The 144,179-nt window shown below is 46.6% G+C and overlaps 5 protein-coding genes and 1 long non-coding RNA gene across 9 annotated transcripts; 3 read left to right on the top strand and 3 right to left on the bottom strand.

Moving 5' to 3' along the window:
• Positions 1-50,202: 50,202 nt before the first annotated feature.
• LOC123403424 lies at positions 50,203-54,034 on the bottom strand. 2 transcript variants are annotated; one of them, XM_045097360.1, is made up of 9 exons: positions 53,993-54,034; positions 53,746-53,892; positions 52,962-53,282; positions 52,580-52,666; positions 52,378-52,464; positions 52,135-52,278; positions 51,638-51,735; positions 51,171-51,381; positions 50,203-50,778 (listed from the first exon to the last, which is right to left on the bottom strand). In XM_045097360.1, exons 1-9 carry the CDS (start codon positions 54,006-54,008, stop codon positions 50,687-50,689), a joined length of 1,203 nt encoding a protein of 400 aa, XP_044953295.1. In that variant the 5' UTR covers positions 54,009-54,034; the 3' UTR covers positions 50,203-50,686. The 2 variants fall into 2 exon arrangements, with proteins under 2 accessions (XP_044953295.1, XP_044953296.1); XM_045097361.1 differs by lacking the exon at positions 52,378-52,464.
• Positions 54,035-54,283: 249 nt separating this feature from the next.
• On the top strand, positions 54,284-56,588 carry LOC123403425 (H/ACA ribonucleoprotein complex subunit 2-like protein). The gene is made up of 4 exons (XM_045097362.1): positions 54,284-54,483; positions 54,576-54,645; positions 54,966-55,071; positions 56,207-56,588. The coding sequence occupies exons 1-4, from the start codon at positions 54,369-54,371 to the stop codon at positions 56,366-56,368; spliced, it is 453 nt and encodes a 150-aa protein (XP_044953297.1). The 5' UTR covers positions 54,284-54,368; the 3' UTR covers positions 56,369-56,588.
• Positions 56,589-94,785: 38,197 nt separating this feature from the next.
• On the top strand, positions 94,786-98,819 carry LOC123400984 (LRR receptor kinase SERL2). The gene is made up of 11 exons (XM_045094702.1): positions 94,786-95,233; positions 95,435-95,567; positions 95,700-95,771; positions 95,926-96,069; positions 96,231-96,302; positions 96,399-96,458; positions 96,572-96,669; positions 96,770-96,919; positions 97,020-97,361; positions 97,613-97,992; positions 98,094-98,819. Exons 1-11 carry the CDS (start codon positions 95,134-95,136, stop codon positions 98,412-98,414), a joined length of 1,872 nt encoding a protein of 623 aa, XP_044950637.1. The 5' UTR covers positions 94,786-95,133; the 3' UTR covers positions 98,415-98,819.
• Positions 98,820-99,691: 872 nt separating this feature from the next.
• On the bottom strand, positions 99,692-104,864 carry LOC123400988. Of its 3 annotated transcripts, none has more exons than XR_006610996.1 (4): positions 104,346-104,864; positions 104,162-104,255; positions 101,708-102,110; positions 99,692-100,904 (listed from the first exon to the last, which is right to left on the bottom strand). It is a non-coding gene; the product is annotated as an uncharacterized LOC123400988 (long non-coding RNA). The 3 variants fall into 3 exon arrangements; XR_006610998.1 differs by having other exon boundaries at positions 101,708-101,841; XR_006610997.1 differs by having other exon boundaries at positions 101,708-101,831.
• LOC123400985 (zinc finger protein HD1-like) lies at positions 102,109-105,868 on the top strand. Its single transcript, XM_045094703.1, has 2 exons — positions 102,109-104,280; positions 104,865-105,868. Exons 1-2 carry the CDS (start codon positions 103,297-103,299, stop codon positions 105,222-105,224), a joined length of 1,344 nt encoding a protein of 447 aa, XP_044950638.1. The 5' UTR covers positions 102,109-103,296; the 3' UTR covers positions 105,225-105,868.
• Positions 105,869-106,162: 294 nt separating this feature from the next.
• On the bottom strand, positions 106,163-109,204 carry LOC123400987 (ASC1-like protein 2). Its single transcript, XM_045094704.1, has 6 exons — positions 108,795-109,204; positions 108,005-108,234; positions 107,765-107,920; positions 106,784-106,969; positions 106,504-106,688; positions 106,163-106,329 (listed from the first exon to the last, which is right to left on the bottom strand). The coding sequence occupies exons 1-6, from the start codon at positions 108,918-108,920 to the stop codon at positions 106,298-106,300; spliced, it is 915 nt and encodes a 304-aa protein (XP_044950639.1). The 5' UTR covers positions 108,921-109,204; the 3' UTR covers positions 106,163-106,297.
• Positions 109,205-144,179: the final 34,975 nt, after the last annotated feature.

Raw genomic sequence — 144,179 nt, 5'->3', positions numbered from 1 at the left:
TACGCCTCCTGGACTCCGTTTTCGTGCGGAGTACTCCTTCTGGTGTGGAAAAATCAATATATATATTCGCCCGTAAGGTCTGACCCTCGTATCACGCAGATTTCCTCTGTTTTTGTTTCGAGCCTGTTTTCTGCCGTAGATCTAGGTCAAGATGTCTTCTCAGGATTCACAGGGGGAGAGCTATGTGGCTGATTACCTCGCTAACCCCAATGTCTATGGGGACTTGGATCCTTATGGCTGGACCACTAATGAGGAAGAAGATTATGATCCCAAGGGGAAGGAACAAACAAGTTATGATGAAGAGGAGGCTCCTCTACCTCAACCTGGACACACGCATGTGGAGTTCAAGAAGTCGAGCCTCCCTAACTCAAGGAAGAATCCTAAGACTTTGTTTATCCCTTCTCGTTTCTTGCAGGAGAGTAAGCAGGAATTATGCCAAAGGGCATGGAAGCTTGAAGAGGAAAATGATGATCTGAGGGAGCAAAATTTTATGCTCAGGTGGAAATTAAACAAGCTCAAGACCCTGCAGCAACTTGATACGTCCATTTTGCATCATCCTTTCATGTTGATATTTATTGCTTTTTGGGCTGTTATATTACTTGTGGTACCATATTTATGCCTTTTCTCTCTTATTTTGCAAGGTTTATTTGAAGAGGGAGAATTCAGGCAGCTGGAATTCTGGACTGGAAAAGGAGCAAATCCTAGTCCACTATTCTACACATCTCCAAATGCCCCAAAAAGTTACGTGGATCTTTTTGTGATTATATAAAAAATACTGGGCGAAAGAACTACCGGAGGGGGGCTGCCAGGGCGCCACAGGCCCTGACACCGCCACCCCCTGGTGGCGGAGTGGGGGCTTGTGGGCTCCCTGACGGCCCACTAGCCCCCCTCTTTTGCTATATGAAGCATCCTGGTCCAGAAAAAATCAGAAGGGAGCTTTTTTGTGGTTTCGCCGCCGCCACGAGGCAGAACTTGAGCAGATCCAATCTAGAGCTCCGGCAGGACGATCGTGTCGGGGAAACTTCCCTCCCGAAGGGGGAGATCGTCGCCATCGTCATCACCAACACTCCTCTCATCGGAGGAGAGGCATCTTCATCAACATCTTCATCAGCACCATCTCCTCTCCAATCCCTAGTTCATCTCTTGTAACCAATCTTCGTCTCGCAACTCCGATTGGTACTTGTAAGGTTGCTAGTAGTGTTGATTACTCTTTGTAGTTGATGCTAGTTGGATTACTTGGTGGAAGAGTTTATGTTCAGATCCTTCATGCTATTCATTACACCTCTGATCATGATTATGATTATGTTTTGTGAGTATTTACTTTTGTTCCTGAGGAAATGGGATAAGTCATGTTAATAATAGTCATGTGAATTTGATATTCATTCGGTATTTTGATATGTTGTATGTTGTTTTTCCTCTAGTGGTGTTATGTGAACGTCGACTACATAACACTTCACCATATTTGGGCCTAGAGAAAGGCATTGGGAAGTAGTAAGTAGATGATGGGTTGTTGGAGTGACAGAAGCTTAAACCCCAGTCTATGCGTTGCTTCGTGAGGGGCTGATTTGGATCCACTAGTTTAATGCTATGGTTAGACTTTGTCTTAATTCTTCTTCTGTAGTTGCAGATGCTTGCGAGAGAGGTTAATAATAAGTGGGATGCTTGTCCAAGTAAGGGCAGTACCCAAGCGCCGGTCCACCCACATATCAAACTATCAAAGTAACGAACGTGAATCATATGAACATGATGAAACTAGCATGACAGAAATTCCCGTGTGTCCCCGGGAGCGTTTTTCCTCCTATAAGACTTTGTTCAGGCTTGTCCCTTGCTATAAAAAGGATTGGGCCACTTGCTGCGCTGTTGCTACTACTTGTTACTTGTTACTCTTTGCTTGCTACGTTTCACCTCGCTACACAATCACGTGTTACCGCTACTTTCAGTGCTTGCAGTTATTACCTTGCTGAAATCCGTTCATCAGAGCCTTCTTCTCCTCGTTGGGTTCGACACTCTTACTTATCAAAAGGACTACGATTGATCCCCTATATTTGTGGGTCATCAAGACTCTTTTCTGGCGCCGTTGCCGGGGAGTGAAGCGCCTTTGGTAAGTGGAAATTGGTAAGGAAACATCTATATATTGTGCTGAAATTTATTGTCACTTGTCACTACGAAAATTGTTCCTTTGAGGAGTTTGTTCGGGGTATCTTCACCATGAACGGAAGCACGAGGAGTTGCTCCTCAACCTGAGGTACCTACTGAAAATATCTTTTATGAAATTTCTTCGGGTATGCTTGAGAAACTGCTAGCTAATCCTTTTACAGGAGATGGTTCTTCACATCCAGACCTGCATCTAATCTATGTAGATGAAGTTTGTGGTTTATTTAAGCTTGCAGGTTTGCCCGAGGATGAGGTAAAGAAGAAATTCTTTCCTTTATCTTTGAAGGATAAGGCGTTGACATGGTATAGGCTATGTGATGATACTGGATCATCGGGCTACAATCGGTTGAAATTGGAATTTCATCAAAAGTTCTATCCTATGCATTTAGTACATCGTGATCGGAACTTTATTTATAACTTTTGGCCTCGTGACAGGGAAAGCATAGCTCAAGCTTGGGGGAGTCTTAAATCAATGCTATATTCATGCCCCAATCATGAGCTCTCGAGAGAAATCATCACTCAAAACTTTTATGCTCGGCTTTCTCATGAAGATCCTACCATGCTTGATACTTCTTGTGCTGGTTCTTTTATGAAGAAGGATATTGATCACAAGTGGAGTTTATTGGAGAGAATCAAACACAACTCTGAAGATTGGGAGCTGGAGGAAGGTAAGGCGTCAGGTATGAATTTCCAGTTTGATTGCGTTAAATCTTTTGTTGAGACAAACACTTCTAGAGATTTTAGCGCTAAGTATAGACTTGACTCTGAGATAGTAGCTTCTCTATGTGAATCTTTTGCTTCTCATGTTGATCTTCCCAAAGAGAAGTGGTTTAAATATTATCCTCCTGTAGAAAGCAACATAGCCAAAACCAATCTAGTTGAGGAGAAAGTCATTGCTTTTAGTGATCCTGTTGTTCCTTGTGCTTACACTGAGAAACCACCATACCCTGCTAGGATAAAGGATTATTCTAAAGCTCCAACTATGATACGTAGGGGTTACATTAGACCACTTGCACCCCCTGAGGAGATTAGAGTTGAACCTAGTGTTGCTATTATCAAAGATCTCTTAGCCGAAGACATAGATGGGCATGTTATCAAATTGTGTGATGACTCCGCTAGAATTGCTAAACCTCACGTGAAAGACAAGCACGGACGTGTAGTTGGCCTGCCCGTTGTTTCTGTTAAGATAGGAGATCACTGTTACCATGGTTTACGTGATATGGGAGCTAGTGTTAGTGCAATACCCCGTTCTCTATATGATGAAATCAAAGATGAGATTGCGACTGCTGAGTTAGAACCCATTGATGTCACTATTACGCTAGCTAATAGAGACACTATCTGCCCTCTGGGAATTGTGAGAGACGTAGAAGTCATGTGTGGTAAGACGAAGTATCCTACTGATTTCCTTGTCCTTGGTACTGCACAAGATAGTTTCTGTCCCATCATATTCGGTAGAACCTTTCTCAACACTGTCAATGCTCACATTGATTGCATTAAGCAGACCGTCACAGTAAGTTTCGAGGGTGTGTCTCATGAATTTAATTTCTCCAAGTTTGGAAGACAACCCCATGAAAGAGAGTCGTCTCGTAGAGATGAAATCATTGCTCTTGCCTCTATTGCCGTACCTCCTACGGACCCTTTAGAGCAATATCTTCTTGAGCATGAAAATGATATGCATATGGAGGAGAGAGATGAGATAGATAAAACTGTCCTAGAACAATATCCTATTCTCAAGAATAATCTGCCTATTGAAATGCTTGGGGATCCTCCCCCACCAAAGGGTGATCCTGTGTTCGAGCTTAAACAGTTGTCGGATACTATTAAGTATGCCTATCTTGATGAGAAGGAGATATATCATGTCATTATTAGTGCCCTCCTCTCAGAGCACGAAGAGAAGAAGTTACTAAGAACTCTGAGGAAGCACTGCGCTGCTATTGGATATACTCTTGATGATCTTAAGGGTATTAGTCCTACTCTATGTCAGCACAAGACTAAAACTGATCCTGATTTCAAACCAGTTGTTGATCATCAAAGGAGATTGAATCCTAAGATGAAACAGGTTGTTAGAAAAGAAATATTAAAGCTTCTGGAAGCAGGAATCATTTATCCTGTTGCTCATAGTGATTGGGTAAGTCCAGTACATTGCGTACCTAAGAAGGGAGGTATCACCGTCGTTCCTAATGATAAGGATGAACTAATCCCACAAAGGATTATTACCGGCTATAGGATGGTGATAGACTTTCGGAAACTGAACAAGGCAACCAGGAAAGATCATTATCCTTTGTCGTTCATCGACCAAATGCTAGAAAGGCTATCAAAGCACACACACTTCTGCTTTCTAGACGGTTATTCAGGTTTCTCGCAAATACCTGTTGCACAATCTGATCAAGAGAAAACTACTTTCACCTGCCCTTTCGGTACCTTTGCCTATAGACGTATGCCTTTTGGCTTATGCAATGCACCTGCCACCTTTCCAAGATGTATGATAGCTATATTCTCTGACTTTTGTGAAAAAATTGTCGAGGTTTTCATGGATGACTTCTCCGTTTACGGGTCTTCCTTTGATGATTGCCTCAGCAACCTTGATCGAGTCTTACACAGATATGAAGAAACCAACCTCGTCTTGAATTGGGAGAAGTGCCACTTTATGGTTAATGAAGGCATTGTCTTAGGACACAAAATTTCCGAAAGAGGCATTGAAGTTGATAAGGCTAAGGTTGATGCAATTGAGAAAATGCCTTGCCCCACAGATATCAGAGGTATACGAAGTTTCCTAGGTCATGCTGGTTTCTATAGAAGGTTCATTAAAGACTTCTCTAAGATTTCTAGGCCTCTTACCAACCTCTTGCAGAAGGATGTTCCTTTTGTTTTTGATGAGGATTGTGAGGAAGCCTTTGAAATACTTAAGAAGGCTTTGATAACCGCCCCTATTGTTCAACCACCTAACTGGAACTTGCCCTTTGAAATCATGTGTGATGCTAGTGATTACGCTGTTGGTGCTGTTCTAGGACAAAGAGTTGACAAGAAGTTGAATGTCATTCACTATACTAGTAAAACTCTAGACAGTGCCCAAAGAAACTATGCCACCACGGAGAAGGAATTTTTAGCAGTCGTGTTTGCATGTGAAAAGTTTAGATCTTACATAGTTGACTCCAAAGTCACTATTCACTCTGATCATGCTGCTATTAAGTACCTCATGGAGAAGAAGGACGCTAAGCCTAGGCTGATCAGATGGGTTCTCCTGCTACAGGAATTTGATTTGCACGTCGTTGATCGAAAGGGTGCTGATAACCCTATAGCAGATAACTTGTCTAGGCTAGAGAATGTCCTTGATGACCCACTACCTATTGATGATAGCTTTCCTGATGAGCAATTAAATGTCATCCGCACTTCACATAGTGCATCGTGGTATGCTCATTATGCAAACTATATCATAGCCAAATACATACCACCCAGTTTCACCTATCAGCAAAAGAAGAAATTCTTCTTTGATTTGAGACATTACTTTTGGGATGATCCTTACCTTTATGAGGAAGGAGTAGATGGTGTTATTAGACGTTGTGTGCCTGAACATGAACAGGGACAGATCTTGCAGAAGTGTCATTCCGAAGCCTACGGAGGACACCACGCTAGAGATAGAACTGCCCATAAGGTCTTGCAATCAGGTTTTTATTGGCCCACTCTCTTCAAGGATGCCCGTAAGTTTGTCTTGTCTTGTGACGAATGCCAGAGAATAGGGAACATCAGTAAGCGTCAGGAAATGCCTATGAACTATTCACTTGTCATCGAACCATTTGATGTCTGGGGCTTTGATTATATGGGACCCTTCCCGAGTTCCAATGGGTACACTCACATCTTAGTTGTTGTGGATTACGTTACTAAGTGGGTAGAAGCTATCCCCACTAGAAATGTTGATCACCACACCTCTATTAAGATGCTTAAAGAAGTCATTTTCCCAATATTTGGAGTCCCTGGATACTTGATGACTGATGGCGGTTCACACTTCATTCATGGTGTTTTCCGCAAGATGCTCGCTAAGTATGATGTCAACCATAGAGTTGCATCTCCTTATCATCCTCAGTCTAGTGGTCAAGTGGAGTTGAGTAATAGGGAGATCAAGTTGATCCTACAAAAGACCGTCAATAGATCTCGAAAGAATTGGTGTAGCAAACTTGACGATGCACTATGGGCTTATAGGACTGCTTATAAGAATCCCATGGGCATGTCACGGTATAAAATGTTTACGGTAAGGCCTGTCATTTACCTCTTGAGCTGGAACACAAAGCTTATTGGGCAATCAAAGAGCTCAACTTTGATTTCAAACTTACCGGTTAGAAGCGGTTGTTTGATATCAGCTTGTTAGATGAATGGAGAGCCCAGGCATATGAGAATGCCATGTTGTTCAAGGAAAAGGTTAAGAGATGGCACAAAAAATGAATACAGAAATGAGAGTTCAATGTAGGTGATTATGTCCTGCTATACAATTCTTGTTTGAGATTCTTTGCAGGCAAGCTTGTCTCTAAATGGGAAGGTCCCTATGTTATCGAGGAAGTATATCGTTTCGGTGCCATCAAAATCAATAACATGGAAGGAAATTTTCCTAGAGTGGTAAATGGGCAAAGAATCAAGCATTACATCTCTGGTACTCCCATAAATGTTGAGACCAATATCATCAATGTCATAACTCCAGAGGAGTACATAAGGGATGTTTATCGGCCTGTTTCAGACCTTGAAAACGAAGATGTATCTGTTTCGGTAAGAAATTGGACTCCGATGCTTTTCCAATAGGAAATTTCCTCCGTTTTGGAATTTTTGGAAAATTAGAAAAATAAAAAGAAGTCCGGAGAGCGAACGAGGTGGCCACAAGCCCTGCCACCGCCCCCTACCCCCGTGGTGGCGGAGGGCAAGCTTGTGGGCACCTCGTGTGCCTCCCGGACTCCGTTTTCTTGCGGAGGACTCCTTCTGGCCCAGAAAAAATCAATATATAGTCGCCCCAAGGTTTTGATCTCCGTATCGCGTAGTTTTCCTCTGTTTTTGTTTTGAGCCTGTTTTGTGACAGATCTAGATCATCATGACTTCCCCAAACGCTCCTAAGGACAAGATCTTCGAGAAGGTCATCAATCCTTACCTCACGGAAGTGCTAAAACACCCTCAATCTATCAAGATGGGCGAGGGGATGTTGCACATCCGTGATGTTGAGGGGCCTAAGAAGACCGGAAGCATGGAGACGAGGCTTGAAGCAATGGAGCAACAAGTCTTCAAGTGCCAAGGGATGGTGGAGCGTGGACTCAACGCCAACCACATGATGATCACGGAGTTCACTAGCAATCACAAGATGGATGCCATTGATATTGGGAAACACCTCTCCAGGCTCTATGATAGGGTTGATCAACTTCAGGGCCAGATCTATGACCTGCAGAACCAAAACTGTGAGTATGAGTACAAATTTAAATCAATAAGGTTGGCTGTAGATTTGAGGATTCCGGCGACTCGTTCATCCTGCCATGATGGAGCACCTATGTCTTGGAAGACGGAGGATCAGACTACTCCAACAACACCACCATCACCACCAAAGGAAGACAACTAAGCATTGGTATGGGCAATCCCCTTGGCTTCTGCCAATATTGGGGGAGTTGCCCTGGTATCGTATCACCTTTATACCTTTTGCTTTTACCTTTGTTTTAGTTCTTTCCTTTTCAGTTTTTATTTCTTCTTTTAGAGGAATAAGTCTTTACTGTTTAGTTTGAGTCTTTTGCTTTTGTCTCTCCCCCGATGTATTCGAGCTTACGAGCTATATAATAAAGAGTGTCTTAGTCAAGGGCTTTGCTTTGTGCCATGATCAAAAGTATGAAAAGAACGATAGCATGAAAGATCATGAGACGATCTTATGGAAAGTGATAACTTCACTTATGACACGTATGATGATTGAAACTTGTTGAGAATAAATCAACATAGACCTCAGTCATTGTTGCAATTAATAAGAAGTAATAAGGAAAGAGAGGTTCACATATAAATATATCATCTTAGACACTTTTTACAATTGTGAGCACTCACCAAACTATTACATGCTTAGGAGTAGATGTTGGACAAGGAAGACAACATAATGAATTGTGTTTGCTTGGTTCCAAACAATGTTATATGATTAGAGATCCCTTAGCCTGTGACGATTGCTTCCACCTCATATTAGCCAAAACTCCCGCACCAAGTAGAGATACTACTTGTGCATCCTTAAACCTCCAACCAGTTTTGCCATGAGAGTGCGCCATACCTACATATGGATTGAATAAGATCCTTCAAGTAAGTTGTCATCGGTGCAAGCAATAAAAATTTCTCTCTAATATGTATGATCTATTAGTGTGTGGAAAATAAGCTTTGTACGAACCTGTGATGAGGAAGACATAAAAGCGAAAGACTGCATAATAAAGTTCTTTATCACAGGAGGCAATATAAAGTGACGTTCCTCCACACTAAGAGGACACGCATTCAAACCTCAAAAGCGCATGACAACCTCTGCTTCCCTCTGCGAAGGGCCTATCTTCTACCTTTACTTTTTGCCCTTGTAAGAGTCATGGTGATCATCACCAATTCCCTATTTTTGCGTCTTGGCTACCGTCACATGCTTGGGAAAAATCTATATTCATATATCAACTTGGAGTTGAGTACTTATGCTTTATTGTTGTTGACTTTACCCTTGAGGTAAATGGTTGGGAGGCAAAACTATAAGCCCCTATCTTCCTCTGTGTCCAGCTGAAACTTTGACACCATGAGTACCACGTGAGTTGTAACAATTGTGGAAAACAAAAGAGATGATTGAGTATGTGGGTTTTCCTTACAATCTCTTATTTGACTCTTTCTGATGTTGTGATAAATTGCAATTGCTTCAGTGACTATTGTTTATTGTTGGTTACTTCTCGGTAAGGTTTTTGCTTCATGCTTTGCTTTGTGAAGGAATTGTACTTTCCCATAAGAATATTTATGATGTATTGTTGTTCTATGTGTGATCATGATGCCCTCATGTTCGTATTATGTTTTATCGACACCTTCGTCCCTCAACATGTGGACATGTTTATGGAACTTGGTTTTCGCTTGAGGACAAGCGAGGTCTAAGCTTGGGGGAGTAGATACGTTCATTTTGCATCATGCTTTCATGTTGATATTTATTGCTTTTTGGGCTGTTATATTACTTGTGGTACCATATTTATGCCTTATCTCTCTTATTTTGCAAGGTTTATTTGAAGAGGGAGGATTCAGGCAGCTGGAATTCTGGACTGGAAAAGGAGCAAATCCTAGTCCACTATATTGCACATCTCCAAATGCCCTGAAAAGTTACGTGGATTTTTTTGGGATTATATAAAAAATACTGGGCGAAAGAACTACCGGAGGGGGGCTGCCAGGGCGCCACAAGCCCTGACATCGCCACCCCCCTGATGGCGGAGTGGGGGCTCGTGGGCTCCCTGACGGCCCACTAGCCCCCCTCTTTTGCTATATGAAGCATCCTGGTCCAGAAAAAATCAGAAGGAAGCTTTTTCGTGGTTTCGCCGCCGCCACGAGGCGGAACTTGAGCAGATCCAATCTAGAGCTCCGACGGGACGATCCTGCCGGGGAAAGTTCCCTCCTGGAGGGGGAGATCGTCGCCATCGTCATCGCCAACACTCCTCTCGTCGGAGGGGAGGCATCTTCATCAACATCTTCATCAGCACCATCTTCTCTCCAATCCCTAGTTCATCTCTTGTAACCAATCTTTGTCTCGCAACTCCGATAGGTACTTGTAAGGTTGCTAGTAGTGTTGATTACTCTTTGTAGTTGATACTAGTTGGATTACTTGGTGGAAGAGTTTATGTTCAGATACTTGATGCTATTCATTATGCCTCTGATCATGATTATGATTGTGTTTTGTGAGTAGTTACTTTTGTTCCTGAGGACATGGGATAAGTCATGTGAATTTGATATCCGTTCGGTATTTTGATATGTTGTATGTTGTTTTTCCTCTAGTGGTGTTATGTGAACGTCGGCTACATAACACTTCACCATATTTGGGCCTAGAGGAAGGCATTGGGAAGTAGTAAGTAGATGATGGGTTGCTGGAGTGACAGAAGCTTAAACCCCAGTCTATGTGTTCCTTCGTTAGGGGCTGATTTGGATCCACTAGTTTAATGCTATGGTTAGACTTTGTCTTAATTCCTCTTTTGTAGTTGCGGATGCTTGCAAGAGAGGTTAATCATAAGTGGGATGCTTGTCCAAGTAAGGGCAGTACCCAAGCGCCGGTCCACCCACATATCAAACTATCAAAGTAACGAACGCGAATCATATGAACATGATGAAACTAGCATGACAGAAATTCCCGTGTGTCCTCGGGAGCGTTTTTCCTCCTATAAGACTTTGTTCAGGCTTGTCCCTTGCCAGAAAAGGGATTGGGCCACTTTCTGCACCGTTGCTACTACTTGTTACTTGTTACTCTTTGCTTGCTACGTTTCACCTCGCTACACAATCACTTGTTACCGCTACTTTCAGTGCTTGCAGTTATTACCTTGCTGAAATCCGTTTATCACAGCCTTCTGCTCCTCGTTGGGTTCGACACTCTTACTTATCGAAAGGACTACGATTGATCCCCTATACTTGTGGGTCATCACAACTCCACCACCATCACCTCCAAAGGAATACAACTAAACATGGGTATGGGCAATCCCCTTGGCTTTTGCCAAGCTTGGGGGAGTTGCCCCGGTATTGTATTACCATCACATCTTTTGCCTTTACCTTTGTTTTAGTTTGTTCCTCTTCATTTTTCTTTTTCTCTAGTAGTTCTAGAAGTCTTAGTGTTTTAGTCTTGAGTTTTGCTTTGTGTCACCCCCGATGTATTCGAGCTTGTGAGCCATATAATAAAGAGTGTCTTAGTTGAAGGGCTTTGCCTCTTGCCATGATCAAAAGAGTGAGAAAAGAACAAAAGCATGAAAGATCATGTAATGATCTTATGGGAAGTGATGGCTTCACATATAAAAAAAATGTTGATTGAAACTTGTTGAGGGTAGATAAACGTAGACCTTGCTCATTGTCGCAATTAATATGAAGTGATAAGGAAGGAGAGGTTCACATATACATATATCATCTTTGACACCATCTATGATTGTCAACACTCACTAAACTATTGCATGCCTAGAAGTAGATGTTGGACAAGGAAGATAACATAATGAATTGTGTTTGTTTGGTTCCAAACAATGTTATATGATTAGAGATCCCATAGCATGTGACGATTGCTTCCACCTCATATTAGCCAAAACTGCTGCACCAAGTAGAGATACTACTTGTGCATCCACAAACCTTCAACCCAGTTTTGCCATGAGAGTCCACCATACCTACCTATGGATTGAATAAGATCCCTCAAGTAAGTTGTCATCGGTGCAAGCAATAAAAAATTGCTCTCTAATATGTATGATCTATTAGTGTGTGGAAAATAAGCTTTGTATGAACCTGTGATCAGGAAGACGTAAAAGCGACAGACTGCATAATAAAGTTCTTTATCACAAGAGGCAATATAAAGTGATGTTCCTCCGCACTAAGAGGACATGCATCCAAACCTCAAAAGCGCATGACAACCTCTGCTTCCCTCTACGAAGGGCCTATCTTGTACCTTCACTTTTTGCCCTTGAAAGAGTCATGGTGATCTTCACCAATTCCTTGTTTCGCCTTTGTCTTGGCTAACATCATATGCTAGGGAAAGATCTATATTCATATGCCAACTTGGAGGTAACAATTCATGAATTATTATTGTTGACATTATCCTTGAGGTAAGCAGTTGGGAGGCAAAACTATAAGCCCCTATCTTTCTCTGTGTCTAGTTGAAACTTTGATCTCATGTGTACCATGTGAGTTGTAGCAATTGTAGGGAATGAAAAGATGATTGAGTATGTAGATCTGCTTTACAAGCTCTTATTTGACTCTTCCTGATGTTGTGATAAATTGCAATTGCTTCAATGACTAGGTTGTTACTTCTCGGTAAGGTTCTTGATCCATAATTTACTTTGTGAAGAATTGTCACTTTAGCATGAGAGATTATATGTTGGTATTGTTGTTCTGATCATGATCATGATGCATGCATGTTCGTATCTTTTTTTGTCGACACCTCTCTCCCTAAACATGTGGACATATTTATTGAGCTAGGCTTTCGCTTGAGGACAAGCGAGGTCTAAGCTTGGGGGAGTTGATACGTCCATTTTGCATCATGCTTTCATGTTGATATTTATCGCTTCTTGGGCTGTTATTTCACTTCACGGTACAATACTTATGCCTTTTCTCTCTTATTTTGCAAGGTTTACTTGAAGAGGGAGAATGCCGGCAGCTGGAACTCTGGCCTGAAATTGGAGCAAGTTTGAGATACCTATTCTGCGCAACTCCAAACGCCGTAAAAATCAACGAGGATTTTTTCCGTATTTATAAAAAATATTGGGCCGAAGAAGTGCCAGAGGGGCGCCAGCAGGTGGCCACAAGCCTGCTAGGCGCGGCCAGCCCCCCTGGCCGCACCTAGGGGGCTTGTGGGCACCCAGCTGGCCCTCTCCCCCCCCCCCCCCGCTTCTGCTATATGAAGGGTTTCATCCAGAAAAAAATCAAGAGGAGGCTTTTTCGAGGATTCGCCGCGGCCACGAGTCGGAACTTAACCAGAACTAATCTAGAGCTACGGCAGGACGATCCTGCCGGGGAAACTTCCGTCCCGGAGGGGGAAATCGTCGCCATCGTCATCACCAACGCTCCTCTCATTGGAGGGGACTCATCACCATCAACATCTTCATCAGCACCATCTCATCTCCAAACCCTAGTTCATCGCTTGTAACCAATCTCCGTCTCGCGACTCCGATTGGTACTTGTAAGGTTGCTAGTAGTGTTAATTACTCTTTGTAGTTGATGCTAGTTGGATTATTTGGTGGAAGAGTTTATGTTCAGATCCTTGATGCTAGTCATTACCTCTCTGGTCATGAATATGATTATGCTTTGTGAGTAGTTACTTTTGTTCCTGAAGACATGGGATAAGTCATGCTATAAGTACTCATGTGAATTTGGTATTCGTTCGATATTTTGATGCGTTGTATGTTGTTTTTCCTCTAGTGGTGTTATGTGAACGTCGACTACATAACACTTCACCATTATTTGGTCCTAGAGGAAGGAATTGGGAAGTAGTAAGTAGATGATGGGTTGCTAGAGTGATATAAGCTTAAACCCTAGTTTATGCGTTGCTTTGTAAGGGGCTGATTTGGATCCACTAGTTTAATGATATGGTTAGACTTTGTATTAATTCTTCTTTCGTAGTTGCGGATGCTTGTGAGAGGGGTTAATCATAAGTGGGATGCTTGTCCAAGTAAGGGCAGTACCCAAGCGCCGGTCCACCCACATAGCAAACTATCAAAGTAACGAACGTGAATCATATGAACATGATGGAAACTAGCATGACAGAAATTCCTGTGTGTCCTCGGGAGCGTTTTTCCTCCTATAAGACTTTGTCCAGGCTTGTCCCTTGCTACAAAAGGGATTGGTCCACTTTGCTCCACCGTTGCTACTTTTGTTACTTGTTGCTTGCTACGAATCATCTCACCACACAATCATTTGTTACCGATAATTTCAGTGCTTGCAGATTTTTCCTTGCTGAAAACCACTTGTCAGATCCTTCTGCTCCTCGTTGGGTTTGACACTCATACTTATCGAAAGGACTACGATTGATCCCCTATACTTCTGGGTCATCAACTATCCTTGAGTCAAATCATTTCCTGTTTCAGCACACTGATTGTCTCCCTACATTCTTGGAATGGAGTGTGTCCAGGGATGGCTCATTTCTCAAAGCTGGGTTACTGTTGTAAAAACAAAATGATAAATCTGAGTTTAAGTGAAAAGTAAAAAAATAAGCCAAGGAAAAAACAGCAAAAAAATCATAAAGCATCCGTCGTGTTTGGAGAAGGACTACGGTACATCTTAGATTGCGCATAATTATATATATCACTCAGGTCGTACTCTCGTATGCCTCACATGTAATTTAAGCTAGTGCACTTCTCCTGGTCCTACATGATGCAACACGACTACTTCTCTTCAATGTAAGGGCACACAATGATACATATCATACAAGCGCACAGGCGATCTACTACACCATCTCTAGGTGGAGTCGGAAGGGACCTGGATCCGCTGGCCCAGGGTAAGTCCCAGATGAGGAGCTGGGGAGTCCACTGATGACCCACAAGTATGGGGACCAATCGTAGTCCTTTCGATAAGTAAGAGTGTCGAACCCAACGAGGAGCAGAAGGCTCTGATAAATGGTTTTCAGCAAGGTAATAACTGCAAGCACTGAAAGTAGCGGTAACAAGTGATGGTGTAGTGAGGTGAAACGTAGCAGGTGAAAAGTAACAAGTAACAAGTAATAGCAACGGTGCAGCAAAGTGGCCCAATCCCTTTTGTAGCAAGGGACAAGCCTGAACAAAGTCTTATAGGAAGTAAAGCGCTCCCGAGGACACATGGGAAATCTGTCAAGGTAATTGTCATCATGTTCACATGGTTCGCGTTCGTTACTTCGATAGTTTGATATGTGGGTGGACCGGCACTTGGGTACTGCCCTTACTTGGACAAGCATCCCACTTATGATTAACCCCTCTCGCAAGCATCCGCAACTACAAAAGAAGAATTAATACAACGTCTAACCATAGCATTAAACTAGTGGATCCAAATCATCCCCTTACGAAGCAACGCATAGACTGGGGTTTAAGCTTCTGTCACTCTAGCAACCCATCATCTACTTACTACTACCCAATGCCTTCCTCTAGGCCCAAATATGGTTAAGTGTTATGTAGTCGACGTTCACATAACACCACTAGAGGAAAAGACAACATACAGCATATCAAAATACCGAACGAATACCAAATTCACATGACTATTAATAGCAAGACTTATCCAATGTCCTCAGGAACAAAAGTAACTACTCACAAAGCATGGATATATTCATGACCAGAGAAGTAATGAATATCATAATAGATCTGAACATATAACCTTCCACCAAGTAAACCAACTAGCATCAACTACAAAGAGTAATCAACACTACTAGCAACCTTACAGGTACCAATCAGCGTCGCGAGACGGTGATTGGTTACAAGAGATAGACTAGGGTTTGGATAGGATATGGTGCTGATGAAGATGTTGATCGATATGACTCCCCTCCGACGAGAGGAGTGTTGGTGATGACGATGGCGATGATTTCCCCCTCCGGGAGGGAAGTTTCCCCGGCAGGATCGTCCTGCCGGAGCTTTAGATTGGTTCTGCTCAAGTTCCGCCTCGTGGCGGCGGCGCCTCCTCAAAAAAGCTCCGCCTTGATTTTTTCCCGGACGAAACCCTTCATATAGCAGAAGAGGGGGGCCGGTGGGCCATGCTACTGCGACAACAGAGTTTGAGAACCAAGGTATCAATCCAGTAGGAGGATCGAGTCAAGTCACAAGTACCTGCACAAACACAAAGAGCTTGCACCCAACGCTATGAAGGGGTTGTAAATCCCTTATAGATTGTTTGCAAAGTGAGAACTGAAAGCAAAAAATTAAACAAAGCAAAGTAAAAGTGAAAGTGGAGACGACAGTTGTGAATAGACCCGGGGGCCATAGAGTTCACTAGTGGCTTCGCTCATGAAAGCAAGTAGACGGTGGGTGAACGAATTACTGTCGAGCAATTGATAGAACCACGCAAAGTCATGACGTTATCTATGGCAATGATCATATCTATAGGCATCAGTCCAAAAAAAGTAGACCGTTACTTTCTGCATCTACTACTATTACTCCACACGTCGACCGCTATCCAGCATGCATCTAGTGTATTAAGTTCATAAGAACAGAGTAATGCCTTAAGCAAGATGACATGATGTAGATGGACAATCTCAAATCTATCATGAAAGCCCATCTTGTTACCCTTGATGGCAACAACACGATGCGTGCCTTGCTGCCCCTTCTGTCACTGGGAAAGGTCACCGCACGGTATGAACCCAAAACCAAGCAATTCTCCCATTGCAAGAATCATAGATCTAGTTGGCCAAACAAAACCCAAGACTCGGAGAGACTTACAAGGATATCAAATCATGCATATAAGAAATCAGCAAAGACACAAATATAATTCATAGATAATCTGATCACAAATCCACAATTCATCAGATCTCGACAAACACACCGCCAAAGAGGATTACATCGGATAGATCTCCATGAAGATCATGGAGAACTTTGTATTGAAGATCCAAGAGAGAGAAGAAGCCATCTAGCTACTAACTACGGACCCGTAGGTCTGAAGTGGACTACTCACGAGTCATTGGAGAGGCGATGATGTTGATGTAGAAGCCCTCCAACTCCAAAGTCCCCTCCGGCACGGCACCGGGAAGGGTCTCCAGATGGGATCTCGCGGAAACAGAAGCTTGCGGCGGTGGAAAAGTGTTTTTGTGGATGCCCAGATTTTTTCTGGGATTTTAGGGAATTTATAGGCCAAAAAGCTAGGGCAGGGGAGCGCCAGGGAGGCCACAAGCCTGGTTGCCGCGGGCCCCCTGGCCGCGGCAACAGGGCTTGTGGGCTCCCTACGGGCCTCCTTCCTTGGCCCTCAAGTCCCCCGATCTTCTTTTGTTCTGGAAAAATTTATTTCGGGGATTTTATTCCGTTTGGACTCCGTTCCAAATCAGATCTGAAAAGAGTCAAAAACACAGAAAAAACAAGAACTAGCACTTGGCACCGAATTAATAAGTTAGTCCCAAAAAATATATAAAAGGTATATAAAACATCCAAAGTTGACAAGATAACAGCATGAAACCATCAAAAATTATAGATACGTTGCCCACAAGCCCTATAGCCGCGGCCAGGGGGGCAGGCCGCGGCTACCAGGCTTGTGGGCCCCTCGCAGCTCCCCTCTGGCACTTCTTTCGCCCAGTATTTTTTATATATTCCCAAAAATTTCCACGTTGATTTTGAGGGCATTTGGAGTTGCGTAGAATAGAGGACTCAGACTTGCTCCTTTTCCAGTCCAGAATTCCAGCTGTCGGTATTCTCCCTCTTCAAATAAACCTTGCAAAATAAGAGAGAAAAGGCATAAGTATGGTACCACAAAGTATAATAACAGTCCATAAAGCGATAAATATCAACATGAAAGCATGATGCAAAATGGACGTATCAACTCCCCCAAGCTTAGACCTCGCTTGTCCTCAAGCGAAAACCAAGATCCATAAACATGTCCACATGTTTAGGGATGAAGGTGTCGATAAAACATAATACGGACATGAGGGCATCATGATCACACATAGAACAGAAATACATCATAAAGATTCTTATGGGAAAGTAACAATTCCTTCACAAAGCAAAGTATGAATCAAAAACCTTACCGAGAAGTAGCCAACAATAGTCCATAGTCATTGAAGCAATTGCAATTTATCATAACATCAGAAAGAGTCGAATAAGAGCTTGTAAAGCAAATCCACATACTCAATCATCTCTTTTGTTTTCCACAATTGTTACAACTCACGTGGTACACATGGTATCAAAGTTTCAGTTGGACACAAAGAAAGATAGGGGCTTATAATTTTGCATCCCAACCATTTACCTCAAGGGTAAAGTCAACAATAATAAAGCAAGAGTACTCATCTCCAAGTTGATATATGAATATAGATCTTTCCCTAGCATATGACGTTCACCAAGATGAGGACGGAATAGGGAATTGGTGTTGATCACCATGACTTTCACAAGGACAAAAGTAAAGGTACAAGATAGGCCCTTCGCAGAGGGAAGCAGAGGTTGTCATGCGCTTTTAAGGTTTGGATATACGACCTCTTAGTATAAAGGAACGTCACTTTATATTGCCCCCTGTGATAAAGAACTTTATTATGCAGTCTGTCGCTTTTATGTCTTCCTCATCACAGGTTCGTACGAAGCTTATTTTCCACACACTAATAAATCATACATACTTTAGGTAGCAACTTTTTATTGCTTGCAACGATGACAACTTACTTGAAGGATCTTACTCAATCCATAGGTAGGTATGGTGGACTCTCGTGGCAAAACTGGGTAGAAGGTTTAAGGATGCACAAGTAGTATGTCTACTTAGTACGGAAGTTTTGGCCAATATGAGGTGGAAGCAATCGTCACATGCTAAGGGATCTCTACACATATAACATTGTTTGGAATCAAGCAAACACAATTTGTTATGTTGTCTTCCTTGTCCAACATCTACTTCTAAGCATGTAATAGTTTGGTGAGTGCTCACAATTATAGAAAGTGTCTAAGATGATATATTTATATGTGAACCTCTCTTTCCTTATTACTTCTTATTAATTGCAACAATGAATGGGGTCTATGTTGGTCTATTCTAAACAAGTTTCAATCATCATACTTGTTATATGTGAAGCTATCACTTTCCATAAGATCATCTCATGATCTTTCATCTATCGTTCTTTTCATACTTTTGATCATGGCACAAAACAAAGCCCTTGACTAAGATACTCATTATTATATAGCTCGCAAGCTCGAATACATCGGGAGAGACACAAGGCAAAAGACTCAAACTAAACACTAAAGACTTATTCCACTAAGAGAAGAAATAAAAAACTGAAAAGGAAAGAACTAAAACAAAGGTAAAAGGAAAATATATAAAGGTGATACGATACCAGGGAGTTGCCCATACCAATGCTTAGTTGTCTTCCTTTGGTGGTGATGGTGGTGGAGTCTTTGCAACCTGGGTTTGGTCCTCCGTCTTCCAAGGCATAGGTGCTCCATCATGGAAGATGAGCAAGTCTCCGGGATCCTCAAATCTGCAGCCAACCTTATTGATTTAAATCTATACTCATACTCACAGTTTTGATTCTGCAGGTCATAGATCTAGGCTTGGAGATGATCAACTTTGTCATAGAGCCGAGAGAGGTGCTTCTCGATGTTGTTGACATCGATCTTGTGCTTGTTGGTGAACTCTGTGATCATCATGTGGTTGGCATTGAGTCCACGCTCCACCATCCCTTGGCACTTGAAGACTTGTTGCTCCATTGCTTCAAGCCTCATCTCTACGCTCCCGATCTTCTTAGGCCCCTCAACATCACGGATGTGCAACATCCCCTCACTCATCTAGATAGATTGAGGGTGCTGCAACACTTCCGCGAGGTAAGGATTGATAACCTTCTCAATGAACTTGTCCTTCGGAGCTTTTGGGGAAGCCATAGCAATTTAGATCTGCAGCAGAAACAGGCTCGAAACGAAAACAGAAGAAAACTGCATGATACGGAGATCAAAACCCTCAGGCGTATATATAATGATTTTTTCTGGACCAGAAGGAGTGCTCCGCAAGAAAGCGGAGTCCGAGAGGCACACGAGGTGCCCACAAGACCTGTAGCCGCGGCTAGGGGGAGGCCGCGGCTACCAAGCTTGTGGCCGCCTCGTGCGCTCTCCGGGCTGCTTTTTATTTTTCTATTTTTCCATAAATTACAAAACGGAGAAAATTTCCTACTGGAAAAGTTTTGGAGTCCAATTACTTACCGAAACACATACCTCTTCGTTTTTAGAGTCTGAAACAGGCTGATAAACATCCCTTATGTACTCCTCTAGAGTTATGATATTGATGATATTGGTCTCAACATTTATGGGAGTACCAGAGATATAATGCTTTATTATTTGCCCATTTACCACTCTAGGAAAATTACCTTCCGTGTTATTGATTTTGATGGCACCGGAACGATATACTTCCTCGACAACGTAGGGACCTTCCAATTTAGAGAGAAGCTTTCGTGTGAAGAATCTTAAGCGAGAATTGTATAGAAGGACATAATCACCTACATTGAACTCACGTTTTTGTATTCTTTTATCGTGCCATCTCTTAACCTTTTCCTTGAACAACTTTGCATTCTCATATGCGTGGGCCCTCCATTCATCTAATGAGCTGATATCAAACAACCGCTTCTCACCGCAAGTTTGAAATCGAAGTTGAGCTCTTTGATTGCCCAATAAGCTTTGTGTTCTAGCTCAAGAGGTAAATGACAGGCCTTACCGTAAACCATTTTATACAGCGACATGCCCATGGGATTCTTATAAGCAGTCCTATAAGCCCATAGTGCATCGTCAAGTTTGCTAGACCAATTCTTTCGAGATCTATTGACAGTCTCTTGTAAGATCAATTTGATCTCCCTATTACTCAACTCCACCTGACCACTAGACTGAGGATGATAAGGAGATGCAACTCTATGGTTGACATCATACTTAGCGAGCATCTTACGGAAAACACCATGAATGAAGTGTGAACCGCCATCAATCATCTGATATCTAGGGACTCCAAATCTTGGGAAAATGACTTCTTTAAGCATCTTAATAGAGGTGTGGTGATCAGCATTTCTAGTGGGGATAGCTTCTACCCACTTAGTGACGTAATCAACAGCAACTAAGATGTGAGTATACCCATTGGAACTCGGGAAGGGTCCCATATAATCAAAGCCCCAGACATCAAATGGTTCAATGACAAGTGAATAGTTCATAGGCATTGTCGGGGTAACGATTCCGACAATAGAAAGAGGGTAGGATAACGGAGCATGATCTATCAAGATGCACATGGGTGACACGGTGGTTTTAGCGAGTTCAGGCCTCTCGCAGTGGAGATAACAACCCTACGTCTCGTGCTCCAGAGAGGATTTGTTTTATCTGTCATGGACATGAGTTACATGGTATAGAGAGAGAGAGCCAGAGCTCCAGGGAAAGAATGAGCCCGAAGGAGGAGAAGAAGAAGATGTCTCTAGCTATGTGGAGGGGGTGGCTTATATAGAGTGTGCCACTTCCTCACCTCTTATGTTACAAGATGGGGCATTGATGCCATAATGTCAGCCCACTACAGATGTCTTGCCGACTGTTGGTATTTGCATGATCGAGTGAGTCATACGGCCGAGTGGTTGACTGTCATCCGAGTGGATGGAATGTACTTGTCTGAGTGGATCCGTACCGAGTGGATCAGATGTTGTCACGATCCAGTAGGAATTTCCCTTGTAGTCCTTAAACTAATAATGAGGTGCCCTTGGGTAGGACGTACTGGTCAGACCTATGACCCTACCCTAGGGCTATATCCCCGTCATTAGCCCCCGAATGGATCAAGGTCTGAGTGGTGAAGGTGTCGATGTAAATCTTGTAGCAGCAGAACGAACTTGAACGTGCTTCAGGGCCTTGCAAAATTATGCGTTGATTGAAGTCTTCATCGTTCGCCCTGATCGATTCCGCTGAGTAGTACGTCCGAGTGAACTTAAGAATTGAAGTAGATCCGACTGACCAACAGGATCTTGAGACTCTGACTGACTGCTGGTAGTCGGTTGGAATTTGTTGAATCTGTTGAACTTGGATGTTGTTGGTGGACCTGACCAAGCAGAATGTTTCTTTTTTGTTTTTCTCTTCTAGTGGGGGCACGCTAAGTGCACCCACTGGGTGTAGTCCCCAAGCCTCTGTCGGAATAGATGAGTCCGGCAGAGGGTTTAAGTCATCCAATGCTTGTCATGTTGAATGTTTGTTGTATCTGCATTATATGATTTCTAGATCAAAGTCAAGTCTCTAAGAGTTGTTTTTAACTTAGGCGATACGGGGTCGCAGCTAAGTTCCCGAGTGTGGAGCGTATCTGTACTCGGAGTAGTTTTTAACTTAGGCGATACAGAGTCGCAGCTAAGCCTCCGAGTGCGGAGCGTGTCTGTACTCGGAGTTGTTTTAACTTAGGCGATACAGAGTCGCAGCTAAGCCTCCGAGTGCGGAGCATGTCCGCACTCAGAGTTGTTCTTAACTTTAGGCGATACGGAGTCGCAACTAAGTCCTCAAGTGTGGAGCATGTCCGCACTCGGGGTTGTTTTTAACTTAGGCGATACGGAGTCGCAGCTAAGTCTCCGAGTGTGGAGCATGTCCGCACTCGGAGTTGTTTTTAACTTAGGCGATACGGAGTCGTAGCTAAGCCCCCGAGTGTGGAGCATGTCCGCACTCGGAGTTGTTTTTAACTTAGGCGATACGGAGTCGCGGCTAAGTCCCCGAGTGTGGAGCATGTCCGCACTCAGAGTTGTTTTTAACTTAGGCGATACAGGGTCGCAGCTAAGTTCTCGAGTGTGGAGCGTGTCCGTACTCGAAGTAGTTTTAACTTAGGCGACACGGAGTCGCAGCTAAGTCCCCGACTGTGGAGCATGTCCGCACTCGGGGTAGTTTTGAACTTAGGCGATACGGAGACGCAGCTAAGTCCCCGAGTGTGGAGCATGTCCACACTCGGAGTAGTTTTGAACTTAGGCGATACAGAGTCGCAACTAAGCCCCCTAGTGTGGAGCATGTCCGCACTCAGAGTTGTTTTTAACTTAGGCGATACAGAGTCGCATCTAAGTTCTCGAGTGTGGAGCGTGTCCGTACTCGAAGTAGTTTTAACTTAGGCGACACGGAGTCGCAGCTAAGCTGAGCGGTGGCGCGCGGGGCAGCCGAATGATGAAGACGTGCCACACGGAGTGGCGATGCGCATGGCATCCGAGTGAGGTAGACGATTCTGGCTGAGTGGCAACGCGCAGGGCGGCCAAGTGATGTATGTCGAGGAGGCGTCCGACCCACTGACGGCACGCGGGGCGGCCGTGTCCACTACGTCATTGCGGGGGCTTCCGAACACGTGAAAACGCATGAATGATCGTTGCGGCGATTGAGCCTAAGCAGCGACGAGGATGGCGCACGGATGTGTCGAGTAACCTGTGTATGAAAAATAGCACAAGCCAACATAAAAAATTTATCAAAGTAATATGATCTTTTCTGAAATAGTTCGTGTAAATTGCACCCATAGACACCCACTGGGTGTGCCACGTGATTGCTGGTTCGGAACCAGCAAGAGTCTAAAAGAGTGAAGGATTCGGCTGAACTCGTTTGAGTTCTGGACCCAAACGAAGCGCAAGTGAAGTGCTCCCACATAAAAATAAACAACCGATTGCAGAGGTACACTCAGTGGCGTGACCTCCGAGTGAACGTCATGTGCGACTTCCTCGACACTCGGTAATGTAGAAACGATTATTTAATAGAATGCAGTCTGTGAAAAAATGACTTAGCTGCCTGACGATGCGCGGGGTGGTCGAGCGAAGTAGACACGTCCGGCTGAGTGGCGACGTGTTGGGCGGTCAAGCGATGAAGATGCGTCTAGCTGAGTGGCGACACGCGGGGCGGCCGAGTGACGACGCGCAGAGCAACCAGGTGACGAAGGAGCCTCCAGCCGAGTGACGACACGCGAAGCTCCCGAGTGACGAAGGAGTCTCCAGCCGAGTGAGGATGGCTTGTCTTGCTGACTGGCGATGCGCGAAGCTACCGAGTGCTGACGACGGATCCGAGTGAGGGACGGCGCGCAGGGCGGCCGAGCGCTGACGACGCGTCCGACTGAGTGACAGCATGCAGGGCGGCCGAGTGATGATGATGCGTGTTCGACCGAGCGCCGAGTGATGACGATGCTTTCCACTGAGCGACGGCATGCAGGGCGACCGAGTGATGATGACGCGTCTGACTCGAATAGACAGTCTGTTCAAATAAACTGTTGTTCGGGGACGATGACGAACGAGTGACCCTGCCAGTTAGTAGCAAGTATAGCTATGAATATATATTTTGCTCGATCAAAACGTGCTAGAATAGATGCTAATTTACAAGGATTATCATGATGACATTCCATGATGATGAACTGTTATGCATGCATGCAGGCATAATTAATTGACCACACGAAATGCTCACTTGATAGGACACTTGATAACGGGCGGTTAAGCTTGCATGCATGCACAATTAATTGGGCGCACGTAATGCTCACCTTATGAGATGCTTAATGGGGTAATTACCTCAGCGAAATGGTGATGGGGCAGCAGACCTCCCTTATAACTAGGCATGATAGTGTGGCTCACCGAAGGAGTTGTCTACGTCCAACGCATTGGAGTGGTTGCCACCATGTCTAATGGCATTGAAGGAGTTATCCCACGTCCTAAAGTTGCTTGCAAGAAGCGTTAGTGGAAAAGGCCAGTCTGGCCAGACTTGCCATGTATTGAACCAAGCAAAAATTAAAACGTGCAGGTTTTTGCATGCATGCGGCCATGCAGGAGTTGCAGAAATAATATGGAGTTCGAGAGTTTATTGTGGTGGAAAAGGTCGTTCTGGTCAGAATCCATTGATGACCGAGAAGTGCCGACGAGGTGGATGAGTGATTGGTCGTAGCCCAGGCGTCGGAGAAGCAGGCCGACGCTCCCAGGTGCGAGGTCCATGCGAGCACTCATGGCCGTGTCTCATCGCCCGGGGAGCCGGAGCTGCGTGCCGGCCGAAGTAGCGCTCCGCTTCGACACCCGCGGAGCTAGGTGGAGCATCGGCAGCTGAGCCTTGCTGCCCTAGGAACTGGGTGGCTGGACCGGTCGTCGTGCTCTTCCGCTGTACTGCATGTGACAGAGCGTGGCGATGGCGGTGCCCGAGCAAGGCCGGAGATGACGAAAATGAGACGGACGACGCCGGCAGCCATACGTAACGACGACGGGACGCCGGTGGCCGCCCGTGACGACGATGAGGCGAAGGACGCTGGTGGTCGCGCATGACGACGACGAGCCGGACAATGCCAGTGGCCACGCATGACAACCATGAGGCTGACGACGATGAAAAATAACCATATGCATCATGGCTTGATAGACGCCATGCCCCACGGTGGGCGCCAAATGTCGTGGTAACGATTCCGACAATAGAAAGAGGGTAGGATAACGGAGCATGATCTATCAAGATGCACATGGGTGACATGGTGGTTTTAGCGAGTCCAGGCCTCTCGCAGTGGAGATAACAACCCTACGTCTCGTGCTCCGGAGAGGCTTCGTTTTATCTGTCATGGACATGAGTTACATGTTATAGAGAGAGAGCAAGAGCTCCAGGGAAAGAATGAGCCCGACGGAGGAGAAGAAGATGATGTCTCTAGCTATGTGGAGGGGGTGGCTTATATAGAGTGCGCCACTTCCTCACCTCTTATGTTACAAGATGGGGCATTGATGCCATAATGTCAGCCCACTACAGATGTCTTGCCGACTGTTGGTATTTGCATGACCGAGTGAGTCATACGGCCGAGTGGTTGACTGTCATCCGAGTGGATGGAATGTACTTGTCTGAGTGGATCCGTACCGAGTGGATCAGATGTTGTCACGATCCAGTAGGAATTTCCCTTGTAGTCCTTAAACTAATAATGAGGTGCCCTTGGGTAGGACGTACTGGTCAGACCTATGACCCTACCCTAGGGCTATATCCCCGTCAGGCATTTCCTGACGTTTACAGATGTTCCCTATTCTTTGGCATTCATCACAAGACAAGACAAACTTACGGGCATCCTTGAAGAGAGTGGGCCAATAGAAACCTGATTGCAACACCTTATGAGCAGTTCTATCTCCAGCATGGTGTCCTCCGTAGGCTTCGGAATGACACTTCTGTAGGATCTGTCCTTGTTCATGTTCAGGCACACAACGTCTAATAACACCATCTACTCCTTCCTTATAAAGGTGACGATCATCCCAAAAGTAGTGTCTCAAATCAAAGAAGAATTTCTTCTTTTGCTGGTAGGTGAAACTGGGTGGTATGTATTTGGCTACGATATAGTTTGCGTAATCAGCATACCATGCTGTACTATGTGAAGTATGGATGACATTCAATTGCTCATCAGGAAAGCTGCCATCAATAGGTCGTGAGTCATCAAGGACATTCTCTAGCCTGGACAAGTTATCTGCTACAGAGTTATCAGCACCCTTTCGGTCAACAACGTGCATATCAAATTCCTGTAGCAGGAGAACCCATCTGATTAGCCTAGGCTTAGCGTCCTTCTTCTCCATAAGGTACTTAATAGCAGCATGATCAGAGTGAATAATGACTTTGGAGTCAACTATATAAGATCTGAACTTTTCACATGCAAACACGACTGCTAAAAATTCCTTCTCCGTAGTGGCATAGTTTTTTCGGGCACTGTCTAGAGTTTTACTAGCGTAGTGAATGACATTCAACTTCTTGTCAACTCTTTTCCCTAGAATAGCACCAACAGCATAATCACTAGCATCGCACATGATTTCAAAGGGCAAGTTCCAATCAGGTGGTTGAACAATAGGTGCGGTTATCAAGGCCCTCTTAAGTATTTCGAAATCTTCCTCACAATCCTCATCAAAAACAAAAGGAACATCCGTCTGCAAGAGGTTGGTAAGAGGCCTAGAAATCATAGAGAAGTCTTTAATGAACCTTCTATAGAAACCAGCATGACCTAGGAAACTTCGTATACCTCTGATATCTGTGGGGCAAGGCATTTTCTCAATTGCATCAACCTTAGCCTTATCAGAGATTTTGTGTCCTAAGACGATGCCTTCATTAACCATGAAGTGGCACTTCTCCCAGTTCAAGACGAGGTTGGTATCTTTGCATCTTTATAAGACTCGATCAAGGTTACTGAGGCAATCGTCAAAGGAAGAACCATAAACGGAGAAATCATCCATGAAAACCTCAACAATCTTTTCACAAAAGTCAGGGAATATGGCCATCATACATGTTTGAAAGGTGGCAGGTGCATTGCATAAGCCAAAATGCATAAATCTATAAGCAAAGGTACCGAAGGGGCAGGTGAAAGTGGTTTTCTCTTGATCAGATTGTGCAACAGGTATTTGGGAAAAACCAGAATAACCGTCTAGAAAGCAGAAGTGTGTGTGTTTAGATAGCCTTTATAGCATTTGGTCGATAAACGGCAAAGGGTAATGGTCTTTCCTAGTTGCCTTGTTCAGTTTCCGAAAGTCGATCACCATCCTATAGCCAGTAATAATCCTCTGTGAGATTAGTTCATTCTTATCAGTAGGAACGACGGTGATACCTCCCTTCTTGGGTACGCAATGCACTGGACTTACCCAATCGCTATGAGCAACAGGATAAATGATTCGTGCTTCCAGAAGCTTTAATATTTCTTTTCTCACGACCTCTTTTATCCTAGGATTTAATCTCCGTTGATGATCAGCAACTGGCTTAGAAGCAAGATCGGTTTTAATCTTGTGCTGATATAGAGTGGGACTAATACCGTTAAGATCATCAAGAGTATATCCAATAGCAGCACGGTGCTTCCTCAAAGTTTTTAATAACTTCTTTTCTTCGTGATTCGAGAGATGAGCACTAATAATAACAGGATATATCTCCTTCTCATCAAGATAGGCATACTTAAGAGTATCTGGTAACTGTTTTAGCTCGAGCAGTTTCTCAAGCATACACGAAGGAATTTCATAAAAGATATTTTAAGTAGGTACCTTAGGTTGAGGAGCCACTCCTCGTGCTTCCGTTCGTGGTGAAGATACCCCAAACAAATTCCTCAAAGGAACAGTTTCCATAGTGACAAGTGAAATAAATTTCAGCACGGTATATAAATGTTTCCTTACCAAATTCCACTTACCAAAGGCGCTTCACTCCCCGGCAACGGCGCCAGAAAAGAGTCTTGATGACCCACAAGTATAGGGGATCAATCGTAGTCCTTTCGATAAGTAAGAGTGTCGAACCCAACGAGGAGCAAAAGGCTCTGATAAACGGTTTTCAGCAAGGTAATAACTGCAAGCACTGAAAGTAGCGGTAACAAGTGATGGTGTAGTGAGGTGAAACGTAGCAGGTGAAAAGTAACAAGTAATAGCAACGGTGCAGCAAAGTAGCCCAATCCATTTTGTAGCAAGGGACAAGTCTGAACAAAGTCTTATAGGAAGTAAAGTGCTCCCGAGGACACATGGGAAATTTGTCCAGCTAATTGTCATCATGTTCACATGGTTCGCATTCGTTACTTTGATAGTTTGATATGTGGGTGGACCGGCGCTTGGGTACTGCCCTTACTTGGAAAAGCATCCCACTTATGATTAACCCCTCTCGCAAGCATCCTCAACTACAAAATAAGAATTAAGACAACGTCTAACCATAACATTAAACTAGTGGATCCAAATCAGCCCCTTACGAAGCAACGCATAGACTGGGGTTTAAGCTTCTGTCACTCTACCAACCCATCATCTACTTACTACTCCCCAATGCCTTCCTCTAGGCCCAAATATGGTGAAGTGTTATGTAGTCGACGTTCACATAAAACCACTAGAGGAAAAGACAACATACAGCATATCAAAATACGGAACGAATACCAAATTCACATGACTATTAATAGCAAGACTTGTCCCATGTCCTCAGGAACAAAAGTAACTACTCACAAAGCATGGATGTATTCATGACCAGAGAAGTAATGAATATAATAATAGATCTGAACATATAATCTTTCACCAAGTAAACCAACTAGCATCAACTACAAAGAATAATCAACACTACTAGCAACCTTACGGGTACCAATCGGCGTCGCGAGACGGTGATTGGTTACAAGAGATAGACTAGGGTTTGGATAGGAGATGGTGCTGATGAAGATGTTGATGGAGATGACTCCCCTTCGATGAGAGGAGTGTTGGTGATGACGATGGCGACGATTTCCCCCTCCGGGAGGGAAGTTTCCCCGGCAGGATCGTCCTACCGGAGCTCTAGATTGGTTCTGCTCAAGTTCCGCCTCGTGGCGGCGGCGCCTCCTCGAAAAAGCTCCACCTTGATTTTTTCCCGGACGAAACCCTTCATATAGCAGAAGAGGGGGGCCAGTGGGCCACCAGGGTGCCCACAAGCCCTGTAGCCGCTGCCAGGGGGCAGGCCGCGGCTACCAGGCTTGTGGGACCCTGGCAGCTCCCCTCTGGCACGTCTTTCGCCCAGTATTTTTTATATATTCCCAAAAAATTCCACGTTGATTTTTAGGGCATTTGGAGTTGCGCAGAATAGAGGACTCGGACTTGCTCCTTTTCCAGTCCAGAATTCCAGCTGCCAGTATTCTCCCTCTTCAAATAAACCTTGCAAAATAAGAGAGAAAAGGCATAAGTATGGTACCACAAAGTATAATAACAGTCCATAAAGCGATAAATATCAACATGAAAGCATGATGCAAAATGGACGTATCAATGATCCCCAACCAAGTTGGATCCTAAGAAGTTAGTAACAATAGGCTTGGCAACCCAAATGGCCTTATACACTTCCAAACCACTTTGGGCACCATCATACTTGGAAAAAAAAGCCAAAAATATCCTTCCTAAGTGAATAATGATCATTCGTAATTGGAGGATTAGAGATGTTACCTGTGGGGCATGATGAAGCTATGTGCCCGTTCTTACGGTAGATATAGGAGCATGTACTCCCCTTTCTCTTCTTATTCTTTACTTTCTCAACTTGGGAAGAAATTACATGTTTCATCATGCCTAGTGGTCATTCTTCAACATGAGGTTCAGATCAAGATAGAGCTTGAGGCCTCTTCCCATGTAGCATCTCTTTGTAAGCCCTTATCTTCAATGGACAAGATCTCACATGATGCCCAACCTTTTTGCACTTAAAGCAAGAAATGTTGGACTCGTTCGTAGCTTGGTCTCGTCACCTTTTCTTGTTCTTGGACTTCTTCTTATTGGAAGTATAACTATGTCCATCATCACACTTTTCCAAGTCTTTCTTCAAACTGGTGACTTGGGCCTTGAGCTCATTAATTTCTTCTACATGGTTAGTTTCAACACTAGAAACAAGAGGACTAGTGGAAGTAGAAACTTCATGGTTAGAGAAACAAGACAATGCGAGCAATTCATCATGATTAGTAATAATATGAGAGGTGCATGAATTGCAAGGATTAGCACATGTCAATAAAGTAGTTAGAGTATGTGTGCTAATGTTCACATGAGACTCACAATATTTTACCTTGGTGATCATATTCTCATGTTCTAACTTTAGCTCATTATGAGAGATTAGAAGATCCTCATGAGTGCTTGAGAGATTTTCATGGGATTCTTACAATTTCCCATAATTGCTGGTTAGCAAATCAATTTGACCACATAACTCAAACTTCTCCTTCAAAGTTGATGCTTCACATGAGGTAGAGTTAGATGCACAAGTATCATCGACAATATGAGAAGAGCAAGTAGCAATTAGAGACTTCTCATGAGTATATTGAAGCTCCTCATGATTCTTACAGATTTTGATGAGCTCTCCCTTGACATCCTTACATTCAAGATGAAGGAGCTCAAAATCCTCTTTAAGTTTACCATGAGCAATTTCAATCTCTCCTTTTGAAGATCTTAAGTATCTACATGTTTGATGAGCCTTGTCAAGTTCATGTTCAAGTTGTTAACTTTTAGCTTGCTCATCAATAAATAAATCATTATGTTTTTCAAAGTAAGCAAGAACATCTTGAAACCTTTTATAAGCGTTATTTTATCTCTATGAATAATTTTACCAATCTCATAGAGATTTTCAGTCAAGTCATCATCATCATCATCATCATCATCATTACAAATATCATCGCTATCACTAAGAGAAGATGATACCTCATCATTACCTCTTGCCATGAGGCACATGTGAACAAAGGGGGTGATGATGATTCTTTTTTAGAATAAGATTCTTCATCAATCAAGAGTGCCTCATTTTTCTTGATTTCCTCTAAATGGTTAGTCATAGAACAACTAGAGGAAACCAAAGCATTTTGATCATGGAAACATGGGAGAGCAAGCATATCATCACAAACATTTGTCAAGGAATTCTTAGGTGATATGCATGGACTATAAACACAATAATTTATACTACTTATGGTGCTAGATATGCCCAAGTCCATAGAATATCCAACACTAGCATCGACACGATCAAGTTCATTAATAATGATCTTAACACCATCATCCCAAGATATTTCTTCACTCAGTATGTCATTACCTTGTGGTACACCACATGTTGGCGGAGTGGAAGATGTTGAAGCGTGCAAGTAATCCGAGGTGGAAGGAATGGAGGGCTCTTCATGAGAGAAAAATGTGGATATCTCCTGCAACAACTCCTTCAACATAATATTGTCTTCATCAAGATTGGACCCACCATATATATCTTCGAGTTTGGTCCAAACCTCATGAGCCCACTTGTAAGTCGAGATTGACTTAAACACTTAAGGGCTTATAGTTTGATGAATGGAAAGAGAGGCATCACAATCAAGATACATGTCATATATAGATAGAGATAGATCATCCTTTACAAAAGCAATCCCTACAAGAACAATTCGTAAAGAATTTGGACCCATGGCCCGAAGGTGACAAAGCATATGAATTATCCACAAGTGATAATTTGTGCCATCAAAACCAAAGGTGTCATTGTGCACTAATCCATTAGTCGACATTGATACTCTCTAGGCGGTGAAGCCTAATAAGGAGAGACCTTCCTCTCATACCAAATGAAACGACCATGATGTTGCCTAGAGGGGGGTGAATAGGCATTTTAAAATCTTTTACGGATTTGGCTATATCCTAATGCGGAAATAAACTAAGTGTATATGTTTCAAGCACAAATCCTAAATATAGTAGGCTCATCTAAGTGCACCAACAACTTGTTCTAATAAGATGAGCACAACAAGTGTTGGGGATCGTAGTAATTTCAAAACAATTCCTACGTCATACAATGATCTACCTATGGAGAAACCAGCAACGAGAGAGGTTGTAGAGCATCTTCATACCTTTGAAGATCGCTAAGCGGAAGCGTTACTATGAACGCGGTTGATGGAGTCATACTCGCAGCGATTCAGATCGTGGTGGATTCCGATCTATGTGCCGAACTACGGCACCTCCGCGTTCAACACACGTGCAGCCCGGTGACGTCTCCAACACCTTGAACCAGCAAGGAGGAAGGAGAGGTTGAGGGAGAGAGCTCCGGCAGCACGACGGCTTGGTGTCCGTGGAGCTACGTGGTTCTCCGGCAGAGCTTCGCTAAGCTATGCGGAGGGCAAGGATAGAGAGAGGAAGGGCTGCGCCGAGAGAGAGAGAGTTTTCGTGTTCTCCAAAGGCCAAAACCCCTCCAATATATATATGGGAGAAGGAGGAGGCACCCACCCTTAGGGTTCCCACCCAAAGGGGTGCAGCAGCCCCATCTACGCCAGGGAAGTGGCGGCCAGGGCAGGGAGAGGTGGAGGCGCACCCCTAGGTGGGCCTTGGGCCTCCTGCACTAGGGTCCCCCCCTCTCCCTCTCTTGTTGTGCCTTGGGCCTAGGTGGGAGGCGCACCTATTGGGGATCGTAGTAATTTCAAAAAAAACCATACGCCATACAAGGATCTATCTGTGGAGAAACTAGCAACGGGGGAGGTTGTAGAGCATCTACATACCTTTGAAGATCGCTAAGAGGAAGCATTACTATGAACGCGGTTGATGGAATCGTACTCGCAGCAATTCAGATCACGATGGATTTCGATCTATGTGCCGAACTACGGCACCTCTGCGTTCAACACACGTGCAGCCCGGTGACGTCTCCAACACCTTGAACCAACAAGGAGGACGGAGAGGTTGAGTAAGAGAGCTCCGGCAGCACGACTTCATGGTGGCGGTGGAGCTACGTGGTTCTGCGGCACATCTTCACTAAGCTATGCGGAGGACGAGGGTAGAGAAAGGAAGGGTTGTGCGGAGAGAGAGTTTTTCGTGTCTCAAATCAGCCCCAATACCTTGGGTATTTATACGAGGGAGGGAGAGAGGGTACGCACCCCTAGGGTTCCCTCCCTAGGAGTGGCGGCAGCCCTAGATGGCCAGGGAGGGCCGGCGGCCAAGGTGGAGAGGAGGGTGGCGCCCTAGGGGGGCCTTGGGCCCCTTCTGCGCCTAGGGTTTGCCCCCTCCACCTCTCCTTGCGCCTTGGGCTGAGAGGGGAGGGCGCACCAGCCCACTTTGGGCTGGTCCCCTTCCACCTTTTGGCCCATGAAGCCTCTTGGGGCTGGTGGCCCCTCCCGCTGGAAACCTGGAACCCTTCCGGTGGTCCCGATACGTTACTCGCAACGCCCGAAACACTTCCGGTGTCCGAAACCTCACATCCTATATATCAATCTTTACCTCCGGACCATTCCAGAGCTCCTCGTGACATCTGGGATCTCATCCGGTACTCTGAACAACCTTCGCTAACCACGCACACTATTTCCCAATAACCCTGGTGTCATTGAACCTTCAGTGTGTAGACCCTATGGGTTCGGAAGACACGCAGACATGACCGAGACATCTCTAAGACCAATAACCAACAACGGGGTTTGGATATCCATGTTGGTTCCCACATGTTCCACGATGATCTCATCGAATGAACCACGATGTCAAGGATTTAATCAATCCTGTATGCAATTCCTTTTGTCTACCGGTATGATACTTGCCCTAGATTCGATCGTCGGTATCCCTATACCTTGTTCAATCTCATTACCGGCAAGTCTCTTTACTCGTTCCATAATGCATCATCCCATGACTAACTACTTAGTCACACTGAGCTCATTATGATGATGGATTACCGAGTGGGCCCAGAGATGCCTCTCCATCACACGGAGTGACAAATCCCGGTCTCGATTCGTACAACTCAACAGACACATTCGAAGATACTCGTAGTGCACCTTTATAATCACCCAGTTATGTTGTGACGTTTGGTACACCCAAAGCACTCCTACGGTATCCGGGAGTTGCACAATCTCACGGTCTAAGGAAAAGATACTTAACATTAGAAAAGCTTTAGCAGACGAACAACATGATCTAGTGCTATGCTTAGGATTGGGTCTTGTCCATCACATCATTCCCCAATGATGTGATCCCGTTATCAATGACATCCAATGTCCATGATCAAGAAACCACAATCATCTATTGATCAACGAGCTAGCCAACTAGAGGCTCACTAGGGACACATTGTGATCTATATATTCACACATGTATTACCGTTTCCGATTAATACAATTATAGCATGAATAATAGACAATTATCATGAACTGGAAATATAACAATAACAACTTTATTATTGCCTCTAGGGCATATTTCCAACAGCACCAGCCCACTCTGGGCTGGTTCCCTTCCACCTTCTGGCCCATGCTAGCCTTTGGGGCTGGTGGCCCCTCCCGGTGGACCCCGGAACCCTTCCGGTGGTCCCGGTACGTTACCGGTGATGCCCGAAACACTTTCGGTGTCCAAAACCTCACATCCTATATATCAATCTTTACCCCCGGACCATTCCGGAGCTCCTCATGACGTCTGGGATCTCATCCGGGACTCCGAACAACCTCCGGTAACCACGTACACTATTTCCCTATAACCTTGGCGTCATCGAACCTTAAGTGTGTAGACCCTGCGGGTTCGGGAGACATGCAGACATGACCAAGACATCTCTCCGGCCAATAACCAACAGTGGGGTCTGGATATCCATGTTGGTTCCCACATGTTCCTCGATGATCTCATCGGAGGAACCACGACGTCAAGGATTCAATCAATCCCGTATGCAATTCCCTTTGTCTACCGGTATGATACTTGCCCGAGATTCGATCGTCGGTATTCCTATACCTTGTTCAATATCGTTACCGACAAGTCTTTTTACTCGTTCCATAATGCATCATCCCGTGACTAACTCCTTAGTCACAGTGAGCTCAATATGATGATGGATTATCGAGTGGGCCCAGAGATACCTCTCCATCACACGGAGTGACAAATCCCAGTCTCGATTCGTACAACCCAACAGACACTTTCGGAGATACCCGTAGTGCACCTTTATAATCACCCAGTTACGTTGTGACGTTGGTACACCCAAAGCACTCCTACGGTATCCGGGATTTGCACAATCTCACGGTCTAAGGAAATGATATTTGACATTAGAAAAGCTTTAGCAGACGAACAAAACGATCTAGTGCTATGCTTAGGATTGGGTCTTGTCCATCACATCATTCCTCAATGATGTGATCCCGTTATCAATGACATCCAATGTCCATGATCAAGAAACCATGATCATCCATTGATCAACGAGCTAGCCAACTAGAGGCTCACTATGGACACATTGTGATCTATATATTCACACATGTATTACGGTTTCTGGTTAATACAATGATAGCATGAATAATAGACAATTATCATGAACTGGAAATATAATAATAACGACTTTATTATTGCCTCTATGCATATTTACAACAGGCTCCCACTTGCACTAGAGTCAATAATCTAGTTACATTGAGATGTATCGAACACCCATAGAGGTTGGTGTTGATCATGCTTTGCCCGTGGAACAGGTTTAGTCAAGGGGTCTGCGACATTCAGGCCCGTATGTACTTTACAAATACCTATATCTCCATCCTGGATGTATCCACGAATGGAGTTGAAACGGCGCTTGATGTGCTTGGTCTTCTTGTGAAACCTGGGCTCCTTTGCAATACCAATAGCTCCAGTGTTGTCACAGAACAGAGTCATCGGGCCCGACACACTTGGAATTACTCCTAGGTCGGTGATGAACTCCTTCATCCAGACTCCTTCCTGTGTTGCTTCTGAAGCAGCTATGTACTCCTCTTCACATGTAGATGCCGCCACGACGCTTTGCCTGCAACTGCACCAGCTAACTGCCTCATTATTCAAAATGTACACATATCCGGTTTGTGACTTGGAGTCATTCGGATCTGTGTCGAAGCTAGCATCGACGTAACCCTTTACGACGAGCTCTTCGACACCTCCATAAACGAGAAACATATCTTTACTCCTTTTCAAGTACTTTAGGATATTCTTGACCGTTGTCCAGTGATCCACTCCTGGATCACTCTGGTACCTCCCTACCAAACTTATGGCAAGGTTCACATCAGGTCTGGTACACAGCATGGCATACCTGATAGAGCCTATGGTTGAAGCATAGGGGACGATACTCATCTTTTCTCTATCTTCCGTCGTGGTTGGTCGTTGAGTCACTCAACCTCACACCTTGCAATACAGGCAAGAACCCCTTCTTAGCCTTCTCCATATTGAATTTCTTCAATATCTTGTCAAGGTATGTGCTTTGTGAAAGACCTATGAGGCGTCTCGATCTATCTCTATAGATCTTGATGCCTAATATATAAGCAGCTTCTCTAAGGTCCTTCATTGAAAAACTCTTATTCAAATAGGCCTTGATGCTTTCCAATAGTTCTATATCATTTCCCATCAACAATATGTCATCCACATATAATATGAGAAATGCTACAGAGCTCCCACTCACTTTCTTGTAAATACAGGCTTCTCCAAACGTCTGTATAAACCCAAAGGCTTTGATCACCTCATCAAAGCGAATGTTCCAACTCCGAGATGCTTGCACCAGCCCATAGATGGAGCCGTGGAGCTTGCATACCTTGTTAGTATTGCTAGGATCGGCAAAACCTTCCGGCTATATCATATACAATTCTTCTTTAAGAAAGTCGTTCAGTAATGTTGTTTTGACGTCCATTTGCCAGATTTCATAATCATAAAATGCTGCAATTGCTAACAGGATTCGGACCGACTTCAGCATCGCTACGAGTGAGAAGGTCTCATCGTCGTCAATCCCTTGAACTTGTAGATAACCCTTAGCGACAAGTCGAGCCTTATAGATGGTCACATTACCATCCGCGTCAGTCTTCTTCTTGAAGATCCATTTATTTTCTATGGCTCGCCGATCATCGAGCAAGTCCATCAAAGTCCATAATTTGTTCTCATGCATGGATCCTATCTCGGATTTCATGGCCTCAAGCCATTTGTTGGAATCCGGGCTCGCCATCGCTTCTTCATAGTTCGAAGGTTCACTGTTGTCTAACAACATGATTACTATGACTGGGTTGCCGTACCACTCTGGTGCGGAACGTACCCTTGTCGACCTTCGAGGTTCAATAGCAACTTGATCCGAAGTGTCATGATCATCATCATTAACTTCATCTCTAGCCGGTGCACGCACCTCAGAAACATTTTCTTGCGCTGCGCTACTCTCCGGTTCGAGAGGAGGTACAATTACCTCATCAAGTTCTATTTTCCTCCCACTTACTTCTTTCGAGAAAAAATCTTTCTCTAGAAAGCATCCGTTCTTAGCAACAAAGATCTTGCCTTCGGATCTAAGATAGAAGGTATACCCAATAGTCTCCTTATGGTATCCTAGGAAGACACATTTTTCCGCTTTGGGTTCGAGCTTCTCTGGTTGAAGTTTCTTCACATAAGCATCGCAGCCCCAAACTTTAAGAAACGACAACTTAGGTTTCTTGCCAAACCATAATTGATACGGTGTCGTCTCAATGGATTTAGACGGTGCCCTATTTAAAGTGAATGCAGCAGTTTCCAATGCATATCCCCAAAATGATAGTGGTAAATCGGTAAGAGACATCATAGATTGCACCATATCTAATAAAGTGTGATTACGATGTTCAGACACACCGTTACGCTGCAGTGTGCCGGCCGACGTGAGTTGTGAAACAATTCCACATTTCCTTAGGTGTGTGCCAAACTCGTGAGTCAAATACTCTCCTCCATGATCAGATCATAGAAACTTTATTTTCTTGTCACGTTGATTCTCCACCTCACTCTGAAATTCCTTGAACTTTTCAAAGGTTTCAGACTTGTGCTTCATTAAGTAGACATACCCATATCTACTTAAATCATCAGTGAGGGTGAGAACATAACGATAGCCACCGCGAGCTTCAATGCTCATTGGACCGCATACATCGGTATGTATTATTTCCAACAAGTTAGTTGATCGCTCCATTGTTCTGGAGAACGGAGTCTTGGTCATGTTGCCCATGCGGCACGGTTCGCATGTGTCAAATGATTCAAAATCAAGTGACTCCAAAAGTCCATCTGTATGGAGTTTCTTCATGCGCTTTACGCCGATATGACCAACACGGCAGTGCCACAAGTATGTGGGACTATCATCATCAACCTTACATCTTTTGGTACTCGCACTATGAATATGTGTAACATCACGATCGAGATTCATCAGGAATAAACCATTAACCAGCGGGGCATGACCATAAAACATACCACTCATATAAATAGAACAACCATTATTCACAGATTTAAATGAGTATCCATCTTGCATCAAGCGAGATCCCGATACAATGTTCATGCTCAAAGCTGGTACTAAATAACAGTTATTAAGGTTTAAAACTAATCCCGGAGGTAGATGTAGAGGTAGTGTGCCGACGGCGATCACATTGACCTTGGAACCATTCCCGACGTGCATCGTCACCTCGTCGTTAGCCATCCTACGCTTGTTCCGCAGTTCCTGCTTAGAGTTGCAAATGTGAGCAACAACACCAGTATCAAATACCCACGAGCTACTACGAGCACTGGTAAGGTACACATCAATAATAAGTATATCACATATACCTTTGACGTTGTCGGCCTTCTTGTCTGCTAAGTACTTGTGGCAATTCCGCTTCCAGTGACCGGTTCCCTTGCAGTAATAGCACTCAGTCTCAGGCTTGGGTCCTTTCTTTGACTTCTTCCCGGTAACTGGCTTACCGGGCGCGGCAACTGCTTGGCCGTCTTTATAGAAGGTTTTTTGCCCTTGCCCTTCTTGAAACTGGTGGTCTTATTGAGCATGAACACTTGATGCTCTTTCTTGATTTCTACCTCTGCAGATTTCAGCATTGAATACAACTCGGGAATAGTCTTTTCCATCCCTTGCATGTTGTAATTCATCACAAAGCCTTTGTAGCTAGGTGGAAGCGACTGGAGGATTATGTCAATGACCGCATCATCCGAAAGTTCAACTCCTAGTTGAGTCAAGCGGTTGTGCAACCCAGACATTCTGAGTATGTGCTCACTCACAGAACTATTCTCCTCCATCTTACAGCTAAAGAACTTGTTGGAGAGTTCATATCTCTTGACCGGGGCATGAGCTTGAAAAGCAAGTTTCATCTCCTCGAACATCTCATATGCTGCGTGTTGCTCAAAACGCCTTTGGAGCCCCGGTTCTAAATTGTAAAGCATGCCGCACTGAACGAGAGAGTAGTCATCACTCCGCGACTGCCAGGCGTTCCTAGTGTCCTGGTCTGCCGCGGGAACGGGACGATCACCTAGCGGTGCATCAAGGACATATGCCTTCTTGGAATCCATGAGGATGAGCTTCAAGTTACGATCCCAATTCGCATAATTGCTACCATCGTCTTTCAGCTTGGTTTTCTCTAGGAACGCGTTGAAGTTGAATGAGACATTTGCGTTGGCCATTGGATCTACAATATTTCTAAAGACAATTTTAGACTAAGTTCAGAATAATTAAGTTCATCTAGTCAAATTACAAATGAACTCCCACATAGATTGACATCCCTCTAGTCATCCAAGTCTTACATGATCCACGTCGACTAGCCCGTGTCCGATCATCACGTGAGACGGACTAGTCATCAATGGTGAGCATCTCCATGTTGATCGTATCAACCATACGACTCATATTCGACCTTTCGGTCTCCCGTATTCGAGGCCATGTCTGCACATGCTAGGCTCGTCGAGTCAACCTAAGTGTTTTGCGTGTGTAAACTGGCTTACACCCGTTGTATGCAAACGTTAGAATCTATCACACCCGATCATCACGTGGTGCTTCGAGACAATGAACCTTCGCAACGGTGCACACTTAGGGGAATACTTGTCTCAAAATTTTAATGAGGGATCATCTTATCTTTGCTACCGTCGTTCTAAGCAATAAGATGAAAAACATGATAAACATCACATGCAATCATATAGTGACATGATATGGCCAGTATCATCTTGCTCCTTTGATCACCATCTTTGGGGCACCATTATCATCATTGTCACCGGCATGACACCATGATCTCCATCATCATGATCTCCATCATTGTGTATCCGTGAAGTCGTCACGCCAACTATTACTTCTACTACTATAGCTAACCGTTAGCGATAAAGTAAAGTAATCAACATAGTGTTGCATCTCATACAATAAATTAAGACAACTCCTACGGCTCCTGCCGGTTGTCTTACTCATCGGCATGCAAGTCGTGAATCATTTTACAAGAACATGATCAATCTCATACATCACATATGTAACATCACATCCATTTGGCCATATCACATCACATAGCATACCCTGCAAAAACAAGTTAGACGTCCTCTAATTGTTGTTGCAAGTTTTACGTGGTTGGTTTGGGTTTTTAGAAAGAACGCTTCTTACCTATGTGACAGCCACAACGTTGATATGACAATGCTATTTACCCTTCATAAGGACCCTTTTCATTGAATCCAATTCGACTAAAGTGGGAGAGACAGACACTCGATAGCCACCTTATGCACCAAGTGCATGTCTGTCGGTGGAACCAGTCTCATGTAAGCGTACGTGTAAGGTCGGTTCGGGCCGCTTCATCCCACAATACCGTCGAAAAAAGATAAGACTAGTAACGGCAAGCAAGTTGACAAATCAGCACCAAGAACTTTTGTGTTCTACTCATGCATAGAATCTACGCATAGAACCTTGGCTCGGATGCCACTGCTGGTTCAAAAGAATTCTTACGTCATACAAGGATCTATCTATGGAGAAACCAACAACGAGAGAGGTTGTAGAGCACCTTCATACCTTTGAAGATTGCTAAGCGGAAGCATTACTATGAACGCGATTGATGGAGTCGTACTCGCAGCGATTCAGATCGCGGTGGATTCCGATCTATGTGCCGGACTACGGCACCTCCGCGTTCAACACACGTGCAGCCCGGTGACGTCTCCAACACCTTGAACCATCAAGGAGGAAGGAGAGGTTGAGGGAGAGAGCTCCGGCAGAACGACGGCGTGGTGGCGGTGGAGCTACGTGGTTCTCCAGCAGAGCTTCGCTAAGCTATGCAGAGGACGAGGATAGAGAGAGGAAGGGTTGCGTCGAGAGAGAGAGTTTTCGTGTTCTCCAAAGGCCAAAACCCCTCCAATATATATAGGGGAGAGGGAGGAGGCGCCCACCCTTAGGGTTCCCACCCTAAGGGGTGCGGCAGCACCATCTGCGCCAGGGAGGTGGCGGCCAGGGCAGAGAGAGGTGGAGGCACACCCCTAGGTGGGCATTGGGCCTCCTGCGCTAGGGTCCCCCCCTTTCCCTCTCTTGTTGCGCCTGGGGCCTAGGTGGGAGGCGCACCAGCCCACTCTGGGCTGGTTCCCTTCCACCTTTTGGCCCATGCTAGCCTTTGGGGCTGGTGGCCCCTCCCGGTGGACCCTGGAACCCTTCCGGTGGTCCTGGTACGTTATCGGTGATGCCCGAAACACTTTCGGTGTCCAAAACCTCACATCCTATATATCAATCTTTACCCCCGGACCATTCCGGAGCTCCTCGTGACGTCCGAGATCTCATCCGGGACTCCGAACAACCTTCGGTAACCACGTACACTATTTCCCTATAACCCTGGCGTCATCTAACCTTAAGTGTGTAGACCCTACGGGTTCGGGAGACATGCAGACATGACCGAGACATCTCTCCGGCCAATAACCAACAGCGGGGTCTGGATATCCACGTTGGTTCCCACATGTTCCATGATGATCTCATCGGATGAACCACGATGTCAAGGATTCAATCAATCCCGTATGCAATTCCCTTTGTCTACCGGTATGATACTTGCCCGAGATTCGATCGTCGGTATTCCTATACCTTGTTCAATCTCGTTACCAGCAAGTCTCTTTACTCGTTCCATAATGCATCATCCCGTGACTAACTCCTTAGTCACACTAAGCTCAATATGATGATGGATTACCGAGTGGGCCCAGATACACCTCTCCGTCACACGGAGTGACAAATCCCAGTCTCGATTCGTACAACCCAACAGACACTTTCGGAGATACCTGTAGTGCACCTTTATAATCACCCAATTACGTTGTGACGTTTGGTACACCCAAAGCACTCATACGGTATCCGGGAGTTGCACAATCTCATGGTCTAAGGAAATGATACTTGACATTAGAAAAGCTTTAGCAGACGAATAAGACGATCTAGTGCTATGCTTAGGATTGTTTCTTGTCCATCACATCATTCCCCAATCATGTGATCGAGTTATCAATGACATCCAATGTCCATGATCAAGAAACCATGATCATCCATTGATCAACGAGCTAGCCAACTAGAGGCTCACTAGGGACACATTGTGATCTGTATATTCACACATGTATTACAGTTTTTGGTTAATACAATTATAGCATGAATAATAGACAATTATCATGAACTGGAGATATAATACTCCCTCCGTCACGGTTTAGAAGGCACGCTTGGAAAATATCTGGGACCAAGGTAGTCATCGATTGGTTGTGAGATGTAGCAGGTGTAAATGTTAATGCGCCTAATCAACTGAGAAAATACTAGTACTAATGTATGAGCAGCAAATTGGGAGGGCGCATGCATGAGTAGTATTGGTACTAATTAATAGGAGTAATTGCTTTCGCGCCTTAAACCTTGTCTATTTTGGAAACGCACACAAGTTTAATTGTGCCTTCTAAACCGTGATGGAGGGAGTAATAACGACTTTATTATTTCCTCTAGGGCATATTTCAAACACAAGGATACTAAACAAGCACAAGTAAGTTACACAAACTTACTTGAGCAATGTCACAAGATATGGAAGTGTATGACACAAGTTAGCAATTCACACTAAATACAAGATATATAAATAGTAGCAAGTATGAATTGCGAGATATAAAGTCTAGGTCTAAATAATTAATGTTTACAAGGAAATAGCCAACACAATATAATGAGGACAACAATATATATAGTGAATGTACACTCAAGTAACCAAAGTAAACCACAAGTAAGGAGTTAGGGTTAAGGATAACCAAAGTCACGTAGACAAGGATGTATCCCGATGTTCACTTCCTTGGAGGGAAGCTAGTCACTGTTAGAGAGGTGGATGTTACCACAAAGGCACACCAACGCCATGAAGGCTCACCATATTATCCTTGAGATATCACCACAAAGGCGATTCCCAACCACTAGTGGTAGACCTTGAGGCGGCCTCCAAACCTTCACAAACTTTTCGGGGGACAAATCACAAGTTGATTCCTCACGGGAGCACTCCTACCGCCTAGGAGTCCCCAACCTACAAGAGTAACTAGATCAAGGGGTAAATGCTCAAGACTTTCTCAAATCACAAATTGCTTTGGTCAAAAGAGATAGGGGTACTCGATGTATGCTTGGACGAAAACTCTCTCAGGAACTCTCACAAATCTCTTCGGGATTTAACACAAGAATGCTCATATCCCTCTCTTTCAAATCCCACCAAAAGCAACTAATGCTATGGAGGGATGGGAGAGGAGAGGAACAATGGAGGAGGTTAAAAATGAACCCTTGATCCATGGGATAGTTTTCCCCCAAATGGATTGGTGTTTTGAGGCTTGGGGAGGAGGAGAGGGCTCAAAACGATGGGGAAATCTCAGATCCAAAAGCTCTAAATCGTTGGGGAAGAAGGGTACCTTATATAGTGCCCCACCAAATCTGTCTGTTATGCATAGAAAAACGGAGCCGAGAACTTCTCGGCTTGCCCAGAACTTTCGGGCTCCCTATTGGGGCAGACGGTATAAACTTTCTGGTTAGCCTGGAACTTGCCCCGAAACCTGTCCAGAACTTCTGGCCCCTGGAACTTCCGGGAGGGTCCAAAGCTTCCGGCCTCCCTTTGGGCCAGGTTTTTGCAAACTTTCCGTTTAGCCCGGAACTTCCCTCGAACTTTCCTCGAACTCCCCACCCCCCCCCCACCCCCCAAATAAACAACGAGCATGCCAATAGTAAAATATGCATAACTTTTACATACGAACTCCGATTTTTACGATCTTTAGCTTGTTTTGTAGCTATTGAAAAGCTCCAGTTCCTCACATAGAGAATCACCCAATATCAAACAAAATGGATGATGCAATGAGTGCAAAGGTTTGAGTATAGAATTTAGGGAACCCTTTTTGGCTTACGGTTTTACTTTGGGATATATGATAGGAGTTGAATTGTGTACAGAAGATGTTGACTTGAGAAAGTCCATTACAAAACCCTTTGATCCCCTATTAATATTATGGTATCCCTATAACTCAAGAATCATAAAATAGCTATACTAGATAGCTTCCAAAAATCCACTCTTGGGCATATATACTTTTTGATGGTCGTTGATCCATGCAACTACAACCAAAGGAACTAATACCTTTGACTTGAACATTCCACTTGAGCTTGATGTTGACATTTATTATTGGCTCAAGATGGAAGCATAACCTTGATCACACCATTTGGTGAAGACTTCAGATAGCTCCCCCATACACCATGTGGAGATTATTTCATTGCATTCTATCTTCACATGTACATCATGTGATCATCCACAAGCTTTAAGCATGTAATCCTTTAGGATGCTTATCTTGATCTTGCCCTTATCAACCATGATCATCATGTATTGATGTCATCCTCTCATGGACACTTGGAATCTTTATCTTAATGCAAGCCCATGAGGATCACCTAATCAACATAGATATAGAAAACACATAGTTTGGGTTAGTACACAAAGTGCAATTGACAATTACTTACCGTACCACAAGATCCCATGTGGTACATCATTTGCACTTGTGTGATGGTCATCTTTGAGTTAAATCTTTGATCTTCATCTTGGTCAATATTTATCTTGATCCATGATTATACTTAATGTCTTGGAGGCCCTTTTGATTTATTCACTATGCTTTGTTGCTTCAAGACATGGTTACCAATATCTCAATTCACCATGACCATATCAAGTTTCTCCATGAATCTCATATTGGCTATAACTTGCGTGTGTTCATGATACAACATAGCCTCTTCAGAGGCACAATGAATTCTTCACTTTAATTACTTGCTTGAAGACATAATAATCCATGACTCAATATATGAGCTCATCATGATCCTATATTCAAGACATATGTAGAATTCTTCTCTTTAATTATTATATCAAGATCTTGATCCATCATGATTTAAACCATAAGTCAAAGCATGAGAATGTCTAAGATCCTCAATGAACTCCACATGGATCACATCTTGTTCATCACATGGAATTCATCTTGATCGTATCATATTTGATTCAATCATTGAGATCATCCTTGATGCATGCACAACAATATGTATATGGCATTCATTTAAAATTCATTCGAGCTCCTTCTTGCATCTTCATGGAACAAACATCCTTCAATTCATCCAATATTCTTCATGCATTGAAAATAGAACATTCCTTCAAATGTATAACTCAATGCAAACATTAGTCCATTAGGATTGTCATCAATTATCAAAACCACACATGGGGGCTACATGCACTTTCAATGGCTCATAAAAATATATGGCAACCCGCAAACCACCCCTTTCGGCTCTATATGTAGGTGGGAGGGTCCATTTTAGGGTTTCTTCTCGGCCAAATCAGTCCCCTCCACAATAGTCTACTCCCCTTCAGCACCTTCCTTTCTTAGCTCCGACAGCCGATTTCGGGCGGATTTTTCCCTCTCAAGCACAAACCATGTCGGGAGAAGTTCACGGACATGGGGCGACGTCGAGGCCGACAACTCCAGCTGGCCTGCCGTCGAGCCATGACGCCAGGCACAGGCGCGCAACCACGGTGGTCTCTCTCGCAGCAAGGACAACCACGCATGGGAGCGCTTCAATAAGCTACATGACCAGCTCTAGCCGACCACGAAGAAGCTCCGCTAGGTGGAGACCGCCAACATGCCGCGAAGGAGGCATGGCAACCGGTGAAGAGGGCTCCGTCGAACGCCTCGAGACGACGAAGGCGGACTACGAGCTCGCCTACACCCTCGACCGCTCAGTGTGCGAGTGCTTCCTCCACGTGAAGCCGTGAGCCGCCGGCAGCCCTCCGTCGAGCTAGGTTTTTATGTTTGTCTGTGCACGCGCGATGAACTCTAGCGTGTCCCGGACTATCTATGTAGCGGAACCTGTTTAAGTTTAAGTTTGATTTTTTATCATTTATGCCACTAATTGTATTTCACTACTCAGTTTTGCCACTAGGAATTTTAAGTGCTCTAAAATGCCAGCTTTTCGTTAGGTGCATGCTAAAAAATGCAACTAAATACCATTATTTTGAGCTCAAATCTTCTTTGCCATTTTATAATGACCAAAATATCTATGGACCAACATGTGAACTCTCCCTATATCTCACTACTATAAACTATGGGTCCCAGTTGATCCCAACATTGTTTTTATTTTCTTCTAAAATTATTCGCTTGATTACTCCTCACAAGTGGGGTCCACACTTATCATTGTGAGATAGAGAGATCTGACATGTGGGTATAAGGGTATTTTCATCATATAACATCGTCAACGAGTTTGACGTCATAATAACAATGTCTAATGGCATTTTTTTCACAAACATCTAATGAACGATGGCATTTTTGAGATATCAAATAGCATTTTTGAGCAAGCATCTCACAAAACCATGACATTTTTCACAGTTGAACTTCTAATAGCAAAACTGAGATAAATGATAAAAACCCAAGTTTTTAACTATGCCGGAGATGAACTGCCAACAAAATCATTTTAGAGCCAACCATAAAAAGTTGATCCCAACATCGTTTTTTATTTTCTTCTAAAATTATTCACTTGATTACTCCTCACAAGTGGGGTCCACACTTATCATTGTGAGATAGAGAGAGCTGGGTATAAGAGCAACTCTAGCAGACCCCGCATCCCGCCCCCGCCCGCAAAATAACCGCCAAATTGCGGGTCGGGGCCGGAAAATCCGCACGATCATACCCCGCATCCCGCCCCGACCCGCAAAAATTTTTGCGGGGCGCGGCAAATCTTCTCCCCCAACCTCTATCTTCACGGGCTGGGAGGCCGACCCGAGCTGGACCCCTATCCGGCGCGAGATTTGGCGGGAGGGACATTTCCGCGCGCCCTTTCCCGCTCCCCGCACCCTCCGCCACCATTGCCCCCCCCCCTCCGCAAGCTTCGGTTCCTCCTCCCCGGCTGTTCCTCACCGCCATGGAGGACCCCATGTTGTCCCCCGTCACCGTCGAGGTCACGCATGCTCCTTCCCCTCGGGCGGATCTCGTCGCCGGCCATGTTGCCCCCGCCGCCGTCGCCCAAGCACACGTCGTGCCTTCCCGCAAGCGGCAGGGCAACGTGGTCATGCAGGGCGGGAATCCGGCTGCCCCCGCCGCGACGGCCTGTGCTCCGGGCGCCAACGCCGCAGTGAGATCCCGGCCGGCGGCGGAGCAGGACGGCAAGGCCGCGGGCGTAAAGCGGAAGAAGGTTCCTGCTTCAAGGAAGCCACCTTATTCAACCCCTGACTTCATCCCCCCGCAAGGAGGTGCTCCAGCGATGCCGTTCAACGATGTCGCTCCCCCCGCGAGCGAGGTGTTACGACGAAATGGTCGGAAGGTATGCCTCTTCGGTCTTGGCGATTCCCTTTCATTTTTCACCATTAGTCTCGATAGCTCGTGACTTGTTATCGTTCGCTATAGTGGTGGTTCGAACAATGCAACAACCGATTTCGTGAACATGTTGGACACAAACGCGGTTGACATTGATCAAGCCTATTTCGAACCATTCGACTACAATGAAACGGACGGCGGCGTGGATGATCATGGTTGTGCGGACGAATTGGAGGAGATCGAAGCGGAAGCGTTTCAGCAATCGCAAGCAAAGAGTGGGAAAAGCCAAAGATCGAAGAACTACACGATCTTGGAAGATCAAGCTTTGATCCAAGCATGGAGTGCGGTGTCTCTTGATGCATGCACGGGTGTTTCTCAAACCGCCAAGAGATATTGGAAAAGGATCGAAGATCAATACTTCCGCATTATGAAAAAGTATCCCAATAGGACTCCACGCACATTTCGGTCGCTTCAAGGGCGTTGGAAGAATATCAAGCCTATGGCAGCCGTTGGGCAGCTTGCTTGGAGCAAGTACGCAATGCACCTCCAAGTGGCACCGTGGAGTCTGACTATGTGAGTTTGTTTTTCCTTTGTTCAAGTTGTGCATCATCATAATGTATCATGGGAAATGATTGCATCACTTTGTTCACATTTTGTAGAACAAGATTGCTCAACATAGATACAAGGACATGGAACCTTCGGAAGGCAAATTCTTCAAATTAGAGCATTTTTGGGAGTTGCTCCAAAAGTGCGAGAAGTGGAAGTTGATCGATAAAGAATCCCCACCAAAGAGAGGCTCACTTATAAACATGGATGAAGATGAGGATGATGATGGCCCAAGAAATTTGCACAAGCCCGATGGCGACAAGAAGACTAAAGAGAAGATGAAGAGAGAGCAAGAAGTAGCGAGCTTGAGGGAGAAGATTGATGTCATGGTGCAATCAAACGAGTTGATGTTGTTGAAGTCGTTGGAGATCAAGAAAGAGTTGACCGAGAAGAAGGCAAAAGAGAAGCAAGAAAAATGGCAAATGCTCAAGGAAGAGGGGCTCCGCAAAGCTGCCATTGAGGAGAGAAAAGCACGCGCCTCTGAAAACAAATCGATGTCATTGTTGCTTGTCGAGGAGAACAAGGTCATGTCAATGAACCGCAATGACATGGACGACCTCACCAAAACATGGCATGATATGGCAAGGAGAGAGATCTTGAAGAGGCGAATGGTCGCCTCGGCCGGTCCGTGTTCCAGTTCCGGTGATGTTTTCTCTACTCCATATGATGCCAATGTGGATGATTTCGGTGCGGGAGTTGGAACAAGTGACGGAAGTGGATTCGGTGGCGCCGATGAACTTCAATATGGACTCCATGGCACGGAGTGAAGATCGACCCCCAAGATGATGCCGGACATGGGCGCAAGCCTTTGCATGCCCTCTTTTGCGAAATGAACTTTGCTTTTATTTGCGCGCAAACTGTTTATGTCGTTTGAATTTGAACTTGTTTGCCAAACCCTATGTCAAATGCAAGATTTGCAGTTTTTCTATTTGCGTGTCATCGCGGTGGAGCCCGAGCAGAACCCGCAGAAATCGACCCGTAAAAAAGCATATTCCGCAAATATACTTTTTTACGGATTCGTTTGGGTCTGCATCCGTGCCAGCCCGCGCCGGCCCATAAAAGGGGTTTTGCGCGAACTGCAAACGCATTTTACGGACCAGCAGGATGCGGGTCTGCTAGAGTTGCTCTAATGCCCTGTTTGGTTGCGCAGAATTCGTCGCGGAATTGAATTGGCAATGGAATACCAAATCAACAATTTTAATGGAATTCCAGTTTTGTTGTTTGGATGCGCATGGTATTCGTCCGTAGAATTAAGGCTGGAATGGAATTCCAAATCCTGTTTGGATGTACATAATATGGAATTGAATTTTTACCATTTCAATAGTGTGTAAACAACATTTTAATAAGGTTTGTATTTATGTGGTTGGATTAGCTTCATTAGTAATCTAGAGCAGATCCTAGGATTAAAAATATTATATCACAGTTTTTACTTATAGGTCCTCCAAGTCCAGGAATTTTAATTACCAACAGGTCCAAATTTTTAAAAAAGACCCTGAAAAGAATTTTACAAAAGCAATTGGGTCCTGGGATTGCCCCATCGTCCATGGCTGCGGGGAGCAGCCCGTCGTCCATGGCTGCGGGGAGCTAGGCGACGCTGGGCTCGACTACGGACCAATGGAGGCGGAGCTTGGTGGCTGGCCGTGCTCGTCGCTGGCCGTGGAGGCGGAGCTTGGTGGCTGGCCGTGCTTGTCGCTGGCCGTGGAGGCGATGCCTGCTGCAGTGCCGGCGACAGGAGGCGGTGAAGGCCGGCCTCGAGGAGGAGGAGGCGGCGGTGGCCGACGTCGAGGAGGTGGCGATGCTCGTCGATGAGCCGAAGCTTGGTGGCGAGGCCGGCCAGCTTCGGTGCCGGCGCGTCAAGGCGGTGCAGATTGGGGCGTGGTCGGCCTGTAGCTGAGCCGGCGAGAGGAGGCGCTGGAGGATTCCACGCATTTCCGAGGCCAGGACCTCCGAATTTGCGAGAGGGTGTGAGAGGCACGCACGGGGGTTGCTCGGAATTCGTTCGCATTTCCAGATCCAAATTCCAAGCGCATCAAATTCCAAGCGCATCCAAACGTCCGAATTGAGCCCCGAATTCCAGATTCCCTGATTCTAGGCCCAATTCTGTGCAACCAAACAGGGCATAAGGGTATTTTCGTCATATAACATCATCAACAAGTTTGACCTCATAATAACAATGTCTAATGGCATTTTTTTCACAAACATCTAATGAACGATGGCATTTTTGAGATATCAAATAGCATTTTTGAGCAAGCATCTCACAAAACCATGACATTTTTCACAGTTGAACTTCTAATAGCAAAACTGAGTAGTGAGATAAATGATAAAAACCCAAGTTTTTAACTATGCCGGAGATGAACTGCCAGCAAAATCATTTTAGAGCCAACCATAAAACGATTTTGTAGGTAGGGAAATTAGCACATCGGCTAGAGTTGCTTCTAAAGCACAAGAGATCTGCTAGAGTTGCTCCTAAAGCACAAGAGACACGGCACGGGCGCCGACTGCCGAGGTATCATGATCCCCAGGAACCTAAGCGTCTGTCTCACCGACCACCTTCACTTCCTCGGCGCCTCTACAAGGCGGCAAAGAACCGCACATGAATTGGTACACAAAAATTTGACAGGAAATGCTGCAAATGTTCACGCCATTGTACACGACTGGCACCATTCCCAGTCAAGAAGCATAGTACATTTGTCCAACAATGCAACATTTCCTGTCAAAAAAGGAATACAGTGCAACCAAGCAAAGCCTTTCGGCGCCAGCTGCTGGCCGCTCTCGAGTAATGTCGAACGAACGCTGCGTTTCTGTGGAGGAACCCCTTCAGAATCCGTAAGGCTTGAATTTCCTTTGCGCCCGCAGCTGCTGTATCCTCTTCTTGTCCTGCTCGAACTTGCTCTGCAGCATCGCCAGCTCTGCACAACAAATACAGGTTAGTAGCTCCCCAACTTGTAGCAGATTCCATGTTGGAAAATATGATGGAAGGATATCAACTTGATATATAGCAAAAAGGAGCATCTGTTTGCGAGGGCTGGAATAACCAAAACAGCCTCTTGACTACACAAAATAACCTCTGGTGTATGTGAGATTTGAATACAAGATCAAGGGATAATGACTTGAGAATTGTAGTCTCTCAGAAACAGAACATACTACACCAAACAGAAAATCACAAGAATGGCATGGCAAACTACAGCGCTGAACATAGTCTAGATTGAAATGCATCATACATACTGAGCATTAGAAGTAGTTAAAGTTAAACTGCACCAATGGTTAAATAGGGAATCCATAAAAATACTTTTTGACATACCACTCATTTGAGCTTCTCGTTTCTGATGTCTGTAGAAGTTCCGACCAACTTCCTTGGGTTTCTTCTGAGCCATTTTCTCTTGCATTGCAGCCAGAGATACAGAGCCAACCGCTGTTCCAGTTTCAGCATCTGTAGTCTTCTTCCTACCTTTATGATGCATCACCACTGTCCACCCATCTTCTGCAGCTGCTGCCTCTCTTTCCTTCTTCTCCTGAATTAATCAAATAGGCGCCACATGACAAACCAACAATGATGCAGTTGCTATGCCAAAACCAAACTTAAAGAAAATTCTTCCCCTAATAAATGACAGAAAGGAGAGGACTTCGTATGGTGGCAGCACATAAATAACCGGTCTTAACTTGCACAATAATTTAAGATATTCAATGAATATTCGCGGAACAAGCTAGCTATAAATTAGGACAGTTCACTTTAGATTCTTCAATGTTTAATGAATGGAAAGTACGCACCTGCTCTTGTTGTTCCTCATGTGCAGTTATAAACACATCTATATTTTGCTGCAAGACTTTCAAGCCTGGCCGCTTCTGTCTGTACTCCAAGATCCATTCTGAAAAGAAACCAGTCACACCACATATCAGTATTTGACATTTTCGACCTTGGTGGATCAGTTTGCAGGTTCTAATATAAAAAGGAAAGATATAACAAACACTGTGCAGCTCATTTGAGCAGAATATCAACTAATAAGGACTCTTACGGCCTGCACTGCATGTGATTAACATTTAGGCTGATTGTAATAAGCTAGACTTATAGATCTATCCGTTTAATGATGAAATCAGCTGCTACGAATCTTTTATTTAAAGAAGTCTAAGTAATGATATTCCTTGGGGGTGTATTTGGATAGAGTACATTCTGCATTTTCCTTTGTGGACACTAGACAGTGTATCTTCATATGTACTAGTGAAAATATATATTTTCGGCAATAAAAAATCAGAAGTGCAGACATTACTTTGCATTCCTCTGGAACAGTCTTCATCAACTGATGCAATCTCATCAACATTTGCGGTGTCAACTTCATGCATCTCCAAATTGTCCTCTCTAACTGATACCTGCGTATCTATCTTGTTGACTTCCCCAGATTGCTTTACTTTCTCTGCATCCAATGAAATGAATCCATGTCAGGAAACACAACTATTTATGCAATAGATAGCTCATAACTGAGAAAAACTTTGTTTAGGATACAGCAGCCTACTTGTCTTATTTTTCTTTCGTTTCTTTGCCTTTTCTGGTTCCCCAATATCCATAACTTCACTCTCTGCCGCAACTTGGTGGACATCAGCTGCATAAAATATATGCACATCTACTATTAGTGAAACAAAAATATTTATGCAACAGATAGCTCATAGATGGTAACTGAGAAAAACTTTGTTTAGGATACAAGTACAATAGCCTACTTGTCTTATTTTTCTTTCGTTTCTTTGCCTTTTCTGGTTTCCCAATATCCCTAACTTCACTCCCTGCCGCAAGTTGGTTGACGTCAGCTGCATAAAATATATGCACATATACTATTAGTGAAAAGAAAAATTCAGGAATTACTATTGAACAATAAAAAATGGAAAAGGCATAGGGTATGACATACTCCCTCCATCCCAACATAAGTGTCTCTGATATAGTACCTTTGTACTAAATCAGCGACACTTATATTGGAACGGCGGGAGTAGTTGCTTGCATAGATGAAAAGCTATTTGTCAAGAACAAATGTGAAAAGATCAACGTCACTCATCATGATTGAAAGGTAGTTCAGCAGTGAAAGTGGAAACTAGGAAACAATCTTACTGTTTAGAGTTTCTTTATCTAGGTTTTCATGAAGGATAGCATCTGCATCATTGGGCTCAACAGAGCTCTTCCCTTCCTTCGCCTTCTTTTTCTTCTTCTTCAGCTTCATTGTTCCAGCATCATTACTATCCAACGGACTTTGTACCTCGATAGGACTTTTGCTTTCCTTTAACTGCTTTTTGTTCTTCTTCTTCAGCTTAGGCGTTGCCTCATCCTCATTGAGAGTCACCAAATTATCCGCCTTGGAACGACTGCTTATTACTTTGGCATGCTTAGTTTTCTTCTTTTGCTTCATCAATACAGTTTTCTTGCTTCCTTTGTCTAAGAACAAGAGACAAGAGATAAACCGTTATTATACTAGTAGAAGAAATATAACCCCATTTCAGCTTTGACAATACTTGACAACCATATATAACACCTACTCCCTCCGTCCCATAATGTAAGACGTTTTCCAACACTACACAAGTGTAAAAAAACGTCTTATATTATGGGACAGAGGGAGTAGTAAACAACTCAAAGAGCTGGAACCAAAAAAATTGACAAGCATTCAGAAAATGAGATGGATCTCATGCTACTTCTTTCATGCACATGAGACACTGACGAGTACCACTGTTTTCAGAACACCGATTCTGTACTACCACTGAATCATTGCCTCTACCCTTTGGTGTGGTGATAAATCGACATTTTTAAGCATGCACAAAATCCACTCTAGGCTGAGCCTAACCACCACTGATCCTCCAAAACAAAATGGCAGGGGATAACACGAAACAGTCACTGGCAATACCTTCCACGATAGCATGTCCGGCAGCGCCCTCGCTCTCAACCGCAGCATCTAAAACTCTGTCCTTCTTCTTCTTCAGCAGCTTCCTCTTCACTCCAAGCCCAAGCGCCAGCTTCTTATCGACCTTGGCTTCCCGCGAAGCCTTCTTGTCTACAAAGCAGCGAATTCTTTTTATACTTTCGCCTCCCAAATTCGAGCTAATTCAATCGAGAAGCAACAGGGTGCGTGCAGGAAGGGGAAATCTCCGCACCTTTGGACTTGCCCATGCTGAGAACAAATCAGCAATAAGGCTTCCACGAGACAGACGCGAAGAGGGGGCGGCGGAGGCGGAGAAGTCCTCGTCGGCGGCTGCTGCTGGGTGTCGGCGTCGGGGAGCTGCGAGGCGCGCGGTAGGGTTTGGGCGTCTCTATGGGTTTCTTTCTACCGGGCTTAACTGCCCACGAGCATGAGCATTTGTGCAGGTGGGCCTAGTTTTACCCGGGCCCACAGTGCAGGCCCAAAGCCCCTTTTAATAGCGAGCGGCTTCGCGTGCCGATTCCTAAAACCCTAGCTCCACCACCACCCTCCTAAACCCGCGAGCTCACCAAGGAGGCGGCGGCGGCGGCGACAGCAGCAGCAGAGAAACTATGGGGAGCGACACGGAGACGGAGAAGAAGAAGACCCCGGTGGCGCTGGCGCCCATCGCCAAGCCGCTCGCCGGCAAGAAGCTCTCCAAGAAAACCCTCAAGCTCGTTCGCCGAGGTTCGTGGGATTTTCCCCGCTCCCTCTTTTGCCCAAATCAGGTTTTCCTTGGTTCAGTCGTGATTGTGGTTTGTTGCCTCCGTGTTTTGCAGCCTCGGAGGCCAAGTGCCTGAAGCGCGGGGTCAAGGAGGTGGTCAAGAGCATCCGCCGTGGGAGCAAAGGGTTAGTACAGTATTTCTAGTTCCTCCTGTGTGCTGTGTACAGTACCTCGTTTGACTTGCTTATGAGTTGTTGTCTAGTAGAGTGAACAACATTGGTCACGCGAAACGTGCGTTATGACCGAATACATACTGAAAGATGTAGTGTGCTATTCTTGTTGATGATGAAACTGACTGTTTGCCACTGTATGAGGTTAATGACTAGGGGTGTGCTTATTTAGGTTGTGATTTGGATCGATACTGTTGCTGCGTTTTTTTATGAATCAATCGTTCAGTGGCTTACTTGCATGATGTCATTGACATATGTGGCTCTGTTTGATGCAGGTTGTGTGTAATTGCTGGAAACATCTCTCCTATCGATGTGATTACACATCTTCCCATACTTTGTGAGGAAGCCAATGTCCCATACATATATGTGACATCAAAAGAGGTTTGCTGCATTTCCTCTACATTATTTATGTTTATTTTGTTGCAATTATATATGTGAAATCAGATTCTCACCATCAATTAGTTTTTTGTTTGAACATCGAAAGAAAGCACCCTTCTGTCTTTCTGATAGCAGTAATGCCCACTCTATTTAGTTGAAGCCTGTTTGTTTTCTCGACTTTGGTACCTTGAACAATGGTTTTCCTCTCTGGCCATATCACATCTAAGGAGCACAGCATAGTTGTCTTGTCATTTGCTTTTGAAGTGTTCTATTTAATTAGCTGTGCTGGAGCTAATGAGAAAAGAAACATCTCTTGAGCCTTGACATTTTGTTTGTCCACTTTACTTTACTTGAATTAGAATCAGATGGTCTTTATGTTCTAAAGATTGTGTTTGTACCTTATTTTCCGTTGAGTCAAAATAGACCTAATGGGGTTGCTTTACCAGTTTATCAGTCTGAAGTAGACAGTCTGTATTGGGTTGAAAAAAATGTTTGATAATTTTGGTCACCCATTTGCCCTTGCATGCTTTTATCATTTGAGATAGGTTGCATATTTTATTTTTGAACTATGTTTTTATAACTGTATTGCTGTACCCAGCCCGTGTCACAGGCCAACATATCATTTACAGGCCTGAAACTTGCATATTGCCTTTACATATATACCCTATCTCATTAATCTTCCCTATGGCCTACTCTAAGTTTGGCAGACCAAGATGGTTGCTGGCAGGTCTTGACAGCATAGGGTTCTAAATTCGGTTTGTATGTTGGTCCATTTATGTTACCCATTTGCCACAAGAACTTCTCGCCCCATTTTGTTTTTTTCCTTGAAATGAAACTGTAAGTTTCTTGCATGTCCCTACTCATTTGGTCCTATGGTTTCCTTGAGAAGTCTGTCTCGTGCCTGTACATAGCCCATGTTACATGCAAGCTTGAAACAGTTCCAAGCCTGATGTTAAGAAACTTGACACATTTGGCTTTTCAAACATGTCCGTTGTCAAAGTAAAATGCATAGTATCAGGTACCAGTTATTTGCCTTCTTATCACCACAAAAGTAGAAGGAATAACAACAAGTATGGTAGTGCAGTAGAGAAAATGACCTTGAGATTAAGCTAATGTAATGTGGTTACCTCCTGTACAGGAGCTTGCAACCGCGGGTACTACCAAGAGGCCCACCTGCTGCGTGTTGGTGATGACCAAGCCAGCCAAGGGGGAGATCACTGAAGAGGTGAAGGAGAAACTGGAATCGGAATACAAGCAGGTTGTAACTGAAGTCGCTGAGGTTACATCTTCTATGTTCTGAGAACATTTCCATGGCCAGCCTGGAGGAACCATGAACATCTTTCTGTCTGTATTATGTAGCATGATTTTGTCACCCTATCGTTGCTAGTGATCGACGTGTTTATCAGGGAGTTTTAAGCATCGTGAGTCTGGTACTGTGCTGTTCGGTTGGTGATTAGATAAAAAAAGATAGTGCATTATTAACTAATATCGGTGAGCAAATCTTTACCGTTGATGCTGCATAGATGTGATTACCTGAGCACTCGAGCCATGTTCACTTCTGTTGCGTAAGTAATCGTGAAAATATTGAAGTTGAGACTGTATTGGTCCTGGCTAAATCCACATCATGAGCCTTGTTTCTGCTTGCTTGATGGACTTCGTTGCCTTGGGCCACCCAGAGCTTGCGATACCTTAGTGTTTTGAATCTAGGAATGGGGAAAATGTAGAGTGAAGTGTCATTGAGGCCTGTAGGATTCGAAAACACAGAAATTTTAGAGGACGGATGAGAGACTAGAAATGAAATGGATGCCTGTTTCACATGTCATTTAGTTCCCAATCTGCGTGCCTATCTGAGATTCAAAAGGCACCCATTTCTGCTTGTAAACCTATGTTTGGATGAAACATCAAACAGTACAAACAGACAGTCGCCACTCGGTTACAGCAAAATAGAGATAGCTCGGGAAAGTGCCCTGTGCACCCGAGCTCAAATGAGCTTGGGTGAACAGTGATATTCAAAAAATATTTTAAAAGATTCAAAAAATCAGAATTTTCTTTTACGGCAAATATTGACATATGTTTTAAGAGCTTGTACAATTCCAGTACGAAATCATATTTGTAAAGTCGTGGCAAAAAAAGAAGTTAGTTCTCCAAAATGCTTTTGACAGTGCTCCCTGCGATTCTAAATATAAGACCTAGGGATTTCACTATGAACTACATATAGATGTATATATGGATAATTTTAAAGTATATATATTCACTCATTTTATTACGTATATGATCATTAATAAAATCGTTAAAAGGTCTTATATTTAAGAACGGAGGGAATAACATTTTAGAGTTTGGTTTATTATTATTTTTTGCCATGACTTCTACAATTGTGATTTCATGATTAAACTTTGCAAGCTCTTAAAACATTTGTTAAAGTTTGTCATAAAAATCAGATTTTTTTGAATATTTTTTTTAATTGAATTTACTGTTCATCCAAGCTGCTCGGCTGAAAAACATCACGTCCAAAAGCTCACTATTACTATCGCACATGTGCCCACTGCCCTACCTAGATTCAGAGCTGTTTGCATCTAAATGGAAATAGGTTTGTGTTTGGGTTCAAAGCTAGTCAAACGAGTCGTGCTAGCTGCTCCGGCCCGTTAGCATGCAGGCGCTGCATGGCGCAGGCTAAACGGGCCGTGCCCGAACGTGGCACGCTAAAAGATATGACTGGGATGTGGAGACTGGGCATGCACGCTCATGACGCCACGGTCCTGAAAACAGCTCAATATGTCAAAATAGCCCAAAAAAGTCTACAGGCCGAGAAACACGTGGGTCTACCGTCCCTGGTGGACCAACGTGTCAGCCCGATTAGCAGCTGGACCGAGATGAAAGGATCTCTCGCTGAATGTCTACAGTAATCTAGACAGCCCATTATAGCCTAGTTAAAAGTAGAAAAAAGGGAGCTAGAAGCCTTCCATGTTTTTTTTTCTCGCGAGAGGCCCGGGTCGGCCTTTGCGAGAGGCATGGCATGCCTCTCGGAAACGGCAAAAAAACGTGTTTTTTATTATTTTGTGAGAGCCACGTTTTTTTCTTCCGCGAGAGGCACGTCAATGTCTTTCGGAAAAGGGAAAAAACGTGTTTTTTCGCGAGAGGCACGGTTTTGCTTCCGAAAGAGGCACGATTTTGCCTTCATGAGATGTACGGCCGTGCCTATCAGAAAGGGGGAAAATTACGAAAAAACGTGTTTTCTGTTGTTGTTTTTTTCCTATCGCAACACGCAGGTTTTTAGCTATCGCAACAGGCAGGTTTTTGGCCCGGGTTTTTTGGTGAAAAAAAGTTTGTTAAAACCTATCAACATGGAATCTAGTTTTGAAGATCTCGACGCGATAAATCTAACGGTGAAAATTGTTTGAGACTTGAATGCACAATTTAGAAGATACAATGTTTTATTATGGGTCTATAAAAAGGAAAACTTCTAGGTTGCACTCATGCACTGCGTCATTTATCACAACCTTAAATGTGTGAGTGATCTAAGATACGGCCTAATTAGGCCCTACTTGAAATGGGTGTAAACTTTTACATCTGTATTTATCTTACAGGTGTAAGTTACCGATCATCCCTTGTTCCCCTGTCGGAAATAAAAAACAATAGGACCAGGTCCGTATCCCAAACAGATGAGAAACAGAGCAGAAACGCTGATCCAAACGTGGTCTTAAAGGAAATGAGGCAGGTTTGTACACGTTTTCGTTTTTTTTTTCTTTTTCTATCAGTTTTTCTTTGTTTCTTTCTCTGCTTGTACTGGTTTTTTTGTTTTCCTTGTTTGTTTCACCGTCTATTTTGGGTTTTTTCTTTTGTTTTGTACGTTTTTCCTCACTTTTCATTAGTTTTTTTCTCTTCTTCCTCACGTATTCATTTTTTTCTTTGTTTAGTTTGCTCCCTTTCTTGTTTTTCATCAATTTTCTTTTGATTTCTCTCTTGGTTTCACTTGTTTTCCAATACACTTTTTTGGTATATATCTAATAAATATTTAATATTTTTAAAATACAAGATAAATATTTATTGAGTACATGGTCAACATTTTCTTTACACACGTTTTAACATTTTCAAATGCTCGATTAACATTTTTTAAACAACAAATTATCATTTTTACATGATTAGCTTATTTTATACATTTAACCCAAAAAATATTGGAATGACATTTTTTACTACATGTTTAACATTTTCTAATACATGCTCAACATTTTTTCTATATACATTTAACATTTTTTAAAGACAAGTGTAACATTATTTGAATACAGGTTCAACACTTTTTCTATACATATTTAAAATTTTTAAAGACAAGTTTAACATTTTTAATACTATACACATTTAATATTTATTAAATATAAGTTTAACATTTTCTAATACAGGGTTAACATTTTTTACATACGCACTTAACATTTTTTTAATACAAGTTTAACATTTTTTGAACACTTGTTCAACATTTGCTTGGATTAGCATTTCTTAAATACGTTGTCAACATTTTTCCTATAAACATTTCATGTTGTATAATTTTTTGTATACATGATACACGTTTTCTCCATGCACATTTAACAATTTTTAAATGGTTTGTTAACAATTTTTGAAATTTCATTATGCAGAGTTATTTGTAATATGTAGTATTTTCATAAATAAATAAAGTAAAAGGAAAAAACATAAAAATAAAATAAAAAATGATAATATGGGTGCGGTTTGTGGTTAGTGGTGCGATATGTTGTCCCAGTATGGAGCTCCCCTTGAGCGAGATATTAGTTCCCCCTCATTCGTGTCTGGGCTCGAGTGTGCAGCACTCGGGTTGACCTGGCACAACCCGTTTACGAACCGTGCCCTTCATGATTATGGGTTGGGCCGGTCCTTGTCGTGTCGACCTATTTGGCCAGCTGCATTGGATTTGGCACTTTGGCCTAGTTGAGGTGCATGAAACACGAAACACACGTGTTTTGGAAATAGCTATGGCATGGACACATGAAAATAGCTTTCAGGGTATCATATTTGTAAGTTTTCGACAAACGAAGGACGGAATTTGGATAAAGGTTCTCGGATTCTAGTGAATTTTATCATGTACATACATACATCCCACATTATGACATTCCCAGATTGGTGCTACAGTAACCCTGTAGTCAAGCGACAGTAACCCCACGCTAATGAAGCCACGTCATCATAAAATTATATCGTCGATCTCGTGTTAGTCGAAAACCAAGTCGAGTTCGAAATTTAAAAATAAAGTCGAACGAGAAACGTTTTATGATGTTAAGTAAAAATGTCGGGAGAGTTATTGAAATTCCCTAATAAGTTATAAAAATGAATAGAATTTTTTTAATGGTATTAAAAGTCCTATATAGTTAGAACAGAGAGAGATATATATAAAATAATAATAATAACAGGATGTCAGAAAGTAAAAGTAAGAAAAACAAATGATAATGAAAAAAAAACTAAGCCCCAGGCCAACTAGGCCAAAGTGGCCCAGCCGGCCACTCCCACCCAACCCTAGCGATCCGGCTGATCGCTCCCTCCCCACTCCCCCTCCTGCCGCCGCCAAGGGATCGCCCCAACCCCCCCCCCCCCCCCCCCCACGTCGCCAGGTACATCCCCACCAACCCCTCGAGGGCCCCTCCCCACCTATCCCCAGCGCTCGCCTTCGTCCTACCTCTCCACCCTCCCGATCCCTTCTCCCCCCACGAGGCCGATCCCAGCTACCCCCCCCCCCTCCACGTGAGGAAACCCCACGACCCCCTACCCTCTCCCTCGGCTCCAGTCCCTGCCCAGATCTCTCCCCACCTCGCCTCCCACCCCGGCTCCCCTCCCGTCGGCCCCCTGTCCTCCCGCCGGCGGCCCCCTGCCGCTCTCTCCCTGCTTGCCCGAGCCCCAACCCCAGGTCGGCCTCCCTCTCCCTCCCATCTCGCCGGCGACCCACCTCACCCCCAGGAGCCCCGCCGACCGAGCCCTCCCGGTTCCCCATCGGCCTCCTTCTCCGGGAATTCCATCTCGCCAGCCGGAGCCCTCTCGGCTCCATCCCGGGGGCCCTCCTCACCGGGGCACCTCGTCGGCATGTCCTCACCGGCAACACCGTCACCGCATCGTCCTCCTCCTCACGAGAACTCCGGCTTCACCGGGCCCTCTCGTCAACGTCGGTGAGCCCCTCCTCGGGCTCCTCCCACCATCTCCTTCCTCGCGCCGTCCCGGTTCCGTTCCGGCAAACGGCGTTCCGATCCGACGCCGTTAGGTTCGTGTAGGTGATCGTGGAGATGGGTCCCTCTCTCTGTGATGTTGAAAGTCTGTGTTAACACACAGGTTGGAGTGGTGAGATTTGAGAAAGAAATAATAAAAATAAATGTTGCATTGCGTATGTATGTGTGTATAAACGTCATACATATTTTGTATGTATGAGTTGCACGATGTATGTATTTGCGTATATAGGTATATGGAGAATACGTTAATTGTTTGGTTATGTATCTGTGAGTAGCAATGTGTATTTGGGCTAAAGCCACTTACCGGTGGGGCCTAAAGCCTATGACACGGAGGCCCCACAACCTCTTTTAAAGAAAAGTGAAAATTTAAATATAAATATAAAAATAATGTTTTTATTAAATAAATAAATAGCTATATTATTTAATTAATTAATTGGGGTAATTAGAATAATTAGAGTATGAAACGTGGGTCCCCCACTAAATTAATCTGATTAATTAATATTTAATCTTAATTAAAACTTGTGCCTATGACGTTTGGGACCCACTGGTCAGTTGACCAGTCAACTGCTGATGTCAGCATGACATCATGTTGACGTCATAATAACATTTTATTAAATTATTTAAATCTGTTTTTAATTCCTAATTATTGAATAAAACTTTAAAAATTAATATAAAATAATCCGTAAGTGAGATCAAAATATTTTCAACATGAAAGTTGATCAGCAGAACGAGACGAACCCGGATACACGGTCCATTCATTTGTCACGCGTCCCTAGCATAGCAAACATGGAACATTTCCATCGTTTCCAGTCTGTCCCATAGTAGCCCGAGACTCGGAAAATATCGTGAGATATTCTTCCGACACGGCTATGACGGATGTTGCTATTATTTGTTGTTTCTTCCCCCTCTTCTTACCGGTAGACCCCGAGACTGACGCTGCTGTCGGGTACATCTACGACCCTGCCGATCAGTCCTTTGCCGCAGAGTAGTAAGGCAAGCAAACCCCCCTTGATCATTCCTATATCGCCTATGTCTTTCTTCCTACTGCTTGCATTAGTATTTTGCTACTTTTGTAGTTAGCTCCTATATCTGATGCATAGCCTATTTTTGATGAACTGCTACTTTCAGTCTTGTACCTTTAATATGCTTAGTATAGGTGGAGGAGTCATCCCCTCTGACCCCGTAGTTCAGTTGCCCCGCTTGTTTTCAAGTCTCGATCCCTGATCAACGAGCCAGACCCGACACAACACATACACCCCCTTAGTTGTACGACGCTACAGGGATACTATCGGGTACCGAGGGTGACACCTCGCTAAGTACTCCTGATGATATCTCTGTAGTATAGCTAGTCGATCGTGGTTATCGAGGGTGATTCCTCTTTCACCATTCCCGACGATGCCTCTGTCGTGCAACCCCTCAAGTGTGGGACCCCCGAGGATGATTCCTCTAAGCCCACCTTGATGGATACATCGTTCGGAATCCAACGAGGGTGATACCTTGGATTCCCCCCGATGTTACAACCACACAGTTACTCGACCATGTTACTGGGATCATTCGTGATTAGTTGTAAGACGGGTGGATTCCCGCTAGATTGTGTTGATGGCCTAATTAAAATGTTAATGGATTTGGGTATTTGATCTGGGTTAGTCGGAGACCTTTTCGCACTAACTGGCTACGCGGGAAGAATTATGGGTACTCGGCATCACGGTATCAGCCGAAGCTTTTCAGATGTCAGCAATGTAGCGGCGCGCGCCCGAGTGGACCCGAGATGCATCGCGCTTATGATTAAGGGATGCTAGGACTGACGTCGACCGCCCACGCCACGTGCAGGAGCGCGAAGGGGAACTGGGCCCATGAACCCTTTGTGATTAGGAGTTAGACCGGCGGGCTGGCCTCTCTGATTAGTTTCAGGTGGGGCTGCGACGTGTCGATATTCCGAGGCCGGGCAGGACCCAGAAAAGTATGTCCGGCCAGAGTGTTATCGAGCGTGACGGGACATGTGGTGCACCCCTGCAGGGATGAAAATTAACTATTTGAATAGCCGTGTCCATGGTTACAGGACGACTTGGAGTTGTGCCCTGATATTATACAACTACAATTGTTACTTAACTGGATTTAGTTTGCCTCGGGGTTGCTTCTTTGCAGGGAGTTGAGGGAGGATCTTTGGGCGTGACCTCACTTTAATATTGCTGCAACAATATGACTATTTATTTGTGTTATCTTGCTCTATTCTCGTCTATTGCTGCAAGACCCTGAAGATGCTAGTCTTCGATAGGACTAGGCCTTCTCTCTCTATTCTTGCATTGCTGGAGTGAGTCCACATATATACCCCTTCTTTGGTACCGATGCATACTTAGAATAGTTCTGATGTAAGACTTGCGAGTACTTTGGACGAGTACTCACCGTTTCTTTGCTCCCCCTTTGTTCCCTTGATCCGTTGCTGCGACCAGATGATGGAGTCCAGGAGTGGAGTTGCCTTCCGATGTCTGCCATCCCGATAGTGTCTTCTTCGTGGAGGTCGCTGATGATCAGGAGTAGTTTAGGAGGTTCCCAGGCAGGAGGCCTCGCCTCGTTCGATCGTTGTATCTTTTGTGCTAGCCTTCTCTAAGGCACCCATGTTTTATGTCTGTACTCAGATATTTGTTGCTTCTGCTGACTCGTGTGTTTATCGAGCTTCTGTACTCTAGCCCTCGAGGCCCCTGGCTTGTAATAAGAAGCTTGTATTATTTTATTTATGTCTAGAGTTGTGTTGTGATATCTTCCCGTGAGTCCTTGAGTTTGATCGTACGTATTTGCGTGTATGATTAGCGTAGGATTAAACTGAGGGCGTCACAAGTTGGTATGAGAGCCGACTGCGTGTAGGTAGCCCCCTTTCCAACTCCTTGGCCGAAGTTGAGTCTAGTGTTTGAAAAACTTTACTAACACTGATGTTGTGGCTTACGGGCCCACATCTAAATTGGGTGGTATTAGTATCTTTTACTCCTTTCCTCTACTCTGGGCTATACTCTCTCTTCTCTTTCGGGTTAAATTTTTTACTAACTCTAACATTAGGTTCTCGTAAGTGTTTCCTCCCGGAGAGCCCCGTATTCCAGACGGTGGCTTTATCCCTTAGAAGAACTGCAGTTACTCTTCGATGTTCTCTTGAGTTGTTGTGCTCATTGCTTCTGCAATTTTCCCTTCCTTCGTCGACCACTACAGATGACTACATACCAATGTCGTTCATACTTTCTTCTCCAAATTACTCTTGTTTTACGAGATGCAACAAATTATCTTATCGGGGATTCGTCCATCATCAGTTGTCATGGGTTTCGAAAGTTCTTCGAACTGCTATTCGATCTTCTGGAATCCTCCGTAGCCTAATGTTCATGACCTTTCTCACCTGCTTGCATTATGGTTAAACCCATATGTCTAGCAGCATTTATTAAAATCCTTTGTGATTTTCATGTGATCTTATTGATTCTACCTTTGTGGGAATGCACACAATCATCTCTTGATACTCATAAATTATCCTTTCCGGCTGAGACGTCCTTCCACACAGAGCTGGTTCTCGACAAATCAACTTTGGTTGATTGTCCACCTAAATTCATTCAACTTACTTGTATTTGATCGGAGCATTTGTCTATGATACACCAACCTAGAAATCTTAATTCCGTTGGTAATTAAGTATCAGTATTTTTCAGACGTTCTGTAAACTAATGCATTGCATCTTGTCTCCCTCTGATTGAGTACCGATACCCACATCAGGTCCTTTGTGGATTGTCAGACTCATCCTAGGTTATTATCCAACGACATCTTTTGCTTTCGAAAATTCTTGTGATTGCTTTCTCTGATACATGATGCCATTGGTAAATTGTGTCTTCTCCCTTTGATAAGTTGTACCATACGATTTGTCAGCCATGCCCTTCAAGCATGTGTTATTTACTCTTGAAGTTTGTGGTATATGTTCCTAAGATGCCCCGATGGGTTGAACTTGTGCCTTCCTAAATCAATATGACCCGAAGAGTTTTCACGAGTCTTAATCTTCTGGTGTTATGCCGGATATTCTTTTAAAACTACAACATGATCAAAGGCGAGGAGTAAATGGCAGGTGATGCATTGATGAAGTGGGAGTCAACCTTGAACTTTGTGTTCATGCCCATGGAAACGACGTTGATCCTATCGTAGAAACTTCTCGTATCGATAATCATTCATTCCATGGTTTAAATCTGGTATCGGTGATCTTGTCCTTTGCAATCGTGGTTTTGACCATGTTGTCCTACCTTGATTTCATTCTCAGACGAGTTAAAGTACTTGTTTTCTTCAGATCAATACACCGGTCCAAGCCTTAATGTTGATCTACCTTCGAGTATTATTCCTTGTAGCTCGAGGATATCGCGGAGCTATGAAACTTCTTGTGAGCTCCTCATCAACTATGATATTTTCCTTAATTCCAGTTGCCTCGTGTTCAAGTTGTTGGACACGCGAGTACATCGATAACTGAATCGAGTATGCATTGCGATTCAACAACTTTTTAGTAATCTTCCTTGTTTATGAGTTTGTACTCGATCGTGTCATTCTAAGTTGTTATGCTACATCATCATGGTCATGTTGGAGCTCGACCATGCTATCTATACCCCTCCATCCCTGGAACACAATTCCAACTGTGCGTTAAGCGTGCATCGAACTTTCCACATCATGTTGGTTGTCCTGAAAGGCAATCTCAATTCTAAGCTAGCAGTCTTATCTGTGATTCCGACAACCTCTTGCTTCATCATTCCCTTGCTTGATGTCGTCGATGATCGATTACATCTTCGTGAAGCTTCTCGACGAATGTGTTGTGATCATCATCCGCATCCAGAGCTCTTGCAGTGTATCGACCAACTGCATGATGAGAAATGCCATCCTTGCCCCTCGATGATTGTGTTATCATCGACAAACCTTGTTGCCTTCACTCCCACGCAAACTTGATCATGTTTTGTGTTGTCCCTTGAGTTCCTTACTAGTTCATCTTTTGTTGTTTCCTACCTTGAATTATTACTATCTTTTCTGTCAAGAATGTTGTGAGCATCATTGCACCTCTTAAGAATTCTTGATATAGTGATACTTCTCGGCACCACCATTTATTTCTTGGTCCCGTGTTGTTTCAAACCGGAATACCAACAAGTAAGCTTTGATGTGTGATCCCAATACTTCTGGCAACTCTATTGCCTTGAGGTTAATAACTGATTGTTTCATTCTTGGTGTGTTGGGTGTTAACTCGTCATTTTAGCATTGGTCGTGCTACTCAATCAGTATTTCCAAGTGCACCCTTTTACCAATGTTTAATTGTTGTTGTTCCCTCGAGCATACGACATTATACCATTTGATTTGACAAATGCTATCTCCTCGATATTATAATTTTGGAAATCCGTCCCCGTCAAAATATTGAGGGATTGTTGCTGAGCCCATCGGTCGCACCCTCAAGTTCTCCATGGTTCGTGATGAAGCTTTTGAAAGCACTATCTTTGTGCCAAGCTCATGAAGGATATGTTTGATATAAGAAGTGTTTTCCCAAGGTTCACGTGCAATCCTGTCGCTTTGAATATATGAAAGTTTTGTTTTGCTTCCTCAAGGATCATACCAAGGCATTCATGCATGTGCGAAGTGTTATATGTTTTGAAGATTTGTTATCTTCACTTCATATAAGTTCTCTTAGCACACCAAGCCACTGACTGATTTGATCAAGGAAAAGAAGTTCATTCATAAGAGCTAATTCAGACTTAACCATGGTCCTTGGTATCTTTGGTGGTAGTTCTCAAAACGGAACTCGGTTGCATTGAGTTATAAGACTTCCACGTGGGCACAACTATTTTGACATTGTGTTCATGTGTGTTACAATCCAACTCATGATCCAAAACTTGCTCCCGTAGCTCATATCATGAGAATCTTGCACCTTCATCTTTTCTTCTCACGTATCTTGAGTCTGAGGTATCCTGAAACCCATCAGATCTGAATCTCGGTCACATATGATGGGTGGAATATGTTCCCAATAATTATAACTTTGGTCTTATGTAACCCGGTACGGTGATGTCTTGTCTCGCACACCGGGCCGAAGGACCTATTGTTATAAATCCTTCCTTATGTAAGGTTCGTCATTCTACCATGAGGAAATTGTATGACTTAACTTCGTAAGTTGTTCCTCTTTGAATACCCATAAGTACAACTTTTATCTGATGACCATGTCGATACTACCCCGAAGCACGGATGTGGTACTTCAAATTTCAACAGGAACATTGGAAGCGCAATGCTAAATTGTTCCTGGTCAATTATCCAGACCGCGTGGTATGGGTAAACATCTTGATTCTTCTTGCCTCTTTATCAAAATGGTTATGTACTTGATGACCTATCATGTATACCATACTCTATGTTTTCCTCGGGAATGGTATACTTTAATACTTGTGTGTGTGAGCACATTTTCCTTCCCATTGGTCTCTTTGACCTTTCTTGTGGCATAACTTATCTAAGCAGTGTTAATTCCCTGCTTAGGTAAATTCTCGGTATACAACTCTGTCAGTAAGACCCTGTTACTATTGTGGACAACATTCCGGTAGCCGCCGGTGGACGAGAACTTTGCCTATTGGTCTGCCTCGTTTCAACGAGCAGGAAGATGGTTCTATTCGTCCCCCGCCCTTGGTACCGATGTTGTTCCAACATAACTGACAGGTTATCCTCTGACATGTCTTGCTACCAAGACCGTATAATATTTCACCCCTCTACCTACTCCCGGCCCACATGATGGACCCATAACCCAAAGTTCCACACGATTGAAACATGACTTTCCTGTACATCTTTGACTCCAAAGTATCCTTTACACTTGGCTTCGTACGAAATTCTCGAGCCACCATTCAATGGACTGATCGCTCTTCGGTCCGTATGATTTCCAACATGTCGAAGATCAAGTCTGCATTATTCATGAGTATCTGAAAGCTGCTCAGTCTCATCAGAAGAGTCAGTATGACCGTCATCATCAAGATATGGTCTATCAACCTCGCGAAAAGGCTGATCTTCAAGTTACATCAATTAGAGGTACACATCGTTTTGAGATCAACGGCAAGTTAGCCCCTCACTATATTAGTCCATTCATTATTCTTGAAAGGCGTGGAAGAGTGACTTATCAATTGGAACTGTTGGCGAACCTTTCTCAGGTTCACGATGTCTTCCATGTGTCTCACCTCCCGTCGTTGCTTCAGTGATCCTATTCGAGCAGTGGATCATGATATGCTGAGCTGCAATAAGGCCTCTCTTGTAGATGACATCCGGTCTGTATTCTCGACCAAGCTGAACGTAAGACTCGTCGCAAAGTCACCAAGCTCCTCAAAGTGAAATTATCAAATCATTTTGAAGATGAGGCCACTTGGGAACGCTAGGATCATCTTCGGGATGAATGCCCCGAGCACTTTCCTTCTACCTTTAAATTCTCGGGACGAGAATTCTTGTTAGTGGGGGAGAGTTGTGACATCCCCGGATTGGTGCTACAGTAACCCCTGTAGTCAAACGACAGTAACCCCACGCTAATGAAGTCACGTCATCATAAAATTCTATCGTTGATCTCGTGTTAGTCGAAAACCAAGTCGAGTTCAAAATTTAAAAATAAAGTCGAACGAGAAACGTTTTGTGATGTTAAGTAAAAATGTCGGGAGAGTTATTGAAATTCCCTAATAAGTTATAAAAATGAATCGGACATTTTTAATGGTATTAAAAGTCCTATATAGTTAGGACAGAGATATATATATATAAAAAAAATAGAATGTCGGAAAGTAAAAGAAAGAAAAACAAATGATAGTGAAAAAACAACAATTGAGCCCCTAGCCGACTAGGCCAAAGTGGCCCAGTCGGCCACCCCCACCCAACCCTAGCGATCCGGCTGATCGCTCCCTCCCCACTCCCCCTCCTGCCTCCGCCAGGGGATCGCCCCAACCCCCCACGTCGCCAGGTACATCCCCACCAACCCCTCGAGGGGCCCCTCCCCACCTATCCCCAGTGCTCGCCTTCGTCCTGCCTCTCCACCCTCCCGATCCCTTCTCCCCCCCCCCACGAGGCCAATCCCAGCTACCCCCCCACGTGAGGAAACCCCACGACCCCGTGCCCTCTCCCTCGGCTCCAGTCCCTGCCCAGATCTCTCCCCACCTCGCCTCCCACCTCGGTTCCCCTCCCGTCGCCCCCCTGTCCTCCCGCCGGCGGCCCCCTGCCGCCTCTCTCCCTGCTGGCCCGAGCCCCAACCCCAGGCCGGCCTCCCTCTCCCTCCCATCTCGCCGGCGACCCACCTCACCCCCAGGAGCCCGGCCGGCCGAGCCCTCCCGGTTCCCCATCGGCCTCCTTCTCCGGGAACTCCATCTCGCCGACCGGAGCCCTCTCGGCGGCTCCATCCCGGGGGCCCTCCTCACCGGGGCGCCTCGCCGGCACGTCCTCACCGGCAACACCGTCACCACCGTCACCGCATCGTCCTCCTCCTCGCCATCACCTCCGCCTCAAGAGAACTCCGGCTTCACCGGGCCCTCTCGTCAACGTCGGTGAGCCCCTCCTCGGGCTCCTCCCACCATCTCCTTCCTCGCGCCGTGCCGGTTTCGTTCCGGCAAACGGTGTTCTGATCCGACGCCATTAGGTTCATGTAGGTGATCGTGGAGATGAGTCCCTCTCTCTGTGATGTTGAAAGTCTGTGTTAACACATAGGTTGGAGTGGTGAGATTTGAGAAATAAATAATAAAAATAAATGTTGTATTGCGTATGTATGTGTGTATAAACGTCGTACATATTTTGTATGTATGAGATGCACGATGTATGTATTTGCATATATAGGTATATGGAGAATACGTTAATTGTTTGGTTATGTATCTGTGAGTAGCAATGTGTATTTGGCCCAAAGCCACTTACCGGTGGGGCCAACGCACCCCGCTGTCTATGACAGGGAGGCCCCACAACCTCTTTTAATGAAAAGTGAAAATTTTAAATATAAATATAAAAATAATGTTTTTGTTAAATAAATAAATAGCTATATTATTTAATTAATTAATTGGGGTAATTAGAATAATTAGAGTATGACACGTGGGTTGACCAGTCAACTGCTGATGACGTTTGGGACCCACTGGTCAATTGACCAGTCAACTGCCGATGTCAGGATGACATCATGCTGACGTCATAATGCATTTTATTAAATTATTTATATATGTTTTTAATTCCTAATTATTGAATCAAACTTGAAAAATTAATATAAAATAATCCGTAAGTCAGATCAAAATATTTTCAACATGAAAGTTGATCAGCAGAACGAGACGAACCCGGATACACGGTCCATTGGTGTGTCATGCGTCCCTAGCATACAAACATGGAACATTTCCATCGTTTCCGGTCTGTCCGGTAGTAGCCCGAGACCCGGAAAATATCGTTAGATATTCTTCCGACCCGTCTATGACGGATGTTGCTGCGTTAGCTCATGTCTAGTGTGCATCTTGCCATGTCATGCATTGTGTTGCACTGTTGCTATTATTTATTGTTTCTTCCCCCTCTTCTTACAGACCTCGAGACTGACGCTGCTATCGGGTACATCTACGACCCTGCCGATCAGTCCTTTGTCGCAGAGCAGCAAGGCAAGCAAACCCCCCTTGATGATTCCTATATCGCCTATGTCTTTCTTCCTACTTCATGCATTAGTATTTTGTTACTCTTGTAGTTAGCTCATATATCTCATGCATAGCCTTTTTTGATGAACTGCTACTTTTAGTCATGTACCTTTAATATGCTTAGTATAGGTGGAGCAGTCATCCCCTCTGACCCCGTAGTTCAGTTGCCCCACTTTTATTCAAGTCTCGATCCCTGATCGACGAGCCAGACCCGACACAACACATACACCTCCCTTAGTTGTACGACGCTACAGGGATACTATCGGATACCGAGGGTGACACCTCGCTAAGTACTCCTCATGATATCTCTGTAGTATAGCTAGTCGGTCGTGGTTATCGAGGGTGATTCCTCTTTCACCATTCCCGGCGATGCCTCTGTCGTGCAACCCCTCAAGTGTGGGACCTCCGAGGGTGATTCCTCTAAGCCCACCTTGATGGATACATCGTTCGGAATCCAAAGAGGGTGATACCTCGGATTCCCCCCGATGTTACAACCACACAGTTACTCGACCATGTTACTGGGATCATTGGTGATTAGTTGTAAGACGGGTGGATTCCCGCGAGACTGTGTTGATGGCCTAATTAAAATGTTAATGGATTTGGGTATTTGATGTGGGTTAGTCGGAGACCTTTTCGCACTAACCAGCAACGCGAGAAGAATTATGGGTACTCGGCATCGCGGTATCAGCCGAAGCTTTTCAGATGTCAGCAATGTAGCGGCGCGTGCCCAAGTGGACCCGAGATGCATCGCGCTTATGATTAAGGGATGCTAGGACTGACGTCGGCCGCCCACGCCACGTGCAGGAGCGCGAAGGGGAACTAGGCCCATGAACCCTTTGTGCTTAGGAGTTAGACCGGCGGGCTGGCCTCTCTGATTAGTCTTAGGTGGGGCTGCGACGTGTCGATATTCCGAGGCCGGGCAGGACTCAGAAAAGTGTGTCCGGCCAGAGTGTTATCGAGCGTGACGGGACATGTGGTGCACCCCTGCAGGGATGAAAATTAACTATTCGAATAGCGTGTGCACGGTTACAGGACGACTTGGAGTTGTGCCGTGATCTTATACAACTACAATTGTTACTTAACTGGATTTAGTTTACCTCGGGATTGCTTCCTCGCAGGGAGTCGAGGGAGGATCTTTGGGCGTGACCTCACTTTAATATTGCTGGAACAATATGACTATTTATTTGTGTTACCTTGCTCTATTCTCGTCTATTGCTGCAAGACCCTGAAGATGCTAGTCTTCGATAGGACTAGGCCTTCTCTCTCTATTCTTGCATTGCTACAGTCAGTCCACACATATACCCCTTCTTTGATACTGATGCATACTTAGAATAGTTCTGATGTAAGACTTGCGAGTACTTTGGATGAGTACTCACCGTTGCTTTGCTCCCCCTTTGTTCCCTTGATCCGTTGCTGCGACCAGATGATGGAGTCCAGGAGTGGAGTTTCCTGTCGATGTCTGCCATCCCGATAGTGTCTTCTTCGTGGAGGCCGCTGATGATCAGGAGTAGTTTAGGAGGTTCCCAGGCAGGAGGCCTCGCCTCGTTCGATCGTTGTATCTTTTGTGCTAGCCTTCTCTAAGGCACCCCATGTTTTATGTCTGTACTCAGATATTTGTTGCTTCCGCTGACTCGTGTGTTTATCGAGCTTCTGTATAAGAAGCCCTTGGCTTGTAATAAGAAGCTTGTATTATTTTATTTATGTCTAGAGTTGTGTTGTGATATCTTCCCGTGAGTCCTTGGGTTTGATCGTACACATTTGTGTATGATTAGCGTACGATTAAACCGAGGGCGTCACACACATACCCTGCAATCCTACGGGTCCATAATGGCGTCTTCACTGCTTGGGCATGCCATTTTTTCCCTCTCGCCAACAACTGGAGTTGGCCGAACTTTTGACCTGCTGTCGTGATGTCCATCTAGGGGAAGAACTTAACGTTGAGAGGGTGGTACTCGAGACGAATTCTCGATGTACGGTAAGGAAAACCAATCACAGATCAACAAATTTATATGTTCATGGGCACGTTATTTAAGAGGTGAAGGACTTACTGAAATCCTTGGAGGGTTACCCAACCTAGGTGCGAGGGGTCGGCGAACAAAGTCACACGCGTTCTAGCTATGTAGGATTGCAGTAATAAATTATGTAAAATTTTGTTCCAGGTACCTCCCGCATGTGCTAGCTCGGAGGTTACCACCAATGGTGCGTTGAATAAAACTGCAACAATTTCCACTCGAGAAAGAAAGCCCTACCAAGTCCTTCATCATAAGCTCAAAAAGCCGCTCTTCGCCTATCGGAATGGAACAGGAAAATGTTCTCTAGGGTCAATGTCCAACTACATGCGGCCCTCTTGGTCATTCTTTGGTTAGACATTGCTCAAGAGGCCCGACATCTCTCCCCCGTAGGGTCCGACCTCGGGGCTAGGCTAAAGCGGAGAGTGATTAGCCTCGCGGTACTTCAGAGAGCAAGGAAAAGCCAGTGTGCAAGGATAGCCAATCTAAAAGAAGGGGATGCTAACACAAAATTCTTCCATCGTTGTGTCAACGCTAGAAGAAGAAAAAACATATCCACATAACCAAACATGCACAAGGTTAGGTGACTGAGCATAGATAGAAGAAGATGATCATTCATGACCACTTCTCTAGGGTCACGGGGCGGAAAGACATGAGCAACTTCGACTTTAATTAGGATGAGCTAGACATCTAGCTACATGACCTGCATTTTTACCCTCTGGATGCTCATTCATGACTTTCACCTCGACGAGCACTCCGAGGATGACATTATTTGGAAGCACTCTACGGATGGATCATATTCGGCGTCAACTGCGTACAAGGCGCAATTTCTTGATTTGACGCTATCCCCATGGACTTTATCGGCTGGAAGGTGGGGCGCCCCCGAAAGTCAAATTCTTCTCTTGCCTAGCCTTGCAAGATTGTATTTGGACCACCAACCCGACTAGAGCGACGTGGTTGGGCTAATTGTGGCCTCTGCCCCCTCTGCAAGCAAGTGCAAGAGACGGGCATCCACCTCTTCGTCAAATGTAGCTTCATTACTAGACTTTGGCAGTTGATCATTGACAAGTATGGTCATGTGCACATGGACACCAGTAACTGGCACCTTGCGGAGTCCTTGCTTGAGTGGTGGGATAGGCACACTAATTCAAGCAACCCTAACCGACGAGCCATGGCCTCTCTTATCATGTTTGTATCTCAGACAATATAAAATAAGAGGAATTCTAGAGTGTTCCACTACAAGAATGCACCGTCGCCAATCCTCCTAAAGGTTATTGTAGATGAGGCCAATCTTTGGATTACAACGGGGGCAAAGAATTTAAGGAAAATTGTATCACGCGAGTAGTTGTCATGCCGTTCTCTCGGCCTTTTGTAACACTTGATAACTCTATTCTCCCCCAACTTAATCCATGAGGCATTTTTCTTGCGGGTAATAACTTATATTACTCAAGTATCAGCCATACAATCTTTCTTACATAACTCAATGACTTCTTGGAGGCCAGAGCCCAACCAAACTACCGTTCTACTACTAGTTCTAGCAAATTTAGCTAGGAATTCGCTAACACAATTCTAACTACGATTGATATGAGTAATACGAGTCGTACGAAGAGACTTCAAATGCATAATCTCCCGCACCAACGCCGCATAGACAGACCTGTTCATGCCACCGTCGTTCAACATGTTCACCGCTAGTAACGAATCCATCTCAATGCAAATTGGAAGATCCGAACGCTGAATGGCTAGACATAAACCCTCCATGCATGCACTTATTTATATGCTTCTAAAGCATCCTCCGTTCCAGAAAAGAAAAAACATTACACACCGTGCAATCATCTACTTCCTCCATACCTAAATATAAGTCTTTTAAGATATTTCACTAGGTGTCTACATACGGAACAAAATGAATGAATCTATACTCTAAAGTATGTCTGTATACATCCGTATGTAGTCCATTAGTTGAACCTCTAGAAAGACTTATATTTACGAACGGAGGGAGTAAACATTACACACCGTGCAATCATCTAGCTGGACACCTGTCTGGTTACATCAGCAAATTTTCATGAGAAGCTAGTGCAACTTGAAATCCCAAAGGTGTTCTCTCTACTCTACGGGACAAGAAAGCGCAAAGGGAACCAAATTAGGCAGGTTTTACATGAAAAGACGGGGAGCGGAGGCGGGAGAGCTAGTGCCAAGCATGTGCGAGCAAAGGCACAGCTATCTCGAGCTAGCTTCCCAACTGCCACAAGTACTACTGTACTGCCCGTCCCCGTTCTGTCCCGTCCAGACATACGTACAGTACATAGGAGCGGATTTCGGGACTGTAATGCGTGGACAAACCCGCGGGACGCACAGATTCTCTCGGGATAAACCCTGCTCTCACGGTCTCACCGAATAAGACACCAGCATTAGTCACCCGGTCGCGTGTACTTTGGGGCTAAAAAGAAAAGGGGTTAGTGAAGCCGACTGCGCTTGGCATACATAACGCGAGATGAGATCAACTTCCCGTCGTGCAAGTTGGAACAAAGAGAAACAAGTGTACATGTTCAGACATGCTATAGCGCATAAAAGGCACCTTGTTTGAGCCTTTGTCACGCACGATCCGTGGACATCTTGGCGAGATGAGAGGGGGCTCAAAAAATGGGCCGTCGAAGCTGACGGTTTGCCGTGACGTTCGTCTTGGCTGTGCAGCTTGGCCTTGGCTGGCTGGTCAAAGGCAACCGCTCTGTACTGCCCGGTGATGGAGGATCTCTCTCTCTCTCTCTCACACACACACACACAGAGGATGAGCAGCATATTTCGCTGATGGGGCTTGGTCACCCTTGCCCAGTCAAACACAGCATGCAGGACGATGACATTAGCAACGGCAGCAGATGAGAGTGTGGGGACTGTGGGCGCAAAGATCTTCCACTGTGCTGCACCGTCCTGTACTGCCTGAGTAGTAGCAGTGGTGGCTGGGCAGATGCGCATGTATACGTACGTATATTCACACGGATACGTCTTGTTTCTTTTTGTTTGTTTATTACTGTATTATATTATATGCGTACCTTGACCTTAAAATATGGCTAGTGTGCTAATTGTCTTGGCTGCCACTAAGCGCCATGATTCGGATCAGATGATGGCCATGGAGACGGTGCGTGGTAAGGAAAATGTAAATAAATACCAAAAGCCCATCTCCGCAAAAGTGGAAAGCTGATGATGCGGAGCTGAGGAGGATCAGGAAACTCAGATTTGGACAGGCATTATGATCCACGCCCCCATGCTCTGAGCTTTATCGGACACGCTTAATTTCCTCCGCTAGTGCATCTGAAATCGCCCAATAATTATGCTGCCTTTTTTTCCCCTCTGCTTAAATAAGGGTGACATCTTATGAGTGTTGGTAGGGGTAAAAACCCGGAGATGGTCTTTTGATGGCCCCGTATACTGTGGCCTGCACACACACACGTACACGAGGCATACACAAAACACAAGGAAAAGCTGGGAAAAGAGAGGAGGAAAAGGTGTGGTGTAGGGGGGAGGGGGCCATGCAAAGGCAGCACAGCACAGCAAAGCAAAGCACCCCTCATTTCACTGAAAAGAGAGGTCACGTCTTTCGTGCTCGTGCTCGTGCTAGCTAGACTGCAATGATTCCTGGCCCCGAGGACGAAGTATGGGCATGGCCATTTGATGGCGAGGCCTCCCCCTCCCTCCCTCTCCGTGTCGCTGTGGAGACGAAGCATCATCAGAATAGCAGGCAGGTCATGCGGACAAAAGTGATTACTCAATACACGGATCCATTGATAAAACGCGTCCGCTTCGCGTCCACGCCGACCCATTTTCGGCTCAAATTTGAGACTGAAATGGGTCGACGCGGACGCAAAGCGGACGTACCCCCTCTCGGTGTCCGCATGTGAACGGTCTCACCCACTTATCATACAGCCAACCAGTCACCTTTGTCTGCTTATTTAATTCGCCGGTCCACCCGCACCCATCTTTCTCTTATTATTATATTGCCACAGTACTGCTGCCCACTTGCTTTCCGTTGGGTGCATTAAAAAACGGACACGGACAGGCCGGAGGACGACCCAAACGGACGAAAAGCGGACAAAATCGCCGTGTGTTGGGTCGGCCCGTTGGAGTTGCTCTAAACACCACCCCAAATCTTCTGAATCGGTTAGAGCACCTTCAACCGTTCGGCCCCCACGAGTTTGAAATAACGACGCATGGATGCTGTCGGTGAATACTCACAACATATGCCATAGGTAGGCTAAAGTCGGTGAGAAGCGAAGGGGCAAAGGTGGATGCTGGGAACGAGGTTGGTACACGTATGGGACGCACGATGTATCGAGGTTCAGGGCTCTCCGTAGAGATAATACCCCTAATCCTGCCGGAGTGTTCGATGTGTATGAACAGAGTACAATGTTGCTCCTCGAGCTGTGTTGGGAGGAGGAAGAGGGGAGCAGCCGGCTCGTCTCTGCCTCTCTTTCTATGGTTGGTGAGCGTGTTGTGTTGTATGACTGGTGAATGATCGACCCCCCTGCATGGAGGGCGACCGGGGGGTTTTATAGACGAACCCGTCGGCCTACAATATGGATAAAGGGTGCAAGTGTGGGACCCGGCTGGCCAGGGGCCCACAAGAGTCTTGTCTTGTCGCTTGAGGGGCCCGCCGGCTGCATGGTCCCGATTGGCTGTGGGACCCGCCGGCTGACCAATGAGGCTCTCGCGTGAGGTTGACGCTGAGCACGCGTTGTACGTCAAGCGTCTCCCCGCGAGATTCGTCATGGGCAGGTAGTACGGCCGCCTCCACTGTTCCCCACGCCGAGTGCAGTAATGGAGTGGGAGTGTGACGGTCCGACACTATTCTAGGTGATGGATCAGGGCCAGGGTAGGTCAGCGGCGCGGTCGCCGACGCTCGTACCTGTCGGGCGTCCCGATCCAGTACCTTTGCTGACGCGTAGCTACCTTTGATCGTAAGGTCTTATCATGACCTACGATCTGATGTGACTTGTGATCTTCGGCCGGCTAGCCTGCTTGGCTAGCCGGCTTAAGTGCGGCCGCCTCCTCTCTAGCCGGGCTGGCGGGACCAGGCCGGCTCAGAAGAGGAGGCCGCCTTGACTCTAGCCGGAGGGGGTTGCCTGGCCGGCCAGAGGGATGGCCGCCTCGTCCTCTAGCCGGTAGGTGTTGCCTAGCCGGCCAGAAGACTTGGGCCTTGGGGATCTGTATACGTTCATGTCCATTGGGCCGGAAATGAAGGAACAAGCTTGATGAGCCTACCCCAGGGTTATCCCCCCGACAGTAGTCCCCGAAGCTGGCGAGGCCTGCCGCCTGCGGGCGGGCGGCCTCACCGGCTTGTCGATTTGTCTTGATATTTTGGCCGCTATTCGCGACGAAGGACGCCGGCTTCGAAACCGGGTGGCTTCGAAGCGACGCCTCGGTCTCGTCGTAACTCGCTCGGAGAACGCCACGTGCCAGGCCCCGCCTGGCTTAATGATGGTGATTACTGATGATGGGACCGGGCCTGGGCCCTGGGTCCCGCCACGACGCCCCCTCGGCCTCCGCGTGGGAGATCATCTGCGGATTTACTCCGCGACGGTTGGGCTTAGGGAAGCGCTACCGCCCGTCATGCACGGGGTTAATGGGGCCCGGTGCGCACCGGATCCGTCGTGGGGGTTTAAATGGGATGCGGGGGCTCCGAGGAGGCCATTCGCCCCCCTTCTTGCCCCGCATCCGCGCTCTCTTCCTCCCTGCGCTCAGAGAGAAAGAGCTCGCACCCTTCGTCTTCTTCGTCTTCGTCGCCGCGAAATCACCGACCCCTTCGGGTTCTCGTCATCCGCAGCCATGGCCGGCGGTTCTTCCTCGAAGAAGTCCTCGGCGTAGAAGGCGTCCTCGCAGGGAGCCTGGTTGGGCAGCAACGTCGACGAGGGGCACATCGAGGCGCTTTGTCACCACCAACTGCTGCCCCCGGCCTCCCAAGTGTTGGTGCGCCTCCCTGGCACCGAGACCGCTCCCGCCCCCTCCGCGGGAGAGGTCGTGGTCTTCGTCGAGCATTTCTACCGGGGCTTCGGGCTCCCGGCTAGCTCTTTTTTCGCCGAATGTCTCCACTTCTTTGGCCTGCAGCCGCATCACCTGGCGCCGAACGCCATTCTGCAGCTGGCAGCCTTCGTGGTCCTATGCGAGGGCTTCGTGGGGATCGAGCCCCGCGTCGATCTGTGGCGCAGCCTGTTCTTTTTCAAACAACAATCTATAGCCATGGAGAAATCCGAGGTGCAAAAGCTCACGGGGCCGCGCCCAATGACGCCGTGCGGGGCTGCGTTGGTGCATCATCGCTCGAAGTCTGGCTTCCCGCAGATGCCTCTCCAAGAATCCATCAAGCATTGGCAGAAGGGTTTCTTCTACGTGAAGAGCGCCGACCCGGCCCAAGACGCCCTCAACATGCCCCCGTTCGACATCGCCCCACCGCCGCGGCGGAATTGGGATGCGAAGACTCCCAAGTCGATTCCTGAGGTGGCGCTGATCTGTGCCCACCTCGACATTTTGGAGAAGAGCGGACTCCTCGGCCGCGACCTTCTCACCACCATGGTGGTTCGCCGGATTCTGCCCCTGCAGAGGCGGCCGCATCTGGTCTGCCAGATGAGCGGCCGGCATGATCCATGCCGGCTATCCACCAAGAGATTCACCCCCGACGTTGTAGCGCGAAGGGTGAACCTGATCTCCATCGCCCGCATGGATGAGAGCGGGGAATAGACGTGGGGGATGTCCCCTTTCAACAGGGCCCATCCGCCTCCGATGGTAGGTGGCTTCTTTCTTCTTTGTTGTTTGCCTTGAATCCGGTTGTGTTGCTGAGCCGTTGGTTGAATCCTTTTCCGTAGATGTTCGAGAACCTGCAGGGGTCCCTCCGTCCGCCCACTCCCGATGTGGAAGTGTCCAACGCCTCGGAGATTGAGGACGAGGGCGCGATTGAATCCCGCTCGGACTCCTCCGCCGGCTCGGAGAATCCCCTGGAGTCGGAAGGGACAGAGTCGTCTAGTGAGTACGCACGGCCCACCGTTGCAGACTGGACGGACTACGACGAGATAGCCTCATTCTGTTCTGGTGCAGCCTTCGAGGAGGACTCTGATGGGGTGGAGGAGGTCATCAGCCCGCCACTGACGCGTGGCAGGCGTCGAAGGGGCGGAGCCACCGCTGCTGACGAGGCAGCCGGGAAGAAGGGCAAGGGTGCCACAGCTTCCCGGCCGGTTTCTAAGCGGCCGGCGCCGGGTCCTCCAGCCGGAGAGCGAGCAGGCGGCGTTAAGAGACGTTGCGGTGCTGGCCGGAGGCAGGTCCCTGTGGTAGCGGGGTAAGATTTCCTCCTCTTTTCCTTTGTCCATTTTGTGATGAGCTTTGTTCCTTAGGTGTTTTGCTTGACACGGAGGCGGAGGATGTGGATGAAGACACCGCCTCCACAGCCGAGCGGGCTGGCTGGGCCACAGCTGATGTTGCCCAGAGGTAGCTTGAGACGGAGTCCAAGCGCCAGTGGGACACGACTGTGGGGAAGGCCGCCGTGGGCCAGCCTCGCTCGAGTCGGGTCGAGAGGCTGGTGGAGAAGCGTGCGAAGGCTAGACATGACCCCTCCGCACATGCTCGTGCGGAGGAGCCAGCTAGCGAGGCCACCTCCAGGCCAGCCCCAAGGGCTGAGGGGGGCCAGCCATCAGAGCCGGAAGCCTCGGCGCAGGTGGACCTCGAGACGGTCCCTGACTCTCCCAGGGCCGAGGCGGCACCCGACGCAACGGAGCTGGACTTAGCTGCGCCGGACACGGCCCTTGACGCCCCAGGGGCGACCATGGTTGCGCCGGACGCAGCCCATCCGCCTCCCGCGGAGGAGGTAGCGCCGGCCGGGGTGGCGCCCGAGCCGGCTGCCGAGCCGGCACCAGGAGCCGGTGCCATCGTCATTCCCCAGCACGGCCCTGTTGCGCCAGGAGCTGAGGGCCGGGCTGGGAGCCGGCCCATGAGGACATGACGGGTAGCAAACCTGGCCCGCCTGCGACTGCCCGCTCGCACCGTGCTCTCCGGCGTACCGGAGCTGGTGACGATGTTTTCCAGCAACCGGTCCAAGATGGAGCAGTCGGCCCGCGTGGTATGCACCGACATGGAGCGCGTGGAGGCCCGCACCCAGGTAGGTGTTTCCTTTTGGCTTTTTGTACTTTTTTTCCTCTTCCTTTGACGTTAGTGGGCGCGACAGCGCACCCATTGGGTGTAGCCCCCGAGAATTGGGCCAGTCGATCGTCGACCGGTCCGAATCTCTTGGAGGCCCTTTTCCTTGTATGGTTTCTTCAGTGGGGGGCGCGCTAGCGCACCCACTGGGTGTAGCCCCCGAGAATCGGGCTGGTTAGGTCTTAACCAAGTCAAATCTTAATCATGTTCCTTTTTCGCTCTTTTGGCAGGAGCTTTATGATGCTCAGGCACAGGCCTATAACGAGCGGCAGACCCAGCACCTGGGGGCCGATAGCCGGATCGCCGAGCTTGAAGTCCGGCTGGGCGAGGCTGCCACGGAGCGGGACGCCCTGCGTAACGCCGGCAACCAGCTCCAGGAGCAGCTGGACCTTCTTCAGATGGAGAAGAAGGAGCTCGAGGCGGTCGGCCGGGTCAAGCTGGAGCGACTGCGTGCCACGTTCCAGGAGAAGGAGGCCTCCTACTCCGTCGACGTGGATCGCCTCGCGTCGCTTCATCTCAAGGAGATGGACCTCAAGGACGCCGCCTTGAGGGAGAAGGAGGAGGCCCTTGTCCAGAAGCAGACGCAGCTGGCCAAGGCCTTGGAGTCTGCGGCGACTCTCCAGGAGGAGGTTGCCCGCCTTACTCATGCGAGTAAGGTGCGGGAGCGCGAGGTCCTCGAGGTCTCCCATGAGACCGATGGCGCCTTCCATCGTGGGTCTCTCTTCTTATCTTGTTTTTGGTCTTTTTGGCCGTCTCCTCTTTTTGCTGTGTTCTTACGTCCTGGCTACCGTCATTCCAGGTCTCTTCCCTGAGACCCAGATTGCGGCCGACACCGCCGTCGAGGTGAGCCGTGAGGAGCGTCGCGCGGCTAGGCAGGAGGTAGACACTACCTCCGGCTGGAGTGTGGAGGAGATCGGGGTGGGCCTTCGAGCCTGCCTACGCGCCGTGGGCGAGTCTATGGCTCAGCTCTAGGTCGCAGGCTCGTCGATGGTGGCGGCCTTGTGGCCGGACGGCGTGGAGCCGGCGTCCATGAGCCGGCTCGCCCGCTGGCTTGCAGCGGGCGGAGAGCGCCTGGATGCCTGGCGTGCCTCTGCTGCGCGGGCTGGGGCTTACATGGCCCTACGCTTGGCAAGTCCTGGTATCGGAACCTAAACTTGGGCAAGCTTGCCGCCCAACGCGACGGCTCGGAGTCGGAGCTGCAAGGCATGGAGGAGGCGCTTCGTGTGAGGGCCAGCGTCGTCGCCGAGTACGCAGCCTGGGACGACTTCGTTTTGGAGCGGGGTGAAGATGGCGATGTGATCGGTGAAGATCTGCACGGCCTTCAGCCCTATGACTCTGACGGCAGCTCCGACGAGGCGGCCCGGGCTATGGAATCTGCTGCCGCCTCCAGCGGTGCGGCGTATGCCGACTCCGGTGCGGACGGAGCCGGGAGCCCTCGCGAGGGAGACGGCGCAACCGCCTCGGGAGAAGCCGGAGATGGTGATGCTACCACATCAGGAGCAGCGGCCGGGGCGACCGATGAGGCCGCAGCCCCGTAGCCGGTGTCCTTTTGTGTTTTGTTCTACCCCCGGAGAGAAGTAATGAACGTGGGCCGTGGTCCAATGCTTTTGTGAATGTATATATTCAGCATTATATTCGTATTGCCAAGCGTGTTGTCTTATGGCCTTGTCTTTTGATTCCTGATTGACTCCTTTTTTCGAAGCCATCAAGACTTAAAGAACAAGACATAAGCCAATCAGAGGCCGGCTTGAATGAGATCGTATATATGATCGAGCCAGCCCGAGCCGGCGACCCTTTGTAGCCGAACTTTGCATGTATCCAACCTGACCTGGCGTCACCTCGCAAACCAGGCGGCCGGAGCCAGCCCGCAGGCTCGTACGAGGTGACCAGGGATCAGCCGGTTACACTATGTGTTCTTTTACAATAGGGAAGGCGTCCGAGCGGCTAGTGATCCCCCGAGCTTGTTAAAGCCAGCAAGGGGCGTGCGTTGCGTAGCCTCCGAGCTTGATAAAGCCAGCAAGAGGTATACGCGGTGTAGCCCCCGAGCTTATTGAAGCCAGTCAGAGGGCGTACATTGAGTGAAAACTCTCAATAAAAAGAAACATGAAGCATGCTCTTTTTATTGCATTTGTTGTTGTTCCCTAAAGAGGGAGAAAGATACATGTGCATGCTCTTTCCTTTGCTTGATTCTTGCCTTTTAGCAATAGAACGGTCGAAGCAACGCCGCGTTCCATGGACGTTCCGTTTCTTGGCCGGAGTCGTCCCTCTTGCGCTTCCTTGGCCTTTGGGCGTCAATCACGTAGTAAGCGTTGTTGTGCAACGCCCTACTGATGATGAAGGGTCCCTCCCATGGGGATGAGAGCTTGTGCTGGCCGGCAGTGCGCTGGATTCTTCTGAGGACCAAGTCTCCCTCCTTGAAAGAGAGAGACTTGATCTTTTTGCTGTGGTAGTATCTCAGCTTCTGTTGATAGATGGCCGTCCGACTCAAGGCCAAGTCCCTTGCTTCTTCGAGGAGATCCACACCATCTTCTCTTGCCTCCTTCGCCTCCATTTCTGTGTATAGGGTGACCCACGGCGAGTCGAACTCGATATCCGTGGGAATAATAGCCTCGGACCCATATACCAGAAAGAATGGAGTGAAGCCGGTCGACCGGTTGGGCGTGGTGCGGAGGCTCCATAGCACGCCGGCAGTTCTTCAATCCAACAGCCGGCTGATCTGACCAGTGGCGCCACCAGCCTTGGCTTGATGCCAGCTAGAATCAGGTCGTTGGTCCTCTCTGCTTGGCCGTTCGACTAAGGGTGTGCCACTGAAGCCAAGTCGAGCCGGATGCCTACCTTGGAATAGTAGAGCGCTAGAGCGCCCTTGGCGAAGTTGGTGCCATTATCGGTGATGATGCTGTGGGGAACGCCATATCGGACAGAGATGTCTGTGATGAACTTGACAGCGGTTGGGCCGTCAAGCTTTTTGATAGGTCTGGCTTCGATCCACTTGGTGAACTTGTCGACGGCCATCAAAAGATGTGTCATCCCTCCGCGAGCCGTCTTGAAGGGCCCTACCATGTCCAGTCCCCAAACGGCGAATGGCCATGACAGGGGAATGGTTTTGAGGGCCGAAGGCGGCATGTGGCTCTGTGTGCTGAAGCGCTGGCAACCTTCGCACTTGTCAACCAGATCCATGGCCTCCTCGAGGGCCGTGGGCCAGTAGAATCCATGGTGGAATGCTTTGGCCACCAAGGTTCTCGAGGCGGCATGGTGCCCACACTCCCCCGGTGGATGTCTCTGAGGATCTCCTGCCCCTTTTCTGATTCGACGCAGCATTGGAACACGTCGATCACGCTGCGTTGTACCAGTTCGCGATTGATGATGGCATAGGCGGCGGACCTGCGCTGGATCTGTCTCGCCTCCGCCTCGTTCTGAGGAAGTTCGCCGCGAAGAAGGAAGGCTAGAATAGTTTGAGCCCATGATGGATCCGACACAAGGGCCGCCTCCGCTTCGTCTTGACTGTTGGGGGCTTCTGCAGCCCCCGAGCTTGATGGTGTCTCTGGTGCTACCACGGCAGCCGGCTCACTGTCTACCTCCATGACGTCCACCCACTGGGAGGATTCGAGCCCACGCAGAGCCGGGGTTGTTGTCGTAGCCGGCGCCGCCATTGGAGTCGGTGGGACCAATAGAGCCGGCATAGGAACCGCAACCGGCATAGTTGGTGGAGCAGACGGTGGTTGCACCGTGGACTCAGTCGGTGCCGTCAGCGCAGCCGGCGTGGGGTCCGCAGCCGGTGTAACTGACGGAGCCGACGACGCTTGCATCGTAGAGTTGGCCGGCACAAAGATCGATGCCGACTCGGGAGACGGCTTGATAGACGGCTTATGGAGTTGCTCGAGGGAGACGCCGGCTGGAATGGCCTGTCTCGTGGAGCCGATCTTCGCCAGTGTATCGGCCGCCTCATTTTCTGCCCTGGGAACATGGTGAAACTCACAACCCTCAAAAGGACCGCTGAGCTGTTGGATGAGGAAGCGGTAACTCGCCATGTTGGCGTCCCTGGCGTCCCATTCGCCAGAGACCTGCTGCACCACTAAGTCTGAATCGCCGAAGCATATGAGCCGCCAGATGCCGATCTCCTTGGCAAGCCGGAGGCCATGAGCCAGTGCTTCGTACTCGGCGACATTGTTTGAGGCGGCGAAATGGATCTGGAGAGCGTACTTGAGCTGGTCCCCTTTCGGAGACGTCAGGATGATGCCGGCTCCCAGTCCTGCCCGCATCTTTGAGCCGTCGAAGTGCATTCGCCAATGCGTGGAGTCTGGAGGCGGTGGCTCAAACTGGGTCTCGGCCCAGTCGACTAAGAAGTCGGCCACCACCTGCGATTTGATGGCGGTGCGAGGCTCGTACCGAATATCATGGTCCGCCATGGCGATGGACCATTTGGCAATTCTGCCCGTGGCATCACGGTTGCCCATGATCTCTGAAAGCGGAGCGGTGCTCACCACAGTGATGGCATGCTCTTGGAAGTATTGCTTCAACTTCTTTGCAGCAAGGTAAACACCATAACACATTTTTTGATAATGTGGATAGTTCTGCTTAGAGGCGGACAAGACCTCGCTAAGGTAATAGACAGGGCGCTGCACTGGTAGGGCCTTGCCTTCCTCTTTACGCTGAACTACCAACACTGCGCTAACCACGCGAGTGGTCGCCGCAATGTATATGAGTATGGGTTCCCTTTCATACGGTGTTGCCAAGATCGATAGGCTCGAGATTACCCGCTTGAGGTCGCGGAAGGCTTCGTCCGCCTGGTCGTTCCACTCGAACTTCGTTGTCTTCTTCATGAGCTGGTAGAGTGGAAGGGCCTTCCTGCCAAGCCGGCTGACGAACCGGCTAAGGGACGCCAAGCAGCCGACGAACTTCTGGACGTCGAGGATTCGAGCCGGCCGCACCATCCGCTCGATGGTGCCGATCTTCTCTGGGTTCGCCTCAATGCCGCGTGCGGACACGAAGAACCCCAAGAGTTTGTCGCCTGGAACCCCGAAGACGCACTTCTCAGGGTTGAGCCGGATCTTGTACTCGCGCAGATTGGCGAACGTCTCCCGCAGGTCGTCGAGGAGGCTGAAGTGCTGCTTCGTCTTGACGACGATGTCATCCACATAGACGTGGATGTTTCTGCCAATCTGTGGCAGTAGGCACTGCTGCATGCAGCGTCGGAATGTAGCACCTGCGTTCTTCAGACCGAATGTCATGGTGGTGTAGGAATAGGCCCCGAAGGGCGTGATGAAGGAGGTATTCAGGCGATCAGCTGGATCCAACTTGATTTGATGGTAGCCTGAATAAGCATCCAGAAACGACAGTAGTTCGCAGCCTGCAGTGGAGTCGATCACTTGATCTATCCTAGGCAACGCGAAAGGGTCTTTCAGACAGGCCTTATTCAGGCTAGTGTAGTCAATACACATTCGCCATGTGTTGTTCTTCTTCAGCACTAGGACTGGGTTAGCCAGCCAGTCCGGGTGGAAAACCTCCATGATGAAGCCGGCTGCAAGGAGCCGGGTGATTTCTTCTCCGATCGTGCGCCGCTTCCCCTCGGCGAAGCGGCGCAGGGGTTGTTTCACCGGCTTCGCATCCGGTCGCACGTGAAATTTGTGCTCGGCGTACTTCCTCGGAACACCCGGCATGTCCTTGGGGGACCATGCAAAGATGTCCCGATTCTCACGGAGGAAGTCGACGAGCTCGCCTTCCTATTTGGGGCTAAGGCTAGCCCCGATGGTGACGCACTGCTTCGGGTTGGCAGGGTCGAGTGGGACCTGCTTGGTCTCTTTAGCTGGCTTGAAAGAGCCCTCGCCGGCCGATTGGGACGGAGGAGAAGGAATCGCTGGCTGTTCGGTAGCCTGGGCCACGAGCCGGTCGATCTGTCGCTTCTCCTCAGCAATCACCAAGGCGTCGGCGAGGCGGCTGCTATCTTGGGCACACTCGAGCGACTTCTTGTAGTCGCCAACAACAGTGATGATGCCCTTGGGACCCGGCATCTTCATCTTCAGGTAGGCGTAATGCGGAATAGCCATAAACTTGGCCAGAGCCGGTCTTCCCAGCAGCGCGTGATACGGGCTACTGAGATCCACTACCTCGAACCATATGGACTCTCGATGGAAGTGGGCTTTGTCGCCGAAGAGGACGTCCAGCTGGATCTTGCCGATGGGCGAGCAGGACTACCCAGGCACAATGCCGTGGAAGACAGTACTGGTCGGTAGGACGTCCGTCTCCTTGAGTCCAAGCTTGAGGAGAGTGTCGAGGTAGAGGATGTTGATGCTGCTGCCGCCGTCGACAAGCACCCGGGAGAATTGGCAGGTGAGCCTCTTGGAGGCGAAGGTGGGGTCCAGGATGAGTGCGTATGATCCCGGGTTGGGCATCACCGCAGGATGGTCCACCCGGCTGCATGTGATTGGTTTTTCAAACCAATGCATGTACTGGGGAACCGGGGGGACAGTAGTGTTTACCTCGCGCCGCCTCTGGCGCAGGCTGTGCTTGTCGGCGCCTTCGCTGGTGAAGACGACGAACGCTCCATCTTGATGAGGGTAGTCGTCTTGGTGGTGACCGTCGTCGCTAGGCGGCGACGGCGGAGCCGAAGCGTGGTTGGGAGCCGGTGCACGAGGGGCCGCCTGCACACCTGGAGGAGCTGGCAAGCCATCTCCTTGCGACAGCCGGTGCGCAAAGCTGCACTGTCGAAGGGTGTGGGAAGACGGCTGCGCCCCAGAATGTATCTTGCAGGGGGCGTCGAGCAGCTGCTCGAAGGACTGCTTGGGCAGCCAGTTGGTGTTGCTCCTATCGGGACGCTTTCGTGGAGGGCCGGCTTGAGGAGCCGATGCTTCGCCCTCCACGCTGGCCACCAACTTGCTGTTGGAGCGGGGATCCATCTGATCCACCTTGCGCGTGTAGTTGTTCTGGCCGCCTCGGTCGTCCCCAACGGGCTTGGGAGTAGCCGGCGTAGGCACAACCTTATCCGAGGCGGTCACCTTGACGCGCATCGCTGAGTCGGCCGTGCCGTATTTGTCCGCCTTGGCCATGAGCACAGCCAGAGAGGTAGGCTCGATGCACATGAGCTTGTGCTTGAGGAGGGTGTCGTCTCGACAACCGTCGATGAAGTACTAGATGGCTTGTACCTCATGCACCCCCTCGCAAGAATTACGGAGCTCGGTCCATCGAGTGACGTAGTCGGGAAGGGGTTCGTCGGCCTTCTGGACGCACATGGCCAGCTCGCGGGGCCGGCCAGGGCGCTTGTAGGTACCAGTGAAGTTGTGGACGAATGCCTCCTCGAAGTCCACCCAGGAGTTGACACTGCCGGCCGGGAGGCTGTTAAGCCAAGTCCGGGCCGAGCTGGTCAAAATGAGGGGCACGTAGCGGATTGTTACGCGCTTGTTGCCCCTGGCAATGCCGACGGCCGTGGTATAGTCAATCAGCCAGTCCTCTGGCTTGGCCGTGCCATTGTATTTTGGCGTGTCCCGAGGTAGGGTGAAACCTCGGGGGAACGGCTCCCCTCGGATCCGGGGGCCGAAGCATGCCGGGCCGATGGGTCCGTCTTCCTCTAGGAGGGTTGACTGGGCTAGGACGATGAGACGCCGGCGGGCGTCCCGCTCATCCTGGGTTGCGTGAGCGCCAGCCCTGGTGGCGAGAGGGGAAGCGCCTCGTGAGCCAGAGACGTGAGTTCTTCGCGGGGGGAGAATCTCACACTCCGAATCGCCCTCGTCGCCTCCGCGACGCAAGCCCGAAGTGTGCTCGCTCTGGCGCTGAGAGCGCCGGTCTTGGCTTCCCTCGCCCCTCCGGCCAGAAGGGCGATGCGAGGAAGATCCTTCTGCATGATGCTGACCGCTAGGGTTGCGGCGTGCCCGTGAGTTGGGTACCGGGGACTCCGAGTGGGCCTGACTGGGGTCAAGTCGAGCGTGTTGCTGGTTGGCGGCGTCCAGGAGGTCCTTGACCCGCTTCTCCTGGAAAGCGCGCTCCTCGCCTTCGAGGCTTGCCATCTCCTCCATGGCTGCTTGTGCCGCTCGCATGTTGGCCGCAGGAGTCTCGTAGGTGGGCAGATCGCCGCCTAGGACCTCGGCGATGAACCGGCCGCGGCTGCAGACCGATCCAACCCGGCTAGGGGCCTCGGAAATCGGTGTAAGGCCGTATGCGGAGTTATACTCACGCTGCGTAGCCTCCAACCGTTGTTTCGCCGAAGCTACGGCGATGCCCTCCTCCAGGATACGCTTGCGAGCCTCCTCCAGCGAGGCCCGAGCGTCAGCAGGGTTTGCGGAAGCGGTGACGGGTGTCTTCAGGCCAGCGATGGCGTCCCAAAGAGTATCGGCGGCGGCAGCGGCGGGCTTGCCAGTGCCTGCTGAGGCCTTGCCGGGAGCTGTGCTGGCGCCGGCGCCGGTAACCATCACTTCCACGGTGTTGGAGACGGCAGCAACGTGGTATGGGGTGAAGAACCCCACCGACGGCGGAGGGCCGTCGAAGATGAGGACGTTGCTGGGATATACGTCGTGGGCAGGCATCTCAGCGATAGAGAGCCTGCTGAAGCTGGCGCAGAGCGCCTCAACGTCGAAGTCCTCGCCGAAGTAGCGTGGGCCCTCGTTGAGACAAAGGTCGCTGAAGAGAACGCTGAGGTTCTCCATAGCAGCGACGACGACGCTAGGGAGCGCCTCGTCATCAGAATCTTCGTCCGAATCCGCATGGTGGACGGGGACGTCGATCATCATGGGTGTTGCCTCGTCGAAAGTGGGCTCCACGGGCATGCAAACTGATCCGGACGCGATGCATCCGGTGGTGTAGGTGTGGGGCCCCACCCAGCACGTAAAGCCAACCGATGCCGCGATCGGCCCCACGGTGGGCGCCAAATGTCGGTGAATACTCACAACATATGCCATAGATAGGCTAAAGTCGGTGATAACCGAAGGAGCAAAGGTTGACGCGGGAACGAGGTTGGTACACGCATGGGACGCACGATGTACCCAGGTTCAGGGCTCTCCGTAGAGATAATACCCCTAATCCTGCCAGAGTGTTTGATGTGTATGAACAGAGTACAATGTTGCTCCTGGAGCTGTGTTGGGAGGAGGAAGAGGGGAGCAGCCGGCTCGTCTCTGCCTCTCTCTCTCTGTGGTTGGTGGGCGTGTTGTGTTGTATGACTGGTGAATGATCGACCCCCGTGCATGGAGGGCGACCGGGGGGTTTTATAGACGAACCCGCCGGCCTACAATATGGATAAAGGGTACAAGTGTGGGACCCGGCTGGCAGCCTCGCCGGCTGGCCAGGGGCCCACAAGAGTCTTGTCTTGTCGCTTGAGGGGCCCGCCGGCTGCATAGTCTCGATTGGCTGTGGGACCCGTCGGCTGGCCAATGAGGCTCTCGCGTGAGGTTGACGCTGAGCACACGCTGTACGTCAAGCGTCTCCCCGCGAGATTCGTAATGGGCAGGTAGTACGGCCGCCTCCACTGTTCCCCACGCCGAGTGCAGTAATGGAGTGGGAGTGTGACGGTCCGACACTATGCTAGGTGATGGATCAGAGCCGGGGTAGGTCAGTGGCACGGCCACCGACGCTCGTACCTGCCGGGCGCCCCAATCCAGTACCTTTGCTAACGCGTAGCTATCTTTGATCGTAAGGTCTTATCCTGACCTACGATCTGATGTGACTTGTGATCTTCGGCGGGCTAGCCTGCTTGGCTAGCCGGCTTAAGTGCGACCGCCTCCTCCCTAGCCGGGCTGGCGGGACTAGGCCGGCTCAGAAGAGGAGGCCGCCTTGACTCTAGCCGGCTAGGTTTGCCTGGCTGGCCAGAGGGATGGCCGCCTCGTCCTCTAGCCGGCCAGAAGACTTGGGCCTTGGGGATCTGTATACATTCATGTCCATTGGGCCGGAAATGAAGGAACATGCTTGATGAGCCTACCCCGGGGTTATCCCCCCGACAGATGCGCATCAGCGAAAAAATCGACGTGGGGTTCAGGTTACCAACCGTCCCCCAAAATCGCGCCCCAACCATTTTTTTAATCAAACTCGGCCTAAATTCGGCAAAAAAGACATAAATTTGAAGGAAAATCAGGGTTTTCATTGATATTTGTACAAACTGAACAAAAAACATAATTTAAAACGAAATTTAAAAACTACCACGTCGCCGCTCGCCGCCTCCGCCTTCTACATGTCGAGAAGTTTGTAGAAGTTGGTGTAGTCGCCGCCGTCATCGTCGCCCTACACTCGGCCGCCGTCCTTGTTGCAACCCTCCCGTGGGTCGTCGTGACAGATGGGGTTGGACGACCCTGGTGCCTCCTCGTCGCTGTCGTTGAGGACAACGACGTCGCCCTCCTCGTGTCCGCGGCGTCGAGCGGCGATCTCCTCGAGGGCGCTGTGCTGGCGCTCCATCTCCTCCCGAATGTAATCGTCTCGTGCCCGTTTGAGTGCAGTCTCGTCGGTAGCGGCAATGGCGATGTGTTCCTGCTTGACGGGGAGGAACAACGATGCCGCCCTCCTCGCGACCGCGGCATCGAAAGGCGATCTCCTCGAGGGCATGGCGCTCCATCTCCTCCCGGACGTAATCGTCCTGCGCCCGTTTGAGCCCGGTCTAGTTGGCAGCGTCCATGGCGAGGTGTTCCTGCTTGACGGGGGGGGGGAGGAGGGGGACGACGGCTCGGTCTTCGGCTTGATGAGGCGGGAGGAGGCGACCGGAGGAGAAGAGACGCCGGCCCTTGTTGATGACAAGGGTGTTGTTGCGCGTGCGCCGTCCTAGCGGCGTCTTCAATGGCTCCGGCTTGACGGGGAGGAACGCCGGCGACCCGGAGGAGCGGGAGCGGGAGCCGGACGAGGAGGAGGAAGCCGTCTCCATGCGCCTCGGCGTCCAAGAACTGCCGTGGCGGCGGGAGAAGGAGGCGGGCGCCGGATATTCGAAACGCGACGAGTTGCCGCCCTCGATGTGCTCGAGGACGGCCTCCAACGTGCGGTCGAGGACGCCCCACCATTGGCGTCGCCCCTCGGAGTTGAAGCGGCCGCGGGGTTCGGCACCGTTGGTGGCGGCAAGCTGGTCGGCGTGGCGGCGTTCGAAGTACGTCGTCCAGAGCGTGTTGCTGTCGGTGGCATACCTCAACAGGTTCCACAAACTCTCCGACAACGACGATCAGATGCGCACGATCTCCGTGCGCCGAGCAACTCCAGAGTGCGGCGGTGGCACCAGGACCCGTCGACGCTTAGCCTCCACGAGCTCGGCACCCGCATGTCCGGTGGCGCCAAGTAGTCCGCCTCGTAAAGGAGGCGGGCTTCAGACTCGTGCAGGTGGCGGCAGCCGAAGCCGTTGGCCGCTGCTCCGTCCCCGGGGTAGCACTCGACCATTGGTGGAGAGACAGAGAGGAGGCATCGGTGACGAAAAGGGGTGAAAAGAGGGGAAGGGCGTCGACGGTGAGAGTCTGACGAGAGGTGTGCGGCCACCACCGAGGGAGGGTGTCTTATATAGCCACGGGCGGGCGGCGAGCAAGCGACATTTATGTGAACGCATGGCGGGAGTGGATGGGACGCGCGTCGCCACGCTTTCACCGGCGGCGCAGCCTTCGCATTGATTCCCACGAGAAACGAGGCAATGAGCACGACGAACGCGCCTAGTCGCTGACTCGGCGGGTCCACACGCGTTTCGTGTCAAAAACGTTTCCCCGGCGCCTCCGGACACCCCCAGCGTGTCGGGTTCTGCCTGGGGCCGCTGGGGCTAAATTCGGCCCTAACCGACGAAAACAGGCTCCTCGGAACGTGAGTGGACTATTTTTTTCACGCCGACGATAAAAAGGGCCTTGGGGGGCTTATTGGGGACGCGGCTAGAGATGGTCTTATCCTGAGGCACAACTTGTACTAGTACGGCATGAGTACACGTACATGCCATGCTTTTGAATTAAATTTTTGTTGAGGGAAAACCAAGACTTTATTCACTCAAACTCCACAGTTTGTGGGATACAAAACGAATCATGTGGGGTTGGCATCCACATATGTCGCCCCTAATCCAGAGTGAGCAAACTTGGCTAGTCTATCAGCGTCATGGTTCGCCGCTCTATTTTCAAAGAAGAAATTACAAGCAAAATGAGTAGCCCTAAGATTTATTTCAAAGATGATAGCTCCATATCTTACACTGCTATGACAGTGGATGTCATCAATGACCTGCTTGGAGTCGGAGGCGGTTATGAAGCTCTGGATGAGGAGGTCAGCCGCAAGGGAGAACCCTCCCCTGCATGCTATAGCTTCCAGAGTCGCTACGTCGGTGATGCCGTTGATAACAAGCGTCGAGCTGTCCAAGAAGTTTCTTGTTCCCTTCCTACACACAGCCGTCGCAACCCCCTTTCTGACATGGATTTTAACATATCCTGAAGGTGGCGCTTTTGGTTTGACAACAACCAGTTTTGGTGATGGCTGCTTCTTCCCCCCTGTCTTGAGCAGTTCGAGTTCATGAATGAACCTCGAGATGAACCGGTGGGTTGCAGCCGGATTTTGAAATATTTGTTCGTGAATCGCCTTCCGTCATGCCCACCGTATGGCCCAGGGAGTGACCAATAACCGGATGAAAGCTTCATGAGATAGGTAATCGATCATGGTGAAGAGCTAGGGTTAGCATCCGGTTCATTCGTCTCACATAGATGTTCTACTAGTTCTTCATCCACCAAGGTCCAAATGCAGCGGGACATCGAGCACTCCAGCAAAGAATCAACTGAACAAGTAGCACGCATGACATGACAAGGCCTGGCAAGTATGGGCCGCCATGCATTTCACATTCGAGCCGCGGCCAAATTTTATGTTTTTGAATCAACTGAACAAGTACCAAATTTTTGCAAAAGGTTCAAAACACCGATTTTTTCTTGAAGCCGCAAGGAAAATGCCTGCCATTTGCCCAGGAAAAAGCTTGCCTCCAGCATCGGGTGCCTCCGCAGCTATCCATCCATCCATCCATCCACCTATCTATGTAGTGGAGTACTCCCTCCTACATGGCACTGTTCATATGATGCCTGCCCACTGATTTGATACGCACTGAACCGATGCGTGCAAGTGCAATGCAAGCGCCACGCCGCCCAGGCCGCTTGCTGCTACAGTACACGACAGCCTTGCGTTGTGTTTATCCTCCTTGTCACTGCACTGGGATTTCACTCGCTTCTACCTAATCCGATCCTCGATTGATTCTCCATCCGTAATGCATGCCATGGTGACCAAGACCAAGGCTCCCTTGTCCGCTTGCCTTCTCCCGCTTCGGTCAGTCAGGCAGGCAGGCAGGCCGGGCGCCCCTGTCATCTTCCCGGCCTTGCTCCGCCCAAAGATGCTTTTGATCCCTTGTTTATTTCCCCCAATGGAATTGGCACGCTGACACACGCCTCCCGCAGCTGCCGCTGGCCCTGGGGAATGAATTCCTTTGCCGCAAGAATCCCTCGAAGCTGTTGGCCTTGGCCGCAGTGGTGGTCTGTGGACGGACAGTCAGTCATGCTAGTACAACCACGCTCCGATAAAGCTAACGCCTTTCTTTCTTTCTCGGATGGGATCAATGCTAATCTGCTCCTTTTAGGCTAGGATTAGGCTAGGCCACTCGAGTTAACAGCCCGCTGTCACCGTTTTTCATGCCACTAGCTAGGGTTTTTCACTGGCCCCGAGAGAGAAGGCGGGGCAGAAAAGGGCGGAAAAGAAGAATTTTCTCCCCTCCCACTCCCTCCATCCTTTCTTTGCTCCGATATTGAGGTCCCTCCAATATTCTACTCGGGGCGAGCTGCGAGCAGGGGTCAGGCGGCAGGCATGTCTGCTCCCTCCCTACCTCGCGCCCCTGCTTTTGTACCTTTGCTTGGAGCCAGAGCGCAGGCATCTTCCTTTGTGTCATTTGCCACTGACAACACATCAGAGCTGAGCTGAGTGAGGTGAGAGGCATCCCTCCCTGCCCACTGCCCACTGCCAACTTCACCCGACTGCTTGTGCGAGAAGAAAGGAAGGCTGCGCGCTTCCTTTCTTTGGCCTCACCCTCGTCTGCCCTCACCCTCTGCTTGCCTGCTTCCATGTTTGAACACACAAGCTAGAGAGAGCCCTTTCCCAGCAATGGAGGTGCTTCCCCTGCTGCTGCTTCTCTTCTTCTCCTTCCCTCTCGCGCCGGCGCCGGCCACCGGCCTCCTCTCGCCCAAGGGCGTAAACTATGAAGGTTGGTTGATGCTCCTTCCTCAAATCAAGAGCCCTACTGGTTATTCTTTCTTGTCTGTCGCTCTGTGTGTGTTTTCTTTGGTTTTCTTGCATCGGAGCTCGCCACCTTGTCTTGTTTGTACTCTTATTCGTTTGTTTGTTTCTTCCTCTTGCACTGGTGACTGCTGTGTGACTGCCAATCTCTCTTCTGTTCTACTTGCAGTGCAAGCTCTCATGATGATCAAGAACTACCTCAAGGATCCCCATGGCGTGCTCAAGAACTGGGACCAGGACTCCGTCGATCCCTGCAGCTGGACCATGGTCACCTGCTCACAGGAAAACCTCGTCACCGGCCTGTAAGTTCTCTGCCGCGGCTGGGCTACGGTTCCATTCCATCACACGCCAATCATTTCTGTCGCAAGTTTTCCTTTGATCTTATTAACCCTTTGTCATCTCTCTCTCCTGTTTCAATTTGGGGATTTTCTCAGGGAAGCTCCAAGCCAGAACCTCTCCGGCCTGCTCTCCCCGAGCATAGGCAACCTGACCAATCTCGAGATAGTGTGAGTTTTTCCTTGCCATCATTAGCCTTGCAAACCACCACTGTATGTCTGTCCCTTTTTTCTTTTGAGAACACATGGGAGTATGTTTCTTTTGGGCTGGCTGGAAGAGATCTTCCTTACCTTTTTTGTTCTCTCCCTGTGCTCTTGTTCACAGCCTACTGCAGAACAACAACATCAACGGGCGAATCCCGGCAGAGATTGGCAGGCTCACGAGGCTCAGGACGCTCGATCTCTCCAGCAACCACTTCTCCGGCGAAATCCCCGGCTCCGTCAGCCGCCTCAGAGACCTCCAGTACTTGTAAGTGCCCTTCTGCCTGTTCTACCGTGCCACTGCCAGCCATGAACGAATGTTAGATGCTCTCAAGGTTTCCCGTTCATGGCCTGTTCCAACATGAGCCAGCCATGATACATGCCAGTGTCTGTTCTCATTGTTTGCAATGTGCTGCCTGCTGATAACAGGAGGCTCAACAACAACACACTGTCCGGCGCATTCCCTTCGTCGTCGGCTAATCTGTCGCACCTTGTTTTCTTGTGAGTATCCTCTGCTTGTTTTGATGTTCTGTGATTGTGTCCTGGGTTGCCTCTGTGGTGCTCTGCTCACTGTGAGATGGACTTATCAATTCTCAGGGATCTGTCCTACAATAATCTGAGCGGTCCAGTTCCAGGGTCCTTGGCAAGGACATTCAAGTAAGGCCGCAGTACTGTGTCGTTTTATCTTTGACCAAAGTACTATCTCCTGCAGAGACATGTTTACCATAAATAAGATTGAGCTTATGGGAAATTAATCGATATTCTTGCAGCATAGTAGGGAATCCACTGATCTGCGGAGCAGCTACAGAACAGGATTGTTATGGAACTTTGCCGATGCCGATGTCCTACAGCCTGAATAACACACAAGGTTTGCTCAGTCACTCAATCTTCGTCCGTTGATGATTAATTTATGTCCTGCAATGATATATAGATGGTAACTGTTGTAATAAAAATTCTTTTTACAAAAGGTACTGTAACGCCAGCCAAATCTAAGAGCCACAAAGCCGCAATTGCATTTGGTTCTGCGATAGGTTGCATCAGCGTCCTTTTCCTAGTTACAGGATTGCTGTTCTGGTGGAGGCATAAGAAAAATCGGCAGATTCGTTTCGATGTTGATGGTAAGTAAAAAAAGTCTAGAATTACTTACTGAGCTCATAATGGCCAGATGCTTGTGTAACTTGGTGGAACCAGTTACTGAGTGTGTAGGTTATTTTGCAGACCAGCACATAGAGAACGTCAACCTTGAGAACCTGAAGAGGTTTCAGTTCAGAGAGCTCCAGGCTGCAACAGAGAACTTCAGCAGCAAAAACATGATAGGAAAAGGCGGTTTTGGAAATGTTTATCGAGGGAAGCTCCCAGATGGAACTATAGTAGCAGTCAAGAGGCTGAAAGATGGAAATGCGGCAGGCGGGGAATTGCAATTTCAGACTGAAGTCGAGATGATCAGCTTGGCAGTGCACCGGAATCTCCTTAGGCTCTGCGGGTTCTGCATGACTGCCACCGAGAGGCTACTGATCTATCCATACATGTCCAATGGAAGTGTTGCATCACGCCTGAAAGGTAAAACACATCAAAATTTCTGGAAGATTGTATCTTAAAACATAAATCAGAATAATCATGAGCTAGTGACATAGCCACCACTCATCAACAGATATAAGTTGGTCTGAAATGTTTTTTTTCCGGAGTAACTGACATTCTGACAATGCTCATTGGAAACTTTAACTGAAAAAACAGAATAGTTTACATTTGATTCTGACATTTATAGCCCATATGACCAGATGTTAACTTTGCTCTCACATAACAAATTACAGGGAAGCCACCACTGAACTGGATCACAAGAAAGGGGATAGCACTCGGTGCAGCAAGAGGCCTCCTATACCTGCATGAGCAGTGTGATCCCAAGATCATCCACAGGGATGTAAAGGCAGCGAATGTACTGCTCGATGACTTCTGTGAAGCAATTGTTGGCGATTTTGGGCTTGCCAAGCTCCTGGATCACCGTGACTCGCATGTCACCACAGCTGTGAGGGGAACTGTAGGCCACATTGCCCCAGAGTACCTCTCCACGGGTCAGTCATCTGAGAAAACTGATGTCTTTGGTTTCGGGATCCTGCTGCTAGAACTGATCACCGGACAGACTGCACTTGAGTTTGGAAAGTCATCAAATCAGAAGGGAGCCATGCTGGACTGGGTAAGTTCATTGTCATACTCATATGGTGGTCTCAGGCATACTCATATGGTGGTCTCAGGCATACTTGAAGTCTTACTTGTATGACACTGGCTTCTGTTCAGGTGAAGAAGATGCACCAGGAAAAGAAGCTCGACGTCCTTGTCGACAAGGGACTCGGAAGCAGTTACGACCACATTGAGCTAGAAGAGATGGTGCAGGTGGCGCTGCTGTGCACCCAGTATCTCCCCGGTCACAGGCCTAAGATGTCGGAGGTGGTCAGGATGCTCGAAGGCGATGGGCTGGCAGAGCGGTGGGAGGCATCACAGCGTACTGACTCGCACAAGTTCAAGGTACCCGACTTCACCTTCGGGCGCTGCTACTCCGACCTGACAGACGACTCGTCATTGCTGGTGCAAGCAGTTGAGCTCTCCGGACCGAGATGATACCATGACAGAGAGTGGAAGACAGGAAACATCATTAGTTGTTTCCAGCAGGACCTGTACAGCAAAAACCTGCTTACAATGGCAAACAACATAGTGTAGCCATCATCTAGTGATGCATTCTGTCAGGAAGTGGAGCACATCTCAGATGAATTGTACAAAGAAAGAAGGGCACAACCTAGTTATCTAGGCATGGTATATTTTACATTAACAGATTCTGTAAACTGTTGGTACAATAAAAGATGACACGGCAATGTTTTTGAGATGTAAGTTTTGATTCTCTTTCCCCCTTTTGTCTTCTCTGCCTTCACTAGTTTTAGTTTGTAAAATTGTTGCCATTGGATTGCAACGACCTGGCAGTGTCATGTTGTCTTCACACTGATATAACTCCAAATTCTAGTCTACTTATTTCCTTTGTAACTTACAATCTAGCAAATCTTTGTCAAGAAAGTAGGGAACATGCTATGTGCATTTCCAACTCCATGCATCTGACATCATAACTTGATGGCAAAGATCTGCACTAATTTCTCTAGAAAAGAAGATCTGCATTAATTTCTCTAGAAAAGAAGATCTGCATCAAATACAGTATAGCAAACAAAAGAACAAGCACGAAACAACCACAGCAAAATGGAAGAAGGCTCTTGAGTGCTTTTATGTTCTACCAGCAGGGTCAGTGAATTTGCCCTGTTATCTGCTTGACAAACTCCACAGGGTCAACCCAGAATTGGACCATATCTCCTCACTCTGCCACTGTATGACAGTGCAGGAATGTGGCTTGGGTGCAAGCTATTTTAGTTCATAGAGCTGGAATTTTGTGGAAGGTTTGGTTTGTGTTACCAGAAGGCCGTTCCAGGGCAAAGACCTTCCAGTTTTTTATTTGATGTTTTATTTCTATGTGGGGCATGGCTAAATAGCAGTCGCCCGCTAGAGAAGAGCAGCACGGTCACTTTCCAACAGGCACTGTAGTGTTGTCAGAAGGACAGAACGAGCAGGCGACACGCTCCACCCTGGTGCTTTTCCCCTTCTATTTTCTCCCTTCTATTTCCAGTCGACAGAGGCATCATCATCATCAGGGCATCAAACATGAAAAATCTTGGAACTTTCAGAAATGAGGATTTCCAGAATTTTAGGTGAATTTCCACACATTTTGGTCAAACTTTTGGAAAGTTGGCTTCCACATTTTTTTTGGGTGAAACTTTTAGAAAGTGGACTTTAACAAAAAAAATGTCAAACTTTTCGAAAGCGGACTTCCACAAATTTTTGGGTGAACTTTCAGAAAGGGCACATTCAAATGAAGTTTTCATACTTTCTAAATTCTCACATCGTTCAGAAATTCGTACTGTACTAAACTTCCAGAAACACACACACACACACACACACACACAAACTTTCATAACATCAGAAAATCTTAGGCCCAACTTTCAGAAAATCTGGGGGAGCTTTCAAAAAATTCAAGAATAAAAACTTCAAACAAATTAGCCTTTGTGGATGTGGTGGATGTGGCGGCCCATTTCACAACTGCGGATTACGGCAGCTGCGGGGACCTCGCCGGTGCTCGGATCCGGCCGAGCCCGCGACGGGAGCGCCAGGATTCGGCTGTCATGGCCCGTCACCAAGGGTCCCGTCATGCCCCGCAATGGTGGGCTTCTGGTTCGCTGTTGGGGAGTCCAGATGCGCCATGAAGGAGCCTTGGACACAGCGGCACTGTGGCTCGCCAGCTGTCGCAGGTGCAGTGCCAGCCATAGCCCAGTGTGGCGGTGCCACATATAGCCAGCGCAGGGCAGCGAATCAGGCGGTCTCTCCATCTCACACGGCATTGAAAATAAGCTGCTACAGAAGACGACAGAGCTGAGAGGATAAGAAACATGCGGAAGGGATAAGTGGAATAAGTGGATGAGAAAAGGGAAGGGGAAAAGATAAGGTGGTGAGCAAAGTCGTTCTATGTGTGGTTCTTAGATCAGAACCAAGTGAGCAAATGCAGCGAATTCGTGAAACCAGATTCCTTCATTTAAGTACACAGGAAACAAACCTACATCAAGCAGTCATTAGAATGAAAGGCAGGGAATGAGCACAAGAGCTAGGCGGATCAGCACACACTGCACACCATCTCAGTCTGAATGATATGCTCTGCAGTTGGGCATGTCTTTGAATAATACCCCATACTCACTTTTGAAGATTTATGCGCCTGTAAAATCACAGCAAGGAGATAGTAGGATAAGAGGATGGAAAGCATAAAGCATGATACGGCATGGTCATTTTCATCACAATTTTTGTTGTTCCTCTGTATCTAACACAGGTTTTCGTGGAAAGTTGCAATTTCTGACCATTATAATAAGGGAATGATAGAACGATTTAGAGTATATATAATGCAGTGGAAGTAAGTCAAAGGGGAGATGAACGACGAAATACGAATTGGTCAACAGTCTCCTGTATTGTTGTCTGCGGATTTTGAGCTCACCGATCCTTGAAAATTATTGTACTGATGTATGTTCCCTGCACACACACACAAACTTAGGCATTTCCAGTGCTGCCTATGGCCAAGAGGAAGTAAATAAATGTGCTCAAAGCCAGCATGGTATGCTGAATATTATTTTTAAGGGTGTACACTAAAACTTGCTAACGTCTATACTATACTCCCTCCGTTCCAAAATATAAGACCTTTTAGGTATTTCACTAGAAGACTACATACGGAACAAAATGAGTGAATCTATACTCTAAAATATGTCTATGTACATCCGTATGTAGTTTATAGTACAATCTCTAAAAGGTCTTATATTTAGGAACGGAGGGAGTACTTCATAGTCATGGTTGGAAGTTGGGACATGTGTTTTTCAGTGATCTATCCTCGGCAGCCATGCCATTCACACAAACACATGTGGTATACTAAGAAAACCCTGCTGTGTTCTTATAATTCACACAAGCACATGAGCATAGCTTAGTGAAGGATGCTAAGAAAACCCCTCACAAAGGGTGGACAATGGGCCAAAGACAACCCTGCTGTGTTCTTATAATTCAAGCTGGCTTGACGCTACTGCAAATCAGTCACACAGAACTTCATACACTATCTATTAAATCTAGGCGCAAAACAAAGCAGAGAGTGCCACATCATCATATTCACCCGTTGTAATCCTATTCCAATCCAACGAAAATAATTGGAGATAAAAAGGCTCTCGGTAGAGTGTTCATCACATTACACTTCACAGAATATATATCTAGAAACATCTTAATTTTATATGGAACAATAGAGCTTGGTAATAATCTTTCCATGCTAAATTGCAAACAGAGAATAGAATTACCGCAACAGTGCGCAGGCACAATTATGTTGACATATATGTAGTCCATAGTTGAAGGGAAGGCCTGGCGCAGTGGTGAAGTACTCCCAACTTTTTGCCAAGAGGTCCTGAGTCCAACACAGCCTCTCTGCATTGCACTGAGTAGGAGTAAGGCTTGCCTTATATAATCCTTGCCCAGAAAAAACTGTTACTCGTTAAAAAAACGGTTACTGGTTTCTATTAGCTGTATGGATGGGAACATGTGGGGAAAGCTTACCAGAGTGCTACTGCCTATGATGAGCATAGCTTGTATAGAAATGAAAATAGTATAGTTCTGTAAGATTTTCTGGAACTTAATATATTCTGTAAGCTTCTCCAATACATCCAGTATAAGTTTGTTGACAGGCTTGAGTCCGTCTCAAAAGATCTAATGAACAAGACTTGCTCAATTATTTGTAGTACTCACTATGTTTTTTTTACGCGTGTACTCACTATGTTCATATATGAAGCAAATCGGTTAAGACTTTTGAGCTTACTATGCAAGGCCAAAGTAATTATTTACTCATATTGTGAAGCCACTAGGCAACAGCACCCACTTTGGGCATTCTATCTCAAAATAGTAACACGGTATTAGCTGTCCCACAATCAACCGGAGTATATTTTGTAAAATTTAACTGTACTAACCACCCAATATCAGACTATGAATCATGGGTAACATGCTTAAGCTCAAGTCTTCTTTTCTTAACAATAAGATCTAAGTATGTCTGTAAATTAAGCTCAACTCTTTCAGGGAAGTTATTTCAAGACTTGGATTGATAAGAACAAGTCATTTGAAGACTAGCCTGCAATAACGCAAGTTAACAGCTAATTAACTGGACTTCCAGTCACAGATGGCATAGTCATGGAAGAGAAAGGTTAGATATTTAGCAAACCAAACCATATGAATAACTGCAGCGAAGAAAATGCAAAAGATGCCAGTAAATACACTTCCTAGACTGAACATCACCTTAGATATTTGCAGATCTATATGGTCCCACTGAAACTATCTAGTGACTTGGCAGGGTGCTTTAGAACTTTTCTCATGTATTTTCCACTTCCTACTGCTCGCTGAGGTTCCAAAAGGTAGAACAGCTAAGGGGAATGCCAACGAATGGCACAAAACCTCAGACTTTGGAATCCAAGAAACCCTTCCCTCTTTTCTCTTTTGCAAAAGATATGCACAAAGAGAGCAAGGAGCATCTCCCACCCTTTGCCTGCTTTTGTTATACCGCATTGCCTTCTAATTCTCCTATCTTTTGGTTTATTCCAGTAATCTAGTTCAAGAAACAGGCAGTTCTTTTTATACGAAATCTGTATGATTTACTTCAGAAAATTCTTAGTTTGCCTGTAATTATGAATTCATTATGAAAAGATGAATACACATATTCATCCTTAAAGTGGAAACTAGCTAAAATTCAACATGAAGTGTAACCCCTTATACATAGTAAGTCTCCAAACTGGGTTTCTCAAATGTTTTGATTCTTGTTCAATTAGATGGTTCCAACTTATGTGAAAGTTGTTACTCTTTTATTCTCTAGGTGTGCCGAATTCAAACAAATGATTGGAAGAAAACGATGCAGCTTATAAGCAACATCCACGTGCAACCACAAGATGCACACGCGGCATTCCTTGCCTCCACAAATGACACCACTTTTCGCTCACTGGATTCCACTGCCACCCTCCTATTAGTACTCCACACTGAAATTCCACTGATTGCTTCCACTCACTCCCAAGTAAGTTCAAGAAAAGGATCAAAAGCCACGATCTTTGGTAAGACCTCTCCACCTACAAGTTCCAAGATTTATATGTTCATGAATTGCAATTTCAACAGCGACCTTTTGGAGAAGGAAGCTGGAAGGACAAGTTTTCCATGGGCCAGGCCATGCGACGGATGCCATGCAGCACCAAGCGCAGTATACTGCTGTGCTGATGCTGCATATCTCTGTTCATCTTGTGACACACAGGTTCATTCTGCTAACCGTGTGGCATCACGCCATGAGCGTGTGCGTGTCTGCGAAACCTGTGAGAGCACACCAGCGGTGCTGGCATGTCATGCAGATGCAGCAGCACTATGTACCGCCTGTGATGCACAGGTGCACTCTGCCAACCCAATTGCTCAAAGGCACCAACGAGTGCCTGTGCTGCCACTCCCAGCTGTTGCCATTCCAGCTGCCTCTGGCTTTGCGGAGGCAGAAGCTTCTGTCACTGCCCATGGCGATAAGGAAGGGGGAGAGGAAGTGGACTCTTGGCTCCTCAGAAGAAATTCTGATGATAACAATTGTGCCAACAAGATAGATCGATACTTCAATCTTGTCGGATACAATATGTATTACGACAACATCACTTGTGACCCAAGACCACAAGAACAATACAGAATGCAAGAACAGCAGCATGTGCAGAACAGGTACAGAGAGAAGGAAGGGTGTGAGTGTGTAGTACCTCCACAAGTCGTCATGGCAAGTGAGCAGCAAGGGAGCAATTATGGAACTATAGGAGCAGGGCAGGCTGCCTCCGTTACTGCTATGGCCAGTACCTACACAGCTTCCATCAGCAATGACGTGAGTTGATCTATTACTTAACTTAAATTATCATTCGGCGATCTATTTATGTTTTGAGTTCGTACCACTTCAAGGCAGCTCAGGTTAGCCCATTTCCGCGTTAGAATAATATATTGAACAGATTGATTGAATAAATTACTGTCACAGCTCACTTAGGATACAAGATGCAGACCAGATTATTTGCCTTTTTTCTCTCTTATCTGCTTTTTTCGTTCTTCTAGGTCAGGCTTTTTAGCCTGATATTTTCTGAAAGTTCTTTTCCCACATACTGTATCAAAAAAGGAGCTGTCCAACAGAATGTTTGACTGCACTTTATTCCCTCAGACCTCAAATAATGTAGAAGTCACATAAAATATAAATGTAGAAATAATTCCCAGAGAACTTAGGCAGCTTGTTCCTCTGCATCTAGACTTTGAACTGCTATTAGTTACTTACGGATCTCAAACTCATCTACCGACATATAAGTGTAGGTTTTATAGTTTGGGGGGTCAAGGTCTCAGTTTCATCTTATTGCAGGGTGTTCAAAACCAGCACTTCTCCTATTATTGAAGTATTTCAGTGATTATTTAGCAATTCTATCTCAGATATCTTTCTCATCAATGGAGGTGGGTATAGTACCGGACAACACCAGACCAAATATATCAAACAGAAACATCCTGACTAGCAGTGAAGCCATCGAGCTCTCAGGCCATTCACTTCAGATGCCAGTGCACTTCAGCTCCATGGACAGAGAGGCCAGGGTCCTCAGGTACAAGGAGAAGAAGCAGGCAAGGAAGTTTCAGAAAACCATAAGGTATGCAACAAGGAAAGCATATGCAGAAGCACGGCCACGGATCAAGGGTCGATTCGCTAAAAGATCAGATATAGAGCATGAGGAGAACCACATGCTGTCACCACCAGCCCTACCAGATACTAGTAGTTATAATACTGTTCCATGGTTCTGACGTAATGAGATAACAAAAAATGTGTTGACAGACACATGGAATGATGGGCACCGTAATCATATGGTTCAGTGCAAGTGTCCAAAATCTCTTGTAAATCATTTCAGTTTGCTCTGAGACCATATGAATACAAATTATTGTGTAGTCTGCCGTAAATTTGAAGTGTGGCATAAGAGAAAACATCTATCAACAATTCCAGTATTTCACACGATTATCAACAGTAGCAACAAGGGTTGGGACTTCTACTGTTAGTATCATTTTTTACATGTCAAGATGAACAACTCTGTTTTGTGTTGGATAAACATGGAGCATAATAGTTATAAATAATATAACATATTGTGAACCACATAGTCCTAATATCAGTGATCTGTAAGGACAGAAAATAAGAAACATCATGGCTTAACATGAACAGACATAGATAACAATAAATCATGGATACACACTTCTTGGGGAATAATTACTACTATGGGCTACTGATATGTGCAGGTTCAGACAAAATTTTGATAACGGTTTACGACATCAGTTTCGAAACAAGCAAAGACACCAGAATGAGATTTCTTGGCCAGTGCAGTATGGATTATTAAATCCTTCTCTGAGAAAGGGGCAAAATTGCACTACACTCCGTTGCTATGTCAAATAAAAGCAGGCATGAATTCTTTCTTTGAGAAAGGCGCATAAATTTCAATATGCTGTTGTGCTATGTTGAGCCAAAAAAAAATTTGACGCTGTATGTTGAGCAATTTGATTAGAATCCTTGCATATATTTGAAGTTTGAGGGGGTAGAGGCAGATATACACAGCTTATACTTTCCATGCTGCATGACACTATACAGTTTGACTGACCTAAGTATGCATAAATGGAAAATGCTCGCGTGACATCTATTTGGGAAATTCACAGAGAAGGACTAGCAGAACAGAACAATGATTCAGAGGCACGGCACAGCATGGTAATATATCAGCTTTATATGCAATAATGAAACGGGTAAAACAGAAACAGATCAACTAATCATCATGCTCCTCTTGACCTCCAGAATCTATACGGTTCAATAAACCCTCGTGTTATGTTCTTGAAAATAATCAATCATCATGTTCCTCTTCAGACTCCGAATCTAAACAAAGGAGGAAAATAGTAAACATCACAACACATAAGCAAATCTGAGCCCTATTTTATGTGACTTAGACTGATGGATAATAAATGACCATAAATACAAGTATATACAAGGCTGAGACTGAAGTCATAGATAATATATAACCAAAATTTAACTTCAAAAAGAGAAACCTACCAGATCTAATGTCATCTCCAACATGCCCTTTAGACTGAATTTGCTTCACGAGCATTCGCTTCATTAAGACAAACCAATATATGTGTAGAACAAGGAGGGAGAACAGAAGACAGTTGAACACATAGTAGTATATCGGCCCATAAAATTTATGTTTCTCCTTGTTCAAAATATGAACAATTTCATAGCTGAAATTTACAGAAGAAATGCACAAGTTTTAGCAACATTCTAGAGTTACCTAAAGCGTACAACCCCATATAAGAACAGTGTTACTAGTTTGTACCTAGTGCTCCAGAGAATCCAGAATGGAAAATATATCAGGCGAAGGATCACCCAAGAAATGACGAAAAGAAGAAATGATACATCAGCAAGCAACTGGCGTCCACTGTACTTAGAAATTTTTCCAACCTCCAGGAACACATCACTTGCATCATGAACAGCAAGCACAACCGAACCCACTCGTGCAAATCTGTTAAGAAAACTAATCAGCTCAGAGTACCGAAGAAAAACATGTTTAGGTGTTCCAACAACTGCTAGTAACAAAGAAGCATAAAAAAGGAAGACAAATGTTTGATATTTATGTACTCTACCAGCAGATGACAATCAGCTGGGGTAAATATAAGATGACCCCCCCCCCCCCCCCCCAAAAAAAAAAAAGATTACGGAGGAATGTAACAAAGCTAGTAACAAGCAAATTACTAATAAACAAGTAGAGAACAAGCAATGCAAGCATGGATTAACAGTATATGATCTATGCAGCGATATATGAATCGAGATTATGGAGGAATGTAAGTATGTAACAGAAAGCTAGTACATGCAAATCTTACTAATACAAACAAACAATGCATTTATGGATTTAACAGTATAGTCCCTCTGTACCTAAATACTTGTAGTTGGGGAGAACTAATATATGCAGGCATGCATCTATATATGAACACGATAGAAAGAATAAGCAAATGTATACACAGTTTGTGTTGTGGAGTTGTCCTCTATATGTTACAGACCAGCAGGGACCTACCTTTGACATTCATTGAAAGATGCATAGGTGTACATGTGTGCGCAACTGCCCAAATAGCCAAACACTAACATGCACATTCATTTGCTATTGCACCCTAGCAAGCCCGATTCTCACCAATTGAATCGTGACAAGAAACAGATTAGCTAAATAATGCGCAAGTAATGATCGCAACGTATAAGAAGGCACTAAACTTGCATTAACATAAGCCAGCTTGAAAAATATCCAGATAGTTAAAAGCCTAATTACCTGAATATGTACGACATTACAATGAGAAAAACAGATGCTATGTGATGAGTCATTGAAAGGCCAAAGTCAGAACGCCTTGTTTCCCAAAAGAGAAGGGCAATTATTGAGTACATATAAAAACCAGCAGCATACATGTAAACCCCCTTTAATTTAAACCTGGAGACAGAAATGAATTTATTAATAATTTGGTACCAAAAAAGAACATTCCAATAAACATGGGGAAACTGAAGTTTATATTACTTCATTGTTTGATCTGGCCAAATTTGGTCTCCTGGTCCAACCCAGAAATTCATTGTGCTGGTGAACCATGGCTCGTTGTATGTCACAGCTAATGCCAGAAATTCCGCAGAAAGGAAATAAACGCCTTTCCAGGCGGATTCCTTAAACTTCCTGATCTTTATCCTCTCTGCATCTGTCTCGGAGCCAAGCCTCGCATCCCACTTCCCGAAAATCAGACGCCTGGCTAGCCGCTATACACAAAATCAATACAGGTGATAATTAGCTCATGGGTTTCGTCTACTATGATGAGCCCGCATTTTTTCCTGAAAATGGATTAGCTCATAGAGGAAGATGCCAAATAACTCAAAGGTGATAGTGCTCAGGTTTGTTTGCACAATTAAGTGGCCAGGTGCAGGAATGTGTGCAAGCAGAAACTGATGCATCCCCTTACGAACCCCCATCTCCTCGACTCGGATTATTTTACCGAAATGATAAAACGCAGTCATTAACATTTTCACTGTCATGACAGCATTTCTTCGTTCTAAAAACACCGAGTTGATCATGACCATGCTAGCAGCTGATCACAGATTTATAGCAAACAATTACCGCGAGAATTCATCGCCGGCACCCCATTCGCTTCAGAAACCACCACTTGTACTGCCAGTAACAAAATGACTCGAGCATTTTATTTTATTTTTCGAAAATCAAATGACTCGAGCATCACCTAGGTGATGGATCACGGGAGGCAGACAACAACGGAAATGATTCGAAACTTAGCGGGGCGGGGGGAAACCGTGTGCGCTGTCACAACCTCGAATGCGAAGCGGTCGAGGAGGAAGCGGACGGAGAGGAAGAAGGCGGCGAAGAAGGGGAGGGCCGCGAAGTCGGCGTAGGCGGGGTGGCTCTCCGCCTCCCAGTCGATTGGCGGGACGCCCATCGCGGCGGCTCGTCGTCCGGGATGCTGGCCCGCTGGGTGGTCGGCGCGCGGTCTCCTCTTTTTTTTTCGTTCGAGGCGAGACGGGTGGTCGGCGGAGAGGGAGAGCGGAGGCCGGTATATGGTGCGCGGTGCGAGAGGAGGCGCCCGACGGTCTGGGTGACCGGCGCGGCGGCGGAAGGCGACGGGTGGTCGGACCCTGACCGGAGCCAAGATGAACGGCTGAGCCGGGTTCTGCTTCCTGGGGTTGGCGGCTCCCTGACCAGTACTCCTATTCTAATTTGACCGGAATTTTGGGGTTCTACTAGAATATTGGACTTTTCCTCTTTCGAGGGGAGAATCTCGGACTTTGAGGGGAGCGCTCACTCCCCCCCCCCCCCCCCCTTCTTTTTCTTGGGCTAAAGTTCCGTTGGAAAATCAAACTTCAGGTGGCTTTCGTCCATGAAGACGTCCAGTGATACGCGTGTTTCGTCCGTAATACAAACAAATTCAAACATAATTCATACGGACACAATAAAATTTATGGGAACGGGCATAATTTATGTATAAGTCAAACGATATTTTCTCCGTCCAATTAAAATTTAATAAATCATGGCAACTAATAAGTTAAGAAATCATGGCAACTGATGAGAACGGCGATATAGAGCACCGGCGCGCGCTCCTAGTAAGTGGACCAATAGCGGAGGCTCGTTCTGTGGGCCTGTTCTTATAAATGCGTACGGGTTGTCTACTCACCTGTAGCTGTATACGTGCGTACTATATAAATATACGACCGCCTTCAGGTCAAACGAAAAGTATCGCCGGTACATAATATACATGACGTGGAGTGCACTTCGTGCAATTTGTTCCGTTTTGTATCGACGTCAGTTGTGTAGTAACGGATAAACATAAATGCGTACACGGTCCCACCTATGATATATTTGCCCCCCCCACCACCCCCATCGCCCCTTCCCCCACCCCCCAGGTTAAGACCTACATGAAAAAAAATTCATTTCGATCGATCTGCGGCGCGCTCAAACAGAACGATAGCTCATGGCAAGAGAGGAGGACGGCGGCAATGGGCTGGAGTTCCTAACAGATCCGATTGATAGGTATGCTTGTTTCTCCTAGTTCCTAGTGTGTGCTAGTCTGAATCATCTGCGGTAACAGTTTTCATGGGCTCCTGGATGTTGACATAGGTTCCCCTTGCCGGATCTTGCATCCAGCGACTTTACGCCCCCAAGCAACCGAGATTCAATCATCCCGGGGTCAGCTTCTGATTCTAGCATGGGAGATGTGGGTGACGCACCTCTTAGCATCCAGTTGGTCGCGAATGCCGATGGAGATGCACTGACCTTATCGACCACTGATTCGGAGCTGTCCACTGGGAAGGATGACCCTCAGACCGCCGGCTGGGCAAAAAGGTAATAACTGCTTCTTTTGTTCGCGAAGAAATTTGACTATTTTTGTTGTAAGGGAAGAAAAACATCTGGCCAATGTTTCATATTGAGAGATTGCTGGGGATCTGACGAACTGAAGCTATGTCATTTTAAACTGCAAACTCCGCTAGTTCTGTTGCCTAAGTTGCTGAGTGTATGGACGTGAAATAGCTTGCAGAACCTATAAGTGCACACTTATTAGTTGCTGAGATACTCTTCGGGTATGTGTGAAACAGCCTGGACACCTGGAAAAATATAAGATGCACTTATGCGGTGTTCTGTTATTTGTTTTTTCTTGAAATTGTAGTGCATTTGGCCATATCTGAAAGAAATTTTTTTAACATTGTACTAATATAAAATCATCGAGTTTCTTGTCTGTTTTTTAAGATGTATCACGCTGGGACATGTCTAACGAAAAAAATATATGTGAAACCTAAATATGTACACCAATGTACTCACTTGTCGATGGTGGAAAAATTTCTATCTAAATTTTGTTTTCTACGACTGTGTGCTGGAGCATGTGTGAATAAATTTAGTGACCAGAATTTAATTTTTGTGAGAGCTACCGTTATGATTTGGTTGAGTTAGCTTGTGCACAAACAGTTGAAATCATATTTTTTTGAAGAGCATACAAATTATATGGGCTCGCTTGTCGGGCTTAACACAGTTTATAATATGCAGGGTTCGTGTTGGACGAGCACCTGTCGAACGGTTGCCTTGTGCTGGCAGAGTATGTGCTCTTGAGAAAACATTGAGATGTTACGCAGAGAAGAAAACTGATACCGTCGTTGTCCCTGCTATTGGATACACCTTTGATTCTTTGGGAGAAGCATACGACTTCTACAATCTTTATTCTTGGGAAATTGGATTTGGGATTAGGTATGGAAAAAGTAGGCTTATTGTTGAGAGAAGCAAGTGTATACAAGAAATAGTATGTGGTTGCTCGGTGAGTATAAATTAAATTAATTGTTGCATGTCGATCCACAAATTTTGTACACGACAATGCACTAATAAATGTGTATATGAATTTTTCATTCCAGGGCAAACCAAAGAGAGGAAATACTCGCACATGCCGTTGCGAGTGTCCTGCAATGATACGTTTGCTGAGATCTGCTGATAATGGTTGGTACATATGTGAGCACAGACCAAAGCACAACCATGCTCTAACAGATAAATGTGGAGAGAAAGTATACTGTCCCTCACACAAACATATTGATTTGTACACAAGCGACCTTCTTAAGCAGCTACGGGAGAATAATATCAGCATTGGAAAAGTGTACAACATAATTGGTAGTTTCTTTGGATCAATGACCAATGTCCCATTCACCAAACGTGCTTTGAGGGGTCTTTGTGGTGAGATCAGCCGAGATCAAGCAGATGATGACGTGCGGAAAACTATGGATGTTTTTGCAGAATTGGGCTCAAAGGATGCTGGATTGTATTACAGAGTACAACGTGACAATGATAGTCGGATACGGAATTTATTGTGGTCAACCGGAGCAAGTAGAATGCAATACCACTATTTCGGAGATGCAATAACATTTGATACAACGTATCGTACAAACCTGTACGATATGCCATTCGGACTGTTCGTTGGTGTGAACAACCACTTTCAAAGCATTATATTTGGTGGTGTGCTTATTAGGGATGAGACAACTGAAACATTTGAATGGGTGTTTGCTGAATTTATATGTATGATGGGCGGCAAGCATCCACAGACCATACTTACAGGTATGAAAATATAATTACAAAAGCATTCATAAAAAGTAAAAGTTTGGTGTCTATATGAAATCATGTCCATACATGAACAAAAAATAAAAAAAACATCTTACAATTGTTTTTGCAAGAATAAATAAATAAATAAAAATGGTGTTTTTCCTGAGCATTTGAATTTGGTTTTAAAATGTTGACAATTAAAGATTTCACTTTCTGCGGATCAATGCAAGGCTATGAAAAATGCAATAGAGAAAGTAATGCCACAAACCACTCACCGGTGGTGCAAGTGGCATGTCCTTAAGAAAGCAAAGGAAAAACTTGGTACATATTACACAAAACGAAGCAACTTCAGAGCAGAATTCCATAAGATTGTCAACCACATGCTAACAACTGATGAATTTGAAAGTGCTTGGGCACACCTGCTAGAGACATATAACTTGCAAAATAACACTTACCTGGCGTATATATATGAAGTGCGGACAAAGTGGGCGAAACCATACTTTAAAGGGAAATTTTGTGCAAAAATGACAAGCACACAGCGCAATGAGAGTGCAAACCATATGCTCAAGGGGTATGTTCCCACGAGTTGCCTCATGCACTTGTTTGTACGACAGTATATGAGGCTGCTTTTTGACCGGGAAGCAAATGAGAACTATGAAGAGCGGCGAACAAAGATTGTAAGTTGATCCATGAAATCGTTCAACATTTCTTTGCTAGTCTGTCCAATTTCCTTGGTTGTTTTGTACTGACTAAACATCAAACATTTTAATATGGAGTCCCTACCAGTTATGAAGGTAAACACACCGCTTGAGTTCCACGCTAGCAAGATCTATACACGAGCAATGTTTGAGAAATTTGGCGAGGTCTTGTATGAAGCGGGTCAATACAAGGTAGAAGAAATTGAGAAAAATTCAAAATATTATGTTCACAAATACCATCCAGAAAGGCATGACAAGTGGTGTAGGGTGGTGTACACCGTTGAAGTCGTTGAGAAAGGACAGGAGCTTATCTGTGAGTGCGGTAACTTCGAGCACACATGACTTTTATGCTGCCATTCACTTAAGGTACATGACAAAACTTACAGTCACATACCTTATATATCAGCTGGTTTGTTTAAAAAAAATATACACTTGTGATTAACATGTAAGATGGTGTTTTTTTTTGCAGGTTCTACTTCTTGGGTATAGACAAGATACCATTAAAGCACATCCTCAAAAGGTGGACAAAAGATGCAAGAGATATACTTCCAGATCACTTGGTACACCTGCAGAAAGACAAGATTTCAGTGAATTCCATCACATTTAGGCATTCAAATCTGTACACACATGCTCTGGAAGTTGTAAAACTTGGTGATGCAAATCCGATTGCAAATGGAACTCCTTAGAGAAGCTATGGATAAGCTGACACCCTTAGCTGCTGAACATGATGGTCTGGGTTTGGAACACATAATAGAGTTTGATAAATCAAAGGATACAGAGTTGAGCCTGCTGCAAGGACCAAAAAATGGATGCGGCAGTGATGATGAAGGTAGTGTTGTTGGAAATTTCATTGGTTTATCAGCTCCAGAACGCAAACGGAAAGCTGGTCGGCCAACAAACAGTAGAGACAAGCCTCCGTATGATGACCGAGGTGCAAAAAGCAAAAAATATAAACTGATATCACCACTGGACACAGATGCAGGGTGCAGCGGCAACAAGCGGACTTGATTTTGTACCATATGTCGTGGTCCTGGCCACAAGAGCAGAACATGTCCGCAGAGAGGGGACACCCCTAAAAAGAAAAGGAAAGAACCAAAATGTTAAATATGTGGAGTTGGAGGCCATGGGAAGAATACATGCAATACTCCTAAGATTGTGTTGCATGTTTCTGAGCAAGCTACTAGTATTCCTGCGATTGAAGGCTGAATAATCTATGGAAAATACAGCAATTATCACTATCATAAGGTACCTTGTATCAAAGAGAGCACACAGCCATTTCCGTGCTATAGAATGTGTATTTCTCAGCTTATATATGTGCGTCTGTGAGTAGTTTGAACCATCTTATTTGTGTAGACGTGGTGTTTCGAAGTGATTGTAATGCTGATGTAATACGTACCTAATCATGATCCTTGCGTGTTACTATCGACGTGAGCAGATCAAGCTTTCTCCTGTTCCTCACTATTTTTTTTGTTATTTTGACGTGAAAATCTAAAAAAATAACTAATTTAGTTGAACAAATACATTTTCACATATACCTCGATTTTCTATTTTTCATCCTTGTGACGTCACTAACTGATGATGCCTGAACTAAATCATGTATGCCATTCTGCCAAAAAATGGTCTGAAAAAAATCTTTTACATGGATTTTTTTGCTCTGCTCATTTCAATAAAAAAATGTGCCAAGTGACAATACATGTGACACCTATTGACCGCAGAGTTCACCACCTGTTCCTTGCAATGCATATTGTACTATATTTTTCATTGCATAACGAGTTGGGTATGCTTGGCAAGCAAGCACGTATGGACAACACATCACAATCCTTCTCGTGGGTTCACGTATGGGCGCGGAGAAAAAAATGAACATACAGTGTAATTCAAATTTTGAAATCGTTCCGGACCTCCCGCCCAAAACCACTTGCAGTTAATACGATGCAACTACCAGCCCATCTCCAACGCATCGTCATTACATGCCGGTGGCGAGCTTGGCATTCGCTCTCAACCTTCACACAACTTGCATGCCCGCCTACTAGCTTCTCGACCGATCAAACTGCTTCACAGGCCCGATGTCTGCTCAACTCTCAGCCGGCAGCTGCTTCCCTCGCACATCATCGGGTTCTCACTCGCATGTGGTTCCAACAGTAGCCCGCGAGTTCTCCGGTCCGTCTATCGTTGTGCCTGAAGATCGTGACGACAGACGTGTCGTTCTAGGTGATGCAGAATGCTTAGAGCAAAAACTGATGGTCGAGGTACGTTGTACATAGTCGGATAGTTGTCCCTCATTCTATAGATCTGGTGTTTAATGAACACACCCTATCTTTGATGCATCACTCGATCCACGGTAGAGTCGACGGACCATGTTCGAGTGCAGACGAGGTTGCTATTGACGGCGATATTGAAGTGCAATCCAGATTGGTAATGCTGGAAGAGGTGGGTGATTATACTCCAGATAATCCCTTCTCCAGCAACGAGGAAGTCACCAATGGAGGAGAAGTTGGCAGTTACTCCGAATTGGTAAACGACTTTGTGAGTTTTCAATACGAGACAGATGGTGCGTACTGCAGGTCTGCAAAGCGACCAAGAGTGGATGAGGCAGAAGACTAAAAATTAGCATTAGGGAGGGTAGTGATCCACGACATCTAGATTATGCACTAAAGAATAAGTTATCATAGTGTTTCGTGTGACTCTAGTCGTAAGTACAACACAACACGTGGTATCCCTGGGTTACTGAACTCATTTCTTTCTAGTGTGTGCGAAAAAAAGCACTGTCATGCTTCATGGCTGATGAGGTGTGATGTGACATCCTTCATGTAAAATATCTTTTTCTATGTATGCTGTATTAAAAACAAAATGCTTCTGGAAATAGGGTATGGAAAAATGTCCGCTAATGAAATGATTGTACGTATCAAAAATCATTTTTGTTGCAACAAAAAAATACAAAAAAAATTTCATGCATGATAAAAAAATGATCAAGAAAATAAATGTCAAACCATACATGAGTAGTCGACTATTACAAGTACACTCCATTGGTTTGTCGACAAAACTGACAGACTTAATGTTGGCATTTTGATATGTCTTGTGACGACATTGGCTTCAATAAACAATATTTGTTGCGCGTGCTTTCTTTCCAGATTCGGTAATTAAACGTTTTGTTGGACCTTTTAAATAAAAATGAAACTGTGAACCCCAGAATAAGTGTATGCTATTTTTTTAAGCATGTTTTAATAGAACGTAATGACATGTTTTAAATTAAATCGAATGGGGGTGCTAAAAAAATAAGTTCGTCTAATAAATCTATGCGTCTCCCTAATTTTGGGTTCAATTCTTGTGCCCTAATTGAAAAAACGGCGCCCTCCATTGAGAGACCCCTGGCTTCTTGAGAAAGACATCAATCCAGCGGTCAAAACGAAGCATGTCAACAACCCATGTGGCTAATAAAAATGGATTTCACTGTAAACGCTGATTAGTACTACTTACCACTTCGGGACTGCATGCATCTGTCTCACTTGGGTGTGGGGGCAGCCCAAAATAAAATCTCCTACGATCATTGTTCAGGCTGAGGGGGGCTGACGGAACAAACCCGACACGTGGTCCACCCGTCTATGTGGAACAGTACTCAGAAGGGTCACAACACAGTGAATGAGTGAGGCAGTGGCCTGTATGCCTCGTTTTGGGACGAATCCACAGAAAAGACTGATTACAGAACACTGTTGCTTGCTGCTTCGTATATTGCATCGGTCTACCCTAGGCACAGATCACAATACATCCGGGTGGATTACCCCTGCCTGTCTCTCAGATGTTTTCCCCCATCCATGCATCCGAAGTAGCTTTCGCTTAAATGATTTACCGCCTCCCAGATACAAATGACGTGCGTCAAGTTTTGCTGTGAAAGTTCCGCGACGCGTGTGAAGTTGTAATTGCGAGCTGTAAATGCAAGACAAGACAAGCGGGACCCACTTTTGGTGGTTCAGCTGTCGCGTGCCCTGGGCCAGTGCCACTGCAATTACTTCATCACTTGCCCCGGCTGCGCATCTCGTCCCCACCTTCCTTCTTCCTCCCACCAATTATCTCTTTCTCCACCCTACGTGTGCATCCACTCTATCTTTCCCCTCCTACTTCCTTCTCCGGTTCGCCTCCGTACACTCTCGTCGTTCGCTCCAAGCAACTGGTGCTAGTCGCGTTTTGCTGTCCGTGGGGACCGCCAGCCGGCGCCAACTCAGGTGATAATGCGGTCAACATTTCTGAAAAAGATCTGTTTGCATTTTCTTGTTGGATCTTCGTTTCACTTATGCATACCTAATGTTTCTGTCCAACACACGCATTTGTCAGCTGTGATCAGGCGGGGGTTTTCATCAAAGAATGCCTCCTTCGGAACAAGACCCTGATGACAATGGCAAGGCGAGCGGATGCAGTAGCCAGACGAGAGCACGCTTGAAGCAGACAATGGTGCATCCCACTGACATCGAAGAATATCGTCCGTTGCACTGCGAACCGCCGCATACTCGGAGGCGAGGAGGCGGTCGCGGGCCAAAAAAGCTCACGGGCTTGCAAGGCTCCGATGGTGCGCTAATCCCCTCCGTTCGATGCGGCTTCAACACAGGGCAGGTGACAAGCATCTCCCCCTTCTGGTACTCTCATGTCAAGAATACCGGCTTGGGAGCACTTCTCACTACTCGAGCGTCAGGTGGTGGTGACCAAAAAATGTATTGGTGCATACTTAGATGCATAGATCCGAAAAACAGGACAATGACTTTTCCTGATAAGCAAGTTAGAAAAATGACAGTAGACGACGTAGAGCACATTACATGCATACAGTCTGGTACTACACCCGTGCCAAGCCAACTTGATCCCTGTCACCGACTCGACGTTCTCTGGCGAGTGTAAGATCTTCTTAGTCTACCGCACACAAAGGCGGGCACGATATCAGTAGATGAACTGGTCGAGGTGATCGGCAAGTTTAATCCCCACACAATTGTAGCTACAGAGATCAACATGGCAAATGTCGCGTACACTCTTCTTGTATGTGCTGCTATGGTATATCCTAGGTGTACCGGACCAACCGTGCCTGATGAGGTCCTTCCATGTGTGTTGGACTCTTCTAAAATCCACACGTACAACTGGGGTCAGTACCTGCTGGACGAAGTCATGGTAAGTGTCGAAAAAGCGCACAAGCTTTACGAAGAGAAAGCCAAGATCTGTCTCCTAGGAGGCTTCCAACTTTTTCCACACGTGCGTAGTTGATGTACATGCATGCATGTCGTTGTCCTTGTCTTGTGCACCTTTGTTCTCATGATGCTCATCAACTTGTTTCCCCCCCCCTTGCGTGATCAGATATTCTTTGTGGAGTGGATGGATTTTAAAAAACACAACAACATGGACAATTCGTGGCCTCGTATATCAGCGTACACAAGTGACAAGCTAAAAGAGTTGTTTGCACTAGCAAGGAAAGCTACTACTCGATTCAAAGTAAGATCTTGCTCTGTTTTTGCATTCAACACGTCTCATTTTTTTAAGGTAGACAATATGCAGGACAATCGTTCACTCTGTTTTCACCTGAACGTAAAAGTGTACTTGTACAAAAATAATACTCATATAAATGTCAAGACTCATGTTTACATCTGACCCAAAAATAATTTCACCATTGATACAGACAAAAAGTATTGTCTCTTACGCTGGGACCAAGTGGGAACTGCATCCAATCCTGCGTCAGGAGCGTGCATTTTCAGTTTGTGCAGCCAGAATTGCTGCCGACAAATTTATCAAGACTTCAGTTTCCGCTAGAATTCGAGATGCAGTCGTGCATTTCGCCACAAACCACAAACCTCCTAGGCAGAATTTGTCTGATGAGCACTACCGTCGATGTGTTGCGCTTGTCCTTCAAATTTTTGACAGGATTGACGCAGGCTCCAAATCCCTGTATACAGAGTTTTTTTGGCATGCTAAGAGAGGCACAACAAACCTCGAAAAATGCTCCCAGATCTACTCAAGCAACATATGAAAAGACAACTATGCTTGCTCCCCCTAATATTGAAGGTTAGATATTTCTCCACCGTCGCTTTTTTGCTTGTTTTCCGCCTACCTTTCTTTTCGCTGTAAAAGAAAAAAATATTAAAAAAAGAACTGCAATTCCAACGGGAACCAAAGTGAGCGGTGAGTTGAACAAAACGACATCCCTAGAAAATGATAAGGGAAAACAATTATGCAATTTAAGAAAAGTATCAGAATGCATGGCAAGCTGCTCTACAACGCTTAATATAACCCATAAGTGCTACTGTGTGATTTCATACTTGTTGAACTGTGATTATATTTTATTTAATACACTACATGTTGTGCCCTGCTTAGCTCTACAAGTGAAACTTCCTTCAAAAACAACAGTTCAGATAAAATGTCCACCTCCAACTGTGCATATTTCAGGTCTACACTCAGTGCTTCATTTCACGGTTTCTATTTATGTTCTCTGTTTTTTTTGGATCAAATCCTCCTAAACAGTGTGGTGCTGCTGTCTTTGCAGAACACGTGTCTCCCGATAACACTAAAACACCTGAAGCCACACTGCCTGCACCAGGATTACCAGCCATTTGTCGCTCCGTCCCAATAGATACATCAAGACAGCTAACACCCCGTGTTTTGCTATTCAGCGATGCAGGTGACTCCGCTAATGCAGGTAAAAGGATTGATAAAATACGCATCTATGTGTCTGACAGACTCCTTTGTATGAATCCATGTTCGATTTCTTACATAATAAAAATGTACATCTTACCTGGTGACATAACTCATTTCAAACACCCTTCAAGCTGCCCCAAAACAATTTCCTTCACCAAGATGCCCTCGTACTCCCTTCCATATACGCTGCCAAAGTTACACTGATACACTAACAGGTTCAATTGGTTGGACAAGTAAACAAGCGCGCTCAGATGTTGCAAAAAGCTTGATTACAAGAAACATAAAACAAGACATATATCATTCATCCTGAAGGACAGCAATACCTCGCAATCATTAGCCCCATCTTCTATCCAGCCAGTAACTGACGACACCAATTTTCAGGCCGTCAAACCTCCACATACAGGTCATGCCTTGTTTCCATATAAACACACAAATACACCTGTCATCCATAAACAACCATTTTGTCTCATTTGTTTTCCAAATGTATTTTGCACTTCTTACAGAGAACTATTCTCGTATTGAAGGAAATAAAGAAGTTGCATTGAACGCATATAGCCGTCGCCGATCAAGGTCTTCCAATACAGGTTACTCCTGTCATCATGCACCGGGTGCCGCTACACTATATGATATGCTACCATGTTCAATTCTGCATCCACTACGAAATTTTGAGAACTAGAAAACAAACAATGACTTGCTTTTTCATTTTGTTTCCATCTCACAGGTGCCGAGCAGATTCATTGTCCTGCTAGTATCACTGGCAGTTGTAAAGACATTAGGAACCCTTTCAGTTCAAAAAAAAAAACAAGCACAAATTCAGGTCAAATACATCCTACTCCTCATAACTGCCATGATATCGCATAAATGCTTTCACCACACCCCCTCACTCACTTTTTTGGTTCCAATAATTTCATAGATTATGGTGCTTGCAACACGCATTCACACCCTCTCTGGGATGCCAGTCCAAAATGCAACCCACTTAGTGATTCATCTGGCATGGACTTATTAGTGTCAGGTATCATCAGTCGACTCCTTGTATTCCATAAAAATGAGTAAAGATTCTGAAAATCACCACCAAAAACTCCAGCATTACTAACATTTTGTTTTTTTATGTGCAGTTGCAACGGGAGACAGTAATCCCAAAGTAAACAAATTTGTACCACCTAGAGATGCAACCACACATTCAAGTACGAGCTTGGACGTAGCTCCACCCACTCTAGGTATCTTTAATATGTCTATTTTTGAAAACTTCCTCGAAAAATGCAGCGGTGTCAACATTCATCCCCCCATATCCATTTATGGCTTCTTGTCCATTAATTCCCTAAACATAAAATTTCATAACCTTGTGCTCCAGCTGGGCCTATAAACTGGAATTTTTTGTCTGCTGCACCAAATTATGCATTGCCAATGAACTTGCATGATGCTGGAACTCCACAGTTTGCAAGGATATCAATAGATGAGCCTGATCCCACCGATGTGTACACCACCTATGACAAACTCCAAAAATGGAGATCACATGAGCTTCGCAGGTTTGAGTCATCTATCCAACAATTTACGAGAAATCATTTTGATATATCTTTCCAATTCGTAGTGACATCCTTGGTAAACATATTTCACGACTTCTGCAGGAAATGTGTTTCTCACCCCAATCCCTTCTTCCTGGAGATGAACGGGCATGCCATAATAAAAAACTTTGGTCCAGGACGCGGGCTTAAGTCTGATGGCATGACAGCAGCACTGCGGGTGTTTGACATTAAAGACAGCAAACTATACCTAGGCGGAGCACCACGATTTAGGACAATCATAGGCCCAGCATTTGCAGTGCGAAAAAACAATCTCCTGTCTCTTTGCATGTATTGCCTTCATCTATGATACAGGATCAGTCTTAAATGATTTTTCTTTTTCCTCATTGTACACATGATTTGTGCAGGATGCTGCTATTTATACCAGGAAAGAAGATGGATTGCAGGGTGTGTACTCAATGTTCAACAAGGATACACTGGAGTACAGCCTGGAGCAAAGCAAGAAAGTAAGTAAAATAAACTCTGTTGATATTTTACATTGAGATCTGCAATTGTGTGAAATCCATGCAATAATTATATCAATTATTTTCCTCTACTTTTGGACATACTAGATTATGGTCATATTAGACGTCGCAAAAGCATGGTGCGTATATGAGATTGACATCACATCCAGGTCTCTGCTTGTAATGGATCCGACACTTACAAGCTCGCCTCCAGGATCACTTGAAGATAAGCACATAAGCATAAGCAAACAGATCTTGCGTTGCCTATTCAAATACCTGCGTGCATGTTATCCAGAATGGCGTTTCCCTTCGTCCCCCTGGACTTACAAATATAGCTACAACCTGCATGACAACTGCAGCATGTAAGTTTACTCGCCACAGCTTGTTAATTTCGAAAAGTTCACACAATGTCTGTTGTCCATAACTCATGAAAAAATACCGAAAAATAAAATTGACAGCACCGAGAGTGGCTTCTACGTTCTACACTATGTCAAAGAGTATGATGGGACCATGCTGAGGATATCCCCGACTACAGTAAGTGCACACACATCTTCGCTACAGTTTTTAGTTGTCTCTCCCATACATACACTTCCTTAACATATGATGTGCTGCTTCCAGGGTTTAATTACATACATGAAGATGCAGATGGCGCATGAAATTCTCCACATGCCCGGCAACAAAGCACACCTTGAGGAGAAGATGTATGGTCGAATCCAGGACTAGAGTGTACTTTTGCTCATAATGCAAAAGAAGATACTCTTCCTCAATCAACAAATGTCTCACTACAGACTCAGAATGTGAACGTGCATCTTTATTTTTGGTTTGAAAGCTATGAAGATGTTGGCCAATGTGACCGCTACGCGTTCCATCCCCCTATTTATGGTGTACTAGCTAGCCAAGTATGATGGCAAGACTGTATCGTATTTATCTCACCGACCTCTATCTGAATGTGGACTAAGTGTTGTGTCTACGTAATATGAGATCTGCATCTAGTAGTATGGAAGTTATAATCTCTGGATTATATTATGAGTGTGCCGAAGAACATAATCTTCTTACCTGCATTTGGCATGCGCTTTCCATATATAAATCGTGATTGTGTTTCCATCTTGAAACAGTTTCCCCTGCAAAAAAACAATTTATATAACATTGAAACGACCATGATATCTGTGATCGCGTCATATTACATCGACAAATTACTGCCAATTAAGCTATTAAAGCAACTAACTACCATTTCCACGTAAGTGGTAGCCATACATCTGAAAAAGGAACAACTCATTTTCTTAAAAAGGGAAAAAAGTCTACAACACTGATGCATGCATTGCATGTACCCCGGCGTATCCCCACTTGATAAACAACAGTCGACGCGTGACAAAATCATAGGTTTCTTGCCATGCTATACAACAAGATGTTCCCCGTTCAAACCATACAAAAGAAGTCAGGTTGGCGTCAAAAAATATTCTGCAACTTGTATCAGTAAGGTGTTCTTCGTAAAAAAAACGCAAATCTGATGAACAAAAAAAGAAAAATCCAGGCTCACGTCTACTATATATATAGTGATCAACTACTATACATACACACAATTCACTGATCAACCGGCGGTGCAAAACCACACAACAACCATTCCGCGCGACATTTGATTGATATACATGACAAATGTGAAAAAGTTTTGTTCCCTCATACATGAACAATGTTTTTTTTTCTCGTATAATGGACAATTAAAATATAAAAAAACATGAAAAATTTGTAACCACGTTGTACCAATAGTTGCACATTCGATAAGAAAGAAATACACCAAAGAACTAAGAACAAACATCTATGGTGGAATATTGTTATATACAACAACAATTTCGATATTACATCTCGAGTGAAATAAATATACGGGACACCCTCTCTCGAGTCTCAACGTCTACCGTTTTATCTCAACAATTAAAAATTGTCACACCACATACTTTTTCGTAAAAAAGGTAAAACAACTATAAATTGTGGCATAGCAAATTCTTGAAAAAAAGATGTCTCGTTTCTGCCCATTATACTAGTTACCTATTCTACATACTAGATCATGAAAGACGCGCGTTGCTGCGCCCGTCTATTATGAATTTAGGATGAAATTATTATTGATATATTTGTATAACAGTAATTATTTTATTGTGGTTTGCGATGTTTATTTTGTTGCATTTTATTTGTTTTTTGAAAAATTTGTGGTGTTATGGGCCACGTAATAGTAAATTTCTTATTTGTGTGTATATTTAAATTAGGCTGATAGGGGCCTGCATAGGTATTAATACTTTTGCAGCAGCAGTTTTTGTGTATTGATGTGTATGTTGAACGTTTTTAGTGAGGGTTTAATTCTGTATATTTATGTAGGATCGTAATCGTTTAAGATATATTTGTATTACATTAATTATTTTCTTGTGGTTTGCGATCTTTATTTTGATGCAATTTTTTTGTTTTACTTTTTGGAAAATTTGGGGTGTTATGGGCCACATAATAGTAATTTTGTAATTTGTGTGTAATATTGTAATTGGGCTGATATGGGTCTGCTTAGCTATTAATACTTTTGCGTCAGCATTTTTTGTGTATTGATGTGTATGTTGAACGTTTTTAGTGAGGCATTAATTTGGTATTGATCTAGGATAGGAATGGTTGTAGGTTTTGCATTAGCATTTGTAACTTTGTTGACCTTTGTATTTATGAACAGTAGTTATAAGTAGAGGGACGTTAGTAGCTTACTTGCTCTATATATACACATCATCCTTTGTGTTTATTTCGATGTTGGTGTATGCAGTTCTTAGTTTGTGAGCTAGACTTAATTCTTTTTCAGTTGTGTTGGTTGTAGGTATGATTATATTTGTTAAACTTTGTTGTCTTCAATTCTTTATTTTTTTTAAATAATGAGTAATAGTTGTATGTTAAATTTATTGAAATTTATTGTGTATTGTAGGTTTGTTGTTCGAATAAAGTTAGCGTGAATGATGGTGTTGAAACAGGTAATATAAATTTATTTGTTTAATTATGTATGTTTCATTTGTGCAGTTGCATATATTTTGTAGATAACGTATGGAAAATATGAATTTTTTGACCCTGGATGGGATGAGAAAAATATGAATTTTTTGACCCTGGATGGGATGAGAAAATAGGCCCATTTAACGAGATAACACGGTTTTGGCCACCGGAGCAGCGGCCCATTAGGACAGTCGGGCCGACGATGAAAAAGTGTGCTGGAGGTGGCGGTATACATCACATCCGACGGCTAGAAACGACCCGATCGTCAAAATGGACGGCTAAAAAAGCAAAACGCTGAGAGTGCTCGCTTTAGGTTCAGTTTTACTGTCCTAAATGCTCATCTTAGAAAAAATATATACTGATGTCTAAAAAACTAGAGATTTATTCCATGTGTTCATTTCATGAGATGAAAAACATACAACGGTGCAGTACTACTACTTATATATGAGGTGTGTCATAGACAAAGTACATATAAGGTACATTATTTGATGATGTCTTCCATTCACTTCATTCGCCTCTGATACATTGATCGCAAAACCCTACATACCAGCCCATCAGCAAACATCCATTTTCATCCACGTTACTCCCCCGGTTCGTGAAATGCGATGCGCAGAACACTCTCAGCGACAAAATTTGCGTGCTCGTCACATAAACGGAAGACCTCGAGAGCAACCAGTTTCCGAAAACTCGCAATATTATTCTGCATATTTCACAATGAAGCAAAAAAAATCGAGATTACAAAACCGTAAAGTTTCTTAATAAAAGAATACATTTCTCAGATATGAAACGTCCTTCAGTGATAATAAGTTACCTTTGTAAGTGGCCACTTCATCTTGTTGTCGTCATACTGCCTGATTGCATGTATCATACATATTCCAGTTTCGTCATTGCATGATACAAATAACATCATCATTTTCATAATAAAATAAACCATGCAAAATAAAAATGATTCCTTCATGATAGAAAAAATATATGTATATCCTGCCTCACCTCGTGAAAATGTCATCGGTAATCTTCGGGAATTTCCTCTTCCATTTTTCACATGTGCAATGCCACTTTGCAAAGAACTCATTGAAGCATGTGAACAGTGCACTATGTATCTTCGACACTGCCTCCTCGTGCATCATGCGACGCTGCCCCTCACCTAATCCTTGGCACCCCATAGGGTCAAGGACATGTATATCCTTCCGCATCATGTCCCACATGTACGCAGCCCAACCTTGATCAAGTGTGACGGGAACAAAAAACTGCATGATTTCGGATTTACTAAGTGAGGGATCGTTCTGATTTACTAGAATAAATAATGCTACAAACAATCACTCTCTATTACCATCCTACATGCCGTGATATCTTGCATTGCGTTTGCAAAACTAAAATGAATAGCCTTTACATGCAAGATTTCGTTGCCTGCAAGTACATGTGTCTATCGTGGCACAAAAAAGAGTCAATGTTGCACATTTAGAATGTACCTTGTTTAAGTGCATAAAAAAACTAGCCATGTCAATCTGTGCAACATGGACTCACCGAGAAATCTGGTTCAAAGACTTGTCTCCACATCATATACGTGCTTGCTCCCCAATCCCGGTGTCCAACTGATGAAACCTCCGTAAGACAAGGGTAGCAACCTCATGATCAACAGCATTTGCCCTTGCTATCTGTTGCTGCACACATACAACATTTACCCTCACAAACCTTGGCGACGTATGCATAATCCAAACACTGTATCGAAAAAGGGATCATGTGAGCCCATTGAGCAAAAGATTTTAGCTTGACCATGGTGTCTATCATCTCTCTCGCATTTACAGCAAAAAAAATGATTTTACCTCTGCATATCGAAATCTTTTTCACTAGTTATCCATTCATGGAACTTGGTTGATAGAGGGATAGGTGGTGGCTGCGGGACACACCCACGCGTCCATGGATCATCACAGAAACTTGGAGACGTCACATACCTACGCCTTGGTAACTTTGCCTCCATTGTGGCAAAATAAACAGTGTTTGACTCCTCTTCAGTGTTATCATAAAGAGACTTCACCATTTCAACAACAGTCTGTGCATAGAGTATCAGCCTATCTTCAAAAATCTTTCACTTGAAGGTATGATCTTGCTGCATTACAGGGTTGTTGTACACAGGTGCATCGTCTTCACTCTCCGATTGTCCGTCCCCTACTTCTGCAAACAAGTAAGATACAACATAGGTGCATCACAGATGTGCATTTTGGGCGTAACCACATTTTATGAATTTAATAGATACATGCTCCATTCCATTGCAACTATTACAAACCTTTTTTTCATTTTGTTCAAAACAAACTCTTTTCATCTTTTGCTGATTTCCTCCGTCTTCACCATTGCTTGGTCCTGGAATACAAAAATAAGAAAGAAACATCCCTGCATTGCATCAATTCGTTCGACCATGAAAAATCAAAATATATATCAACATCTGCCAATTAGATGCCTTCCTCCTGAGACATGTTAAGACGACGTCCACATTTAGAAACTGGTACATGTGAAATATGTTCTTCACCTACATGCAGATATACAACACATGAACAATCCAACATATCATCACTGAAAAGACAGAGAAAAATAGTCGTTTCCTATTTTTAGCAGTACACATAAATGAAAAAAGATAAAACATACAAAACATACATACCATCTGCCTCAAGGGTAATACACTTTGACAACCCACCTTTGTGATAGCATCTGCACCGTCTCTTCACAAGTGCAACCATCTTGTTGGCAAAAAGTAACATATCTGACTGCAACTGGTTACGCATCAATGTCGTGCTCAATGTGCACTTTGCGTTGTGCTGCTTCAACATCAAGCTCAACTCCTCCAGTACCTACAAAACACACATGGCATAAATACGAATATCTCTTGACTACATATCATTAAAAAGGATTTGCCCAAAAATACCGGATCATCTTTACAAATCTCTCGTAGGTACTTGCTAAAATCAGTTGGTCGTATTGAACGACTAGCAGACATTGGATCGGCAAGCAAATTCAGTTGTCCTGTGTTTACACCTACGCGGTATTATCATGTCTTGTAATTGGGTGTCATGGGCATGCTAGATACTGGTTGTTTCGATGAAGCCACCACCGATGTAGCAGATGTACATAGTGGACTCATCGCAACCACATGAGTATAGCACACCGAATCTAGAGGTTGCACCTGCAAACATACAAACATGTTAAATAAACATATGTACAAGATACAAAAAAAATAAAAGATGCATCACTCCACAAAACATGAAACAAAGGCCTACTGCTCCAGGCACATAAGTTAAAACGCCACGTTGCTTGCACTGTGCCATCGTGATCATCTGTCGAAGCCTTTTCTGGTCAAAGCACTGAACACGAGGGAAAACAAAGTGCCTCATGTTGAAAATCCCCAGATCGATATTGTCCAGCAGGAAAATCTGCTCAAAAAACAATCCCAATATAATGTTGGTGTCGGCAACTACATCCTTACTATCAGTTCCCAAAAAAGTAGCGCTTGAGATCATACCTGAAAGAATAGATGGCATCGAGACATATGAATTGTCCCTGCCTTGTTATTATACTCCGTCTGCACCTTCATCACAGCTGACATGAGGTTATCAACAGCATACTCGCACCAGTTGAACTGTGGTATTAATTCAGATTTGCCAAAGCCCCCCAAAAATCAATCGTCATGTACTCATGCTTTGTGCCCGGGGACAATACATAGCCCATCACAAAAATAACAAATGAAATCTGAAAACAATCCTTTTCAATTTTGCTCGACTCCTCTGATATGTCTCTAGTTATAAAATTTTCTGCCGCCTTCAGATTGTGAGCAGGTGATGCATTCATACCAATTGCGTGCTTCATGAACTCTATTGTTGTATTCTTGATTTCACCATCCCTCCCGCGGACAACCCGATTACCACATGGAACCCCAAAGATTTTGTGGAAATCCTCTGGGGCAAAAAGGAGCACCCGCTCTTTATCAATGACTATTGTACGCGACTTCACCTTTACCTTCCTCATAATCCAGGCGCTCATCCTCAGATCTATCTTACCCAACCGTGGCAGATTCAGCATACCCTCGAACCCAATCTCAGACACAAGCCACCTCTTATAGTCATCAAATTTTTGCATAAGCTCGACAACATGCTTAACTGACAAACGCGAAGTCAATGCAGTCTGATCCTCTGGATCCTCTGATGCCTGCTGAACACCATCACAATACACCGTTGAATCCTGCGTCCCTCCTTCCAAACAACCCCGCTCATCGTCTTCGTCCATCTAGAAAACCAGCAAATCACAAATAAACATGACTTTAATCTCCTCCCCATAAGAACAAAAAAAACCTTCCTATACAGGAGCAATGGATTCCACTCTAGAATCTGCTTGTATAGAAAAAGATGAAGGAAAACAGTTGCGATGTAGATCTTGCATACCAGTTTCACACCCAGAGTGTAGGATGGAGACGCAGCAGCCTTCGGTCCTGCAGCTGGAGCTGTTCCGCACAATTGTCTATGTATACTGCAATGTAGAATCGCCCCTCACGGTGAGAGCTACCTTCCAAGGGGTGCCACTGGTATACAACGCTAAGGAGAGGATGAGGTTGTTGATAAAGGGGCAGAGTCCCAAGCACCCAGCTGTAGATGAATTTCGGAAAAAGAGAGCGCGCGTTGCTGTTGACTCGTACAAGGGGTACCTCCCACCACCACCACCACCCCCTCACACGTGGTGTGCATGCAGGTGCGGGTACAGAGCCTTTTTTGTTTCTACATTAAAAAAAGGATGACGCTATTAATGTTAGCTAAAAGACAGAAAACATAAATTTCCATTAATATACTGTCATGCACAATCAAAAACTTAACATGCCGCTCACGCACATACTCCTCATAAAAAGATTCCTGCTACTAATCAAACCCACACATAACCTGATAAAAGCTTGTTACTAGTAACTACCCACGCGCATCACAGTCGAAGCACTTACTAAACTCCTGACATAACATCCATCATCTTATCTACACCACATACTCTGCTGAGATACCTTTGAGTAATCAAACACACGCATCACACTCGAAGCCACAACCAGAACAAGGATCGCCATGCTCATGACCATATTGCAAAGAGAGACCACCAAGTTGATGGATGCGGCATCGAGCGTGATTGTTGCTGGGCTCCGAGCAAGAGCAACTACCCCGATCGAAGATCCTCCAGCATCACTTGCCACGGATGGCTGTGCGACCCATGCTTTGCCCCAATCTGATGTCCGACCGCCTCTTCCATGGCTTGCAGATGCCCACCTTGATTTACTGGTGCATTTCCCTCCTGGCCTGAATTGATTTGCCCCAACAAAGGTGCCTCCGCTCCCAGCGTAGCAAGATGTTCTGCGTACTGCCCCTGCCACCTGTAGAAATCGCAGCCACCTCTCCCCTGCTGCAATGGATTCACGAAGACTACTAAGAAATCAACAAACTTATGAAACCATTTGATTTTGGGCTACAGATCCACTTACGTTGTGATTACGACACTTGTAGAAGCGCTCTCCGACGTGCTGACCACGCCTCGCAACGTACGCCACCACTGTCCTGCCACAGTCCGGGCAGGGGACTGCTGGTAGAGCCACCGGATCTGGACCTTGGTTTCCGTCCCCCATGAGCTCCAGTCGGCTATGTGGAGGAAGGTATGAGTGATAAGATGCAGATGGGGACGACCGGTCGCGGTAGCTACTAGGAATAAATGCTCCCAGGTTGGACATCAGTCACACCGCTTCACAGCAGTTGACCGTGATACAACAAACTCCGTTTCTTTCCGCTTTCGTCGGCCCAGTTCTACATCTCCTTCCCGTGCCCTTGGTACATGCTACCATTCCGTCACAACCCAAAAACTCCGTTAAGTACGTATCCTCCGGGTATGACTTAAGTATACCCTGCCATTCTACGGTACATCATACTTCCCGCATCCCCACACACTCGAACTGATGGTGGTTGATACAAAGAGCGCGCGTGCTCGTGCTCTCTAACCAATTTCCGATGAGAAGGTTCTCTTTTTTTACTTTTGTCTGTCCTCTTCCTTCAGTTATTTGTTGCGCCTCCTCTCCCTACTCATAACATTTTTCCCGGTGCTATTGTTGTTATGTAAATTTTGGGGAGGATAATCAACTACAATTCCTAACTCCCACTTGATTCAAGTGATTGTAGTACTCAGACAATCTGAACACTTGCTCAACGATTGAGCTTTTCTCCCTTACTTTGTAGGCCAAGAATCTTGTCGGAGGTCTCATACCTCTCAATGCAGACACGAGCCTGAAATCCTAATTTCATCTCTTGGAACATCTCATATGTTCCGTGACGTCGAAAACATCATCGGCGCCTCAATTCTAAGTTGTTAAGCATTACACACTGAACTATCATGTAGTCATCAAAAACGTGTATGTTAGATGTTCGCAACATCTACACACGATGGTCAGGGGTCAGCACACCGAACGGTGCATTAAGGACATAAGCCTTCTGTGCAGCAATGAGGACAATCCTCGGTTTATGGACCCCGTCCGCATAATTGCTACTATCATCTTTCAACTAAGTTTTCTCTAGGAACATACCAAAAATTAGTAGAGCTACAACGCAAGCTACAACATAATTTGCAAAGACATTTTGACTATGTTCATGATAATAAGTTCAATTAATCATATTACTTAAGAACTCCCACTCAAATTGACATCTGATGAGGTCATAGTCCTAGGGTAGGGTCATAGGCCTGTCATATAGGTCCTACCCAAGGACTACCCCTCACAAAGGACAAGGCCCTAGTCAGTCCCGACTGAATTAAGGGGTCCCCATCATCCAGTCGGTAACATGTCCTCAACCATCTAGTCGGAGACTAGCATTCGGAGGATACCAAGCTAACCGACTGGCTACACTCGGTGCATCGTAACCTCTGTGGAGGGAAACTGTCGTACGTTTCCGGGTGCATTTATTAGCATTTAGAGCATACGTTACCTGTAACGTACGCATTCAATCCCCACTACTCCACCCCTGTACCGGAACCGTTGTGGAGGGCAGCGCACTCTATATAAGCCGCCTTCCCCCACTGGTAGAGGGGTTAGCAAATCATTGTATTCCATATTCCACTCGACAGCAAGCTCCGAGAGCACTGAGACGTAGGGCTGTTACCTCCACCGCAGAGGGGCCTGAACTCATACAACCTCGCCGTAGCTAGGACTCTGCCCATCTCATTCGTACCCTACACATCTACTGTCAGGCTTATACCCACGACAGTTGGCGCCCACCGTGGGGCAGGCGTCTAAGCGACTTCCGGCGAGTTTGCGACTACTTCCTTTCATCATGTCGTCCGGTGGAGATTCGAGCATGGGTCACCAAATCTTCTTCGGCGCTCTCTCCTTCATCGTTGACGATTCGGCGTGGCTTCGGGATGCGCCCCTCGACATCGAGGCATTTCCCCATCGTGGGGCTACACACTTCCGTGCCGGCGCCCGCGGCATTCTTCTTCTCCAGCGGTCGGCTCCGGTGTCGACCTACACCGCCGTCACGCGCCGCGTCAAGCGGTCCTGCCGTCCGTGGCTCCAGCGTTGGGTGCAACACGCCCAGGCGCGCCAGAACGCATCTTCGCAAATGGCGGTTCTTGAGTCCGTTGTGGTTGCCCCGTCGTCCCAGCACTCGGACTCGGTTCCGACTGAGTTTCCTTCCGAGTATGCGGGTCACGGGCCCGCAGCAGAAGTACACATGGCCAACTCCCATGAAGATCCCCGTCAGGCTGGCCGAAACGAGCACGAGATCGGCGAAGCGTCCGGCTCACGTCGTCCACCTCGCCGTTCTGCTAGTCGGCACACTCGGCGGAGCAACGTGGAGCTGTTCCGCACACCACTCCTCAACTTGGCTGCAGCTGCCAAGATAGCCGATTCCCTCCAGCCGACTGATTCAGAGGCTGGTAGAGGGATCGAACAGATCCGAGCCCTGTTGCACACGGCGCAGCAGCAGAATTCGGCGGTCTCCCAGTCGCACAACCGGATCTATAATAGTTCCCTCCACGCGAATACGCATCGGTTGGTTCACAGCCCTGGCTCCCATCAGCGCCACAGGGGAGGCAACCATTCCATGATTCATGAAGATCGCCGCCGCTCACGCACCCCTCCGCGGGGTGGGCCATATGGGCCCCGAGATCATGATGATCGGCGTTCAGTCGGCGACACTTACGACCCAAGACCCGACGCAAGAGGACATATCGCCCAGCGAAGAGTCGACAGAGGTCGAGCCCACCGCGATGGTCGCGATACCGACCGTCCGAGTGGAGGCAGGGCCACCGTGTCTGGTCCCGAGTGTTTCAGTCGAGCCATCCATTCGGCTGACATCCCTCCCAACTTCCGATTGGCGACGGGAATTAGCAAGTTCACAGGAGAGTCCAAGCCAGAAACGTGGCTGGATGACTACCGAGTGGCGGTCCAGATCGGAGGAGGGGACGACTATGTTGCCATGAAGCACCTCCCTCTGATGCTCGACGGCTCGGCGCGAGCGTGGCTAAACCAGTTGGCCCCCTCAAGCATCTACAGTTGGGTAGATCTGGCCCGAGTGTTCATCAGGACCTTCCAAGGGACGTGCAAGCGCCCTGCTGGCCTGGTGGAGCTCCAGCACTGCGCCCAGAAGCAGAATGAGCCCCTACGTGACTTCATCCAGCGCTGGACAACTCTCTATCACACGGTGGAGAACGTCACCGAGCATCAAGCAGTCTGCACTTTCAAGGCAGGCGTGCGGTACAGGGATCTATACCTGAAGTTCGGCCGAACAGGCGACATCTCCATGAGCAAGATGATGGCGATAGCAACACGCTACGCAAATGGCGAAGAAGAGGACCGCATCCGGAGCGGCAAGCACAAAACAGTCGCTGATGGCGATGGGGGCAACACTCGGAAGCAGAAGCAGAAAGTTCCGACCGCTTCGCAAGCGGAGGCTGCAGCCGTAACCAATGCCAAGTTCAAGGGTAAAGGGAAGGCTCAGTTCACCCCCAAGAAGAAGCAGTTCAATAACCCCATCCTGGACCAGCCATGTCCGGTTCATACGAAGATGGACGAAGAAGGCAACCCCATATATGCGAAGCATACCACTCGACAGTGTCGCCTCCTGATCCAGGGGTTTAGCGAAGGGCAACCGAGTGAGAAGGATCATGAACAGGATGAGGAGGATAAGGAGGATCCGTTCCCCAAGTCCATGCAACCCTGATGATCTTTGATGACGTCGAGAGCAAGAGCCGACTGAAGCTGGTGAACAGAGAGGTGAACATGGCCACCCCTTCCAACCCCAAGTTCCTCAAATGGTCTCAGACTGCGATCACCTTCGACCAGTCGGATCATCCGGCACATGTACCCACCCTGGGGAGACAGGCCCTGGTCGTCGACCCGGTGGTAGAAGGAGTCCGACTGCGCAAAGTCCTCATGGATGGCGGCAGCGGCTTGAACATCATGTACGCCGACACCCTCAAGGGGATGGGCATCCCGATGTCCAAACTCAGCGAGAGCAGCATGCAGTTCCACGGAGTCGTCCCTGGACGGAAGGCCAAGTCACTCGGCCAGATCGTGTTGGACGTCGTTTTCGGCTCCGACAAGAACTTCCGCAAGGAAAAGTTGACGTTCGAAGTGGTTGACTTCCAGAGCGCTTATCACGCAATTCTGGGTCGCCCAGCGTATGCGCACTTCATGGCCCGTCCATGTTACGTGTACCTGAAGCTGAAGATGCCAGGCCCGAAAGGTGTGATCACCATCACGGGCAATCGGCAGCGGGCTGAAGAGTGTGTGCAGCAGGGATCAAGAATCGCCGACCAGCAGATGGCCGTCCTCGAGCTGGACGAGTACAAGAAAACAGTCGACCCCGCCGACCTGATGCGCTCGAAGAAGCCGGCTTCAGAGTTTGCATTTCAGTCGGCGGGAGAGACGAAGAAGGTCAGCATCCACCCGACGGATGCCACTGCTGCCCCGACGAACATCTCCACCACCCTCGATCCTAAATAGGAAGCCGAGCTCACCCAATTCCTCCGTGAGAACTGGGACATCTTCGCATGGAAACCCTCTGACATGCCAGGTGTACCCAGGGAGTTGGCTGAGCACCGACTGCACGTGGATTCCACGGCTCGGCCTGTCCGAGAGCGCCTGCGCCGGTCCGCCACGCACAAGAGGAAGGCAATCGGGGAAGAGGTGGCCAAGCTGCTGGCAGCCAACTTCATTCGCGAGGTTCACCACTCCGAGTGGCTCGCCAATGTTGTCATGGTGCCCAAGAAGGACAAGTCGCTCCGAATGTGCATCGACTTCAAGCATCTCAATAAGGTCTGCCCGAAAGACCATTTTCCGCTCCCCCCGCATAGATCAAATTGTCGATTCGACTGCGGGCTGCGAGCGTCTGTCATTTCTCGATGCCTACTCGGGTTATCATCAGATCCGTCTGTATGGCCCCGATGAGTTAAAAACAGCCTTCATCACCCCATTCGGGTGCTTCTGCTACATCACTATGCCATTCGGTCTGAAGAATGCAGGAGCTACCTTTATGCGCATGATCCAAAAATGTCTCCTTGATCAGATCGGTCGGAATGTGGAGGCATATATGGATGATATCGTAGTCAAGTCACGCAAAGGTTCCGACCTGCTGACTGACCTGGCAGAAACATTCGCCAACCTTCGTAGGTATGATATTAAGCTCAACCCAGCCAAATGTTCATTCGGTGTTCCCAGCGGAAAGTTACTCGGTTTCTTCGTTTCCGAACGAGGGATCGACGTCAACCCCGAAAAGATCGGGACCATCGTCCGAATGGAGAGGCCGGTCAGAATACACGATGTTCAACGGCTCACAGGTTGCCTAGCGGCTTTGAGCAGGTTCATCAGTCGACTCGGCGAAAAAGCACTTCCTCTGTACCGACTCATGAAGAAATCAGATACTTTCGAGTGGACAGATGAAGCCCAAGTCGCATTCGACGACCTCAAAGTCCTGCTTTCCACCCAACCGATTCTTACTGCTCCGCTCAGTAAAGAGCCCCTTCTTCTGTATATCGCGGCTACAAATCAAGTCGTGAGTACTGTTCTTACAGTCGAATGAGAAGAAGAAGGCAAAGCATACAAAGTTCAGCGGCCAGTGTACTACGTCTCCGAAGTCTTGACCCCTTCCAAGCAGAGGTATCCCCATTATCAAAAACTTATCTACGGGATTTACATGACTGCGAAGAAGGTGACCCATTATTTCCAAGACCACTCGGTGTCTGTCGTTCCTGATGCTCCATTGTCAGAAATTCTCCACAATCGAGATGTGTCAGGCCGAGTGGCGAAGTGGGCGATGGAGATGTTGTACTGTGACATCAAGTTCGAGGCCAAGAAAGCTATTAAGTCTCAAGCTCTGGCTGACTTCATAGCAGAATGGGTAGAACAACAGCAACCGACCCACATCTGCTCAGCCCATTGGACAATGTTCTTCGATGGGTCCAAGATGTTGAATGGCTTCGGGGTTGGCGTTGTGATCATATCACCAAAGGGCAACAAGCTCAAGTACGTGCTACAGATACACTTCGATTCCTCCAACAACGAGGCGGAGTATGAAGCTCTCCTCTACGGGTTGCGTATGGCCATCTCACTCGGCGTCCGTCGCCTGATGGTCTACGGCGATTCAGATCTGGTGGTCAATCAAGTGATGAAAGAGTGGGACGTCAGAAACCCCACCATGACTACATACTACAATGCAGTGAGGAAGCTTGAGAAGAAGTTTGAAGGTCTAGAACTTCACCATGTTCCAAGACTGAAGAACCAAGCAGCTGACGAGTTAGCAAAACTCGGATCCACTCAGAGATCAGTCCCGAGTGACGTCTGCCTCGAGCACCTCCACCTCCCCTCAGTCAAAGAAGATCCTTTCACAGAGGAACGAGTACAACCCAAGAGCACAACAAATGCGACTGGAGTCGATGTACCTGCTGTGGTTGATCTGGTCATGGAGATTCTGGCTGTCATTCCCGATTGGACTGTGCCGATCATGGCATATATCTTGAGGCAAGAACTTCCAGAAGACGAAGTCCAAGCCAGGCAGATAGTCCGCAGGTCGAAGTCATTCACTATCATTGATGGCCAATTGTACAAGGAAAGTATCTCAGGCGTTCTTCAACGATGCATCTCCCCAGAGGAGGGGCAGCTGATTCTGGAGGATATTCACTCGGGGACCTGCGGTCATCACGCTTCTTGGAGAGCAATCGTCGCCAAGGCATTCAGGGCTGGCTTCTTTTGGCTGCAGGCTAACGAGATGGCTAAGGATATGGTTGATCGATGTGAGGGCTGCCAGTTCTACTCCAACAAGTCCCACAAGCCAATGTCTGCGTTGAAGACGATCCCTCTGGTGTGGCCGTTTGCAGTGTGGAGATTAGATACAGTCGGCCCATTCAAGACAGGACAAGGTGGATACACACATCTGTTGGTGGCAGTCGACAAGTTCACGAAATGGATCGAAGCGAAGCCCATCAAGAAGCTCGATGCCTCAACAGCCGTCAAGTTTGTCAGGGACATCATCTTCAGATTCGATGTACCTCACAGTATAATCACGGACAACGGGACAAACTTTGACTCAGACAGATTCAAAGGTTTCTGTACAAGCCAAGGCATCCGAGTGGATTTTTCTTCCGTAGCACATCCTCAGTCCAATGGACAAGCAGAGCGGGCAAACGGACTTATTTTGCAAGGTTTGAAGCCCAGACTCCTGCGAGAGATAGGACATGCCGCTGGCGCTTGGGTTACCGATCTACCTTCAGTGCTTTGGGGACTTCGCACAACCCCGAACAGATCTACAGGGCGATCATCGTTCTTCCTCGTTTATGGAGCAGAAGCGGTCCTTCCGAGTGACTTGCTTCACAATGCGCCACGAGTCGAACTCTTCTCCGAAGCCGAAGCAGAACAAGCAAGGCAAGACGGAGTGGATCTTCTGGAGGAGGAGAGCGAGATGGCATTAACTCGCTCGACCATTTATCAACAAAATCTGCGGCGTTTTCATGCACGCCATGTCAGAAGTCGCACGTTCCAAGCAGGCGATCTGGTGCTCCGAGTGGATCAGCAAAGACCTCACAAGTTGGCTCCGGCCTGGGAAGGACCCTTCATCATCTCCAAGGTGCTGAACAATGGAGCATACAAACTCTACAACATCGAGAGGGAGACAGACGAGCCGCGTGCATGGAACGGAGATCTCCTGAAGCGCTTCTACACGTGACCGTCGACTGAAGCAATGTAAAGAACAAGTGTTGGCGAAAAAATATAAAGCAGATTGAGTTTTTTGCAGGTTCAAAGTTCTTCCGCGGTCGCAGACTTCAGTCTCAAAAAAAAGGGGCTTAGCTGCGATCCAGAATCGCCTAAGTATTAACCTTCTCCGAGTGTGCACTACACGTCACACTCAGGGGCTTAGCTGCAATCTAGAATCGCCTAAGTATTAACTATCTACGAGTGTGCACTACACGTCACACTCGGGGGCTTAGCTGCGATCCAGAATCACCTAAGTACTAACTATCTCCGAGTGTGCACTACACGTCACACTCGGGGGCTTAGCTGCGATCCAGAATCACCTAAGTATTAACCTTCTCCGAGTGTGCACTAAACGTCACACTCGGGGGCTTAGCTGCGATCCAGAATCGCCTAAGTATTAACCTTCTCTGAGTGTGCACTAAACGTCACACTCGGGAGCTTAGCTGCGATCAAGAATCGCCTAAGTATTAACCTTCTCCGAGTGTACTCTTAACGTCACACTCGGAGACTTAGGGAATTCCACGGACCCTCAATGAGGCTCACGCAGATGTCAAAACAACTGACACGTTCCGAATGTTTGCCTTTGGCTTCACCAAGAAACGCCAAACAAAAACCCGAATCAAAATTGCAACAGAAGAGCAAAAATTCGATTCAAAGCTCTAGCAAAGATAGTTTACTCGGTGCGGATCAAGCTTACCCGCACCGATCTAAGAATGTGATGGCCAACAGCAGTGGCCAAAGTTTCTTACAGATTAACACTCGGCATACCGAGGATAAAGTTTTTTCACGCGTCAGCTGGGTCGGCGCCAGGACTGGAGGGCTCCACGAAGGCGTCCAAGTCGATTCCGTCGGCGATGCGGGTAGCAGTCTCAAGGAACATCTCCATGAAGTCTTCTAATCGAAGCTTCTTCGTGTTGGCGACCTTCAGTGTCTTCAACTTCTCCTCGCGCACCTCCTTGCAATGGACTCGGACCAGGGACAGAGCAACATCTGCACCGCAACGAGCTGCAGATTTCTTCCACGACTGCACTCGGTTGGGAATCTCCTCCAGTCGGGCCATCAGGTTCTCCATCTCCTGCCGCGACTCATCCTCTGGCCAAAGTTCCTTCTCAATTCGGCCGACGACCTCTCTCAGTCGACCGATGAAAGGACCCACTTTGCCTACGCGGATATGCGCCCGGAGCAGATCCCGATTGGCGTCCTCGCCGAGTGGCACGTTGTCGCGAATGGACCGCTCCACGTCCGCCGCTTCAGCTTCAACATCAACACAAAAGTCTGCAATAAAAGGGCAAGCATATAATAAACGCCGAGTGTCACGCACATAGTACAAGCACTCAGCAAAACATAAGACTTACCAGCCAGACGCGTCATCATCTGCCCAGCCCAGTCGCTGACATACTTCTCCTGAGCGGTGCATCGCTTATTCAGGATGACCATGTGATTCGTGAGAGCAGCCCTGTGTTTCTTCATCTTTTCCACTTCCTCAGTCAACACCTTGTTCGCTTCACGCGCCTCCTCCAAGGACTTCTCTCGTCCCTCCAGAGCATCCTTCATGCCGGCCATTGCGAGCATAGCCGCATCAAGCTCCCCAGCGAACTGGTTCCTCTCCGCTCTGAGAGCCTCATAGGCCGTCCCCATTTCACAAGTTTTCTGCCACCAAGCACCAAGGAACAATCAGAAAGTTCAACAGTTAAAAGTCTAAGTTCTTTAGACCACTGCCGACGCAAGCAGTCAACAACGGTCTCGGGGACTACACCCAGTGGGTTCACTAAGAGTGACCCCACTGGCATGCAGCTCAAGCAGGCCTGCCCTATTGAGATGCATGTTATCACCTACGCCCACGAGGCCAATAATACCCGACCTGAGTACAAATTACTCTCGGGGACTCTTACAGTAAGTGCACTCCGAGTGCCACAACTACATGCACTCGAGCATGTTATTTACACACCTGACCAAAGCACAGACAGTATGTATAAAGACAACTGCCGGTGCAAGCACTCGACAGAAGTCTCGGGGACTACACCCACTGGGTTCACTCAGAGTGAACCCATTGCGAACAACAGAAGCCATCCAAAAACATCCAGTGGGTTACAAGAGAAAAGTAAATACTTACTATCCCACTTACTCGGATATCATCCCGCAGCTCCAGGCTCCGCTGGTACAAGGACGCGACGGAGTCGTAGGCCCTCTTGGCCTCCCCAGCCATCAGCTCCGCCTGCACCATGGCTCCCTTGGCCGCTCCCACCTGCTCCTCCGGGAGACGCCGGATGTTGAACTCGTCATTCGACGAGCCTGGCATCGTCGGAAGCTCCTGAGGCATCCCGAGGTCCGCTCCAGTCGGCACCTCAACCACCAGCGCCGGTTCAGTCGGCGGCAGCGCCTCAGTCGGCAGCACGTCGGCGGCGAGAGCGTTAGCGGGAGGAGCAGCCTCAAGAACAGGCTCCATGGCTAGGTCGGCTCTCCTCTGGTCCCCCTCGTCCAGGCAAATCGCCCCTGACAGGCCGAATGACACGGGGTCTCAGAAAAAGAAAGAGGCAGAACCTATGGTAGAATAAAACACTCGGAGTCACTACAACGCACCTGGCTGGGACGAGACGACGTTGTCCGTGTCCATGGGGTCATCTTCTTGACGCGCCGGAGAGGTGGCAGAAGTAGCGACTCTGTTGAGTAAAATCCATTCGACCAATGAACAAGAATTCACTCGGATATCAGAAGAAATTAGAGGATCGATACACTTACATGGAGGTGACGGGGACAGCAACCCTCATCTGCGGCAGAGCCTTCCGAGGTTTGGACCCAGTCGGTCTGGCCGCCTTGGAAGACTGACCCGCGGGCTCAGCGGCAGCATCCCTGGCCCTTTTGGTGCTCCGAGCACTCGGGACCACCGGGGCAGTAGGCGGAGCACTCGAAGATGCTGGAGGGGCCAAGGGAACGACAGGCTCGTGTCGGTGCTTGGTTCGATGCTCTGTTTGTGGAGGCGGAGAGTCCTGCTCTTCGTCTTCCTACTCTTCCTCGCTGGTCTCTTCCTCTGACTCCTCGCTGTCGGAGACATATTCAGCGCTCTCCACGCTGCCCTCCTGGCTGCCTTCCTCCTCCTCGGCCGGGTTCCCGTTCAAGACGGGGGAAAACCAGTTGGTCCACTCCTGCATAAAATTCAGTCGGCGACATCAGACAAACGACAAGAATTAAGACAGCTCAGTGCACTCGACAAGTGTCACTCACCTGATTCGGTGGAGGATGATCCGTGCTGTAAGGCTTCACTCACCGAGATCCTTTGGGATTCTCGCAAGGGCCCGTGATTTGGAGTACCCACGAGGTCACCCTCTCCTCAGTCACGCCCACCACGTTGGTCCGAGTGGAATCTTCGGGCCCTGTGTAATGCCACATGGCATGGTCGCGAGCCTGCAGAGGCTGGATCCGCTGACCAAGGAAGACCTCCAGCAAGTCTATGCCGGGGACCCCCTTCCTGACGACATCCACGAGTGCCTCAACCAAGGGCTGAATGTCGATCTTCTCCGCCTTCGAGAGCGCAAGTTGCTTAGGCGGAGCGGGCCGATCTAAACTAAAAGGAGGCAGCCCAGTCGACGCATTCGGACAGGCGATATCCTGGCAGTAGAACCACGTCGACTGCCAGTTCCTGACCGACTCACTTAACTGAAGAGCAGGATAACTACTCCGACTCTTCTTCTGAAAACCTAAACCCCCGCAGAGCTGGAGGAGATGCGTCTTATCATCCGACTGGCTAAGTCGTTTGATGGTTTGGGATCTGGCGAAAAAGATGTGTTTGAACAAACCCCAATGGGGAGGGCAGCCGATGAAACACTCGCACAAAACTATAAAGGAAGAAAGATGGGCGATGGCATTCGGAGGAAAATGGTGAAGTTGGGCCCCGAAGTGATTCATGATGCCCTTGAAGAAAGGATGCGGGGGCAAAGAAAAACCTCGGTGGACGTGGCTGAGGAGCAGAACGCGCTCCACCTCCCGAGGCGCTGGCTCGACCTCGTCCTCCGCCGGCAGCCTCCAGGACTTATGCACGATAATTCCGTGGTCCACCAGCTGCAGCAGATCCCCCTCCGTCACCATGGAGGGGAGGAAGTCGCCCTGAATCAACCCCGCCGGCAGCGGCCGCTGCCGCTGCTGAGCAGGCCCCGCCGCCTTGCCCTTCTTCTTCCTCGCCTCCATCTTGCTGGTCTGACCCTTGGTCACGGAGGCGACGGCGAACCCTCGGGAGGAAGGAGAAGGAAGGAGTGTAGGAGCGCTGGAGGTGGCGAGGAAGACGGAGCAGGCGAGAGCGAAAGATTCGGCGAGCGTAACGAAGAAGCCTCGCCGCCGAGATTTAAATAGGGTTCCGACTGGGTCACTGGCGGGTGGCCCCGAAACCTTATCCGCCCGACCGGCCGCGGCGATATAAGTGGAGGAGTTGAAGGCGCGAGAATCGAGGCGTCACGCTCTACTCGAGCGCGCCGACGTCATCCCCGCTGGACGCGTGGAAACCGAAATTTGAAGATCCTGGAAAATCCGCCGCTGTCAGTTGACCGGTCGCGTCAAAAGATGCCGCAGAAGCACTCGGCTTCCGACAGTCTGTTTCGCGAGTACTTCCACTTGGATCGTTGGTCAGAAAAGACAAAATGGATCGAGGCAAGCAACGCCCAAGCCAAATATGTTCCAGTCGGATCCAAACTTCAAGCACCGCTTCGTCGTTTCAACCCTAATCCATTCGGGGACTAATGATGGGGTCATAGTCCTAGGGTAGGGTCATAGGCCTGTCATATAGGTCCTACCCAAGGACTACCCCATCACAAAGGACAAGGCCCTAGTCAGTCCCGACTGAATTAAGGGGTCCCCATCATCCAGTCGGTAACAGGTCCTCAACCATCCAGTCGGAGACTAGCATTCGGAGGATACCAAGCTAACCAACTGGCTACACTCGGTACATCGTAACCTCTCTGGAGGGAAACTGACGTACGTTTTCGGGTGCATTTATTAGCATTTAGAGCATACATTACCTGTAACGTACACATTCAATCCCCACTACTCCACCCCTGTACCGGAACCGTTGTGGAGGGCAGCGCACTCTATATAAGCCGCCTTCCCCCACTGGTAGAGGGGTTAGCAAATCATTGTATTCCATATTCCACTCGACAGCAAGCTCCGAGAGCACTGAGACGTAGGGCTGTTACCTCCACCGCAGAGGGGCCTGAACTCATACAACCTCGCCGTAGCTAGGACTCTGCCCATCTCATTCGTACCCTACACATGTACTGTCAAGCTTATACCCACGACAACATCCCTCTAGTCATTCGAGTGATACATGATCCAAATTCACTAACTCAAGTCCGATCATCACGTAAGTTGAGTTTAGCTTCAATGATGAACATCTCCGCGTTGATCATATCCACTATATGATTCATGCTCAACCTTTCGGTCTCTTGTGTTTCGAGGCCATGTTTGTACATGCTAGGCTCGTCAAGTTTAACCCGAGTGTTTCGCGTGTGCAACTGTTTTGCACCCATTGTATGTGAACATAGAGCCTATCACACCCGATCATCACGTGGTGCCTCGAAACGACGAACTGTCGCAATGGTGCACAGTCGGGGAGAACACAATTTTATCTTGAAATTTTAGTGAGGGATCACCTTATAATGCTACCGTCATCCTAAGCAAAATAAGGTGCATAAAAGGATTAACATCACATGCAAATCATAAGTGACATGATATGGCCATGACCTTGTGCTTCTTGATCTCCATCACCAAAGCACCGCCATGATCTCCACCGTCACCGGTGCCACACCATGATCTCCATCATTGTGCTTCTTGATATCCATCACCAAAGCACTGCCATGATCTCCACCGTCACCGGCACCACACCATGATCTCCATCATCATGATCTCCACCATTGTGTTGTCATCGAGGTTGTCGCGCTAACTATGTTGTTACTACTAAAGCTACTATTAGCGATAAAGCAAAGCATCACCAAGCGTAAAATAATTAGAGACCACCCTGTGGATCCTGCCGATTGCCGTGGAATTGAGGTGCAAGTCGATATTTAACTATTACAACATGATCATCTGATACATCCAATATATTATATCATGTCTTTGGCCATATCACAGCACATGCATACCGTGCAAAAACAAGTTAGACATCCTCTAATTTGTAGTCGCATATTTTAAGTTGCTGCTATGGGTATCTAGTATGATCACATCTTAGTTACGCAAAGTCACAACGGTGATATGCAAATTGCTATTTAACCTTCTCCAAGGACCGCCTCGGTCAAATCTGTTTCAACTAAAGTTGAAGAAACAAACACCTGCCAGTCATCTTTATGCAATAAGTTGCATGTTAGGCGATGAAGCCGGTCTCCCGTAAGCCTACGAGTAATGTTGGTCCGGGCCGCTTCAATCCAACAATACCGTCAAATCAAGAAAAGACTAAGGAGGGCAGCAAATTTAACATGAGCGCCCACAAACTCTTTTGTGTTCTACTCGAGATATCATCTA

Source organism: Hordeum vulgare, chromosome 6H (assembly GCF_904849725.1).
Source record: "Hordeum vulgare subsp. vulgare chromosome 6H, MorexV3_pseudomolecules_assembly, whole genome shotgun sequence".
Taxonomy (NCBI): Eukaryota; Viridiplantae; Streptophyta; class Magnoliopsida; order Poales; family Poaceae; genus Hordeum; species Hordeum vulgare.
The sequence above is the reverse complement of the archived record's forward strand: the minus strand, read 5'-3'. Positions and strand labels throughout refer to the sequence as shown.

Excerpts from the sequence above, each read along its gene's own strand:
- LOC123400984 (XM_045094702.1), top strand. The coding sequence starts at position 95,134 with ATGGAGGTGCTTCCCCTGCTGCTGCTTCTCTTCTTCTCCTTCCCTCTC. Across the intron at positions 95,234-95,434 it reads CAAGGGCGTAAACTATGAAG|TGCAAGCTCTCATGATGATC; the intron begins GTTGGTTGATGC and ends TTCTACTTGCAG. Across the intron at positions 96,303-96,398 it reads CTGTCGCACCTTGTTTTCTT|GGATCTGTCCTACAATAATC; the intron begins GTGAGTATCCTC and ends ATCAATTCTCAG.
- LOC123400987 (XM_045094704.1), bottom strand. The coding sequence starts at position 108,920 with ATGGGCGTCCCGCCAATCGACTGGGAGGCGGAGAGCCACCCCGCCTAC. Across the intron at positions 106,970-107,764 it reads GTAATGTCGTACATATTCAG|ATTTGCACGAGTGGGTTCGG; the intron begins GTAATTAGGCTT and ends TTTTCTTAACAG. Across the intron at positions 106,330-106,503 it reads TGGAGATGACATTAGATCTG|ATTCGGAGTCTGAAGAGGAA; the intron begins GTAGGTTTCTCT and ends TCCTTTGTTTAG.
- LOC123403425 (XM_045097362.1), top strand. The coding sequence starts at position 54,369 with ATGGGGAGCGACACGGAGACGGAGAAGAAGAAGACCCCGGTGGCGCTG. Across the intron at positions 54,484-54,575 it reads CCTCAAGCTCGTTCGCCGAG|CCTCGGAGGCCAAGTGCCTG; the intron begins GTTCGTGGGATT and ends CGTGTTTTGCAG. Across the intron at positions 54,646-54,965 it reads ATCCGCCGTGGGAGCAAAGG|GTTGTGTGTAATTGCTGGAA; the intron begins GTTAGTACAGTA and ends TGTTTGATGCAG.
- LOC123400985 (XM_045094703.1), top strand. The coding sequence starts at position 103,297 with ATGCAGCTTATAAGCAACATCCACGTGCAACCACAAGATGCACACGCG. Across the intron at positions 104,281-104,864 it reads CAGCTTCCATCAGCAATGAC|ATATCTTTCTCATCAATGGA; the intron begins GTGAGTTGATCT and ends ATTCTATCTCAG.
- LOC123403424 (XM_045097360.1), bottom strand. Across the intron at positions 52,279-52,377 it reads ACGAAAGAAAAATAAGACAA|AGAAAGTAAAGCAATCTGGG; the intron begins GTAGGCTGCTGT and ends CATTGGATGCAG. Across the intron at positions 51,382-51,637 it reads ATGAGGAACAACAAGAGCAG|GAGAAGAAGGAAAGAGAGGC; the intron begins GTGCGTACTTTC and ends TGATTAATTCAG.